This window comes from Octopus sinensis, linkage group LG18 (assembly GCF_006345805.1).
Source record: "Octopus sinensis linkage group LG18, ASM634580v1, whole genome shotgun sequence".
Taxonomy (NCBI): Eukaryota; Metazoa; Mollusca; class Cephalopoda; order Octopoda; family Octopodidae; genus Octopus; species Octopus sinensis.
In genome coordinates this window covers 25,693,810-25,821,309 of record NC_043014.1, presented here as the reverse complement: position 1 = coordinate 25,821,309, position 127,500 = coordinate 25,693,810, and the positions used below count along the sequence as shown (strand labels likewise).

The 127,500-nt window shown below is 38.3% G+C and overlaps 2 protein-coding genes and 1 long non-coding RNA gene across 3 annotated transcripts; all 3 read right to left on the bottom strand.

Moving 5' to 3' along the window:
- Positions 1 to 43,415: 43,415 nt before the first annotated feature.
- On the bottom strand, positions 43,416 to 46,714 carry LOC118766930. Its single transcript, XR_005002836.1, has 2 exons — positions 44,945 to 46,714; positions 43,416 to 43,809 (listed from the first exon to the last, which is right to left on the bottom strand). It is a non-coding gene; the product is annotated as an uncharacterized LOC118766930 (long non-coding RNA).
- A 1,121-nt stretch (positions 46,715 to 47,835) lies between these two features.
- Positions 47,836 to 48,626, bottom strand: LOC115221745 (histone H2A-like). Its single transcript, XM_029791961.2, has one exon. The coding sequence runs from the start codon at positions 48,501 to 48,503 to the stop codon at positions 48,084 to 48,086; it is 420 nt and encodes a 139-aa protein (XP_029647821.1). The 5' UTR covers positions 48,504 to 48,626; the 3' UTR covers positions 47,836 to 48,083.
- Positions 48,627 to 65,755: 17,129 nt separating this feature from the next.
- Positions 65,756 to 94,210, bottom strand: LOC115221214 (N-alpha-acetyltransferase 50). Its single transcript, XM_036510798.1, has 5 exons — positions 94,047 to 94,210; positions 73,572 to 73,708; positions 70,736 to 70,855; positions 68,502 to 68,568; positions 65,756 to 66,379 (listed from the first exon to the last, which is right to left on the bottom strand). The coding sequence occupies exons 1-5, from the start codon at positions 94,052 to 94,054 to the stop codon at positions 66,205 to 66,207; spliced, it is 507 nt and encodes a 168-aa protein (XP_036366691.1). The 5' UTR covers positions 94,055 to 94,210; the 3' UTR covers positions 65,756 to 66,204.
- Between the last annotated feature and the right edge of the window lie 33,290 nt (positions 94,211 to 127,500).

The window sequence follows — 127,500 nt, the reverse complement described above, 5'->3', positions numbered from 1 at the left end:
AGCTTTCTCGCATCCAACGCTTGCTCCTTAAATCCAAGGTCCGTCTGTCTTCTTCGAGGACCGGCCAGCAACCACAAGATCCGTCTGTGTTCCTCGACGACTGCCAAGACCTCACTTCGTCTCTGTCCTCGCTTCCACTCCCTCATCTCCCTCTGTACCGCTCACACCCTCTCTAACTGCCCTGGTCCTTATACTCTATCCATATCCTCAATCTGTCCCTTACTGCTTATAGCCTTTCTATCTGCTCTCTTGATCTTACTGCCTATCTCTATCACCTGCTGCCTATTACCCTCTAATCTGTCCCTTTCTCTTACTGCCTATCTCTATCGCCTGCTGCCTATTACCCTCTCTTGACAGCTCTAAATACTCTCTGCCTGTCCCTCCCTGCCCCCTCATCCTCTCTCTACGACATATTCAAGGGGTGTCCAGAGCGACCCCTAATTCACCCGCACAAGGTCACAGGTCATTCCAAAACCCATTAGTCCTCCATTAAACAAGACTGTCACTTTTCTACTAGACATGCCGGAACCATAATTCCAATGTGGGTCACCGGAAATGCACCAGCTAAACCGTAACAATATATATATTATATATATATATATTATATATATATATATATATTATATTTATATATATATATATATATTATATATATATATATATATATATTATATATATATATATTATATTTATATATATATATATATATATTATATATATATAATATATTATATATATCGCCATGTTGATTCGTTAGTTACTGCACCATGTTGATCGCCATGTTGATTCGTTACTGCACGCATTTTTTTTCTCTCCTTCTTTCTGTGTTTTTTTCTCTCTCTGTGTATCTTTCTGTTGAAGAGCGTAGGCTCGAAACGTTAAAGACTTGTTTTATTATATTTCCTGAGCGCCATACTATACAATTGTTTGTTTGTTTTCCACCTGCCTTCGTCTTTTGTCTATTTTCATAAAGCTTCCCGTTATATATTATATATATATTATATTTATTATATATATATTATATATATATATTATATATCTATATATATACATTATATACTATATATATATTGATATCTATATATATATTATATATTATGATATATCTATATATATATTATATATCTATATATATATATATATATTATATATTATAATATATATATATTATACATATATATTTTTATATATATATCTCTTATGATAAAAGGCAGATTTTCTCTGCCTCCCAAAACGTTGGTTTTTTTATACAATTCTACAATATAGAACTTCTTCAATTGGAATTTACGTATCATTTTTCCAAGTAGATTCCATTGGGTCATGGCATGTAAAGTTTTTTCAATTTCACCCCCAATTAAGCAAAAATTCGAGCAAACTCAATATTTTACGATTTCCCTCTTTCATTTCAAGTGCTTCACTCCTACCATTATCACTACACTTTCTCCTCCTTTCTCTTTGCAAGTGTGCAACAATTAAAGTGAAAGTATTTATATAAAAGGGATGAGCAATTAATACTGGTCATCCTTTTTGCTAGAAGAAGATCCGCTATGGTCTTATATGCTACACCACTGGTTTTCAATTCATATTAATCAAATTAATATTCAATTTTTCACCCTTATTATGTGTGTGTGTATTAGCAATTCGTATAAAATTGCATCAATGACTTGAACTTGAATAAGTGGTTTCACATAAATGGGGATACATTAAAAAGGTTTGCTGTTATTATTATTACTGTTTGACTATTGTAATCACGTTTGTTGGTTCCTCGTCAGGGAAACGTTGTGTTGCATTTGTTAAATAATTGTAAACCGTAACCCTCCCCCTATTTGGTTATTATTTTAAAATTGAATTGTGTCCCTGTTTGGGGAAATTGACAATATTTTCACCGTCTTTACGGAAGCATTTTTGTTATAATGCCTTCGATAGAAGAAAGTCCAAAAATGAATTTCGCTGCAGCCGTACACTTCTATACAAGAGGGAGGACAAGATCCAATTGATCGAAATTGCAAGAGACGGGCCTACAATTCCAGTCTGTTATATATTTTGAGTATTGTTATCACTAGCGATATCAAGATATAACTTTCTATTTTGTATTTTATGTGTAGATGTATATATATATATATATATATAGATGTACATGTAATATGTACACACATATATATATACACATATATACATGCATAATATATCTACCCATACACACACACACACACACACACACATACATAGGGGCAGGTGTGGCTGTGTAACAAACTACGTTTGAAGATACTGTGCTTGATATGGGCGGTAGTGCCTTGCCGGTCTATGGCCTACCTTCAACAAACCGGGAAGGCACAAACACTCTGTCTTCACATTTGCTGCGTGAGACATGTTTTAATGTTGACGAGCTTGCCGAGTACATAGCCGACAATGAGCCAAAGCTCCTTCCAGAACAGGAGTTCGCTTACAACTCCGTTGTTAATTCAGTCCGGGCCAAAGCTGTGGGGATATTTTTCCTGGACGCTCCTGGGGGCACTGCGAAAACTTTTCTCAACAAATTAATATTGGCTGAGATTAGGCGAATACAAGGCATTGCCCTAGCTGTGGCATCATTCTGGAATTGCGGCTACTTTGTTGCCAGGCGACAGGACAGCTCACTCCACTTTCAAGCTTCCGCTTGACTTAGCGAAGACTGAGACACCAACTTGCAACATCAGTAACAGCTCCGATCAGGCAGAAGTCTTCAGACGATGCAAGCTTATCGTTTGGGATGAATGCACGATGGCCCACAGAAGTGCTCTTGAGGCACTAGATAGATCTCTCAGAGACATCAAACACTCTTCAGCTCCCATGGGAGGCATAACACTTCTTCTTTCAGGGGACTTCCGACAAACACTTCTGTTATTCCAAAGGGACTAGAACTGATGCAGTAAGTGCGTGTCTTAAGTCATCCACATTGTGGCACTGGTGAAGACTCTCAAACTTCACACCAATATGCGTGCTCATATGCGACGTAATATCACATCAGCAGCATTTTCTCACACCCTCCTTGCACTTGGCGAAGGCAAAATACCAGGGGATGAAAATGGTAATATTGCCATCGATTCCATTTATACCATTGTTAAAACGCCTTCTGATCTCAGAGATGCAGTGTTCCCAGATCTACAAGCTAATTATCAGAATATGGATTGGATTGGCCAAAGGGCTATTCTGGCCCCGAGGAATAAAACTGTTCACCATATTAATGATGAAATGCTAAAACTCATTCCTGGGGATGTCTATGTATATAAGTCTATCGATACAACTCCTGACCCAGAGGACGTCATCAACTATCCAATAGAGGTACTCAATTCCTTTGAGCCCACCGGACTACCACCACACATTCTCAAACTTAAAGTTGGTGCCCCTATAATGCTCATAAGAAATTTGGTTCCCCCAAAACAATGCAATGGCACACGTTTGATCATTAAGTCCTTATCTCCCACCGTAAACTTATATCAATATTTGCCTGAATAATCATCATAATTCAGTGCAATCATTAACAGTACTTTCAAGCAATTCAGCCCCGAGCATCGCCGGGCAATTCTGCTAGTATGTATATATATATATCTATATGTATATGATATACATATATATGCATTATATATATATTGTATTATACATATATATTTTATTATGTATATATACTAAAGCACCAACCGATTGTGTCCACTGCCAGCCCCCCCTGGCACCTGTGCCAGTGGCACAAAAAAAGCACCCACTACACTCACGGAGTGGTTGGCGTTAGGAAGGGCATCCAGCTGTAGAAACACTGCCAGATCAGACTGGAGCCTGGTGCAGCATCCTAGCTTCCCAGATCCCGATCAAACCGTCCAACACATGCTAGCACGGAAAACGGACGTTAAACGATGATGATGATTCTCCCTCTTTGTTTCTCTTTCTTTTCTCTCTCACTTTCCCACTCTCTTACTCTTCCTTTCTCTCGGACTCTCCCTCGCTTTCTCTTACTCTCTATCTTTATCTATCTCTCTCCCATTTATAAACAGCAAAAAATCTTAAGTTGAGAAATAAAATATTTTGAAAGATCAATCATAAATATCAGGCAGTGACAACGGAAAGGTCTGCTTCAAGGCAGACAGCAAAACACTAACATTTAAAAGGGACAGACAAACTTGCGAGCTGAATAAAAATAATAAAATATTGGAAACCAAAGTTTGAAGGGATAGAATCTGAGGATAGTAGAGTCACCATGGCTGGCATTTCTTAACGACGGACGGCAATGTAGTGGCAGTTTAATGGCTGGCGTCAAATTTTGAACTTGATGTAAAAGAAAATTCCTAAACACCAAGTTTTGAAGTGATTCTTTCTCATGACAGTAGACTCGCCATGGCAAGCATTCAAAACTTCATCATGGACGGCAACACGCTGACGATTAAAACACTGACGCAAATTTTTTAGCTTGATGTAACAAAGAATTGCTAAACACCCGCTCCTGTAAATTTTAATCGCCTTCCAGCCCCATTTAGACCCCTTTTCACATTTTGGTTAATATAACCCGATTTCACTCGGGTCTACTCGGGCCACATTTTATAAGATGATGAATTTTGTCCTAGAGGTCACGCTTTCCATTTGAGGAAAAAAATAGTTGTCATGCAAACACGCCAGCACTTTTAACATAGGTGTGCATACTTTCAGCACAACCGACCACATAATGCACACATTATATATATGTGTGTGTGTGCGTGTGTGTACGCATTATATATACAAATGTATACAAATTATATATATATATATAAATACAGATATGTACATTTTGTATATATACATTATATATACATATTTATATATAGAACACACACACACACACATATAAATTAACCCAATAATATCTGATTCATAATATTTGGTCTCATGATTGTGTGGTGGTTGTTGTGGCGATGATAATTCTCTCTATGAATGCAGACAGACGTAGAGAGAGAGAGAGTTTAGGAATTCTCTGTTACATCAAGCTAAAAAATTTGTGCCAGCCTTTTAATCGTCAATGTGTTGCCGTCCATGATGAAGAAGTTTTGAATGCTTGCCATGGTGAGTCTACTGTCGTGAGAAAGAATCAGAGTTTTACTTTCCCGTTCGTCAGACAGTTTTGTTAAAAAAAAAATGCTGAACGGGAGCGTGAAACTCTGAGTAACAACTTTTGTTATATTTCTGCTGCTTTTAAATAAAGTATATATATATACACATATGTAATATAATATATATATATATATATATATATATATATATATATATATATATATATATATATATATGTTATATATGTATATGTATAAATGTATAAATGTATAAGCTATGGACACATAAGGGGTGCAGCAACAATATTAACCAGGAAGATAACTTTCGTGTATGGCAGATGCACAGGGGCAATAAACACCACAGATTCTCAAAAAACAAATTCCATCACATGCTAGGGTGAGAAACTAGAATTAGTTGATAGCTTCCACTATGTAGGAGACAAGACAGTTGTGGGAATGGCTGCTCAAAGAGTATTACAACTAGAATAAGAATAGCTTCTACCCCTACTGATGACAAAAGGGCATCTCGCTCAGAGAGAAAGGTAGATTGTACGATGCCATGCTCCACAGCAGTGAAACATGGGCCGTGCCTGATGACGATTTGTGTAGGCTTGAAAGAAATGAAGCTAGTATGATCTGCTGGATGTGTAATGTTAGTGTACATACACGACAGAGTGTAAGAGCCCTAGAAGAAAAGTTGGGCATGAGTGGCATCAAATGTGATGTGCAAGAGAGATGCCTGTACTGGTATGGCCATGTGTTACATATGAATGAAGACAGCTATGTGATATGCATGAGAAGACCTGTTGAGTCAAATAAAACCAGTATCATAGTTGGGGTTGGTGCCTTCTGGCACATCAAAGGTACCATCCAAATGTGGACGGAGACATGTCTGCCAAGACTGGCTACTGTGCTCGTGGCATGTAAAAGACATCAACTGATCGTGACCGATGTTAGTACCTCGCTGACTGGCTCCTATGCCAGTGGCACTTTAAAAGCAACATTTGAACATGTTCGTTGCCAGGCATACCTTACAGGCTCCAGTGCCTGTGGCACATAAAAAGCACCAACCACCTGTGACTGATGCCAGGACTGCTGCACTGGATCCTGTGCCGGTGGCACATAAAAAGAGAAATCCCAATGTGATCGTTGCCAGGCCTGCCTTACTGGCTACTGTGTCAGCGGAACGTAAAGAATGCCCACTACATTCTCAGAGTAGTTGGCATTAGGAAGTGCAACTAGCTGTAGAAATTTACTCTCCAGACCTCAGTCAAACCATCCAACCCTCGCCCACATGGAAAACAGACATTAATATAAATTTCATATATATATATATTTATATATATATAATATAAATATATATATATATTATATACATATATATACCTAAATATAATGTGTGTATACATATATATATATATATATATATCATCATCATCATCATCATCGTTTAGCGTCCGTTTTCCATGCTAGCATGGGTTGGACGGTTCTACTGGGGTCTGTGAAGCCAGAAGGCTTCATCAGGCCCGGTCAAATCTGGCAGTGTTTCTACGGCTGGATGCCCTTCCTAACGCCAACCACTCCGTGAGTGTAGTGGGTGCTTTTTACGTGCCACCCGCACAGGTGCCAGACAGAGCTGGCAAACGGCCACGAACGGATGGTGCTTTTTACGTGCCACCGGCACGAGGCCAGTCAGGGCGGCGCTGGCAACGGTCGCGAAACGGAAGGTTCTCTTACATGCCACCGGCACTGGTAAGACATCTGCAATTTCCATATATAATTATATTTATATATCTATATATTACATATTTATATATGTCTATATTATATATATATATAATATATATATATATATATATATATATATATATATATATTATACACATATATATATCATATATATACATCTATATATATACATATATATATCACAATATTATATATTATATGTATATGTATCTAATATATATATATATATCTATTATATTATATATATATGTATGTCTTATATATATTTATTATATATATAAGACATTATATACATATATATTATATATACATATATATTATATATATATATATATCTGTAAATGTAATATGTGACAATTATTCGGTAGCCAAGATAGAGATTCCTCGCTTGCTTATTTGAATTTGTTGGCACTGTTAGTTACGAGCAGATCTTCGAAAGGGTATGTTCTTATTTTCAGTGTTTCCAAATCCAAACCAAGGAATTTCTGAGCTGATGATAGAAGTGTTGTTTTGACTAATCTTGAAACGTACGTTCTCAAATAACCTTAGCATTTGATTTTTCGATGTCCTTACCCCAAACTTTTGTGAGTTGAATTAAGCAAACACTATATAGAGAGAGATTTTCTTTAAGTATTAGAAATAGCTTTAAAAAAGTTTTTTAGCTGCTATTTCTAATGAGTTCAGTATGCGGCAAAGTAATTTATTTTACTAAGCCCTTTTATATAATGTAATAATTTGAATTCGCCTTGAATGGTCCCTTTGCATACTGAACACTTGGTGAAATTGATTAATAATTAATTAATTTTGCCCTCAATTGTTGAAATTATAATTAATCTCCCTCTGATTAATGCTTCGGATTTTACCGAAATAAGCATAGTGTTTGATGATTTTAACCCACGCTGGTGGAAAGGGGAGAACAGAGATTCTTCGCTTGCTTATTTGAATTTGTTGGCACTGTTAGTTACGAGCAGATCTTCGAAAGGGTATGTTCTTATTTTCAGTGTTTCCAAATCCAAACCAAGGAATTTCTGAGCTGATGATAGAAGTGTTGTTTTGACTAATCTTGAAACGTACGTTCTCAAATAACCTTAGCATTTGATTTTTCGATGTCCTACCCCCAAACTTTTGTGAGTTGAATTAAGCAAACACTATATAGAGAGAGATTTTCTTTAAGTATTAGAAATAGCTTTAAAAAAGTTTTTTAGCTGCTATTTCTAATGAGTTCAGTATGCGGCAAAGTAATTTATTTTACTAAGCCCTTTTATATAATGTAATAATTTGAATTCGCCTTGAATGGTCCCTTTGCATACTGAACACTTGGTGAAATTGATAATAATTAATTAATTTTGCCCTCAATTGTTGAAATTATAATTAATCTCCCTCTGATTAATGCTTCGGATTTTACCGAAATAAGCATAGTGTTTGATGATTTTAACCCACGCTGGTGGAAAGGGGAGAACAGAGATTCTTTGCTTGCTTATTTGAATTTGTTGGCACTGTTAGTTATGAGCAGATCTTCGAAAGGGTATGTTCTTATTTTCAGTGTTTCCAAATCGAAACCAAGGAATTTCTGAGCTGATGATAGAAGTGTTGTTTTGACTAATCTTGAAACGTACGTTCTCAAATAACCTTAGCATTTGATTTTTCGATGTCCTTACCCCCAAACTTTTGTGAGTTGAATTAAGCAAACACTATATATGAGAGAGATTTTCTTTAAGTATTAGAAATAGCTTTAAAAAAGTTTTTTAGCTGCTATTTCTAATGAGTTCAGTATGCGGCAAAGTAATTTATTTTACTAAGCCCTTTTATATAATGTAATAATTGAATTCGCCTTGAATGGTCCCTTTGCATACTGAACACTTGGTGAAATTGATTAATAATTAATTAATTTTGCCCTCAATTGTTGAAATTATAATTAATCTCCCTCTGATTAATGCTTCGGATTTTACCGAAATAAGCAGTGTTTGATGATTTTAAACCACGCTGGTGGAAAGGGGAGAACAGAGATTCTTCGCTTGCTTATTTGAATTTGTTGGCACTGTTAGTTACGAGCAGATCTTTGAAAGGGTATGTTCTTATTTTCAGTGTTTCTAAATCCAAACCAAGGAATTTCTGAGCTGATGATAGAAGTGTTGTTTTGACTAATCTTGAAACGTACGTTCTCAAATAACCTTAGCATTTGATTTTTCGATGTCCTTACCCCCAAACTTTTGTGAGTTGAATTAAGCAAACACTATATATGAGAGAGATTTTCTTTAAGTATTAGAAATAGCTTTAAAAAAGTTTTTTAGCTGCTATTTCTAATGAGTTCAGTATGCGGCAAAGTAATTTATTTTACTAAGCCCTTTTATATAATGTAATAATTTGAATTCGCCTTGAATGGTCCCTTTGCATACTGAACACTTGGTGAAATTGATTAATAATTAATTAATTTTGCCCTCAATTGTTGAAATTATAATTAATCTCCCTCTGATTAATGCTTCGGATTTTACCGAAATAAGCATAGTGTTTGATGATTTTAACCCACGCTGGTGGAAAGGGGAGAACAGAGATTCTTCGCTTGCTTATTTGAATTTGTTGGCACTGTTAGTTACGAGCAGATCTTCGAAAGGGTATGTTCTTATTTTCAGTGTTTCCAAATCCAAACCAAGGAATTTCTGAGCTGATGATAGAAGTGTTGTTTTGACTAATCTTGAAACGTACGTTCTCAAATAACCTTAGCATTTGATTTTTCGATGTCCTTACCCCCAAACTTTTGTGAGTTGAATTAAGCAACACTATATATGAGAGAGATTTTCTTTAAGTATTAGAAATAGCTTTAAAAAAGTTTTTTAGCTGCTATTTCTAATGAGTTCAGTATGCGGCAAAGTAATTTATTTTACTAAGCCCTTTTATATAATGTAATAATTTGAATTCGCCTTGAATGGTCCCTTTGCATACTGAACACTTGGTGAAATTGATTAATAATTAATTAATTTTGCCCTCATCAATTGTTGAAATTATAATTAATCTCCCTCTGATTAATGCTTCGGATTTTACCGAAATAAGCATAGTGTTTGATGATTTTAACCCACGCTGGTGGAAAGGGGAGAACAGAGATTCTTCGCTTGCTTATTTGAATTTGTTGGCACTGTTAGTTACGAGCAGATCTTCGAAAGGTATGTTCTTATTTTCAGTGTTTCCAAATCCAAACCAAGGAATTTCTGAGCTGATGATAGAAGTGTTGTTTTGACTAATCTTGAAACGTACGTTCTCAAATAACCTTAGCATTTGATTTTTCGATGTCCTTACCCCCAAACTTTTGTGAGTTGAATTAAGCAAACACTATATATGAGAGAGATTTTCTTTAAGTATTAGAAATAGCTTTAAAAAAGTTTTTTAGCTGCTATTTCTAATGAGTTCAGTATGCGGCAAAGTAATTTATTTTACTAAGCCCTTTTATATAATGTCATATATATATATATATATATATCCATATATATATTTATATATATACATATATATAATATATATATACACATATGTGATATATATATATATGTGTGTGTGTGTGTATAGCTGTACAGATAAATTCTTCTATTTATATAATATCGAGGTCTCATTCATTCAATATATATATATTGATAAAACGGTAAGTTAACAAAAGAAAGAAAGAGACCTCAATATTATGTAAATAGAGGAAATTTATCTATACAATAATATGTTACATTACTCGGTAATCAAGATAAAACTCTGAGTTTCAGATGCCGAAGTGGCTATTTGAAAACGCTATGAAAAAATACCGTTAAATAAAGGGAAATTACTGTGTTATAACTCTGCTTGCCTGCGTACTTATACATTACTCGCATTTTTCGTCATAAAAATTATATAAGAATACATAAAAAATATATAAAAATATATAAAAATATATAAATTCTTCTTGGGACATAACATAGAAAGCATGTTCTATCTGTTTTCTTTAGGGGACCAAAAACGTAACAGAAATTTTGTCACATGTGGGCATGATCCGAAAAGCTCTGTCCTTGTATTTTGACATGTAGTAGGGTCTAAGCTGCTTTTCCAGATAAGCCATCTCTCCATGTCGCATAGACCGCACCTTCCGCTGCCGTTGGTATAGGGCTTACATCTGGCCAAAATCTTCCATTGTATGTTATAATCGACACCTTTATCTCTTAAAGACCAAATATGATTAGATAATTGTGTCGCTTTTCTTTTGTTCCAGTGCCTAAAGCTCAAAGTGTGGTTATTGAACCTGGCCTTGAAATTACCCTCCGTAAGGCCCACGTATTTCTTCATCGAAACGGTGTCTTTAGTGGTTATAGAGTTTACGGTAGCTTCATATATGATGGTCTTGGACATGCAAGCTCCATTTAGCGGGCACAATTCTTTATTCCTGCATGAACAGCTGTTTTCTTGTTGTGTTTTTTGTATGTTATGTTTGATTATGTTTTTAAAATTGGTAGTTGAACTAAAACTAATTTTTAAATTGTGTCTATTGAAGTGTTTCCTATAAGTATGGTTAACTGGAAAATGTCTATCTATCAGTGCTAGGAAATAGCTTTAGGCACTGGAACAAAAGAAAAGCGACACAATTATCTAATCATATTTGGTCTTTAAGAGATAAAGGTGTCGATTATAACATACAATGGAAGATTTTGGCCAGATGTAAGCCCTATACCAACGGCAGTGGAAGGTGCGGTCTATGCGACATGGAGAGATGGCTTATCTGGAAAAGCAGCTTAGACCCTACTACATGTCTAAATACAAGGACAGAGCTTTTCGGATCATGCCCACATGTGACAAAATTTCTGTTACGTTTTTGGTCCCCTAAAGAAAACAGATAGAACATGCTTTCTATGTTATGTCCCAAGAAGAATTTATATATTTTTATATATTTTTTATGTATTTTTATATAATTTTTATGACGAAAAATGCGAGAGATGTATAAGTACGCAAGCAAGCAGAGTTATAACACAGTAATTTCCCTTTATTTAACGGTATTTTTTCATAGCGTTTTCAAATAGCGTTTTCATTCATTTATCCGTCTCAGCAAACTGATTTGGAATTTAAAAGACCACAATGAACAATTTCATTTGGAATGGTTGATCCTCTCAATTTCGATACCATATGACAAAGGCAAGAAATTCTGTCTTCTCTGCAATTCTGAGCTATTTTTCATTATTTTTTCTAAAAATACTCTAGTAAACACGGTTATAGAACGAGCATACAGATGTAAGCATTGGCAAAAACATACTTTTAGTGCATATAAGTAGTCTCTATCATTATATATAGTTCAGACTTTAATTTCCTTTATATTTAACATTCACTATTAATATCCCTACTCTTTCTGTTAGCTACTTATGACGTTATATCATATAACGTTTTTTTAAACAATATTAATAGCGTTCTGTCTATCGCTATACAAATCCATCATTTTTTGCTAAAATGTCGTATTGACAAGTTTCGTTTTTTCACTTTCCCGAAGAGAAGATTGCATTGTTTATACCTTTTATTCTTTTGAATAAGTATCAGTGGAATTTTTGAAACATATGTAGAAAGAAAAAATACTTGTTTAAACCTGCGTTGACTCCATTTTTTATTCCTATATATATATATATATATATATATATATATATATATATATATATGTAATATATGTGTATATATAATATATATATATATAAAATATATATACATATCATATATTAAAAACCTGTGTAAGCATTCAACTTGTTTGGGCATGCTTATGTTAAAAAACAATTTTAGAATGACTTTTTTCTCTGAAAATGCTAAAAATAACTGACCAACATAAAAAAAACCCACCAAAATTCAACCAAATTAAAACATAAGCACAAATACTAAGTGAACAAAGATGAACCATCCCATTTCCATTGCGCATGCACACACACACACATTCACATACCCCACTTTTACATACATAAACATGTAGAGTATGTAATTTTTTTCAGAGTACAATTTTCATAATCCCACCACCAAGAGTATTATTATAGTAGATTATCTTGATAACCATGGGACCTATGAAAAATATATGACATCACCCCTTCCTTCCTTTTTCATCTATCACCCCTTCCATTCTCATTCATAAATATGAGAGTATTATTATAGTAGATTATTTCGGTAACCATGGGAGCTATGAAAAATATGACACCACCCCTTCCTTCCTTTTTCATCTATCACCCCTTCCTTTCACATTTATAAACACAAGAGTATTATTACTGTAGATTATCTCAGTAACCATGGGAGCTATGAAAAAAGTAAAAAGCTCAGCATCACCACTGGATCATTCAGCACATTTGCGTAATTTTTTGCTCAATTCCGCCCAGCCATTTGACCGTGAATCCCTAGACAAGAAAGAATTGCCCATGTCAAATTTATATGTATTCACAAATACATATATACATACATTATATATATAAATGTACATACATTATACCTAAGAAGCATCAGATGTGGTATGCAAGAAAGACGACAGTGCTGGTATGGTCCTGTAGCAAGAATGGATGATGATAGATGTGTGAAAAAGTGCCACACCCTAGCGGTTGAGGGAACCTGTGGAAAAGGTAGATCCAGGAAGACCTGGGATGAAGTGGTGAAGCACGACCTTCGAACTTTAGGCCTCACCAAGGAAATGAGTAGTGACCGAGACTTTTGGAAATATGCTGTGCTTGAGAAGACCCAGCAAGCCAAATGAGACCATAACCTCATGGCCTATGCCAGGAGCATAACCAGCCCACTTATGCATACCTTTTCCTTCTTTAGACACTATACTCTGCTTGCGAAGACCTGTTGAGGCAACTGAAATCAAAATCAAATTCGATGACTGGCATCCGTGCTAGCGGGGTGCAAAGAGCACCATATGAGTGTGATCGTTGACAGAGCGACTAACTGGCTTCCGTGCCAGTGGCACATAAAAGGCACCATACATGTGTGATCGTTACCAGCGTCACCTTACTGGCACTTGTGCCCGTGCTAGTAGGGTGCCAAGAGCACCATCCGAGCGTGATCATTGCCAGAGCGGCTAACTAGCATGTAAAGAGGCACCATTCGAGCGTGATCGTTACCAGCGTTGCCTTACTGGCACCTGTGCCGGTGACATGTGTAAAAAGATTTGAACGAGGTCATTGCCAGTACTGCCTGACTGGCCCTCATGCCGGTGGCACGTAAAAAGCATCCACTACACTCTCAGAGTGGTTGGCATTAGGAAAGGCATCCACCTGTAGAAATTCTGCCAGATCAAGATTGGAGCCTGGTGCAGCCATCTGGTTCACGACCCCTCAGTGAAAATCGTCCAACCCATGCTAGCATAGAAAGCGGATGTTAAACGATGATGATGATATACATATGCATATACATATATATATTATATATATATATATTATATATATATTATATATATATATATATATATATATGTATAATATATATATATATATATATATATATATATATATATATATATATGTATAATACATATATATATATGTGCATATATATATGCATATATATGTATATATATTAATGTATATATATATATATGTATATATAAATATGTATATATGCATGTATATATATATATATATACACACACATACATACATATGTATATATATACATATATATGTATATATATATATACATATATATGTATATATATATATTTGCATATATGTTACATTTATATAATACAAAATGGCTGATGTTTAGTAAGGAGAGACACACAAATAAGAAAGAAGAAAGCAAAGGACCACTGATGCGGTCACAGGAGTGTGACGAAAGAACTCTGGCCGAAATAAGATTAAGATTAATGTAAAAAATAAATAACGCTGAAGCAAAGTAACACCAAATATATAGTGTGTGTGTTTTTATTGGCTAAACTGGCAAAATGACCATTCCTAAATACAACAATATACATATATTGGAAAGCGGATGCTAAACAATGATGATGATGATGATGATGCATATATTTCAAGCCCTATTGAGTTCTTATGAAAGGCGTTTACATCATTCTGATGCATATATATATATATATATATATCTATATTATAATTCTGTAATGCAAAAAGTTTGTTTGTCTGGTTTTGGCATTGACAATGGCTTAAAGGGACATGTAAAATGAGGTGAGGATGCCAGTGGGCTAGGTTAGAAATCCCCATCTTAAAAGGTGTCGTTGCTAGGGCCAAAAATGCACACTTTGACAAGTCTACTCTCATTCCTTTATGTGTCTGTCTTTCTCCATCTCTCACTCTCCTTCCTCCCTTCCTTTCACTTTCTATCTATAAAGTCTTTTCAAAGTGTCTGCCTCCCTTCCCTTCACTTTCTCTCTATAACGTCGTTTCACAGCGTCTACCTCCCTTCCCTTCACTCTCTCTCTATAACGTTTTAGAGAGAAAGTGAAAGGAAGGGAGAAAGTAATAATGAGTGAATGAGAATAAAGCGTAAAAAGTTTTTCTTTCTCAACTTAATCAAGATCTTTTGTTGTTTATAAATGGGAGAGAGAGATATAGAGAAAGATAGAGAGTAAGAGAAAGCGAGGGATAGTCTACTATCTTTCCCCCGCTGCCTTCATCAGCGCTGTCACACTCTCTCTCTCTCTTTACGTCTGTCTGTATTCATAGAGAGAATTATCATCGCCACCAGCACCACACAATCATGAGAATAAATATTATGAATCAGATAATTATTGGGTTAATTTATATGTGTGTGTGTGTGTTCTATATATAAATATGTATATATAATGTATATATATAAAGTGTATATATCTGTATTTATATATATATATATTATATATATAATTTGTATACATTTATATATATAATGCATACACACACACGCACACACACACACACACACACACCACACACACACACACACACATATAATGTATGCATTATGTGGTCGGTTGAGCTGAAAATATGCACACCTATGTTAAAAGTGATAGATAAAGATAGAGAGTAAGAGAAAGCAAGGGAGAGTATGAGAGAAAGGAAGAGTAAGAGAGAAACAAAGAGGGAGAATCATCATCATCGTTTAACGTCTGTTTTCCGTGCTAACATGAGTTGGACGGTTTGACTGGGGTCTGGGAAGCCAGGAGGCTTCACCAGTCTCCAGTCTGATCTGGCAGTGTTTCTACAGCTGGATGCCCTTCCTAACGCCAACCACTCCGTGAGTGTAGTGGGTGCTTTTTTTGTGCCACCAGCACAGGTGCCGGGGGGTGGCTGGCACCAGCCACAATCAGTTGGTGCTTTTTACGTGCCACCGGCACAGAAGCCAGTCAAGGCGGCGCTGCCATCGGTGCTTTTTACGTGCCGAATGGAAACAACAGAAAGTAACAACCACACTCTTACCCGCGCGTAGGGCAGGTGACCTTAAGCTAGTATACATATATATACGAAAGATGGCTTGAAAATGCAATTTTAAAAGATGTTTATTTACTTTACCAGTTTCACTCTTTGGAAAAAGATTGTCAAAAGTAACATGTAAAAGTTTGGTATTGTATCTGTATATTCAAACACGCACAGAATATTGGTTGTCACAGAGTACTACAATACATATATATACATTCTTTGGTGACAATATATATACATTCTTTGGTGACAAGAGTGAGAAAGTGAGAGAGAAAGGAGAGAGAAACAAAGAGGGAGAATGTGGTGATAAGAAACAGAAAGTAATAACCACACTCTTACCTGCGCGTAGAGTGGGTCACCTTAGGCTAGTATATATATATATATATATATATATATATATACATTAAAATCACCTTGATTCATTTTTAAATCTACCTTTTATCACAACTTCACCGAACCTATTTTCAAGTCAGAGTGTGAAATGTGCACTTCAATCTTATTGGGCACATATATATATATATTATATATATATATATATATATATATATATATATATTATAGAGGGCATTATTACACATAAATGCCTCACACTAAGAGGGACAAAGTCATTACTACCAAAATTACACTAATCATACCTAAATGCAGTTCTTCAAAGCAAGACATTTAAAAAATGAATTTAGTTCTGTATCACCGTGATTTCACATTTAACTTACGTCTATGATCCCATTTACCGGATATATGATTTATAAACATTCCATGTGCTTGGCCGGAGTGAATAGATGTCTGTTCGTCTTCGCTAGGTAAGGTTGGTGGTTTATTTATGATGTGTTCAGAATCAGTTCTGCTGAGGATCATAGACGTAAGTTAAATGTGAAATCATGGTGATACAGAACTAAATTCATTTTTTAAATGTCTTGCTTTGAAGAACTGCATTTAGGTATGATTAGTGTAATTTTGGTAGTAATGACTTTGTCCCTCTTAGTGTGAGGCATTTATGTGTAATAATGCCCTCTATAAAATATAGATATAATTAATTTGTTCAAAAGAAAAAAATTATTTTCGAATTCTTTTCTTTTATGAGGTTTTTACACTAACTACCTGATAATTTCTTGTTAAGATTCCTTATTAAGAAGTTATCCTTAATTGTTATATATATATACTAGCAGTATCGCCCGGCATTGCTCGGGTTTGTAAGGGAAATAACTATATAAGCATTTTTAGAGAGTTATAGCCAAAAAATAGCAAAAAAATGCATTAAAAATTGAAAAAAAATTAAGGTAAATTTTTTTTTAAATCGTTGACACATCATAGATATTTTTAGAGAGTTACTTCCCTTATATAAAAGCGAAAAACATGCATTAAAATGGAAAAATATGATGGTAAATTTTTTTTAAATCGTAGACTCATCGTAGACGCACGCTAATACCCAGAAGGGCTCGATATGAATCACGACTATAAGATACCCGCTTTTGGTTAAACTGCACCGCAAAATGTGGGAGTAGTTAGGAATCTAAATCGTAGGAGACAGACACACAACTTCACTCTTATATAAAGATGCTTTTTTTTTTCAGTCATAGAGTTAGATTTATGAAGGTCTTCAGTAGAAAATCCTTCGAATTCTGACTCGCTGCTTGATATAATGAAATTCGTATCCATTTTTTGTCAGAATTACAAATTTTGAAAACACAATAGGAACAAATTTTGGAAAAAAATCTCCCATAATTCACGGAATTAAAATTACACTTCGATTTTTGTACAAAACTGTAGTTGAAGTGTTTACGAAGTATAATACGTGTTTTCACGAATGTACTAAAGAGATTTGCTCTGATATTCTCATTTAAATATGAATAGGTAAATTCGGGCGGCTTGGTAACGAAAGGGTTAAACGGATGCATACATTTATTAATCTCTTATTATAATAACTATATATAAGTGTCGTCTGTTTATACATAAACACTGTTTCATACTGCAATTATATATACATATATCTATATATAATATTATATAATAAAATATATACAGAGTAAAATAAAAACCAATTTACCTTTTCTGTCCGTCCGTGTGTCTTTGCAAATGTGTTGGAATGATAAGTGAGTTGTGTTTTGGCGCCTTTTTTAATAACAAACACACACTTGTTTGTATGTAGTTGTATGTGTATGTAGTTGTATGTAGTTGTATATGTATGTGTATGCGTGTGTGAGGAATGACACACACACACTCACGCACGCACACATGTACATCAATGCTTTCGGAGTGATATGTTAAAATATTGAGTTTTCTCAAATTTTGTCTTAATTGGTGGTAAAATTGAAAGAAATTTTTTATGGCATCACCCACTGAAGTACTCTGAAAAATCATGGGTACACTCTAATTGAAGAAATTGTGTGAGGAGTAAATCGTTATGTATTTATTTGTTTCTGTTTGCTGTGTTTTTTTTATTTTTTGAGTAGTGGTTTAAATACTTTCAGTTTAGTCTTCCTCAAATCACTCTGTCGCTATTTACTTTCAGTTTATTCGTTGCACACTGTGTGTGTGCGTTTGCGTGTGGTGTAAACCAGACTAAGAAAAGCATTTGACACACACACCAGAATGTGAGTTTTCTGTAAATTTTGCTTAATTGGAGTTTAAATTTTAAAAACTGGACCTGGCATGACCCGATGCATTCTACTCTTAAAAATGCTAGGTAAATTGTAATTGAAGAAATCCTATATTGTAGATTTCTATAACTCCCAAAGGGAGGCAGATAAAATCTGCCTTTTATAATAAGAGATATATATATTATGTATGTATTGTAAGTTTAAATGCCATTATGTATCAAAATTATTTATTATATTACCCTGGAATTTATAAATATTTCCACTTTTAAAAGCATTTTCTCTTGACATAAAAAAATTAAACAGAAATAATTGAGATTAATATACATTAATCTTGAGAATACAATAAAATCAGAATCTGGTGACTGCCTCATGGTCCACAAATGCTCATGTGATCAATCTTGTCTTAATCATGTTCGCTATCCTGTTTAGGCATCCATTGAAAAGTGAGTGCAGTGATGCTCAGTAGCTCACTCAACATCCAGCATGCCAACAACACATGCAATAACAATGCAACGTTGCTAGTTGATTCCTGTTTTTTGTTTTTTACCTCTCCTTTCCATTTTCATGAAACTTAGATTTCATGAATTTGTAGTCTAGTAGTGCTTATGAATGTGGAACTTGTGTAAATGGACAAAAAGTGTATAGTGCTGCTTTTGGCAATGCATGTATTTTCTGATTTTTATTTTCCATACAATAGTGGAAACTGAGTTTGTATTTCATAACATCAGTTTACATGGTGCAAGTGATGTTTCCATGTGCATTTTTTGTATGATTTTTCCAATTGTATACATTATGCAATTGGAAATATTGTTTGTTGTTAGCATTTAAACATTTACAGAGTGTATTGATATACACCCTGTGGCAGAAATCTGGTTTAATCACACCATATAACCCATTGTAACTTTTTAAGTTTTTGGAATTTTCGGAAACTTTTATGAATCTGTGTTCTACACATGGAGATTCTTAGATTATGCAAAGAAAAAAAAATCTCATTTGCACCTGTTCAGATAATTTGACAGAGAGAGTGATCTAATGTGTGTCACAAGCATTTAGTCACAAGAAATGAATCATTTGTGCAGGTCATTTGGTAAAAACTGAACACTCTCATACATCACCTTTCACTGAGAGGCCATCATATATTTATTATTGTTCACATAACATTTATATATATATGTGAACAATTATATTTTGAAAACAAAAGTGTTTCATATTTAATTTCATGTATATATTTATGGGTGTGTGTGAAACTGATGAAGTAAATACAAGTTATAAAAATTTCGCAGTTTTAGTTTGATTAAAATATCACCATCTTCAAAATAAAACCTTTGAATGCTGTTCACCTGCCTTTCAGTGTCTCTCACTGTTAACCACTTCACTCCATTTGTTTATTTACTCTTCATTCCATAGCATGACCAACAGGACAAATTGCGTTTTATTATGTATTATATTTGCTGTAGTAATGCTTATATTTACAACACTCATTACACTTATATTTACAATGCTTACATTGCACTCACCCCCTGCCAATAGGGGCAACAAATTTTAACATTTTTGAATGATGGTAGGTTAAAGTAAGAGAACAACTGATGTAAAATGTCTGTTACCAAACAATCACAGAAACCATTTTTTCAAGTGCTAAATAACATCACTCCTTCCCACATCTCTTTCCAAGTTTTCAGAGTTGGCACTATCAATGTAGGAACATTGAAAGGTAGGTCTAGTGAGATCATTGAGATGCTTGAATGGAGGCTTGTTGATATATGTTGCATCCAAGATGTAAGGTGGAGAAGAGCTTCAGCCAGGTACCTCACAGGCAAGACACATAGGTATAAAATCTTCTGGAAAGGTAAGAGTAACGGGGTAGATGGTGTGGGTATACTTCTTGCAGAGAAATGGGTGGATAAGGTCATAGAGGTAGTCAGAGTGTGTGATAGAGTGCTTAAGCTTAGTCTAGTCTTACTGAATAGTATAGTGACAATTATCTCTGCCTATGTCCCTCAAGCAGGCCTACCAAATTAAGTGAAGGACCACTTTTATGATATTCTTCTGCAGGCTACCTCAAACAAGTGACAATGATCTCCTCTTTGTGGCTGGGAATTTCAATGGACATGTCAGACCGCAGCCTGGAATCTTCCATGGTGTGCATGAGGGCCATGGAATTGGATTCCAAAATGAAGAGAGAACAAGGCTACTGGAGTTCTGTGATGCAAATAACCTTCTGATTTGCAAAACCAACTTCAGGAAGTCAGCCAGTCACCTGATAACACAGCAATCAGGTGTCTGTGCAAGTCAGATCAATTACATTCTTACCAGACAGCAAGATGCATGGTTGCTCCTAAATACAAAGACCCTCACTGGTGAAGAATGTACACCCCCCCCCCCGCACAGCATAAACTAATCATGAGTGACTTTAGACTCCAGGCTAGAAGGATGCCAAGAAGTAAACCAATTGGAAAAAGAAGGATTTGGAAGCTTAAGGAACCTTCACATGGTCACAGATTTACGGATATCTCAATTGAAAAATTTGTTGAAAGGGAGGAGGAGCTACAGACTTATGACATAGAGGCCAACTGGAAACTCCTGAGGGGCAGCTTGCTGAGTGCCACAAACCAAATCTGTGGCTGATGCAAAATCTCATCCATCAAGCCAAGTGAAATCATAGTCCTAGTAACTCACTCCTGTGCTGGTGGCATGTAAAGAACACCTTTCAAGCATTGAGTCACATGGAGACAAAGTGGCTGAGTTCCTTCCAAGCACTGGGCTTCATGGGGGAAAAGTGGCTGAGTTCCTTTTGAGCATTTGGCCTCATGGAGGCAATGACTGAGACCTTTGACATTATGTTGTGCTTGAGAAGACCCATCAAGCCAAGCAAAATCGCAGTCATGGCAGATACTGGTGTCATGCAAATGGCACCAGTGCCAGTGACATGTAGAAGCACCCAGGAGTGGTTAGTATTAGGAAGGGTATCCAGCTGTAAAAAAACATGCCAAATCAGACTGGAGTCTGGTGCAGCCTTCCAGCATGCCAGCCCCGTCAAACAGTCCAACCCATGCCAGCATGGACAACGGACTTTATATGATGATGATGATAGTGGTTTTCTTCTTCTCTGCCAAGAATTTACAATGACCTCAAACCCACAAGAGTAAACAAGAGAGAGAGAGAGAGACAAGTAGAAACAAGGAAAATGCCCCTTGTATTTGAATACTATGCAGTGAGTATGGACTTTTGATTACCAATACTATTTTCCAACTCCCCAAACACCACAAAACTAACTGGAAGCATCCCCAATCAAACCATTATCACCTCATTGATTTCATAAACATGACATCTTCCATGAGGGAAGATGTCCAAGTAACATATTCTTTCTTCATTGGGGAGTGTTGGTCTGATCATAGACTGATATGATCAAAGGTGAATTTTACTATCTGCAGTCCTATTTGTAACAATCACACTTAACCAATTTGAAAAGTGGACATGACAAAGCTGAGGAGCAATGACAATTTAACCTCATTTCAAACAAACTGTGACAACAAACTTGCTGGCATCTCAGACAATATAGATACTGAATCATTGTGGTCTGCTTTTAAAAATGTTGTATTTGAGTCATCTTGTGAAACACCCGGCTATGTTAAGAGGAAACACCAAGATTGGTTCGACTCAAGTGATCCAAACATCTCTCGTTTTTGGACCTGTGTCTGGTGGCTCAACTTCCATACTTTCAATGGAGGGTAATCTTCTGACAGATAAAAAGATCACAAAATGTTGGACAGAGCATTTTTCAAATGTTCTGAATATAAACTCAATTGTTGAAGAACCTGCTACAGAGGCCTGCCCTTGAAGAACTCTCAGCTGCTCCATCAAATGCTGAGATAAAAATAAAAGTAGGCCATAAAACAGCTCTCAAATGGAAAGTTGTCCGGAATGATTGCATACCAGCCAAGATATATAAATGTGGTAGCAGTCCCCTGCTGAACAAGTCATGTGATCTCTTAATCTGGGAATCTATTGTCCAGATTTATAAGCACATAGGCAACAAATGTGAATGTGACAACCATAGAGGTATTTCTCTTTTGTGTGTTGCCAAAAAGATCCTCAGATGAGTTATCTTAAACAGATTAAATGATGCTTAGTGTTGCCTGAATCTGTGTGGATTTTGGGCTGGTATAGGTATAGTGGATATGATTTTTAGCCTAAGACAGCTGCAGGGAAAGGCTCATGAGCACAACCAAAACCTTTTTGTAACTTTTGTACATCTAACTAAAGCTTTCAATACCATATCTAGGGATGCTCTTTAGGTTGTCCTTAGAAAGCTAGGTGTTCCCAAAGAGATGCTCAATGTCATCATTTCTTTCCATGAACGGATAATGGCTTCTGTCAGATCTAGCAGGGCAGTGTTTGATTTATTCACAGTCTCAATTGGGACAAAACAAGACTGTGTTCTTGCACCACTCTTATTTGCTTTGTATTTCTCCATCATGTTGGAATCAGCGTTCAAGGGTGTTAAAGAATGAGTAAAGTTTGAGTACAGAACTGGTGGTGGCTTGTTCAACCAACAGCATTTTAAAGCAAAAACTAAGACTTTGGTGCAAACAGTTCAACATTAGCTCTTCACAGATGATTGTGCACATGTAGCACACACTGTTGAGGACATGTAATGGATTCTAAACAACTCACTTGCATCAAAGGATTTTGGTCTTACCATCAATATCAAGAAAACTGAGTTTGTCCATCAGCCCATTCGTGACCATTTTCCCACTGTTGTTCCTACTGTATATGTTGATGGGAAAGCATTAAAAACTGTTTCTTCCTTCACTTATCTTGGTTCCATTGTGTCTAATGATGCTAAGATGGATAAAGAAATTGAGCCCAGAATTAGGAAGGCTAGTTCGGCTTTTGGTAAGCTTCATCATAGGCTTTGGAACAGACAGGACATATTGTCGAAGGTGAAAGTCAGTGATTTTGACAAAATTGCTTTATGGTGATGAATCATGGACTTCATATGAAAAGCATACCAACCAGCTTAAAGCTTTTCATATGCAATGTTTGTGTATCATCTCCAACATAAAACTAAGTGACCATATTCATAACAGTGAGGTAGCAACTTATCGGGTACTAAAGCCATCCTCATCAAAATTCAGTTTAGATGGTATGGTCATCTTTCACATGTGAGTGATATCGGAATTCCAAAGCAACTTCTATCTGGCCAATTCCCAACAGAAGGCCACTCTTGTGCTTCAAAGACAATTTGAAGCAATGCACCATTCCTTTTTCTTCCTCGGGAAACAAAGCAACAGAACACCGGATCTGGTGCCAGTCCAGCTCCTCCTCAGTTCAAAGATTTGAGTAAAGTTGACTCCAACATCGGGACCGACTTCCTACAAGTATGAAGGCATGCTGGCAAAACGCTGCTCTTCTACATGTAAACCTTACTCATCATTGTTGTTTTGTAGCACAAAGCAAAGTAGGCCTTGCCATGCACTCAAGAAAACACATAGTAAATAATCCACGAGCACTCAAGCAAACTTGAGTTTTCAATTTGTTCCATTTGCCAAAAGGTTTGAAAAGCACCAGCAGGTCTCAAGAGACACCATGTCCCTAGAACATGATCAACACTATTTTACTGAACCCTCATTTGTCATTCATACCAAGAGAATCCATCATTATATATAAGATATATAGATGGATGCAGATATATATATGTGTGTGTGTGTGTGTGTGTGCGTGTGTGTGTGTGTGTGTGTGTGTATATATATATGGATGAAAAGGGACATACGAGTTGATATATATGAAAAAACAAGTCAAGATAGAAAATGCTAAAATAATGTTATAAAGAACATTTCAGTACGGGTTTCGGTCATTTGAGACTTTTTCAACTGTAACTATTAAATAATTCAATTTAGAAAAACTTTTCTTTTAATTTTTCTAAATTCAATTATTTAATAGTTACAGTTGAAAAGGTCTCAAATGACCGAAACCGGTACTGAAATGTTCTTTATAAAATTATTTTAGCATTTTCTATCTTGACTTGTTTTTTCATATATATATCTTTATCTTTATCTTTCTTTATCTAGTTTCAGCTCACGAGCTGTGGCCATGCTGGGGCACCGCCATTTGGTGTTGCTACATGATTTTACTTCACGAATGCTTTTTAGCAATTGCCATTTGGTGCATGAGAGAGTTCGATGCAGCTGCACTCATCTGCACCTCCTGCCGTGAAGTTGGTTCATCTGGGACACCTGACAAGAAGAGATCCAGTTTTATTTTAAAGACATCTGCATCCACCCCATGCAGGTCTCTCAGGTTCTTCAGGAGGATATTGAAGACCTGTGGGCCTCTGAAGCCCAGGCTATCACAGTATCTTGTCCTACATCATGATGGCAAATTTGGAGTCCTTGGCACTATGCAGTGGCGCCCAGTTCTGGCATTTGTGTAACTCTCGATGCCAAAGTTTGGGACAAGTCCTTCTAGGATCTTCCAGATGCATATTATGGCATATCTTTCTCGCCTACACTCTAAGGAATAGAGTCTTAATCTCTTGAGTCTTTCTCAGTAGCTTATATGCTGCACAGAGGCTATCTTCGTGATTAAATTGACACTGGATGATGATCATAGCTGAGAGCAATAGTCAAAGTGGCTTAGGACAAGTGTCCTCCAGAGGACCATCATGGTTTCCTGGTCTCTTGTTCTAAAGGTTCTAAGAATCCATCTGGTCAGCTGCCTACATTTCATTGCCACTTTAGCAATATGCACATGAAAGATTGCATCATCACTCATGTAAATACCCAGGTCTCACACTGATTGTGCCTCTGGGATTGCAATCCCTCCAGGTCCAGTGTATTTATTGGGTATTGCATTTAGTTTTGCATGCTGATAGCATAAAGCTTGAAACTTTTCAGCATTGAACTGCATGCTATTCTTTTCAGCCCACTTGTATATTTTGTCCAGCTCACATTGCAGGTACTTAGTGTCTTCAGGGTTCTGTATTGCCTGTGAAACTTTTGTATCGTCTGCATAACTTGTGATCGTGGCTCTCTGCGTGGCTGAGGGCATGTCTGAGAGGGCCATTATGAACAGTAGTGGTCCCAAAACAGTGCCTTGCGGAAGACCGCTCACTATTTGCGTGTTAATGGAAGTGGCCCCATTGGCTACTACCACCTACGAGGGGCGTTCCATAAGTAATGCTCCTGACCCACTTCCCATAGCAGTAGAGCAACGAAACTTGGCAAAGTTATTAGTCTTTTTCTACATAGGAACCACCCAGAGTTACGCATTTCTCCCATCGTTTGATGCAGCTCTGGAGACCGTTTTTGTAGAAGACCCAGTTTGGTCCTCCAACCACGACGTGACTTCAGAAATCAAGGCTGCATCATCTGGGAAACGCTTTCCTTTCAAAAACAACTTCATGGCTGGGAAGAGGTGAAAATCAGAGGGTGCAAGGTCAGGAGAGTAGGTGGGATGAGGGAGGAGTTCATAGCCGCACGCCTGTGCTTCTGATCTGGCGACAAGCGAGTTGTAGACCGGAGCGTTGTCCTGCAGGATGAGGATGCCTTTGCTGATCTTGCCCCGCCTCTTGATTTTGATAGTTTCTCTTAATTTCCTCAAAAGTGAAGCATAACAGGCTCCTATAATTGTGGTACCCTTTGCCAGGAAATCTGTCATCCCTACTTCGTCTTGGTCCTAGAAGACTGTGAGCATGACCTTGCCAGCGGAGGGCTGCACCCTTGCCTTCTTTGGAGGAGGTGAATCACGGTACTTCCACTGCATTGACTGGACTTTGGTCTCTGGATCATAGTGAGGGACCCAGGTTTCATCCTGTGCAATCAGTCTTTTGAAAAATTTTGACTCATCTTCTTGACACATCTCCAAATTCATCCTTAAGCACTCGACGCGTTCTTGCTTCTGGAAAGGTGTGAGCAGCCTGGGAATCCATCTGGCAGACACCTTTTGCATATGCAAATGGTCATGAATGATAGTTTCCACAGACCCGGTACTAATCTTGACCTCATGGGCTATTTGGTGAATAGTTATGCGTCGATCTTCCAAAATGGTAGCCTCAACTTGACGGACAGATGCCTCATCAATGGCAGAAGTGGGGGCGACCAGATCTGGGAGCTGTTTCCACAGAGTTCCAACCATGTTTGAATCCACGATGCCATCGTTTTACAAGGTCATATGATGGGGCATCATCACCATAAGTTACTTTCATTTCATGAAAAGTCTCCTGTGGTGTGCGTCCTTTCAAATACAAAAACCGGATCACTGCTCGACACTCAACAGGCTCCATTTCACACTTGACTCAGTTCAAACACCTGTAAATCAGAAACCACAATTAGTTCAGAGGTGTAATTTGCTACTTAATCTATAGAGATATAAATAATTGCACATGCAAAATTTCAGCTAGATCAAACAACTGCAAGTGGGTCAGGGGCATTACTTATTGAACGCCCCTCGTATATATGTATATATATATATATATATATATATATATATATATAATATATATATATATATACACACATATATACATATATATATATACATACATATATATATATATATACATATACATATATATATATATATGTATATATATATATATATATACATACATATATATATATATTATATATATATATATATATATATACATATATATATATATATGTATATATATATATATATATATACATACATATATATATATATATATATATATACATATATATATATATGAGAAGATTGCATCTTGCACCCTTTATTCCTTTGGAATGAAACCATGTTGTCTTCGAAACATATGTCGAGAGTAAAGGAATTTTGTTAACATCTTTGTTCGACTCCATTCTTTTATTTATTCATATATAACACACAAATTTCTGCACATGAACACGGAGTTTCTACCCTTGGACACTTGGACAGGTCGCTTCAACCATATTTCTGACGTGAATTTGCTACCCTGGTATCGGTTCATCGAATTTTCCATGCTGATGATAAACATAGGATAATTCATATATATATATATATATATATATATATATATATATATATATGAATTATCCTATGTTTATATACACACATATATACATATATATATACATATATATATACATATATATATGAATTATCCTATGTTTATATACACACATATATACATATATATATACATATATATATATATATATATATATATATATATATATATATATATACACACATATATCTGGGGGAATTATCTCAGATGGTAGAGCACTCGCTTAGCATGCGAGAGGTACCTTTCTTTACTAAATGGTGGTGCATCAGCATGGCCATAGCTCTGATATTATATATATATAAATCCTTAAAAATGTTTCAGCCCGAAGGCTGCGTCCATGCTGGGGTACCACCGCTGAATGAACTACACTAATATATGAATCCACCTCTGATACGTGGCACTTGGTCAACAAGGGAGTCTGATGCCGCTGCCCGCATCTGTGTCTCCTGCCGTGAGGTAGGTTCATTTGGGACCCCCGACAAGAAGAGATCCAATTTAGTTTTAAAGAAACCCACATCCACACCATGCAAATCTTTCAGGCATTTAGGGAGGATGTTGAAGAGCTGTGGTCCTCTGAAATCCAAGCTGTTGCAGTATCTGGTCCTGTATTTTGATAGTGATGTTGGAATCTTTGGCACCATACAGTGGCGCCCCGTTCTGCGGTTGGGGTAACTTTGAATGCCAAAGTTTGGTTCAAGACCCTCCAGGATTTTCCAGATGTATATCACCACATATCTCTCCCGCCTCCGCTCTAGGGAGAAGAGTTTTAATACTTTCAGTCTTTCCCAGTAACTGATATGTTGCATTGAGACGATCTTCTTAGTGTAGCTTCTCTGAATTGCTTCAAGTTTTACTGTTAGCTTTATATTGTGTGGCGACCATAGTTGGGAGCAGTAGTCCAAGCGGCTGAGGATGAAAGTTTTCCACAGGACCATCAGTGTCTCCTTCTCTCTTGTTCTGAAAGTTCGGAGAATCCATCCAGCTAGCCGTCTGCATTTAATCACCAAATTAGTACTATGCACTTGGAAAGATGCATCATTGCTCATGTCAATGCCCAGGTCACGCACTGATTTTGACTCAGGGATTACAATTCTTCCCGGGCCAGTGTATCCAGTCTGCATGTCGTTTACCTTTGTGTGCCGGTAGCGCAGGGTGTGGAACTTACCTGCATTAAACTGCATGTTGTTGTCCTCAGCCCACCTGTATATTGTATCCAACTCCTGTTGCAGATGTGCAATATTTCCAGGGTTTGTATTGTGTGGGAGACTTTTGTGTCATCTGCATAGCTAGCAAGGGTGGCCATCTTAGCAACTGAGGACATGTCTGAAAGGCCCACTATGAACATCAGTGGCCCCAAGACAGTGTCTGTGGAACACCGCTTGTTATTTGTGTTTCCTTGGAGGTGGCTCCATTGACCACAACTGCCTGCCTTCTATCTTTTAGGAAGTTGTGCAGCCACTCTCCAAGTTTTCCGCCTATGCCAAGACCACACAGTTTGTGACAAATCATGCCATGGTCAACTTTATCAGAGGCTTTTGCAAAGTCGAGATATATCACATCCACATTTGAGCCATTTAGTAGCCATATATATATATGTGTGTGTGTGTGTGTGTGTGTGTGTGTGTGTGTGTGTGTGTATATATATATACATACATACATACATACATATATATATATATATAATATATATATATATATATATATATACATATATGTATATATGTGTATATATATATGCATATATATATATATATATATATATATATATATATACACATATATATACATACATATATACATATATATATACATATATATACATATATATATATATATATATATAACATATATATATGTTAGAAGTATTGGGGGTGATGTACAGATGTAAAAAATTTTTAACTAAATCTCTTGTAATTTTGGGAAAGAATTTGAAACCACCACCTATGTGTTGTATTACTACTTCTCAACACCCATGCCTACTAGTCCACTGAAGCAGCAATATATATACAATATATATATAGTTAATAATAAATGGGTAAAATTAATTAATTATTAATTAATAATTTTACTAAGTAGTGTTCAGTATGTAAAAAACCATTTACGGTATATCTAAAACATTACGTTATATAATTAGGGTTCAGTAAAATAATTTACTTTACCACACACTGAACTTTTAGAAATAGCAGCCAAAAAATTTTAGCTATTTCCTCTACTATAAGAAAAGTCTCCCAGACAATGTAGACTCAAAAATAATTCACGCAGGTATAGAGGGAAAAATAATGAAAGATCACACGTACATTGATTACTTGAGAACGCCATTTCTGGATTAGTTGGATATAGAGATCAACATTTCTGATGACGGAAATGTTGATCTCTATATCCAACTAATCCAGAAACGGCGTTCTCATCTAAACTAACTCTCTCTCTAATTAGTTGGGCTATGACCCTCTCCGTAACCTTCATTACCTGATCCAACAGCTTGAGACCTCTGTAATTATTTGTATCTAGGGCGTCACCTTTACCTTTGTAGCAGTTGACTATTATGCTGCTACACCAGTCATTGGGTATGACTTCTTCGTGTATCACCTGATTAACTATACGGGTGACTAGGCTATAGCCGACACTACTAGATATTTTGAGCATCTCTGCAGTTATTCCTGATGGGCCTAGGGCTTTCCCTGTCTTCATGCTTCTAATTGCCTTAACTACCAAGGAACTGTCAATTCAGATAGCTGGTCCCTCTGTTGGGTCGACATTCGGCAGACTCTCATTATCCCATTCATTTTCTTTATTCAGCAACCGTTCATAGTGGCGTCTCCAAACCTCTCTGTTTGCATTCTCATTTAGCGCAAGTGAACCATCATCCATGCGAACACATTTCTCTCCAACCACATCATGATTCTCTCTCACACACTGTCTTGCAACACGAAATACCTCAAGTCTTTGGTCCTCTCGGTGCAGAATATTGGCAAATTTTTTCTTATCTGCTTCCCCTCTGGCTAAATAGACCTGTCTCCTAGCTTCTCTTTTCGCAGTCTGATACAATACCCTGCAACCACCATTCTTCCAGTCTTTTCAAGCCTGTCTCTTTTCTCTAACAGCCCTGTCTACAACATTGTGAAGCTCTATCCCCTTCTACTTCGTCAAAAGCTTCAAGTAACATGTTCCTAAATCTCTGTCCATTCGCAGGATCTTTAAGCTTCCAGATCCTTCTTCTCCAAGTTGGTCGTCTTCTGGTCGTCCTTAGTCCTGATCCTAAAGTCACTAACTACCAGTCTATGTTGTGGGGTACATTCTTCGCCTGGGAAGGTTTTGGCATTTATAAGCAGCCATCTTTCCCTTTTCCTGGCAAGGATGTAGTCAATTTGGCTGGTATGTTGGCCAGATCGGTAGGTGAGTAGTTGGCTGGTAGGTTTCCTGAAGTTAGTGTTGCAAACCATAAGATCATTTGCATCGCAGAACTCCAGCAGCCTGGTTCCCTCCTCGTTGCAGGAACCATAACCATAGCCTCCATGGAAGCCCCCAGCATGTTGTCCAACATGCCCATTGAAGTCACCAGCCACAAAGAGAAGGTCTCTATCATTCATCAATGAGGTAGTCTGCAGTAGGGTGTCATAGAATCGGTCTTTCTGTCCATCTGGTAGCCCCGGCTGAGGAGCATAGGCCGATATAATGGTTGCTAATCCATGATGAAGCACTAATCTAATCTTTAGTATTCTGTCAAATACTCTGATTACTTCAATTACCTTATCTACCCATTTTTGAGTGAGAAGTATACCCACGCCCCCAACCCCGTCAGTGTTCCCGGCCCAGAAAATCTTGTACCTATGTTCTTTGCCTGTGAGGAACCTAGCAGAACCTCCTCTCCACCTTAATTCTTGGATGCAACATATATCAACACATCTCTGTTCAAGCCTCTCGACTATCTCGCCAGACCTACCTTTGAGTGTGCCAATGTTGAGGGTGTGGGAGGTATAGACCCTAGAGACCCTGGGACGGTGGACAGTAGCTTCATGTACCTGAAAAGAAAACTGGCATTTGGCAGAATTCATGAGCAAGCAATACAGTAGCCTTCAGTTCAACCTGCATAACACTACCCTTTCATATGTTGCACTGTATGAACATTACCTTACATAGGTGATAGGCCGAGACTAGGGGTGGGGATGGTGAAAGGGCTTTTGCAGTCTTCATGGGAGGCAACCCAAGGATGGCAAAGAATAGGAACTTCCAGCATGTGTGTGAGAGGTGGGAGGGAGGGCATGGGAGGGAGGGCATGGGAGGGAGAGTGGGTGGGCATGGGTGGGAGGGAGGAGTGGTAAAGGGGGTGCACCAGTAACTAGGAAGAGGTTCTGCTAATCGCGAGACCAAGAAAGTAGGTTTGAAAAATCTGAGAAAGACAAATTTTAGGGGAAAGATAAGTGGCTGTGTGATAAGACTTTAATAGTTAAGTGAATCAATGAATATAAGGTTATCTTCGGGAGCAACAGGAAGACAAGACTAAACGAAAAGTATATTTACATGAATGGCATGTTACTGAACTAGACAGAATAATGAAAGAATAATGAAAGAATAATGATGATATGTGCAAAGATAGTAGGTAGAAGAAGCGAGGTTGAAAGAAGGATTCTTAACTTTTATCCGTTCATGAGCGGTCCGTTATTCTTCGGTAGGGGTTGGTTAGGAAGCGAGTGGAATTCCTGATCATGCGTTCGCTAGTTTATACTATGGCGATGGTGGTTACGGAAAGAGGGAGACATAGAGAAACATAAGGAGAGGGACAGGGTTAGTTAGAGAGGGAGAGAGAAGTGGTCAAGAAACACATGGGAGGAAACCGCAAGAGGGGCTCTGACTGGCGTGGTTGAAACGAGACGGTAGTATCGATAATATTTAATATTTAAGATAGACTTGAAAAAGTAAAATCTGAGTTTGTCAGGCAATCTAGCTAGGAAGAGGTTCTGCTAATCGCGAGACCAAGAAAGTAGGTTTGAAAAACCTGACAAAAAAAAATTTTAGGGGAAGGATAAGTGGCTGAGTGTTAAGACTTTAATAGTTAAGTGAATCAATGAATATAAGGTTATCTTCAGGAGCAACAGGAAGACAAGACTAAACGAAAAGTATATTTACATGAATGACATGTTACAGAACTAGACAGAATAATGAGAGAATACATACATATATACATACATACATATATATATATATATATACACACACACACATATATATATATACACACACACACACACACATATATATATATACATATATTGTCAATAATAAAAGGGTAAAACTAATTAATTTTAATAGTGGGAAGGCTATTTGACCCTGACCTGAATGCTTGTGGCAGGCCATACGTTGACAATTCATTTCCACCCAGTTTAGCAATTCTGTCTTCAATGTCAATGAGTGTTTTGTTATAGATTTCATTGCTGATACCCTCCATGTCAGGATAGAGCAGTTGAGCTTGGCGCTGAAAATCTTCAGACAGGTTATCTCTATATTTGAGCCATAGAGTGGCCGGATTACACAGTTCGCATGCTTGTAGTAATAATGCAAATAGTGCCCTAAGACTTTTAGGTGATTGTGTTAAAGCAGCCTCTCCTAAAGTTGCATCCCATTGTGCACAATCTTCTAACAGACCTTGTCGAGAGCAGGCTTCTCTGTATGTTGTGCAGACATGTCCATGAACGGTTTTAGGGCCTGGAAAGACGGCCCTCTGACCTCATGCAGTAGTAGACAACGGTAGAAGCACTCTTGTTGAGTGGGATGCACTGTGTATACTCGCCCAAGGCAAGTGTAAAACGTAATGCCAGGGTATCCATGAACATTTTGACCTGCTTTCCGTGGGGCCCATTTTTTTCCATTCCAAGTGTAGCACGATGGAATCTATGGATACAGCAAGGTTTGGGCGAATCGTTCCACTTGACAAAGCTTGAAGAATGCAGTGAATGTGCTATCCCTTGGTTCATCTGCCAACAGAGAAGCATTAGCATCGGGGAAGTACACTCTTTTTTCCAGGTGCACTGCAAGCTGTTGAATGGCGGGGTGTTGTTGGTGAATTGGAAAGCCAAAGATGCGCTAGAAAGCCTCGTTGCTACTTATGTACCGTCCCACCTGATAATGCGTCACCTCATCCTGGCAGTATTCTTGCTGAAGTCCAAACATTGCAGCGTCAGAACCCTTGTTTACATATTTGCAAACGTACTTGATGGAGTTGCAAAACTCAACGTTGATGTGGGCATTGAAAGTCTTTGACAGGAGTTTGGCAGTATGGAACAATCCATCTATTATCAATATCGTGCTGTCCGATAGTTGCTGTGAAACCTCCGTCTTCTGGTTTTCTGCGTCTGTATGATGGATACCCATCAGCACCTGTCTGAGTTTCTTGTAGGAACCTCCTTGGAAATCTTTTTGAACATATGCTGTCCTTCCAAGTCAACACACAGTGGGACTGAACCCAGGACCATGTGTTTGGAACGTAGTTTGTTACCACACAGCCACACCTGCCCCTATGTATGTGTGTGTGTGTGTGTGTGCGTGTGCGTGTGTGTGTATGTGTGCGTATGTGTGTATAGGTAGATATATCATGCATGTATATATGTGTATATATATATGTGTACATATTACATGTACATCTATATATAGACATCTACACATAAAATACAAAATACAAAGTTATATCTTGATATCGCTAGTGATAACAATACTCAAAATATATAACAGACTGGAATTGTAGGCCTGTCTCTTGCAATTTTGATCAATTGGATCTTGTCCTCCCTCTTGTATAGAAGTGTACGACTGCAGCGAAATTCATTTTTGGACTTTCTTCTATCGAAGGAATTTTAAGAAAAATGCTTCCGTAAAGACGGTGAAAATATTGTCAATTTCCCCAAACAGAGTCACTATTCAATTTTTAAACAATAACCAAAGCCCTTTCTCCGAAAGGGGGAGGGTTACGGTTTACAATTATTTAACAAATGCAACACAACAACGTTTCCCTGACGAGGAACCAACAAACGTGATTACATTAGTCAAACAGTAATAATAATAACAAACCTTTTTAATGTATCCCCATTTATGTGAAACCACTTATTCAAGTTCAAGGTATTGATGCATTTTTATATGAATTGCTAATACATGCTATGCATTGCTAATACACACACACACACATAATAAGGGTGCAAAATTGAATATTAATTTGATTAATATGAATTGAAAACCAGTGGTGTAGCATATAAGACCATAGCGGATCTTCTTCTAGCAAAATGGATGACCACTTGTTAATGGTTCATCCCTGTTATATAATACTTTTACTTTATTAGTTTCAGTATTAAAATGAAAGTGTCTGCGTTACAAAAGAAAGATGTTTTTGTTTCACTTTTAACACGTAATACTGAAATAGTGGAGAAGATATGATATTGCTGTGGGGTCGCCCTAGGGAAAAAGTTAAGATTGTTTTGCCGATTACACTCCCCGGACCTTAAGTAAGGCATGTGTAAAATTTAAATGAAATTGGTTGTGTAGTTCTCAAGTTTTAGGGAAACACACAGACAGACAGACACACAATCTCAGTTTTATATATATATATATATATATATATATATATACAGTGGGGGAAATAATTATTCGTACATATCAAAATTCTTTATTTATTTAATTTCTAATAAACATAAATGGGATATACCACTACTATATTTGCATACACATGAATAAACTAAGAATATGCAAAGGAAACTAATAAATTATAGTAACTAATGAATTTATATACAATTATAAATATTTAGGGGTGAAAAAAGTATTCGTACAGAATAAATTTACGATTTTCTATGCCACAAAATACTGTTAAAATAATTTTTTTTTTACTAGAACTTTCTCGTTTGTCATTTTTAAGTGTCAAAACACTAGCTTCTTCATTCAGCATTGAGACAACATAAAGTAGCATCGTAATAATGGCGAAAAGTAAAGCACTCATAAATTCAGTGAAGAACTTAATTATTGAACAGTGGAAAGCAGGTAAAAGTTACAAGAAAATATCAGAGACCCTTTGTATTCCATTTCCTACTATTCATTTATTCAAATATATAAAAAAAAATCGGGAACTGTTGGAAACAGAATAAGATCCGGTGCACCACGCAAGATTTCCCCTAGATCTTTAAGAAAAATGAAGCGAAAAATCGGAAAAAACGCATTGATCACCAGAAAGGAGTTGCAAGAAGATTAGTTAGCTTCAGGAACTAGTGTTACACTACGAACAATCAGCAATGAACTTCATAGGAATGAACTGAAATCACGCTCTCCTAGAAAAACTCTGCTGTTAACTAAAAAGCATAGAGATGCTCGTTTAAAATTTGTTTATGAACATAAAGATAAATCTGATACATTCTGGGAAAATATTCTATGGACAGACAAGTCGAAAATTGAATTGTTTGGAGCCATGTTCGGAGGAAAGATGGTACCGCCTATTCGCCGAAAAACACAATTCCTACCGTAAAGTTTGGAGGTGGCAACATCATGGTGTGGGGGTGTTTCTCTGCAAATGGTACTGGCAATTTACATTTGATAGATGGTAGAATGAATGCAGAGTTGTACCAAAATATTTTGAACAATGATTTATGGGACTCTGTAGAAAAGCTCCAGCTTTGTGAAGGATGGGTTTTACAACAGGATAACGACCCTAAGCACACGGCGAAGTCTACCAAAAAATGGATTGTCGATCACAATATAAAATAATTAGAATGGCCAAGCCAGTCACCTGACTTGAACCCCATTGAAAATTTGTGGCATTATTTGAAAATTAAAATTCATTCAAGAGCCCCAACGTGCATTGCAGATTTGAAGAAAATTTGTCAAAAAGAATGGGAAAAAAATCCTAAAGAAACATGCGTGTCATTGATTAAGAACTACAAGAAGAGATTGGTTGAAGTGGAACTGAATAATGGTTATGCTACGAAGTATTAAATCAGAATTATCAATTATTTATGTTCTGTACAAATATTTTTTTCACCCCTAAATATTTATAATTAAATATAAATTCTTTAGTTACAATAATTTATAAGTTTCTTTTGCATATTCTTAGTTTATGCATGTATATGCAAATATAGTATTGGTATATCCCATTTATGTTCATTAGAAATTAAATAAATAAAGAATTTTTGATATGTACGAATATTTATTTCCCCCCACTGTATATGTATATATATATATATACACAGAGAAATTCAAGACGGGTTGCCCCTGGGAGCTCCTCTATGCTGATGACCTGGCCCTCATCGCAGAATCACTACCGGAACTAGAAAAGAAATTTCGGGTGTGGAAGCTAGGTTTGGAATCAAAGGGCCTTAGAGTAAATGTAACAAAGACCAAAGTTATAGTAAGCAGAAAGGCGACCTCATCACACACCTCCTCGGGCAGGTGGCCCTGCTCAATCTGTAGAAAAGGTGTAGTTAGAAACTCCATAAGATGTACTCATTGTAAGCTATGGACGCATAAGAGGTGCAGCAACATCAAAGGAAAATTAACTGATGAGATAGCTTTCATGTGCAGCAGATGCACAGGGGCAACAGACACCACAGATACTCAGAAAACAGATTCCATCACACTCCAGGGGGAGAAACTAGAAGTAGTTGATAGTTTCCGCTACCTAGGTGACCAAGTTAGTAGTGGAGGTGGATGCTCAAAGAGTGTCACCATTAGAATACGAATAGCCTGGGCAAAGTTTAGAAAGCTCCTACACCTACTGGTGACAAAGGGTCTCTCGCTCTGAGTGAAAGGTAGATTGTACGATGCATGTGTGCGAACTGCCATGCTTCACGGTAGTGAAACATGGTCTGTGACTGCAGAGGACATGTGTAGACTTGAAAGAAATGAAGCTAGCATGATCCGCTGGATGTGTAATGTCAGTGTGCACACACAACAGAGTGTAAGCACCCTGAGAGAAATGCTGGACCTAAGAAGCATCAGATGTGGTGTGCAAGAGAGACGTTTGCGCTGGTATGGTCATGTACTGCAGATGGATGAGGAGAGATGTGTGAAGAAGTGCCACTCCCAAACAGTTGAAGGTATCAGGGGGAGAGGTAGACCCAAGAAGACACGGGATGAGGTAGTCAAGCATGACCTTCGAACGTTGGGCCTCACAGAGGCAATGACGAAAAGACAGAGATTCTAGAGATATGCTGTGTCTGCAAAGACCCGGGCTGCTTCCTGCACCAGTTTCGCATAGCCCCAGCCCATCCAAAGTACCTTGGATTGCAGAATGACCTGCTGTGCTTACCTTAGATCGTAGGGTGACCTGCTGTGCTTGAGGAGACCTATTGAGTCAAGTACATCAATATCAAAATAAACAACAAATGGAAATTGTAGTTACGATACCTGTACCGGCGGCACATAAAAAGCACCATCCGAATGTGGCCGATGCCAGTGCCGCCTTGACTGGCTTCAGTACTGGTGGCACATGACCTGCTGTGCTTGAGGAGATATATTGAGTCAAGTACATCAACATCAAAGTAAATATCAAATGGAAATTGTAGTTGTGATAGCTGTGCCGGTGGCACGTAAAAAGCACCCCCGAACGTGGCCGATGCCAGCGCCGTCATGACTGTCTTCTGTGCCGGTGGCACATAAAAAGCACCAACCAATCATGACCGCTGCCAGCCTCCCCTGGCACCTGTGCCAGTGGCATGAAAAAAGCACCCACTACACTCACGGAGTGGTTGGCATTAGGAAGGGCATCCAGCTGTAGAAACACTGCCAGATCAAACTGGAGCCTGGTGCAGCCTCCTGGCCTCCCAGGCCCCAGTCGAACCGTCCAACCCGTGCTAGCACGGAAAACGGACGTTAAACGATGATGATGATGATATATATGCACACATACATACATTACATATATATGTATGTGTGTGTATGTATGGGATCTTTTCGGTCTGAACAGCAGTTTTTAACATAATTTCTAGGTAAAAAAAAATTTTAAACTTCGTATACTGGTAGAATGTGTTCAATTTCTGCAATTTCAACCAATCACTGACGTCTATTGAGGTAAAAAACATTCTGTGCCGCATGAATGTCCCTCGTTTAAGAAACAGATTGGGTTTATTTACATTTGTGAAGAAAAAAAAGATTCCCTTCCCCCCCTAACCCTAAAACAGATTGAAATGCAATAGATTGATACTAGAGTCATAATTATGGATGACAATTTCATATGACACCGCTAGAAAAAACTGCCGTTCAAACCGAAAAGATCTTATGTGTGTGTATATATATATATATATAGATATGATGGATTCTCTTGTCGATACACATATATATGTAAACATTTATATAACACCTTTGCACATACATATACATGTGTGTATGTGTGTGAAAATGTATGCACGCATATTTGTTAGATTGATGAAATCTTTAAAATACATTATCTTTTAGTTGGAAAAGGAAATAATGGCTTGTATCAGAAATGGCAATTATGGAAAAATGGACTAAAATGAAAGAAGAAAAAAATGAAAGTATATTATCGTTCATGTAACATTTATATATAGGCTATGTTATGTGAACGATAATATTTTTAAAGCAAAAGTGTTTAATATTTAATTTCATATATATATTTAAATATCTGTGTTTGTGTGAAACCAATAAATATAATTTATGGCGAAAGTTTGCAGTTTTATTTTGATTAGAGCAAAACTTTTGAAAGCTGTCCACCTGCTTTACTGCCTCTCACTCCCACTCTGTTGCTTTACCAACAGGGCTCACATTACGTTTTATTATATCTAAGAAACTAATGACAGATTAGGACTGTCTGTATTTTAAAACTGATTTAACACCACTAGGGCATATAGTCATTATAGACACATTATAGTCATGCTATTTAGCTCTCATTAGCTTTGCCTTCGCAGGAGCTAGTTTAAAAGTCAGCTTTTAAGCTAGTACTACTTATAGTAGAATATATAACAAATTTAGTGTCTCCTGGAAAATCTATTTAAAAAGGTTGGCTTGATGAGAGCGGTAGTCAGTCAGATTGAAGATAGATTTGTTATTGATCATTGGTGGCAAAACTACATCTTACTGTTAGTTTTGTTTCATTTTGAGAAATAAAAATATATTGCACGATTTACTCTTATTTATATTTTGAATTACATATATATGGGGACACAAACATCTTAGGGCTTCTGGGTCTTAATCTAGCCCTGATCACAGTTGAAACCTTCAATCAGTAGTCTACTCAATGTGTTGAGCTGAGGTTAATCAACATTGAATATCATATGTCACACATTATGTGAACCCAATATGGTTAGGAATCTTAGAATTGCTAACATTCTCAGGGTTGCTATTGCCCATGTTGCTGGTAGAAATCTTTCTACAAAGTCAGAAATGTGTTGTAAATTATGGTAAAGGACATCATACAGCTTTATTTGCACATTTCCTTGTGAATACTTCATTATTGTGATTAAATAGAGTAGATGTGAATATTTTAAGAGCTACAATAAAAGTTCCTTGTTTCAGGTGTCAGGCAAATTATATTCATATATTATCCAAAATATATACTATTATTAGCCCATCACGGCTGATCTTACCGATTGGTTTTGTGCAAGGTATACAATGGAGTGTTAGGTAACAATCCGATTATATAACCTTACACTTATCAGAGTTAACCAATATGGAAGGGAATGTAGTGACTGCTCTTTATTGTTGGAGGTGGATTAACACAACCGGTCAGTGGATACTGTGAAAGAGGTGGTGAAACAAAAAAGGGCCAGGTTAGGAGTTATGTCTCTTGGTTGGATATGCAGTGAGGCTGACAAGAGTTATCTTGAAGTGTTTGTGGTGTAAGTGTGCATTATTAAGTGTGGTGCTACTGTGGGGGTTGGGGTGTGTGATATGTGTAGTGGTATAACATGCATAATTTTTTCAGGAGTGTAGGTATATATAGCTGTGTTCATCAGTGTTTGCTTTCTGTAGAGGATAAGGTCGTGGGGGGTTTATGTTAGCGTGTGGTGGTGGGTTTTATGTGAGCATGTGGTATGTATATGGGGAGGTCTATATATGTGTGGGGATAAAATGAAGGGGTATAAGTTGGGGGTGGTGGGAGAGTCTATTTTGTGAGATGCCCACCTTATAAGGGTGTATGTGTGTGCATTGATGTGTGCTGAGCATTGGTGGAAGGCCAAGGCCCTGTGGTTACATTCATATTGCGTACAATAGGATGTACTTCCTTTCATGTGGGCAAGGATTAAACACCTCACTCCTGCTATTCAGGTAAACTTTCAGACACTGGGTACCCTTTAAAATTGCTCTCTTCTCAGCCAGGCATAACCTGCACTTCCTGCTGCTATTGAAGTACGGTTTGAACTTCTCAAGGATCTTCCACTTTATGCTGTACTCTGTGGTACTTCTTTTCAAAGACCAAAAGTGCTTAGCTAGGGTTGTGGCATTGTGTCTTTCTGGGATGTTGAAAGAGGACTTTTGGTTGTTAAAGTAGGTTCTGAAGGGGCCTTCCATTCCGCACCCTCGGTTGTCTATTGGGTCCTGTAGCTGCTACCTCTGCCTCATATACAGCTGTCTCCATGTTGCAGTGGTCGTTCAGCGGACAAGTTATGTTACTCCTGCATGAGCATCCTGCCTCTGCCTTGGGTGTAGGCCTACCTACTAAAATCGTTTTTACATTATGTGCACAGCTAAAGGATAATCTTAGGGTACATCAATTATATATATATATGTAATGAAACAAAATAAATACTGAAGTTCTCGTGTGATATGGAAATGATGAGGTTGTTATATAATTCTTATAAAAATTTTAAGAACAAAGCAAATAAAAAAAATCATTGCGGTATCAACAATTTAAGAGGGACCAGTGATAAGAAGGGCATCCTGCCATTACACAAAAAAAAAACTATGATAAAAATTTCGATGTGCCCAACTACAGATTACTTCCATCAGATAAAGCACCACTATGCGATGGAAAAACGAACGTAGAAGCAATGTATGTGTATATTTATATGTGTTGGTTACTAATGTCCAAATACGTTTTTCTGTATCAAATCGCAGTTTATTGCAAGGGAAGTAACTGCAGTAAAAGTGTCTTCTGAATAGATTTGGTCCAGATAAAAGAAATGCGGTTTAGGATGAGTTAATAATCCTACTCATCCTAATTCCACTCTTCATACCTTTTATGAAAACTTTGGTTAGAGAAATTATTTATATATAAGTTAATTTACTATCCAAATATTTGTAGAATCGTCTAACACTTGGAACTAAAAAAATCATGTGGCTAAGGTGCAGAGGATATGAAATTGTTGAAAGATTGGTGAATATCCAAGATAAACTATGGTGAAAAAAATCCTAATAAACTTTAAATTATTTTTTAAAATTTAATAAAGCATGACTTGAACATGTTAATTCAAAATTATTCTTAGAGCTTATGTGATTAGCTCCTTTTGAGAATTTGAAAAAACTGAAACTAAATTGACAATGTGCTGGGGATTTTCAAATGAGATTCATTATATGCAATCATCTGAGTATTGTGTAAAAGCATATGACATTACCTGAAGTTTAATGCATGTACTGAATTCATTCAACAACTTGAAATGGTTTCTCATTTTCAAATAAAAAAGTAAAGAAGATATATTGTATGTTCTTGATATCAGTGTTGATGGAAACAAATATAATTTGCATTTAGTAAAATGTTTTAAATATTAAAAAAGAAACACTTTTAAGGCAGCATGTAAATCCACAAAAATAAAGTGAGGTATTTGAAAGTGAAGAGTTTGCAAGTATTTATGAAATTGGTGTAAAACAGAATGACAGTGATCAATGTGAAACTCAATAATGTAGACTTTAAAATGCCAGTTGACAACTGCTAGTCAGGTAACTATAGTAATTCAAATCTGGTCGGTCCATATTAAGATAGTGTAATCTCAAAGTAAATCAGTTTGATGGATCATAATTTTAGGCAAGTTTAACAAATAAATGGAAGTTTATGAGAGTATAGATGCTGGGAGTACTGTTATATTTGAATAAAGCAAAAATCACGAATTGCTTGATATGGATGTGATGAGTATTGATAGTTCAAGGACAGACAAAGAGGTTTTAAGACTTGTTTTTAAGTATTGTCTTAAGGTCATACAGATAAAGCTAATAGTTATAACAAAGCTGAGGAAACTAATTAATGAAGGCCTTTTTAAAAAAAGATCCCTCTAAGTGAAAATAAATGGAGATCTCAGAATATATGGAAACTAGGTGTAAATGAAAGAATTTGATCAAATTCCTATCCAGTTCCAAATACTGAATCAATATTTCATTCTCTTTCTGGCAAGAGTTAATAATACTGGTTAATAATATTATAGGGACTTAAAACAGACAGCACTGTTTCACAGAACAATTAAACATGTTGAAAATCTTCAGCAAGAAAACATACAGTTGTGACTTAGTGGTAAATAGGGTATACTAACCCATGCAAATCAAATAAATTGACAAATATTGATAATGAACAAAATGCAAAAATCACTCAAGTTTTGAATGTTATTCTAGATATTATTAAAGATTGCAATTTAACAACCAATGCAAGAAGAACAATTACAAATAATGTTTGATACAATTCTTAAAAAAAGAAAAAAAAACCCATCCCAATTTGGAGATGTCACGTCATTAATATTGTTGCAGAATTGCATACACTTTATATGTTGGTTAAGATTTTAAAATGACAACTAGAGATTGGTTAGTCAACTTGATAAAACTTCTGAATGTAAAGGAACACATGCAACTATAGCTTTACTTGGGTAAATTTAGTACGACATAGCACAAAGCAAACAAAATATATTACTCCCCACAAAAATAATCTTCTGAGTGGAGTATATTTTGGTGGGTAGGCTGAAATTGGTTCCACTGAAGCAACTGATTGTTGACAATGATTATCATCAATAGAATATAATGTTAACAACTCATGGTACAGACTACAGTAAATCATACCAGGACAAAGTTGTGCTTCTGGAAACTTGATGTATTTAAAGGAAACAAGCTGACTCTTTTTCAACCTAGAATCAAAAAGTATTCAAAAGGTAACTAGATTATATAAACATGCAACATGTAACAACAGGTATCGATATTAAGTTGAAATGTTTCAGAATTCAAATGTCTTACAATGTGCATTAACATATGTATTTCACCCCTGCTTGGAGCTATAAAATACACATGCATATATCATCATCATTTAATGCGAATGTGGGGCATAATGTATCAATTTTTCAAAATTTTGAAAATTGTGTCAAATAAAAACCAGCATGTAACAGTTAACATGGATTAACATGCAAAAATGCATCATGATTCTGATAAGCATTTCCGATGGAATGGGAGACAATTTTAAATGCTTGTTTCATATATTCATAACAATATTTGAACTACTGTAAATATGTGAAATTCCAACATTTGGTGAGACATAATGATTCATTCACAAATGGAATGAAACACAGAGCAACATTTGGATAAAACTGACAAATTGTGGGTGACTGTTGCAAACAATAAAGTAATGTGAGTGATATCCAAAGTTAAAAAAAACTCAACCTTTATCAAAATAAAGAAACAATGTTTACAGAACAACAGTCACTTTGAAAGTTAAATTAGTCATGATAAAGTCTTCCATTCAACACACGGAGTCCAGATTACGTTGTATGCTTCTTGCAGAGCTCTTGCTTAACATCTGAACACCTTGGAATACACTTAGGGCAAACATAAATATCACAAAGGTCAGCAACCAAATGTCATTATCTGTTTCAGCATCTCTTGCAGATGGAGTACTCAGTGTCCTCTTCCTCTGAATTACATGCATTATCTGGTAACCATCATTATTGTCACATTCTGCACTACCTGTTTTCTGCCATTTTGGAGCAAGTAATCCTCCTTCCTTTCCACTCTAAGACTTTTGCTGCTTCTTCACTGCATGTTCTGTCTCAAACTTGATTCTGTGTAAATATCAATAATTATATAAAGATGCTGCTAAAACACTTTCATACTTCCTTACTTCTTTTCTTCTATTTATAGAAGCCCATGAGCTATACTTTAAGTGACCCAATATGCTCTGCTTTTAAATTTACTTGAATTTCAGAATTTCCAAGGAAATTTCCATTATCCAATAAAACACAGGCAAAGATTCTCTGAACATATCTTTAGTACCATAAATCCAAATCTGCAGTACTTCTTGCAGCACAGCAAAGTTTCAAGTTTCATTTTACAATTGAAAATTGGTTGGTTTAGTGACTGAAGTCTGTGATTCAGAATGAAGAGCTTGAAAAGAAGTGACCAGGAAGAGTGCAAATTTTTTTTAGCAGGAAGGATGATACAATTCATAATGGCTACTATTCATACTTCCTGGTTTGAAGTTGGGAGAAAAATAATGAAAATCTAGCAAATGACCCATTATGCCCCCCCCCCCTTAATCCTGTCAAGCAGGAGTGAAATATGTTGATGCACTTTGTAAGATATTTGAATTCTGAAACATTTTGTATTAACCATCAACCCTATTTTGAACATAACCACTTTCTTATTGCCACGATTTAGTATGCCAAGTGGATGACAGGTACAAGATATAGTCTGCTAGGAAAAGCTAATGCAGTACCCCAGTGTTCTGTAAAAGCTGGGATTTGCTTCACAGAGAGATTTCCTTATTCATAATTCAATTTTACGAGGTGATTTTTGAGGGCTTTCTGTTTACATTGTCAGCCTTTGTTGATACTTTCCATACATATTACATAATTAGATCATGTCAGAAGTGGTGTTTGTTGTTGCTCATATTTGGCGAATATATTCGAGTATGAACCCTGCTTTGCCAGTTCTGCTGTTCACATTACTTTCTAGACTGCCATCACTACTGACCACACAGCCCAAATTATTCACATCGTCCACAACTTGCACATTGAAAATAGGTTGAGATTTTATATAAATGCTTAATGTTCACTTTTAGATGTTTGTATAGGTTAGACAATTTGAGGCAGTTTTTTCTTTTGCAGTCAAATGCCTTATTACTATCCCTCACCTGTTTTCAAGATATTTCCCCATGGTTAGACAAACCTTTCATGAAACACCGGAAACGGGCAGCATTGCTTGTATGACTGATGCTCATTTACCACCATCACATATGAAGACAAAGGGATACATGTTTGACAGGTTTCTTTTAGTTTCCACCCCACCTTTGGTTGGCCTAGAAATATAGTAAAAAACACCTACCCAAGATGCTACAGCGAAATTGGACTCAAGACCACATTGTTGGGAAGCAAGCTTCTTAACCACACAGCCATACCTGCACCTGTACCTATCTATCAATCCACACCGATTTTTTGTTATGCATTGTAGCCATAGGATTTTTTCGATCTTACCAACCCCAAAACTTATTTCTAAAACTGGTACAGATTAATCTAATCTATAGGATTAACACTTCTTTTGATAAGTAGTGTTAATACAACGCAGATACACATGGCTTCAAAGGTGTTGTCAGGTCCTAAAGTTAGGAGAAGCGAGCAAAAAAAGCGAGAAAAAAGGGCGCCGTGACATACCAAACGATTAACTTATTTCTCTTAACATTAAGCGATGTTTCATTAGTTATAATATACGTAATTGTATTCTACATTAATTAATTTCACGTTTCAGTAAAACACGTCATTGTCATACTGTTTTCAATAATAATTAAAACAAGCAGATCTTTTAATCTATATCTTAGATCTGAACTACTTCTATATGCAATTGAAGGGACATAATTCTGTTATATCTTGTTACAATCAAGATGTATGAAACAATTACTGATATAGGTAACTCGAATTGAAAAGGCGCCAGGGAGCTGTCTGTCCCCCAATAGCTACGTCACTACTTGGCATTAGACATTCTGATGTTATAGAAGACTTAAGATACCAAGCAGTAGAATTGAATTTGTAACCATGTGATTTACTAAGAAAATATTGACGATTTTAGATTAGCAAGTGGAGACAAACGAGAGAGAGGAAGATGAAGGGCTTTGTTGTTTATGGAATATATACCTTAAATGCTTCATCAAAAATGTACACGGCCCTGTAAATAAAGTTGATTGTAAAACTTTACCCTAAAATCTCACTTAAAGCACACGTACATTTTAAGACGAACCAAGACGAGATGGTCATAACAGAAATATCTTTGATCAATCCTAGAAATCACGTGGACGCGGCGTATGAAATTCCAATTTATCTACAGCTATACTACAACCATCACCTTTGCAACACTGAAAATGGTAGTTCCGATAATTGACTGAATATAAAATCATAGAAGGGCAAAAGTTAAGTCGCTTGCTCCACAGCAGTCAAATCTCTAGATTACACTGGATAACGCAGTCAAGGTTGTATTGTCTATGTTAAAGATCAGAGGGAAGTACTTTTGCCTTTGATCAGAGCCGACTGTGGTCAAAAACAGGCCCTTATCCCTCTTAAGTACGGATTTGCAGTCCAAAATATTCAGCGTAATCTTTGTTTTGCCTAACAAAGTAGGTAGAAAACTTTCAAATTTAAATTGGTTTCTAAGGCTTAAAAGAATACACTAAAAGTCAAAACCAGCTAAGTTTCTGCTTTCGTTGCCTATGCAACAATGTGGTCAACCATTACTATCCATATTATGTAGAATTTATATTTAGACCGCACCCCTTCCCTCAAAATTTGGCACTGATAGCTTTCAGTCCTTTTCATTACGAGTGCTGCAAATGTTCACGTATGTGTAAGTTACATTTTAAAGTTGGATTAATAAAAAATTTTGAAGCTCGCCCTCGTACGAAATAGTCTAAACCTACTCGAACCACAAACGGAGCGCGATATCGTAAAGCTGTAGTAAGCATGAAGAATCTTACGACCATGACATACAGCAGAAAGTATTTACTAAACAATTTAGTAATATCTTTTCATTCCAATGCTGTTACAAAGCATTTGAGAATCACCCACTGTTGCTCTCTCCATTAAGAATTCTTTAGAAAGACTTTCGAAACAAAACACGGACAGGAAGACCAACACCACTACTGTTCTTTCAGGGAGAGTTTTGAGATAAGAGCAAAATCCCACATTATTAAGATAATTTTAATATAAAGAAAAAATACTATTAAAAAGTCAACACAGAGTTATTAAAATTAGATGCAAACTGAATTTAACAATGATAGCAAAGCGGACACCATATGTATCTGAAGAAAATCGCACGAATTCAGAAGACAATGTCAGACTTTACGGATGGCTTTGTTGGCCCTTAAAAGGGCCGTTTGGTAGATGAAAATATAAAAAAAAGTAGTAAAAACGAGATGACGTATGGAATCTTAAAATTCCTGAGATTGAGACCCTTTCTTGTCGGACTTCTTGGAAACAGCGGCGGCAGCAGACTTCTTCGGAAGAAGGACAGCTTGGATGTTTGGTAAAACACCGCCCTGAGCAATCGTGACACCAGACAAGAGTTTATTCAGCTCTTCGTCGTTGCGGATAGCCAACTGCAAGTGACGGGGGATGATTCGAGATTTTTTGTTGTCCCGAGCAGCGTTGCCAGCCAACTCGAGCACCTCAGCAGCTAAATACTCCATCACGGCAGCCAAGTAGACAGGAGCTCCTGCACCAACACGTTGGGCATAGTTGCCTTTTCTTAACAAACGATGGATTCGACCAACAGGGAATTGAAGTCCAGCCTTCGAAGAACGGGTCTTAGGCTTCGCCTTAACTTTTCCACCTTTTCCTCGTCCAGACATGGTTGTTCAAGTGCGAGAGAGAAATGAACAATTTGAATTACTAACAAGACTTATATAGTAGTCACAGTCTCGCGCCAAAAATTGCTTACAACTATAGTTGCAACACCTCGTACGAACGTAACTTTCCCCCTACCTTTCTCTTTAGGTCTTGTTGTCGTTCTCGTTATAACGAGATTACAAAAAAAAAATCCAAATTTCCCATGATACCTGATAAGTTTTGTTTTGAATTTCTTGGCGCCAACTAAATTAATGTTGTTTCATCATTCGATTTTGTGTATATTCTTGTAATTTCATGTTATTTTTAAATCCGATTTTTTGTAAAAACCATCCGTATGTCTGACCCCACATCTCTATGTTCGCCCCTTGTGGGTAGTAATAAAATCAACTAAATTAATGTTGTCAGAAATTACCTTTATAGATCTTAGTTGTTTAGTCATGTCTGTTGATCATCTTGTCGAGACACCTCTTTTGTTAACATTATCTCGAGTGATGGCTATTAAAGCGTATTAAGACCTTTTTCAGCCCGTTTTAATTTTTTGCTAGAACATAGATTTGTTGGTGAGACAATGTTTACTTAACCTTAACGAAATAACGTGCAAGAAAGCAAACAGTATGAGAAAACTGGCTGTTGGTAGAAAATCGATGTCATGTGTGTTGAGTTCGGCTTTCGGAGAAAAATGAAATGGTTAATATTTTCAAAGTTCGGTATACAAGTAGAATTTTTATATAGGAACTTGGGAAATGAAATCTGCTTCGTTTGTAATTGTTCCGCATCTGTGATTATCTCGTCTCTTAATGCAATAATGAATATAGGACTGCATTATCCGAGATACACGTCTCTAGTTGAGTAATTTCTCAGCTTAAAGTGACGGAAAAATATTAAATTTCATTTAAATACTCTGCGAATGGCAGTATATACATTTTTCTCAAGTTATATTACTGATGAGATGGTAAGCGTGGAAAACACATTTCTTGATTAAGTAAATACTTGCCCTTTATGTTGAATTCAGAAATGTACATTGACTAGTAAAGTCTCGAGTTCCGTTATTTTATTGAATCTTATTTATTGAACTGCTTGAAATAGCTGCATGCACAAATGAAAGTTAAAAGTCGATTGAATATACTTTTGTATATGTAAGAATTGGAATTTTGAAAAATGAAATGTTTTTTCACAACCGTTTTTGTATTAGTTAATGTGTAATTAAAATCAAAAAAGACTTGGCTGTTATTTCTAGTAATTCCGAAAGATCGCCCATCCTTTTTTTTCAAGTGTCACAAATCTACCTAAGTATATTGGGTACCCTTCCTATAACAAACATTGATCACACCACATTCAGATGGCCTTAATATGGTCGTCCGACATGCCAGGGATAACAGCAAAGTCACCACCCAGCCATTCACTAGGATGATGCATTAATAAGTTTTAATTCTTGTTTCTCTTTTAATTAAATCATTGAATTTTTATCATGATTAAGTGGATGGGGGCAAGGGAGCGGGAAAAACTTTCATTTTCATCGTGAAAGTACGTTGGCGAAATAACGAAACAAGTGGGGAGGAAAGTAATGATCAGAATATAGAAGATGGAGTAGATTCTTAACTCCAAAAGCGTCTCCATATTACTAAATACGGCGGTGGCAAAGAATACGCACACCACCCATTTTTGGCCTCTTTCCCAAACCAGGTTATCTGTTATCAAATGCGAGAGATAAAAAAGAAATGGATGTGTATGTTCAACACTTCAGTGACTTGTCTGTTATTTCTAGTATGTGGAGAGACCACATCCACACTCATTTTATGCGTTGGGTTACAAATCACCTATGCATGCGAACTAGCGAATGCGTTTGGAATATTGGCGTCGAATTTTTTTTTCGTTGAATGAATTTATGCTGACCTAATATGCCACAAAACTATTGGGGGGGGGAGCTCGGAATTTCCCCCCACAGCCACACCCAACATTTTATAGAAATATGGGATCTTTTCGGTTTGAACGGCAGTTTTTTCTAGCGGTGTCATATGAAATTGTCACCCATAATTATGACCCTAGAATCGATCTATTGCATTTCAATCTCTTTTAGGGTTAGGGGTGGGGGAAGGGTATCTTTTCTTCACAAATGTAAATAAATCCAAGGTACTTGTCTATTGTCGTGGTCCCGGTTTCGCAAACGCGAATTCGCGCGCGCGCGCGCGCCAGACGTAGGTACTCGATACTCGAGATCCTACGAGGTGACTTGCGCATGCGCAGTACAGAATTCGCGCATGCGCGTTACCCCCCCCCCCTAAAAAAAAAAGGTGTTGGATTTCACTAAAAATATATATGTGTGTGTGTGTATATATAACATTTTCAATTTTACACAAAAAAATTACATAGTCGCTTTCCTCGCGGATTTACAGATAAATGAATTAATTACTATTTTACAGAATAAAATTAATGAATTAATTATATAAATTAAATAATTCTTGAAAATTAATTAATATTAATAATATTTTTTGAACAAAGTAAATAATTTATAAAACTTGGTTAATAATTTTTTTTACACAAACGCAAACGTATATAATTTGTGAAACTTTTTTTTTTTTACAGACGTATATAATTTGGTAAACTTAATGAATTAATTTCTTCTCATCATCATCATCGTTTAACGTCCGTTCTCCATGCCAGCATGGGTTGGACGGTTCGACCGGGGATCTGGGAAGCCAGAAGGCTGCACCAGACTCCAGTCTTATCTGGCAATGTTTCTACAGCTGGATGCCCTTCCTAACGCCAACCACTCCGAGAGTGTAGTGGGTGCTTTTTACATGCCACCCGCACAGGTGCCAGGAGAGGCTGGCAACGGCCACGGTCGGATTGGTGCCAGTCGAGGCGGCTCTGGCATCGGCCACGATTCGGATAGTGCTTTTTACGTACCACCAGTCCAGGGGTCCTGGCATTTGCCGGGTGCCACACTTGCCCCAACATGTCTTCGCAAGCAAAGGGGGTTGGCGTGGGTGCCTGTCGTGGGATGAGGTTCGATATCAACTTCGCTTGCCTCAACAGGTCTTTGTGTATAAATGTATAAATTTTTCGCACTAAATTCTTTCCGTAGAATTTATCAAAAAACGCGCAAAATTATTCCGTAGAATTTATCAAATTAAAAAACGCAAAATTAATATATTTTTTGAAATTGCAAATTATTTAGAATATAAAACAAATTAAATTAAATTTTAAAAATAAATGTCATATACTTATACTCTGTAAGGTGCTGTGTTCACACTTCAATTTACTATTTTCTAGAAATGTTGCTTTTCTAATTGAAACAATTTTTCTCAATCTCCATTTAAAAGTCCATAATGCCTCTTGAGCCATATCAAAATGAACAACTTTGAATTACGTGGCGGCGGTGGTGGTGGTGTGAGGTTCTAATTTTTTTTCTGATCTCTCTTTGCCCCCCTAGATGGAGGTGTGGTGGGGAGACAGATGAAAGATGTTTCATTCTCTTATATATATATATATATATATATATAATATATATATATATATATATATATATATATATATATATATTTCTTAAACCTACGCGATATAGTCTATAAATTTGGGATGTTTTTGAAAGATAATATATTTTGTCATCAGAATATATATACTTTCTCACACTACAATTAAGATATATTTATTTTAAATCGTTCATCTTTTCCCGCGACAACAAAAATTGGGCGCGAAAATTTTTCTAAATATTAGCGGAATGAACAACCGAGATAAAGAGGGGGCAAAGAGAGATCAGAAAAAAAATTAGAACCTCACACCACCACCACCACGTAATTCAAAGTTGTTCATTTTGATATGGCTCAAGAGGCATTATGGACTTTTAAATGGAGATTGAGAAAAATTGTTTCAATTAGAAAAGCAACATTTCTAGAAAATAGTAAATTGAAGTGTGAACACAGTACCTTACAGAGTATAAGTATATGACATTTATTTTTAAAATTTAATTTAATTTGTTTTATATTCTAAATAATTTGCAATTTCAAAAAATATATTAATTTTGCGTTTTTTAATTTGATAAATTCTACGGAATAATTTTGCGCGTTTTTTGATAAATTCTACGGAAAGAATTTAGTGCGAAAAATTTATACATTTATACACAAAGACCTGTTGAGGCAAGCGAAGTTGATATCGAACCTCATCCCACGACAGGCACCCACGCCAACCCCCTTTGCTTGCGAAGACATGTTGGGGCAAGTGTGGCACCCGGCAAATGCCAGGACCCCTGGACTGGTGGTACGTAAAAAGCACTATCCGAATCGTGGCCGATGCCAGAGCCGCCTCGACTGGCACCAATCCGACCGTGGCCGTTGCCAGCCTCTCCTGGCACCTGTGCGGGTGGCATGTAAAAAGCACCCACTACACTCTCGGAGTGGTTGGCGTTAGGAAGGGCATCCAGCTGTAGAAACATTGCCAGATAAGACTGGAGCCTGGTGCAGCCTTCTGGCTTCCCAGATCCCCGGTCGAACCGTCCAACCCATGCTGGCATGGAGAACGGACGTTAAACGATGATGATGATGAGAAGAAATTAATTCATTAAGTTTACCAAATTATATACGTCTGTAAAAAAAAAAAGTTTCACAAATTATATACGTTCGCGTTTGTGTAAAAAAAATTATTAACTAAGTTTTATAAATTATTTACTTTGTTCAAAAAATATTATTAATATTAATTAATTTTCAAGAATTATTTAATTTATATAATTAATTCATTAATTTTATTCTGTAAAATAGTAATTAATTCATTTATCTGTAAATCCGCGAGGAAAGCGACTATGTAATTTTTTTGTGTAAAATTGAAAATGTTATATATACACACACACACATATATTTTTAGTGAAATCCAACACCTTTTTTTTTAGGGGTGGGGGGGGGTAACGCGCATGCGCGAATTCTGTACTGCGCATGCGCAAGTCACCTCGTAGGATCTCGAGTATCGAGTACCTACGTCTGGCGCGCGCGCGCGAATTCGCGTGTGAGAAACCGGGACCACGACAATAGACAAGTACCTAAATCCAATCTGTTTCTTAAACGAGGGACATATTCATACGGCACAGAATGTTATTTACCTCAATAGACGTCATTGATTGGTAGAAATTGAAGAAGAAAAAACAACAAATATCTTACAAACCATAGAATTTTCTCAATAAAGCCAAGAGAAAAAGATGTTTTATAAACACATTCTACCAGTATACGAAGTTTAAAATTTTTTAGTTACCTAGAAATTATGTTAAAAACTGCCGTTCAAGCCGAAAAGATCCAAAACTGCCGTTCAAATCGAAAAGATCCGAAATATGTTTTCGAGAATGTGGATTACATGGTTCGTTATTAAATATGGGGAGAATGTGAATTAATACGTTAACATTCATATTATGTGTATTTTATGACGTCTCTATGCATATATACAGAGGTGGGCACTGTTAATCGATAAGTTAACCTCTTTAATCGTTAAACCTTTAATTCTTTGAAAATGTAACGGAGTGTCTGTGTGGTAAGAAGCTTGCTTCCCGAGTTCAGTCCCACTGCGTGACGCGTCAGGCTAGTGTCTTCTACGATAGTCTCGGGCTGACCAAATCAAATTGAAATTTTGTCAGCGGGTGCTTTATATACCATTGGTTTAGTTATGTAATTTTAGCTGATCTTATTGAGTAAATTTGGTTTTTATGGGCAGGTAGATTTAATTAACAGGTGTGAAAGCAATAACATGGTTAAACACTAAAATTGAAATTCTTAATGCATCTTACCTGTTTGATTTATTACTAAAATTATCCTAGATGGCAACTGACAAAAATTTTGCCACTTTTCAAGATGAGGTACATTAGTTTGAATTGATTAAAATACAGGTATAATTGGTTCATGGTTTTATTCTTTCAGTAAATATTTTGTACCTTGGTGTGGATTAATTTTTTCCAGTTTTTTTTTGGGGTGCATTCAACGTATCTGACCTCCAAACCTGCCACAAGCCATTTTTTTCTGGAAAGGTGGGAGGAGTGGTGGGGACCTCAAAGTTTCCCACAAGGGAGTTTTGTTTTGCAGGGTCGTCTTTTCTTTTCCTGATTATTTTGCATGCTTTCAATGAATGTGACATCAAAATCATGTGTAAACGGCTCCTTTTTCCAGAAAAGTAAATATTTGGCTGCTGCCACGTAACAGCTATTTGCATTCACACCAAAATATTTACCAACTTTTTCCTCCCATTTATTTTTCCACTTTATGGAAGTCAGTATTTTCTCTGTTGACATCCGCCTCAGTTAATTTTGCTATTCTTTCAGTTCTGTGCTTTCTGGAAGAAAAGCTCTCACATTATCTCAAAGCTATGAAAATTCACTAACTTGATTTGTTTATTTTTTAAAGGATTTTGTAGAGGAATTAGATACAACAGATTTTGGCTCGTTTAAACACAAAAGGGTTAAAAAGTGTCAAAACTATAAAATCAACTTTTTGGGCCTCGAGAACCCAAAAACTATAATGTTTTTTTTTTGCTTTAGAGTTAACAAATGCTAATTTTTTAGTTTTAAATGCACTTGGTATTGTTATCATAGCAATTTACTGCCGTTCAAACCGAAATAAAATGTGGTCCCCCATAATTCCTGAATATTTCGACAACTCTGCAACAACAATGATGAAGAATTTGATCGTCTTCTTTTAAATACTGAGGTGAGATGGTTACCGAAAGGCAAGTGTTTGAAGTGATTTTATTCAAGTCATACAATTTTTTCAGGAGAGAAAATATGAAGATTTGAGTGAAGATCTCTTAGCTTGCAAATGTGACATTACCTTACTTACAGAATTCATTCAATATATTCAATGATTGAAATTTGAAATTGCAAGGCAGTGATATAAATTTTATCAAAGCAAAATTGGTTATTCATGCATTCATGGACAAGCTTTCACTCTTTAGACATAATGTTGGTTGTCGGAAGCTATGTCAATTTCCAAATCTTGCTCAATTAGAAAATAATCATGAGGCTGATATCTCTATATCAGATGATGACCTTTTCATTTATTGTGACCATTTGAAGTCTTTGCATAACAACATGAGCTGTAGATGTCAAGACCTCATTAGTATGGAAATCCCTGACTGGTTGATAAACCTGACGATTATACAAATGAAGCTGACTCTGCGATACAAGAGGAGTAAATTACTTTAAAAAAAGACTGAATTGAAGTCCCACTTCAAAAAATCATACCAGGAATTCTGGCTACAAAAAGAAATTTCTGAAAGATATGTTAAGCTGTGGGAAGCCATCAAACTTTTCATCACTGCTTTTCCAACTTCCTATATGGCTGAATGTTGGTTCAACGCAGTTACACAGCTTCTAACTATACAAAGAAACTGCCTGCAAATTACAAAACGAGATCTACAATAACTTCTAAGCAGCATGGAACCTCGTGTAAGAGCTTTAGCCAGTAAACAACAAAGTCAACCGTCACATTGAAAGCATTGAGATAAACTATCAAATAAAAGTTGCTTTGTTTTTGCATTTTTATCAATGGTATTTATAATAGAAATTAAGACAGTATTAAAATTGCTTTTGCACTAATACCTAAGCGTTATCTTTCTATGTAAGATGAATTCAGTATCTTATTTGAAATTTAATTTGACAGGGGAGTATTGACAACAAAGGTTGGGAAACCCTGTTCTCAGGAGCAGAGCTTATAGCTATACTGATGCAGGATGGACAATCTAGCTTTCTTTTCAAAATATCCTTGACCTCCAGTACAAAATAAAAGCACATTTCCAAAATAGCTGACACTACATTCACATATATTTTATTGTTTACTGATGTCGAAATATCTACAGGACAGTTACAGATTTCTCATGGAGACTAAATAATCCACTATCAACAAGCAAAACAACACTTCATAAATGTTATGTCAACACTAACAGTTGTTTTATCTTTTACTTGTTTCAGCTATCAGACTGCAGCCATGCTGGAGCACCACCTCGAAGAATTTTTAGTAGAATGAATCAATTTCAGTAGTTTTTTAAAGCCTAGTATTTATTCTGTCAGTGGTTTTTTGCTGAACTGCTAAATTACATCATATATATGCAACTGGCTTCTTTTAGTTTCTGTCAACCAAATTTACTAATAAGGCTTTGGTTTGCCCAAGGTTCCATACAATGGGATTGAACCTGGAAGCATATGATTGGGAGAAAACTTCTTACCACACACCTGTTGACAATTTACAATTAAAAAAAAAAAATTGTGGTGTGTTATTTACCCTAAGCTCCGTTTTATTTCATATATTATGTTGCTTTTGCTTTGTACCAAAAATCAAGGTTATTTTCAAGACACAGTTGCATCAAGATTACTGCAGGTTGCATTTTCACTTCACATTTGTCTCTGTAGATCTTCCACGTTTGTCTCTTCACATTCCTTTTATATATTACCTGTGAAGTGAGGGCGCGTGGCTTAGTGGTTAGGGCATTCGGCTCATGATCGTAAGGTAGTGAGTTCGATTCCCGGCGACGCGTTGTGTCCTTGAGCAAGACACTTTATTTCACGTTGCTCCAGTCCACTCAGCTGGCAAAAATGAGTTGTACTTGTATTTCAAAGGGTCAGCCTTGTCACTCTCTGTGTCACGCTGATTATCCCCGAGAACTACATTAAGGGTACACGTGTCTGTGGAATGCTCAGCCATTTTGCACGTTAATTTCACGAGCAAGCTGTTCCGTTGATCGTATCAGCTGGGACCCTCGTCGTCGTAACCGGCGGAGTCTTTATTATATATTACCTGTGATTTTGATCAAAGTCTGAGATGAGGAATTATCATTATTTAAACTGGTATCCTTATGTCATCTTAATTGTTAAAAGTCATGTTTTACTGATATCCTGCTTCCTACTAGGAATTTTAACCAATTCCTTTAAATCCTCAGTGGTAGATTGTTCTCATTCCATTATCCATACCAGAGGTTTTAGTATTATACATGTGATGCTGGTTGTACCAAATTATATAAAAACTGGCTGGCCCTAGAATTGAATTCATACCCACCAAGTGAACTTCACTTGACATTTAAAGTGTTGTTTACCTGCAGGCCATTAGTTCTATAGTTCCTAGACTAATTCAGGACTTACATGAGACAAAATAATGCAAATTATAGCAGAAAAATGAGTAGGTTCTAGTTCTCTGATGAGTGATCAACAGTGAAACATCAGGACACTCTTATACAAAGACAATAATAATGATTTCAATCGTTTTTCACAAAGGCAGTTTGGGGAAGGGGATTAAGTCGATTACATCAACCCCGAAAAGATGAAAGGCAAAGTCAACCATGGCGAAATTTGAACTCAGAACATAGCGATGGACGAAATACTGCTAAGCATTCTGTCCAGCATGCTAATGATTCTGCCAGCTTGCCACCCTCACAAACACAATAATAATATATATTCACAACTGTCTACATTCCATTGGAAAAGGCTTAAAACCTGTTAAGTATTTTATCTTACGTTTTCTAATAGACACTGCTGTGCATATTGTATTATTTTCAATCATGTTAAGGCAGCATTGTCAGCACGCCAGACAAAATGCTTAGCAGCATTTCATTCATACTCTCTTTTTTACTTGTTTCAGTCATTTGACTGCGGCCATGCTGGAGCACCGCCTTTAGTCGAGCAAATCGACCCCGGGACTTATTCTTTGTAAGCCCAGTACTTATTCTATCGGTCTCTTTTGCCGAACCGCTAAGTGACGGGGACGTTAACACACCAGCATTGGTTGTCAAGCAATGCTAGGGGGACAAACACAGACACACAAACACACGCACATACATATATACGACAGGCTTCTTTCAGTTTCCGTCTACCAAATCCACTCACAAGGCATTGGTCGGCCCGGAGCTATAGCAGAAGACACTTGCCCAAGATGCCACGCAGTTGGACTGAACCCGGAACCATGTGGTTGGTTAGCAAGCTACTTACCACACAGCCACTCCTGCGCCTATGTTTATGTTTATGTTTTGAGTTTAAATTCCACTGAGGTTGACCTTGCCTTTCACCATTTCAGGGTCAATAAAATAAGTACCAGTTGAGCACACAGGGTTGATGTAATTGACTTACACTCTTCCTCAAAATTGCTAGCCTTATGCCAAAATTTGAAATTATTATTTAATCCTGTTGCTAACAAATGTGTGGTATGCACATCAATCAACCTGTTATATCTATGTTCTAGCTTTCGTCTTATTTAAATAGCAAGTTGCTATAAATTTCCTTTGTAGGCAGTGAATGAAAGAATACTTGCCCTCTGATGATCAACAAAACATTAAACATGGGATAATTTCTTTATCTTTCTCTGTATGAAGGAGATTGAATGATGTCTAAAATTCCACAGGGTTCATTATCGTTTAAACGTCCGCTTTCCATGCTAGCATGGGTTGGACGATTTTACTGGGGGCTGGCGAAACAGATGGCTGCACCAGGCTCCAATCTTGATCTGGCAGAGTTTCTACAGCTGGATGTCCTTCCTAACGCCAACCACTCCGAGAGTGTAGAGGGGTGCTTTTTACATGCCACCAGCACGGGGCCCAGTCAGGCGGTACTGGCAACAACCTCGCTCAAAACTTTTTAAACATGCCACCAGCACAGGTGCCAGGAAGGCGACACTGGTAACGATCACACTCGAATGGTGCCTTTTACGTGCCACTGGCATAGAAGCCAGTTAGCCGCTCTGGCAACAATCACGCTCGGATGGTGCTCTCTGCACCCTGCTAGCACAGGCACAAATGCCAGTAAGGCAATGCTGGTAACAATCACACTCGAATGGTGCCTTTTATGTTCCACTGGCACGGAAGCTGGTTAGCCGCTCTGTCAACGATCACACTCGTATGGTGCTTTTTGCACCCCGCTTGCACGGATGCCAGTCATTTAGTTTGATTTTGATTTCACTTGCCTCAACAGGTCTTCGCAAGCAGAGTTTAGTGTCCAAAAAAGGAAAAGGTACGCATAAGTGGGCTGGTTACGCTCCTGGCATAGGCCATGAAGTTATGGTCTCATTTGGCTTGCCGGGTATCTCATGCACAGCATATTTCCAAAAGTCTTGGTCATGAGAAATTTCCTTGGTGAGGCCTAAAGTTCGAAGGTTGTGCCTCAGCACTTCATCCCAGGTCTTCCTCTTCCACAGGTTCCCTCAACGGCTAGAGTGTGGTACTTTTTCACACAGCTATCCTCATACCAGTGCAGTCGTCTCTTGCACACCACATCTGATGCTTCTTAGGTCCAACTTTTCTTTAGATACTTACACTCTGTTGAGTATGCACACTGACATTACACATCCATTGGATCATATTGGCTTCGTTCCTAGCGAGCTTACGCATGTCCTCAGCAGTCACAGTCCATGTTTCACTGCCATGTAGCATGGCTGTTCGTACACATGCGTCATAGTCTACCTTTTACTCTGAGCATGAGGCCCTTTGTCACCAGCAGAGGTAAGAGCTCTCTGAAATTTGCCCAAGCTATTCTTATTCTAGCAGCTACACTTTCAGCGCACCCTCCCCTGCTACTGACTTGGTCACCGAGGTAACAGAAGCTATCAACTACTTCTAGTTTTTCTCCATGGAATGTGGCGGATGTTGTTCTCTGCGCATTTTCAGCGTTTATTACTCCTGAGCATCTGCCACATACAAAAACTTTCTTCCCAGTTAGCTTTCCTTTGATATTGCTGCACCTCTTATGTGTCCATTGCTTACACTGGGTACATCTTATAGAGTTTCTACCTATGCCTCTACTACAGATTGAGCAGGGCCATCTACCTGAAGGGATTTGTGGTTTGCCTGCCTTCCTACTTACTAGGACTTTGGTTGATTCTAATCCTTGTTTCCACACTTGAAACTTCTCTAGTTCTGATAGCAACTCAGCAATTAGAGCCAGGTCATCAGCACAGAGGAGCTCCTAGGGGCATCCTGTCTTAAATTCCTGTTATTGCCTGGAGGACTATGATAAATAGGAGGGGGCTGAGGACTGAACCTTGGTGGACCCCTACCTCTACTCTGAATTCGTCAGTGTACTTGTTGCCAACCCTTACCTTGCTGACAGCGTCCCTGTACATGGTTTGCACAGCTCTCACTAACCATTCATCTACCCCTAAGTTTAAAACTTATAGTTTTACTTTAAATTTATCATAGGGTTTCTGATATATGTTGCTGGACAAAGTTAAGTTAATATTTGTGTTATATCAATTGTATTTTCTAGGTTATAGTGCATGTATATTCTTCTACGTGTATCTTTTATCTTTTGCTTCAGTCATTAGAATTGCAGAATTTTATTTTAGTCAAATGAATCAACAGTAATTATTTTATGATGATGATGATGATGATTTGGCTGAACCACTAATTTACAAGGATGTAAACACACTAAATCCAGTTTCCAAGCTGTGGTGGGGGACAAAGAGATGCAAAGACACAAATATATTACATATACAATAGGCTTCTTTCAGTTTCCATCTACTAAATCCACTCACAAGTCTTTGATCAGTCCAAAGCTGTAGTAGAAGACACTTATCCAAGGTGCCATGCAGTGGGACAGAACCTGGTACCATGTGGTTGGGAAACTTCTAAATGAAATTGACTAATTTCTTCCTTCTAAAATTGCTGATCTGCCAAAATTTGAAACAATTACCACCATTTAGAACTAGGTCTTCAGATTCTGCTTATGTTAAATTCACAGAAATAAGCCATGTTAATTCCATCAATTATAGAATAAAAAGGTTTTGCTAACTGACATTCTTTGAGTGTAGGACTCACTTGCAGATGTCTGATCAAAAAATACAACACATATCAATTCGGGATTTAATCACCTTTGAAGTCGTCCCCTTCTGAAAGCACACACTTCATCCAGCGTCGTTTTCTTTGGTGGAGGCATTCCTGAAACTCCATTTTTGGGATAGCAAGCAGCTGCCTCACTGCATTCTCAAATTCCCTGACTTCTTGAAATGTTGTGCTGGGACAGAAACTGCTGCACAAGATATGATGAACAGGCAGGCAAGTTTTTAGTGGAGTTACCACTCACTGAATGCATACAATTCTGTCCTGTTCCAACAGAGAACATCCTACAAACACTGAAACATGTCACAGCAGTACTCTTTGTTTGCTGACTAGGTGGAGTATATACATGATGAAAAATACCCTTGTAGCCAAAGTAAACTATCAACAGTGTTTTCTCATTGCTAAGACTCATTTATGCTTTCTTTAGCCTTGGAGAGGTTAGGGTCTTCCAATGCAAAAACCGAGCCTTAGTTTCAGTGTTATGGCCATAGATCCCCTATTCATTATCTGTTATGACTATTTCAAAATGTTTCTGTTTTCCCCAACACAAGATTCTGTGCAGCTGAAACTCAATGATTTTGGTCAACTAAAAGCAGTTTTGGCACAAACAGGTCTCATACCCAAATCTTCAATAAGAATGGATTGAACTGAACTATAATTACATCATTCGACAACTCACACACACCCATTCAAGTCTTTCTGAACAGCTGTATGCACATCCGCTAAGTTTTCATCAGTTCTGCTGGTTGTGGGTCTCCCAGAACGTATGTTATGATCAACATTTTGCTGGCCAACTTGGAAATGTGTGAACCACTCATATACTTACTGCATAGGTCTCTGTGTAGTTATCAACAAGTTTTTAGCAAATTTGATGCAAATTTTCTGCCATGGTCACTAATGGAATATGTGCTGTGGCATGACAACCACACTCTACACGCTTCACTTCCAAGCACAGCAATAAATGATGGAAGTGAGTGAGAATGTTATAACTTAGTGTGCATATACAACAGAGTTCAAAGTCAATTTGTGCAAAGTAGCTTCACTCTGTGTACTTTAGTTCTTTTATCATAGAAATAGTCCAGATACTTTTTGATGAGACTTTGTATTCTGAGTTCTTGGTTGGCAGACTTAATGTTATCTAGCTTAACATAATAAACAGTCTTGGGTGCAGAGCCTATTAAGTTGCATGTATTCTGGTCAAATCACTGGTTTGAGGATCACATATCTACTCATCTTGTAAGTCCTTGAAATGACGATTTATACACACACAGGGTGCAAAGAATATTTGAGGATACTTTATCAGTCTAATGCTATTTTCAAACTGAAAGCAATAGAAATTTACTTCTTTCAGATTCCCTATAGCAGATAAAAAACCAACACAAGAGATATAAAAGTTATGCAATCATTGTTGCCACGAGTGTGGAACACAGGATTTAGAAATTGCCATCTCTCTAAATGCTGCAAGATCAGATGTAATTGGAAGCCTCTGATGAGAATGTTTCAATTGTATCAAACGAGGGGGGGGGGGGGCATTCTGGTTGTTCAGACACAATAACTCATCCAAACAGGTTCAAAACACTATTGATGATGATGCTGGAAAACTCAATGAGGACCTAAACCAAAGAACTCTACGAGTTTGAGTGGACTATCTGCACTGAGTACTGAGGAAACTTAATGTATGAAGTATATTGTGGAAGGCTGAATGTTTCAAGAAGACTCAGCACCTTACAAAGCTTATGTAACTCAAGAATGGATGTCAAGACACTTTTTGCGATTATGCAAAATAACTTGTGGCCTCCAAGTACCATATTCAAATCTCATGATTACAACATTTAGAGCATTGTTGAAAGGGAGGCTAATTAACATCCTAACACTACAGGAGCTCGGTGATATACGGAATAAATGAGGACCATTTTGTGCAGGCATCAATGGTTAGGGTTCCACATTGAAAGAGACTTCCTATCAAGAGAATGAGTACAGATTTTTATTGAAATACATCTGATTTTTGCTAGATTACTGTAAAAACCCATGTAATTTACATACTTTTTTGCAAAAATAAAAATAAACTTTAGGAGGTGCATAAATTACATGAGTAGATCATTTCCAAAATGTTTTGAAATTTTTTTTTGTTGGGAAAATACATACAAAACATAAACATTCGTACCAGAAGTTGACTCATTTAATGTCAGAATAAGTTTTTACAGAAAAAATAATGGCTTCAATATAACGAAGTTGATTTTTATTTATGCTGGACTGTATAATGTTTACTTTTTCTGCATAAAATTTACTAAAACCATTAAATGGTTAACTACTTTTTGAAGTCTGACGTTCATGCTGGTAAACACAGTCCAGGCCATATTTTACATTGCTTGGAGTTTCTACCTATCAAAATGGAGCACCATTGGCATACATAGTGATATGGATATTCCTGACTGTATGTTTTTATTTTTGTCTGTTTATTACTAGGCACAGTTTTGTCATACTGTTTACACCAATTTCGAACATTGGCTTCATTAACATTAAAATATCTTCTGGCAGCTATATTGTCATGTTCAAATGCATATTCAACACATTTAATTTCTCCTTTGCAGTAAACAATTCATAAGTTCTGCCCATACTGACAATAATGGTAATGACAAATTTTAAAGTTTGGTTAACATTTTATAAGTGTGAAAGGGATTAATTTTCAATATAGTATTTCAGAAAAAATGTTATGTGCTTATTGGTTTTAGAATTCTTTTAAACATGGGGGGCACAGTAATCCACAATTCATTTTGTATTAGTTCACATGTAAAGGATGGTGGTATGGTTGATGGTAAATATCAGTATGGGGTGGAAAGAGGGTAAAATAAAAGTGGCTTGGGAAAAAGGTGATGTGGCAGTACAGGAAGGGTGAAAAGCAGCAGTATAATAAACCTGTAAGCAGGGAGAGAGAGAAATGTACAGACAGAGATGGAAGTCAGAAGGGGTGGTTGCAGTGGGAAGACCATCAACAGTAGATAACAGTTGTTAACCCTATCACGCTGTGTTCCTAGTACAGTGGGAATAGCATAAACGTAATCTACCAAATTTCCATTAAAGTGGTAATGAACAATACACCTAGAAAAAGGAGATAAAATATTAAAAATAGACAGCCTATCATGTTACAGCTTTGTAGTGAAGTGTGTTTAATGACTCATTGTTAATGGTGTACCCCATAGCTACTCTTTCTGTTTTCAATCAAGGACGAAAAAAAAATTTTTTGCAATGAAATTAGCATATGATAAACCCAGCATTTCATGTGGTAAACAAGTAACAAAGTCAGTGAGGTATTAAACTGTAGTTATGCCCTTTTCCAATAAAAGTCTTGTTTCAGTCATTAGACTGTGGCCATGCTGGGGCACCACCTTGGATTTTTAGTCAAATGAATTAACCCCAGTACTCATTCTCTCTTTTTTGCCAAACCACTAAGCTACTGGGATACAGGCATACCAACACCAGTTGTCAAGTGGGACAAACACAGACACAATGACATGCACAATGAGCTTTTTTCAATTTCTGTCTACCAAATCCACTCGCAAGGCTTTGGTTGGCCTGAGGATATAGTAGAAGTCACTTGTCCAAGGTGCCATCTTGTGGGACTGAAAACAGAATCATGTAGTTGGGAAGTAAGCTTCTTACCACAGAGCCATACCTGCACCTTGAGGAAATTATTGATATTTATTCTTCAGATGAAGAGTTTACCATTATACAAACAATGAGTGATTTAGACAATCAAACTGATGAAAGAGATGAAGAAAGTAGCAATCTGAGTGAACAAACAAAGTGATTGAGAGACAGGCCTATTATTATTATTTCGTTTATTAGTTTTCCAGCAATGATTACTCAAGTTGCATATAGAACTATTTATCTTTTTGCTCAGGAGCCCAGGTGGAGGGTAAAATTAGTCACAGGGGCCTAGGACTGAGAGGGTTAAAGACAAAGCAAATAGTTCTATGTAGCTCAGAGGAGAGAAAGAGATAACTGGAAGTACTGAAAGGGATGATTGGTGGAAAATAAAATTGGAAGGTATCATTGAGATTGAGGGACAGATTTTAAAAGAAAGTGGTTCAAGGGAAATGAGGCAGTAACTGGTTGCGCAAAAAGGATGAATATGTGCAGATTCTATTCTCGTGATTACAGTAGCTGAATAATACCAGTTAGAAGAGTAGAGAAACAGGTGGTAGAAAGATGAGATTGAGTGAAGGGTCAAGCCCCAGACAAAAACAATGCTTTTAGGACCTCCATGGTCCTCAAGAAGGACAGGTCTTCTTGAGCACAACAAATCACCAATCATCTTGGTCCTTTGTCATCTCCTCCATGAGGCTCAACAGCTTGAGATCAGCCCGTTTTGTCCCATGTATGTAAAAATGGATAGATTCAAGATGAAACAAGGAAAGGCAGAAGGAGAGAAAAAAAGTCAGGTAGAAAGTCAAGAAAAGAGGAAAGAAAGAAAAACATTACCAAACAATTTTTATTCCCAGTCATCAACACCAAATCTATTAGAAAAAGAGGTTCTTGGTAATTTTGGTATTTGACAGGATGTTGATTCAAATCAAACAAAATAAATTAAAACCACAAAATAAAATCTGCACAAAAAAACCCAGAACAGAGGGATAGAAAGAGCAGACAAAAAAATTATTCCCTCAGGTTGTGAAATGTGATAGAAATGTTGAATCTTCCCAGTCATAAAATAAATCGAGTCATGTAACTTTTAATAAACTTTATATACATACATTATATGTGTGTGTGCAGGTATATCTGTCTATATATACAAACACATGCACATATATATATTCTTCCAAGTCAGACAACTGCTTGTTTATGTACAAAAACATTGATCATCACATGGCCTGCTTTTTGAGGAAGGAGAAAAGATTTTGTTTTTCTTTCAAATTCTGAAAATTATTTTTCAATACGGCGTAAAGCTTGTTGCTGTTTGGTTTTTGTAAAAGTTTTTTGTAGAACGTATGCATCTGCTGGTTCAATTCTTTTGTAGTAATTCTTCTTTTCTTCAACTATTTCAAATCCAAATTTTTCATAAAACTTTATTGCTCCAACATTGTTTACTTGGACATGTCTGCAAGCAATAAAAAGACACACACCAGAGGTAAGCTAGCTACAAAGAAGGAAGTGGGGAGTAATTAAACACTTGAAATGAGTTAGTAATTTCCTGACTATTAACCTGCTCTTTAGAGCATATAGGAGTAGTGATATTTATCTGCACTATATTTCATTAAGTTTCATCTCAGATTACCATCAGTTTCCTAGTTCAAATTCAGTTTGGAACAGTAGTCAGGAAAAAACAAACCTACCTGGTAATGACTGGATATCAAACCAATCAAAACATTATAAAAGTTCACACTCTAAAGATAAGATTGATAACCTGGCAAAGTATATCTTACTAAAGGTGGTATTGCAATTGAAAGAAAAAAATAGAAAATACAGTGGCAATAATAATAATAACTAGTTGGACCCATAAAAAATGTAAGTATCAGTAAATTGTATGCTGGTGCCATGAGAAATGTTTCTGTATTGTGACAGTTAAAGGTGGCGAGCTGGCAGAATAGTTAGCACGCCGGGCAAAACGCTTAGTGACATTTCATGTCTTTACGTTCTGAGTTCAAATTCTGCCACAGTCCACTGCCTTTCAGGGTTGATAAATGAAGTACCAGTTGCATACTGGGGTCGATCTAATTGACTGGCCCTCTCCCACCCAAAATTTCAGGCCTATAGTAGAAAAGTATATTGTGACAGTTACAGAATATAGAAAGGTAAAACTGATAACTATATAATCCAACCAAAATATCTGTTACGCAAACGTAAATAGAATTACTATTTAGCTTTAAAATACATCATACATATTCAGAGAACCCTCTTGCTTTAGTGGTATGAAACGTTTTTCTTGTATTCTTTTGTTTCAGTCATTTGACTCCTGGAGTTATTCCCTGTAAGCCTGGTGCTTATTCTATCAGTCTCCTCTGCTGAACAGCTAAGTTACAGGGACGCAAACACACCATTGGTTGTCAAGCAATGGTGGTGGTGGGGACAAACACAGACACATTCATATATGTATATGTGTGTGTATGTGCCTTAGTCTTTGTTTACTTATGCACATCAACAAATGAGCCAATTGAACGACTATGTGGTTGTTCAATTTGCAAGAAATAACAGCCAAATCTCTCTCATACTATGCTCTTGTTAGTATTAAGGAAAGGGAAAAATAGAATATTTTTGATTTTGTTCGGCTCTGAATTTAATTTTTTTTTTTTTAATGTTTTCACATGATACAAGAAACTAGAAAAATCCAGACCAAGATAGAGAAATTGTAACTTAACAAAAATATAGAAAGAGAAAGAAAAGGCTGTATTCGAAAACCAAAAGTAGTTTTTTAAATGAGGTGTAATTTTATAATTAAAACAAAATCAAAATTTAAATTTTGGAACATAAGACTTAACATATTATCTGGTGTATGGCCAAATTCAAAGAGGCAGAAGACCTAAAACAAATGTGTGTGTGTGTGTGTGGTTGGGCCTTTAATAGCCAGGGGTTAATTTCAGTTCAATCACAGAAAGGAATTCAAAGGAATTCAGCCACTCCTTCTCACTTCCTCTCTCCTTTGCACACACATCAAATTTTCCCATTAAGATTGTTGCTGCTTCAGTGGACCTGTAGGCATGGGTGTTGAGAAGTAGTAAAACAACACATAGGTGGTGGTTTCAAATCTCTTCCAGAAATTACAAGAAATCTTTAAGCAACAAAATTTCTTTCTCTTAAATGTGACACATGCATCAGGTACGTACAAAAAACAAATTGGCATATTAATATTATTATATTGATGATTTACACACAATATTAAAGAACATTTTACAACAAAAGATAAGCACAACTTCCCCTAATTTACATAAATATTACGACTGCTTTTTCATGCTGGATGCCTTCTTTTCATTAATCTTTTTAGTCACCTCTCATAACATCATGAACTTTATTGTAAAACCAAGATACACATACATTACTTAATATCTATAAGACAATTTTGTTGGCCTTATCTTGCTCCTTACATGGCAAATTACAACAGGTGTAAAAATCATAATTAGTAAGTAAATGTTGACTATTGACTAAATCAGTCATACATACAATGGCACTCCCTGGTTTGCCTCAATAATATTGATGCTATGATATAAAGCAAGGAAGATACTTACAAGAAAACATTATCAAAGTTTCCATCTTCTTCACAGATTTTTAAAACATGATTCAACATCACTGTGCCTGAAAATGAAAGAAAAAGTTTACAGCCAAAAATATGCTACTAAAATGGTTTAAGGAAAAGAGTACATTTTCAATAATTTATCTCTGAAATTGTATGTACTTGCTATTGATTATTTCTGATCACCACTGAATATCTATTCAACGTGTGGGAGAGGGAGGGCAAAAAGTTTAGAGAAATGCAAGACATTAAAAGTAAAACCATGAGGGCAGAAATGAAGAGTCTCAATGTGGCAGCAGATAAAGTAACAAGATTTAGAAGAGGAAATAAAAATTTATTTAAGGGCTGCAGAGAAAACTAAGAACATAAACCTAAATAATCAAAGAGAGAAACAGGAGTTCAATTTTCTACACTAGGAAACAGTGTCATCAAAATAACAGAACATTATAACAAAAAATGTTGCTACTAAATAGTCAATACAGAAAAGTTAAGTTTGTTCAGAAGTATCAGTTAGAATCTACAATGCTATAGTCAGAGATAATATAAATAGTTCAGTAAAGCATCTCTGGTTAATAACTGCAGGGAGAAAAACAAAAGAGTAATCAAAACATCTGAGAGAGTTTATTTCAAAGAAACTGAGTTTAATGGAAGATACTCTAACTCTTCAATATCACTGGTAATCCTTAATCCTTAAAGAAAGAATTTGCAAATAATGTGTATAGTTGGCAGACCAGTTTCATTATTACAACTGCCCCACCTTTTTTGTCAGTCACTACTGTCCCTGACAAATTAAGTCTAAATTGAAGATAAGCAATCTTTATCTCCATGGAGGTTGTGTTAGAACACAGAATACTTCATTATTTACCATAGGAGTGCCTTACATATGGACTTGGGGTGCATAAAAGCACTCGTATTTGTATCATTGATGAGAATTGTCTACTGTAACTGCTGAAAGTACCAGATCACATAATGATTTTGTCCTATGGGCTCCTCATTGCCATGTCCAGCAGCAACAGCTTGAAAGGTTTTCTCATATGAGCTTGTTGATGGGAGATTCAGCAGTTATGTTGCTGCTGGACATCTATCTGTTACTGAGGAGCCAAAAGTAAGGTGAAATCATATGATCTGGTAATTCTGGCAGTCGTAGCAGATAGTTTTTGTCTGTCAGTGATACAAATACAAGTGTTTTTATGCACCATGAGTCGATATCAAAGGCATTCTGTATTTTAATACAACCCACACAATGTTGGAAATGAAGATAGCCTTCAGCAGTAATTTGGAGATCAAGACTGCCTTTTGGTATTAATACTGCTTCAGTCACTAATATTTTATCAGTGAGAATATACAAATCTATCAACCTGTTACATTGAGGATCTGCTGCAGATGAAATTAAAGAATGGGTAGAGCTGGCTCACCTGCACATAACAAATTTAACATGGACTAGGCCATTGCATAACAGTCATCATACACAGACCATAATTAGCATCAGGGTTTGGACCCAACAGTAACAAAACAAGATGAAGCTGGAAAAGATTCTTTTGTATATTATTAACAGCTAGGTAAGCTGAGGCAATATAAAGTGTACCAACCTAGAAACAATGAAATGACAGTAGCAGATTTGAATATGCAACTTCTAGAAAGGGAGTTCAATATTCTATCCATTCAGCCATCTCACATTTAAAAACATTTACTACAACTGAAAATGGTGAATACAGTATTCAACATTCAGTTGTAATAAATGTCATACTAGACGTCCTAAACCTAAGTTGTTTTGTTCCAATGAATAAACATTCACACATTCTTGTGATCAGAAAATTGACGATTAGTAACAATCAGTGCCGAACAAGTAAATCTGTAATGCACAGTTGCTGCCATGCTCACATTATGTTAAAATGGTTAGAAAGGTTTTTTTTTTTCAAGGTGTAAAATGACATTTCCTAATAATACATATCAAAATAGATTTAAAACAACAACAAACAAATAAAACTATTGCATATATGCATGTAAAATAAAACATTGTGAGTGTAGTAATTAACAGCCACATAACATCCCAATACCACTCATCCACAAAGTGAGAATAGCAACTATATTCAGATAGAATGAGTCAAAAGTTAGGTCACAAAACAGCTCAAGCATTGAGGTTTGAACACATTGCATCAGATAAGCCACACCAGTCTTAAGCCAATATTCTAATTGAATGGTGTTCAGTAGAGTGTACAAACAACTTACCAATTCCCAGCCGTCTGTATGGAAATAAGCAGCCTAAAGTCATTATGTACAATCTGCGCTGTGTTGCAGAGTTATCCACTCGGCAACACACAGCACCAACAACAATGTCATTGAAATAGGCTGGAAAATGAGACAAAAAAAAAAAAAAAGAAACTTTAGCATTGAATTACATCATCAATTGACAAAAGTTCTACAACATGTAAGTAAATTATACAAGGCAAGTTTAAATATCAATATATAATATATTACTATGTGACAAAGCCTAGTGGATGGATACTGGATAATCAGTTTCACCCTCTTTAGTTCAAATTCCCCATTGGGCAGTAAGCATATATCTAAGAAGAGGTAATCAATATTCAAGGAACATAACCTGCAATATTGGCCTCTTAGATTCAATGTTCATTATTTCAATGATATCCACATAAAAAGCACTACTCACCTCACCTGTGCTTGCACCACATAAAAAGCACCAAGTCCACTCTGCTGAGTGGTTGGTGTTAGGAAGAGCATCCAGCTGTAAAAATCCAGCCAAAACAGTCACAGAAGTCTGATGCAGGCTTCGGCCTGGCTGACTTGTGGTACCGTCCCACCCATGCTAGCATGGAACATGGACATATGAATGATGATGATGAATAGGTAGCAAGACAGCAGAACCATTAGAGCTTTAGAAAAATTCCTAATAGTATTTGTTCTGGTTCTTTACATTGTGAATTCAGGTCCTGCTATGATCAATTCTGCTTTTCCTCCTATCGGGATTGATAAAATAAAGTATGAGTCAAGCACTGAAGCCAATAGTATCAACCTCTACCCTTCAAAATTGCTGGCCTTGTGCATAATCAGAAACCATTATATCAGTGATATAATGATAATGCAAATTCTTTACTAAGGAGGTACAAACAAAAAGTAAACAGTTGAATTCACCCAATATATTTCTATAATCCTAAATGGATGAAGGTCAATACTGACCATAGCAGTATTTGAATCTGCATAAAAAAAGGGGTAAAACTAGATATTGTAAATTATTTAGTCAAACATAAGCTCACTAACTCACAACTGACTGGAAATATTTTTTATGTAATATGATCAAGTTTTTTATGTTAGTGACACAACTGAATTGAAATGGCCACAAATAGAAGCCTTGAGGCTAAGAAGTTTGTATTGTAATTACACAATTCTTGGTTCAATCTCACTGAATAAGTTTCAGTCATGAGTGATACTGTTTGTGCAACTCAAAGTGAAACAAAATCCACAAAGCAATTGTATTTAAAAGCACTGGTTTTTCAATTTATATCATACACTAGGTGGACAGAAACTGTGCTGAATCCCACTGGATATCTCATCCAGTAAAGTGTCACATAATGAGTAATGCTCTCATAGAAAATAGATCAATTGAAACCAAGAATAAAAGAATTCCAAACTGTAAACTTGGTTTGTCAATTGCTCTGCAGTACCCAATACTTTGCATCATATTGGTATATACTTGGCTCTGAGCAGGTAAAAGGCATGTTAAAATCAGAACAGTTACCAAACTATTTTGCACACGTGTGTGTGTGTGTGCATAGCTTATTTAGAGGGGCAGTGTCCTACATTTTTGCTTAAGGTTCTCTGAGACAGATGGGAAATGATCCTCAGACTGGGGACTAGACCCATATGCTTGTACTGCTAAAATCAGCCAAAGGCCAAATGGTGATTTTTAAGTTCACCATTCCAAAACAGGGATAGTCTATTTGGGGGGCTTCTATACAGTTTTCATCACTCAACTTTTACTTAAAACTTTAGAAATAAGAGGGTCTTATCTCTCAAGTATCCTATCCAGTTACTTTATACTGCTTCACTGTATTTTCAATCCCAAGAGTGATCAAAGTAATTTTATTTAAAAACACTAGGTTTCAATTTTCTTACTAAAAGATATACATACACACATAAATACAACTGGTTTCAGTATAGTACCTAGATATGAAATTCCACCCACAAGGCATTGATGGACATAAGGGTATGAAAGAAAACTCTTGCTCCAAAGTGCTGCTCAATGAGATCAAGCCTGGATTCATGGTTGTAAATCAGTCATGCCTACACCCATTTTTGTTAAGTAATAAACATTAAATATCAATGAAAACATTCTCAGACTGTTGATCATATTCTTTCTGCTCATTTTCAATTGTTTAGTTTCTATTCAAAATCAAGTTGCTGTCAAAAAGTTTACTTTACCTAAACACAAACAAAAAAAAAAAATGTTTGAACTTCTCTATCTTTTACATCCTGGCATGGTTTAGATAAGATTTACTGAGACAGTATTCTACAACCTGATACCCTCCCTGTCACAAACCCTTCTTTTTCTTGTATTTTTACTCATCTTCACATATTGAGGTACAGGACTCATTACTGGAGATGTAAACATAAAACCAATATTGCCCAAACATTGTCAGTGCTAAGTAAGACATGCAGAAAATAAATGTTTGTGCACACACAATGAGCCTTCACATGGTTTTTATCTACTAATTTCATTCAGTAAACAAGTCAGCTTCAGTTATATAGAAGGCACTTTTCCAAGGTGTTACAAGGTGAAATCACATAATTACAAAGTGAAGTTTGCAATCACACAACTATACCTACACCTAATAACTCTAAAGTAACCATTCAACTGTGAAATGGAATCTTTTGTAAATCAAGTTGAATGAGGCAATCAATCTAAATTAAGTGCCATGTCCAAAGGAACAAGAGAATGGAAAGTTTTTAAAGCACAAAGAAGAGAGAGACTGTCCAATCCTTATCACAACTTTGACAAAGCCATGTGTATTGCTATTCATAAGAACAGAAATTATAAGGAGAAACTCACCAAGTTTTGCCAATTCACCCACTTCCAAGACATCTTTGTAGAATTTATCATTATATGTTACAGGAAAAACATACTGATTAAGGCGTTTCAGCTGCTTGATGTTATGGGCAGTAATGTCTCCTAACTCAATACGTCCCCTGTAACCAAACAGAGAAAAACACAAGTCTCATTAGTTCCACCTGTGGTAGTGATGATCAAAAAAGAAGTTTATCAAACTGTAGAGAGAGAGAGAAGCTGATAATAACAGAAAAGCTAATTCATATCTACTTGTTTATCAGTGTATGAATGTGATTTTATGCACAAAAATTTAAAATAACCCAATACATGTATATGGAGGAATCATGTAAAATCTATTGTTTGTATAGTTTGTACACTTTCTTTACATTCTGTAGCCATACTTACACTGCATGCTTAAAATACTTTATGTCTGGAATTAGCAGCATTAATACATAACATGCACTAAAGCAATTTTCCATTGAGGATCAAGAAGTGTCTCTAGTATTTTATTAAAACCAAATCAGCAACACAAAAGCATTACTTTAGTCACTAATTCATTTTTCCCCTCTAGGCCACATTAATATACAGTCCCGTGCAAAAGTCTTTGGCCACTTTAAACTATTGTACATTTCTACTAATTGCCAACTTATAAGTGGATGTTTCGCATTGCAGTAACACTTTCATCAACAGAGTCTGGCTGATGAAGGTGTTACTGTATTGAAAGACTGGCCAGCTCAGAGCCCCGACTTAAATAACATCAAGCAAATGTGGACAGAACTGAAGAGTTTGTCAGAAGAACCCATACAATCTTGAAGATGGTGAAGGATTTGTATGCATCTCTTCCCAAACACATTAAAGCAATTATTCAAACTAAGGGAAGCCACACGAAATATTAACAATGTACTTCTTGAAATGAACATTATGTAATAAATTTTCATTACAGATATTTTTCTGTTTTAAAACACTGTAATCTCGATTGGTTTATGTCAGGTGGCTGAAAACTTTTGCACGGCCATTTTTGGTGATCGTCTCTCATCTTACCCTCTCATTTGGAACCCCTACTACAAAATATAATGATTAGGTATGGAAATAACTCCAACAGGGCCAATGTTTCATCTGCAAAAAAAAAAAAAAACAATGCAAAACATCCACTTATAAGTTGGCAATTAGTAGAAATTTACAATAGTTTAAAGTGGCTGAAGACTTTTGTATGGTACTGTATTAAACATATTTTCTGGTATATTTTGTCATCGATCAGAGGTACTCAACCAATTGTTGTTTTGCAGTACACCAGTTACATATTTTATTTTTACCCCCACTCCCACCAGCCACTTCCTAGCCTTGCTGAAATTCCAAGGAATCCTCCCACTTTTTTCTTGTTTCAGCCATTACACTGTAGCCTTGAAGAATTTTAGTCAAATGAATCAATCCCAGCATTTATTTATTTTTAAGCCTAGTACTTGTGCCAAACAGTGGGACTGAAAACGGAACCATGTGGTTGGGAAGCAAACTTCTTACTACACAGATGCACATGCATATTTTTATCACAATTATGAGCATAAAAGAGAAAAAGTTTCTTAGTTTTTACAACCCAAGGCCATAAGCTTGACACTCTTATGTAATCCTCCACTTTGCTGGATACCAGTTTTATCTTATTTTTTGTTATATTTGTTAAGGCTGACAATCCATGTTCATAAAGCCAGGAAATTGAGAACTTTTTTGAATTGTCATACATGACAGAACTTCATTTGTGCTGGAAAGTAACCTTTCCCAATTATATGCATTGTCATACCAACTTGAAGGGCATATAAAATTCTTACAATCTCTCATAATTCTTTCATCTATATCTATTGACATCTCAACATAGCTACATATTGCATCATTCAGAGTTGTATCTTATCAATTTCATTGGCCACCTCATTCTCAAATATAACTTGCAGTATATCTTTACAAAACAGGCTCGATCAACTTAATGATGTGGGCCTCATTTGCAATGTTCTGAAGCAACAAAGTTTGCTACTAGAGCCCTTTCTAAACCCTTGCCTTCCTTAGTTTAAATAGAACACTTGCTTTTTAAGATTAAGATCCATGAGCGCCTTCAAGTAATCAACAGGCTTTCCCACCAAATGAGAGTAACTAGTTTTCAGAAACTTATGTGCATTTTATCAAGCTCTTGGTACCATTAAGCTTGGTTGACATTATGTTATTCTCATTCATTAAGTCACAAGGATCATTTATTGATGTATACAATCTGACAATACCGAATTTTTATTGTCACCAGTGAATCACAAGTTCTTTACACCACATTTATCTATTCTGGCTGAACCTCAACCCAAAGTGCAAATATTTAACTGTTTAAAAATGCAAATTGAATTACAAGAGAACTAACTTTTGGATTCTTTTAATCACTATCATCCTCAATTTAACATCCATTTCTCCATGCTTGCATGGGTTTGACTGAGGCAGATTTTCTATGGTTGGATGCTTTTTCTGTACCCAACCTTCAGTTTTCAAATAAGGAAAAATTTATCCATGGCCAGACAGGTTTTCTTGTAAGACTGGAAATGAAGATCATCACTTATATGATGGTGACACTCGTTTACAACTATCACGTGATGTCAAGAGAAGGAGATAGATGTACAATGGACTTCTTTCAGTTTTTGCCTACCAAATTAACTCACAAGGCTTTGGTTAGCCCAAAGCTATAGTTGAAGATACTTGCCCAAGGTGCCATGCTAAACCCAAAATCATATAGTTGAGAAGCAAACTTCTTAACCACACAGCCATGCCTATGACTTTAGAGTTACAAAAAGAAAGGTGGGAGTATTTCTGGCACCCCTAGACAATTCCCAACACTTCAGCTGAGGTTTGCCTGTCTGAGGTAAACCTGAGTTAAATCCAGAGTAGCAAGTTGTTAAGACAAACCTATGTTGAATACATTCAGTCTACCATTATAAATACATACAAGACATATAAATCAATGAAGGAGATCCCATGTGGCTGCTCAAGATAGAAATACTAGCCAAAACCTTTAAATCACTGCCTACCATTAAGAAAAAAAAAACTTACATAATGCAATCCTCAAATAAGACAAGTCAGGTGGCTAGAATTCTTTCCACCATAGCTTGCTTGATCAAAGCTTGTCTACAATTACACAACATTCTGGATAGACTATATACTATAAAGTAACAAAATCATATATTGTATACACTCCAAGTCCTTTATATTATGCTTATATTTTTAAACCTAATATACAACACAAACTTTCTTTTTCATTTCCTTCATCTTCTTGCCCACTTATAATGCTCAGCTATTGAAATTCATAAGACTACTCAAGTGAAGGCCAGGTATTCAGAGAAACTAAAATATCCTTAATTACTTTCAACTGTTCTATATACTATTTTGCTCTACCATTATGTTCCTATTTCCTTACTATTCTTGACCATTTGAATTTTGTCCACTGTATAACGCCATGAGCATTGACTTCCTTGTAATGTACTTCCCACCAAATACCAGAAATCTATCCGATTCACTCCCCTGGTAAGTAACGGCTTCCACTCACCCTCCCCCCAGTCTACCATATAATCTGTATTATACACTGCTATCACTCCCATATTAGGTAACTGAGACTACATACCCAATAATAATAATACACTGCTCAGAAGAAACTGTGGTCTGATACAGACAGAGAACTATTATAAAAATAACAGTTTGACTAGAAAAGTACTTAGGAATAAAAAGTGGAAGACTACTACATGTAATAAAGCAACACAAGAAAACACTTCTTACTATACACAAAGAGGCGACAAAATACAAAACAAACAAATTACACTGATACTTGTGTATGAACAGCAAGGCTACATAGTAGTGTTTCATGGGCTGTGAATGTAGAGGGCATGTGAAGGTTTGAAAGAAACAAAGCTAGCATGCTCCACTGGATGTGCAAAGTCAATGTGCATGTGTGACAATGTATAAATATGTTGAGAGAAAAACTGATCAGATATAGAGTACAAGAAAGAAAACTATGCTGGTATGGTCATAAGATGTAGATGGATGAGGAAAGCTACATAAAGAAGTACTAATTGCTGAACATGCCTGGAACTTTGGAGGAGGAAGATCCAGGAAGAAGTGGTAAAAAATGTTGGTAAAAAGATGTTGAGCCTTACAGCGATGACAAAGGACCAGGACGATTGGTGATTTACTGTGCATGAGAAGACCGGTACATCTATGCAAAAGCAAGGTCCTAAAAGCATGTCATCTATGTCTCAGCACATAGTTTGATGAACCTCTCCCCAATAACTCATATTCCTAACACTCCCCTTTCACCCGTGTTCACCATTCACTGCATTGCATCTCCTTTATCTCCCGTTCTTTTTCACTTTCATGAACTTACCTACCCAAGCACTCTTTCCAATATTTACTTGTATACACCTCCCTCTAGCTTAAGCGTATGTCTCAACATCTTTGCTACTATCTTTCCTTCTTCTCTACAGCAAAACATCTATTTCAGTCCCCTGTATCATACTTTAACCTCTCATCACTTGGCACAAAGCTACCTTCCTCACGTTACTTGTTGACACTGGTGGTGCCACTAGAAAGTGGCATTTAACCATAGAAACCATGCCAAAGCAGACAGTAGAGTTTGGTGCAGTCCCCTGGCTTGCAAGCTCCTGTCAAACTGTCTTAGCCATACCAGCATGAAAAACAGACATTAAATAGGGCTAATATATATATATATATAAACACGAACCTCAGGATGGAAAATAGCAGCTAAGCTTTCGACTTGCTCCTCCTTTCATTGAGTATTATCAACATAAACCCTTATTATTTTCTCCTTTTTACTGTCAATGTCTTTTTGTCTCAAACCCTAGCTCACGCATTTCCTCACAACATATTCTTTCACTCATGAAAACTTATCACACGATCACACTTGTAAGCAGGTTGAACTTAAGATCATTGTTTGCTTATGAATTCTGCCAAATGCGAGCTCTCTTTTCAGGTACATGATGCCACTGTCCCCCGTCCCCGGGTCTCTAGGGCCCATAACTCCCACACCCTCAGGGTTGGCACACTGAAAGGTAGGTCTGGTGAGATTGTTGAGATGCTTGAACGGAGAGGTGTCGATATGTGCTGCATCCAAGAAGTAAGGTGGAGAGGAGGTTCTGCTAGGTTCCTCACAGGCAAAGGACACAGGTACAAGATTTTCTGGGCAGGGAGCACTAATGGGGCTGAGGCGTGGGTATACTTCTCGCTGAAAAATGGGTAGATAAGGTAATCAGAGTATGTGACAGAATACTTAAGATTAGATTAGTGCTTCATCATGGATTAGCAACCATTATATCGGCCTATGCCCCTCAGCCGGGGCTACCCGATGGACAGAAAGACCGATTCTATGACACCCTACTGCAGACTACCTCGTTGACGAACGACAGAGACCTTCTCTTTGTGGCTGGTGACTTCAATGGGCATGTTGGACAACATGCTGGGGGCTTCCATGGTGTACATGGAGGCTATGGTTATGGTTCCCGCAACAAGGAGGGAACCAGGCTGCTGGAGTTCTGCGATGCAAATGATCTTATGGTTTGCAACACTAACTTCAGGAAACCTACCAGCCACCTAGTCACCTACCGATCGAGCTGCCATACTAGCCAAATTGACTACATCCTTGCCAGGAAAAGGGAAAGATGGCTGCTTATAAATGCCAAAACCTTCCCAGGCGAAGAATGTACCCCACAACATAGACTGGTAGTTAGTGACTTTAGGATCAGGACTAAGAGGATGACCAACATGGAGAAGTAGGATCTGGAAGCTTAAAGATCCTGCGAATGGACAGAGATTTAGGAACATATTACTTGAAGCTTTTGACGAAGTAGAAGGGGATATAGCTTCACATGGGGTAGAAGACAACTGGAGGTCTCTAAGGGACAACCTGCTGAGAGCCACTGACCAGATCTGTGGTTGGTGCAAAGTCCCCTCTCGACCTAAAATAACGTGGTGGTGGAACAATGTTGTAGACAGGGCTATTAGAGAAAAGAGACAGGCTTGGAAGGACTGGAAGAATGGTGGTAGCAGGGAATTGTATCAGACTGCCAAAAGAGAAGCTGGGAGACAGCTAGCCAGAAGGGAAGCAGATAAGAAGAAATTTGCCAATGTTCTGTGCCGTGAGGACCAAAGACTTGAGGTATTTCGTGTTGCAAGACTGTGTGAGAGAGAATCGTGATGTAGTAGGAGAGAAATGTGTTCGCATGGATGATGGTTCACTTGCGCTAAATGAGGATGCAAAGAGAGAGGTTTGGAGATGCCACTATGAAAGGTTGCTGAATAAGGAAAATGAATGGGATAAAGAGAGTCTGCTGAATGTCGACCAAACAGAGGGACCAGCTATCCGAGCTGACAGTTCCTTGGTAGTTAAGGCAATTAGAAGCATGAAGACAGGGAAAGTCCCAGGCCCATCAGGAATAACTGCAGAGATGCTCAAAATATCTGGTAGTGTCGGCTATAGTTAACCAGGTGATATCGAAGGAGTCATACCCAATGACTGGTGTAGCAGCATAATAGTCAACTGCTACAAAGGTAAAAGTGACGCCCTAGATACAAATAATTAGAGGTATCAAGCTGTGGGATCAGGTAATGAAGGTTACGGAGAGGGTCATAGCCCAACTAATTAGAGAGAGTTAGTTTAGTTGAGATGCAGTTTGGGTTCGTGCCAGGGAAAAGTACCACTGATACCATATTCTTGGTAAGACAGCTGCAGGAGAAATACCTAGCCAAAGATAAGCCCCTGTACCTGGCTTTCGTTGACATGGAGAAAGCCTTCGACAGGGTCCCCCGATCACTTATCTGGTGGTCAATGAGGAAACTAGGGATAGATGAATGGTTAGTGAGAGTTGTGCGAGCCATGTACAGGGACGCCGCTAGTAAGGTGAAGGTTGGCAACAAGTACAGTGAAGAATTCTGGGTAGAGGTAGGGGTCCACCAAGGTTCAGTCATCAGCCCCCTCCTATTTATCATAGTCCTCCAGGCAATAACGGAGGAATTCAAGACAAGATGCCCCTGGGAGCTCCTCTACGCTGATGACCTTGCTTTAATTGCTGAGTTACTATCAGAACTGGAGGAGAAGTTTCAGGTGTGGAAGCAAGGATTAGAATCAAAGGGCCTTAGAGTAAAACCTAGCTAAAACTAAAGTCCTAATAAGTAGGAAGGTAGACAAGTCACAAACGCCTTCAGGTAGATGGCCCTGCTCGATCTGTAGAAAAGGCATAGGTAGAAACTCTATAAGATGCACCAAGTGTAAGCTATGGACACATAAGAGGTGCAGCAAAGTCAAAGGAAGGCTAACTAGGAAGATAGTTTTTGTATGTGGCAGATGCTCAGGAGCAATAAACACTGAAAATGCAAAGAGACCAACTTCCGCCACATTCCAGGGAGAAAAACTAGAAATAGTTGATAGCTTCCGTTATCTAGGTGACCAAGTCAGTGGTGGGGGCGGGTGTGTTGAAAGTGTAACTGCTAGAGTAAGAATAGCCTGGGCAAAGTTCAGAGAGCTCTTACCTCTGCTGGTGACAAAAGGCCTCTTGCTCAGAGTAAAAGGCAGACTGTATGACGTATGTGTACGAACAGCCATGCTACATGGCAGTGATACATGGGCCGTGACTGCTGAGGACATGCGTAAGCTCGCAAGAAATGAAGCCAGTATGCTCCGATGGATGTGTAACGTCAGTGTTCATACTCGACAGAGTGTAAGTACCCTGAGAGAAAAGTTGGACCTAAGAAACATCAGTTGTGGTATGCAGAGAGAGACGTTTGCGCTGGTATGGTCATGTGGCGAGAATGGATGAAGATAGTTGTGTGAAAAAGTGCCACACCCTAGCAGTTGAGGGAACCTGTGGAAGAGGTAGACCCAGGAAAACCTGGGACGTGGTGGTGAAGCATGACCTTCGAACTTTAGGTTTCACCGAGGAAATGACTAGAGACCAAGACCTTTGGAAGTATGCTGTACATGAGAAGACCCGGCAGGACAAGTGAGACCATAATCTGTGGCCTCTACCTGGGATGTAGCCAGTCCACTTATGCATACCTTTCCTTTTTGGGACACAAAACTCTACTTGTGAAGAACTGTTGAGGCAAGTGAAAATCAAAATCAAAATCGATCAACATCAATGGAAATTGTAGCTGTGATACCAGTGCCGGTGGCACATAAGAGAACCATCCGAACATGGCCGTTGCCAGCACCACCCTGACTGTCCTCTATGCCGGTGGCACATAAAAAGCACCATCCAATTGTGGTCGTTGCTAGCCTCGCCTGGCCTCCGTGCCGGTGGCATGTAAAAAGCACCATCTGATCATGGCCGTTTGCCAGCCTTGTCTGGTACCTGTGCCAGTGGGACGTAAAAAGCACGCACTACACTCACAGAGTGGTTGGTGTTAGGAAGGGCATCCAGCCGTAGAAACATTGCCAGATCAGATTGGGCCTGGTGCAGCCTTCTGGCTTCCCAGGCCCCAGTTGAACCGTCCAACCCATGCTAGCATGGAAAGCGGATGCTAAACGATGAAGATATGGTTAGTAAAAAAGTTCATTAGTTTTTCGTCAGCATTTAACTTCAAGCACTTTAATATAAAGTAGCTAACTTCAGCCTGTTCTTTGTCTATATGAACATATTAAATACAATATAGATCAAAGCAAGCTTGTAATGAGAAATGTATTTTGTGTGCTTGGGATCATATTGAAAATGAGAGTTGAAACAAACATTATCGACACCTCATGTTTTATTTTACAATAAGGCAAGTAAGTGGCAGAAAAACTGTAAGAAGACATGTTGTGTATGGCAAGGATGCTGTTACAGAATATGTAAGCCAGAAGTGATTTTCAAGATTTTGATCAGGAAATTTTTCCATTCATGATGCACCAAGCTAGTGCCAGTCAACTGAGATTAACCTTTTCATTACCAACCCGACTGAAACCGGCTCTGTAGTGTTTCGTGGGCTGTGAATGTAGAGGGGATGTGAAGATTTGAAAGAAACAAAGCTAGCATGCTCCACTGGCTCTGTAGTACAAATGTTTTGTTTTCATAAGTTTTGAATTAAAATCTTCCACCAAACCTTAGTCACAATTTATGTTCCTAACACTAGCTTAATGATAACCAAGTTATTTTATTAAATTCTTTGTTACATATAAAATAATAGAAAGAAACACAGAACATCTCAAAATAAATACGGTAATGAAAGGGTTAATAGCAACAAAATGAAAGAGTTAGTCAACACCAACCCTCATTACAGGACCAGGATGATTGCAGATATTCTCCGAATATCCAAATTGAGTGATGAAAACCATCTGCCTCGATAACACCAGTAGGTTTAGTGTTGGAGTCCCACATCAGCTGAATGAAGCTAACCTTACTCAACAAATTTCCATCTGTAATTCATTGAAGATACATGAAGAAAATAAGCCTTATTTGAGGAGAATCTTGATGGACAGAAAAATAAATCATCTGTAAAAATGTGAAGTGCAAACAATCATGGGAAAGCATGGTGAACCGCCACAAATGACCTTCAAAGTAAGTTTTCACCCAAAGAAGGTTATGCTTACAATTTGGTGGGATTGGAAGTGTTGTCTTTTATGAGTTTCTTCCTACAGACAGGACCATTAATTCAGATATATATTGTGACCAGCTGGACAAATTAAATGAAGCGATCCATCAGAAGCATCCAATACTTGCTAATTGCAAGGGCATTGTCTATCATTACAGAATGTCAGACTGCATACTTCGCAGATGTGGCATAATTTAACTGGGTCTTGGCTGGAAAATTTTGCCGTATCCTTCATATTCAACCTTGCACTTTCAGATTTCCACCTGATTTGTTCTCAAAATTCATTGAATGGACAGAACTCCAACGCTGAAGAGGATGTAAAAATTCACCTGGAAAAATTTTTCACCAGTGAAGACAGGAAATTCTTTGAGCAGGGAATAACAGATCAGCCCACAGGATAGCAGAAGAAACTGTAATGAAATGGTAATTATATCATTGATCGAATAAGTAACTGTTTAAAACTTGTGTCATATTTTCACTTGACAAAAGAAAAAAAAAAACTTAATGGGACTTTTTGACCAAACCAATATATAGGTGCAGACATGACAGCATGGGTAAGAAGCTTACTTCCTAACCATGTGATCTTGAGTTCAGGCCAAAGCTTTAAGTGGATTTGGTAGATGGAAACCGAAAGCCAGTTGTGCATATGTAAATGTGTAGCACTACCTGACAACTAGTGCTGGTTGGTTATGTCCCCTGTAACTGACCAAGTCAGCAGATGGGGCAGATCGAATAAGTACTAGACTTAAATAAACACTGGGGTTAATTTGTTTGACTAAACCCTCCAAGGTGGAGTTCTAGTATGGCCGCTGACCAATGATTGAAATAAGATATAGTGTGCATGTGTACAAACACACATAGTGTTCAGGCTAAATTTGACAACGCTTTATCTCACCTATTTTTTCAGGAACAGTTCAATATATTGGTGAACAGTTATTGCCATTGGAGAGCATAAATATTAAATTAGTATTTGAGAAAAAGTTAGCTGACAAGGAGTACAGGAAGTCATTTGCATATTGGAAAAGAGTTAACTGTATCATGCTGCTGAATGCTCTCTGAACACTGAAAGATATAAGATGTGATATGGTGATACAAACAACTGCAATGTAGACTACAAAGTCATGGCCAAGAGGAAAAGATACAACAGGTATTCTGATTGCATCCACATGTTGGAATTCATCCCCACATCTTTGAACAGAGTCATAGGCTCGATTCAGATGGCTATGTGAAGCTGCTGAAAGGCCACATGTACAGCAGCAGGATTCAGCTTCTTGCCATACCTCCAGAAAGACTGAGAAGTGATTGTTGGGGAACTTCTACAACTTCACCAGCCCCAATTTCTAGCTTCCTAATCCCCCTGAGAATAGTTGAAAAAGACACCAACCACTCTGCCTGCAACACCAAGGCTGGGCTGGTGGCCAAGATCAAGGTGTTCTAAGATCTTCTCAGGGACACAGTGAGGAACATATGCACCAGGTTCCAGAGCCACTTTAAGGAAGTGGTTTAAATTGAAGGTGGCTACTATGAGCAAACTTATCTCCTAGCCCTAATCAAGTTGATATTTTCTGATTTTTCAAAAATACTTTTACTTTAGGATGGAATATTGTATTTCCTTTTCTATTTATGCAAACCGTAAAATTTAGCCTGAAGACTGTGTGTGTGTGTGAGAGAGAGAGAGTGAGGGGCACATTTTTATGTGTGTGAAAATATAAGTGTGTTAGAAGATTGGAGTCATGCAAGTAACACTAAAATTGTCCACAGACATGGACAAAGTATGAAGGTGATTTAAACTACTCAAGGCAATTGGTATGGGAAGCTTAAATCAACTGCTTATTAATTGTGTAATTTTTGCTAAGACCACAATGTATAGAAACTTCTTACACATTCAAATTTTAATATATTTCTGTTTGTATCAAAATGAGGTTTTCGAGTGCTTTGTTATTTGAGATTTAAGACTGAAGCAATCATGAAACCTCTACCATTCACTGTGACACACATTCCTTTCTTTACTGCTCTAATTTGTTTTCTTTAAAAATAAGGAAAGATTTCCTTTGAGGTATAAACTATTGACTTATTATCTTTTACTTGGTTAAGTCACTGGACTTTGACCATGCTGGGATCCTGGCTTAAAAAGTTAGTGATGAATGAATCAACCCCAGTACTTATTTTTTAAAGTCAGGTACTTGTGTCAGTGTCTTTTGCTAAACAGCTAAGCTATGGGGATGCAAACAAACCAACACTGGTTGTCAAGTGGTGGGGTGATACAGATACATGTACATATACTTGCATATACGTATATAAACACATGTATGCATACACATATGGTATGTATGAAGGCTTCTTTACCAGTGTGATCCAAGCACTGCAACACTGATAAGAGAAGTGTGAGGACCACAAGGGGGACTATGTTGAAAAATAAACCTCATTTGGTTATATTCCATGAGAGTATTTTGACGAGCCTATGCTTGTATATCCGTATCTATGTATATACATATATAGACATACACAAACACATATACACACAGGCATATATATATATATATATATATATACACACACACACACACACACATACAGATGTATATAATACACACACACATACAGGCACATGCATATATTTATATATATACATATATAAATACACTCACACACACATACTTGATGTCTTCAGTAACATTCAATTTAGAACCGCCAAAACAAATAGTTCATTATCACTTGATTGATTGAAAGACGTATTCCGTTTTCTTGACATTTGTGTGCAGTCCAATTTTAGCAGCTGATCTACCCTGCTGAGTAACTGTTGCGCTTAATCTATTTCAGCTGTGAAGTCCAGGTCTGTGATGGTTACTGCTGGTACTCTCCATGATCTTTGCTGGTGTATGACGAGACCAAGGTCTTCATCACTATTGTCTACAGCTTGCTGTATAGCATAATCCAATACAATTGCAAATGTATCTCCTTGTAGCATCCCAGCTAGTATTTGAAAGAATTCCATTTCCCTTTAGGTGACAATACATGATCTCTGGTCTTCCTGTAGTTCTTTACAATGGCAAAAACTAGTTCATCTGGAATGCCATATGCCTGAAAGATCTTCAATATTTTGTAACAATGGATGTTATCAAACACTTTGCTGAAGTCTACAAAGGTTATAATGGCAGGTAGCTGCATTGATTTAACTCCTATGATATGCCTCAGGGCTAACATCTGAGACATTGTGAATCTCCCTGGTCTAAATACATTTTAATTTGGTCTCTGATGGCTATCAAGTATCTGTTGAATCTTGTTGAGGATCATTCAGTTGATGACTTTGAGTGAGATATTGGACAATGTAATTCCTCTGTAGTTAGTTTCATTGCTGAGGTTTCCTGACTTTGGGATTGGTATCAAGTCAATCTTAGATTATTGATCTAGACTTTCTTGGTTCTGCAAGAACTTATTCACAAAATCTAATATTATTTAATCCAGATTGCATCTCTTGATAACTTCAGGGGGAATTCCATCAGGGCCAGCATCTTTTCCCTCCTAAGTTTATTCTTGACACTCTGAAGTTCTTCCAGATCAAAGGGTCTGGTTTTATATGTGAGATTGTTGAAAATAGGTTGAATCTCATCTTTATTGCTTACAAGAGTAGACTTTTTAAGCAATTGACCAAAGTGTTGATACCACTTTTGGACACATTCTGCCTTACTGTTTCCTATGATGATGCCCAACTTTGCTGCTTTCCCTGTGTAATTCCTCCACTTTTGGTTGATCAAGATGTAATCAACTTGCAACTTTTTCCATTCATGTCTGAGACACAAGTCCATAGCTTGCTCTATTTCTTTTAGAACCAAGTATTTGTAATAACCTTATTGGTTTCTAATGCAAGATCAAGGAATATGTAGCCACTTGTTTGTATGTTTACGAAATGTGAAAGCACTGTCTTTTGTTATTATGTGTGCGTTACAATCATCAAGCAAGAAATTCATATTGAGAGGTGGTATTAAACAGTAACTGTTGTAGTGTTCTGCATTATGTAAGTCTTCAACTGGGACATAGCAGGGTTTCCACCTAAGTTTGCAGCCAAAATTCTGTTACTGACACATGATGCTGCCGAGTGCTATTTTAGCATTCTTATCAAGGAAGATTCCTACACCACCACATGCAATATTGCTCTCATTTTGCCATGCTGATGTTGTGATTAGCTGACATTTTCCCAATTGGGTGCACTCTTTCTCATCTTTTTGCACTATTTTGTGATTAACTACTTCTAGAATATTCATGTAATTTCCATATAACTTGGAAAATCTGAGCCTTTTAAGCTCCAACTGGAGGGGGCTTGCACCCTAGTACAATTAGTAAATCTTGTCATTTTGGCCTAAATAATGACAGGGGTCGTATACTCCTGTAGATTGCATTTCTTCATTAGTGGAGACAAGATCTCCTTTGGTGAGTGTTATGGCAAAAATCATGACACCCCCTGTGAGAATGAACTTGTATAAGTAGCAGCGTGTTAGACAGAGAGCAAGAGATGAGAAATTACAGGAAGTCGAAAGAGGTCATTTGCGAGATTGTGGAGTCACAGGAAATTGTTGAGAAGTTGTTATAATCTGTTGAGAGTTGATTTGGATTGGTTATAGTTGTTGGCAGAATATTTGGGAAAACATCAAGTGGAGACGGTTGGTGTCTACCTTGTTCCGTGGTACTATATATCTCACTGCATTAGTGTAAAACACTAAGATGACATATACAGAAACCACGTTATAAAAGTGGCGATGAGTGATTTGAAGCTTACATTGGTCATTGATGATTTTTGTAACCAGTCCACTTATGCGTGCCTTTCCTCCATTGGACACTAAACTCTGCTTGCGAAGACTTGTTGAGGCAAGTGAATTGGAATCAAAATCAAATTCGATGACTGGCACCAGTGCTAGTGGAGCGCTAAGAGTACTATACGAGTGAGATTGTTGCCAAAGCAACAAGCTGGCCTCCATGCCGATGTGTGATCGTTACCTGCATCGCCTTACTAGCATCTGTGCTGGTGGCACGTGAAAAACATTCGAAGCGAGGCTGTTGCCAGTGCCGCTGGACTAGCTCCTGTGCAGGAGGCACATAAAAAGCACCACCTGAGTGTGGCCATTGCCAGTACTGCCTGACTGGCCCTCGTGCCAGTGGCACGTAAAATCACCCACTACACTCTTGGAGTGGTTGGCATTAGGAAGGACATCAAGCAGTAGAAACTCCAATCTGCCAGATCAGATTGGAGTCTGGTGCAGCCATCTGGTTCGCCAGACCTCAGTCAAATCATCCAACCCATGCTAGTATAGAAAGCGGACGTTAAACGATGATGATGGTGATGAAGAAACTCATTAATTATGGAAGACTTATTAGCTGACATATTACAGTTGCAAAAGCAACAGCAGTTGCACCAACAACTATAACACAATCAGTTGCAGGAACTGATGTTGAAGTTGGGAAGCACTACAAGTTTGTTTTTGCCAGACAGTGTAGTAAGTGCTATAACTGAATTTAGTTATAACCCAGAAGAGGGTATAACTTTTTTGGTGTACTTCAGAAGATATGAAGAAATCTTCAAGGAAGAATGCAAGTATTGGACAGATGATGAAAAAGCGAGACTACTGTTACTGAAACTAGGTCTTTCGGAATATGAAAAATACTGCAATTTTATCTTGCCTAAAAAAACAAGTGAATTTGAGGAAACAATTGAATTGCTATCCAAAATGTTCAGTGATAGAGTTCCCTGTTTAACACTCGCTAGGAATGTTTGAAATTAGTAAAAGAGGACGAAGATTTTGTCAGTTATGCCAGAATTGTAAATAAAATGTGTGAAAAATTTAAACTGAAGGAATTATCTCTGGACATGTTAAATGCTTCATCCTTGTGCAAGGTTTGACAACAAAGATGCAGAAATAAATGCATGGATTTTTACAAAACTAGAAGAGGAGGGCCAGAATTTAACCCTGCAGACAGTAGCAGAGGAATGCCAAAGAATTATCAACCTGCAACAGGATGTAAAGAAAATAAGAAAAAACTTCTGTCAAGTACAGACATGTCAACTGGGAATAAATAAAGAAAAAAGTATGTTACGACCTAATCCATGCTATGGGTATGGAGGTCTGCATTTTAAGAAAGACTGTCCATTTAAAATTCGGAAATGTTTTAGTTGTCAAAAAATAGGACATAAAAGCTTGCACTGCAAAGATAAGCAAAAAAGGTCAGGAAAATAAAAATTCTAAAAAGGTGTGCTCTACAGATAGTTGTGATGACACCCAAAAAAGAAAGTATGTGTAAGTAAAAATAAATGACGCGAACGTGAAACTACAACTAGATACATGTAGCAACATTACAATTATTGATACTAACATGTGAAATTGGGAAACCTACATTAAAGAAAACATCGAAAAGTGCACGAGGTGTCACAAGTGAAAGATTACACTTCTTAGGTGAAATGGTAAGTGACATTACGTTTCATGGTAAAACCTGTAAAACAAAAGTGTCTGTGTTAAAAGATGCAACAAACTTGTTCGGTACTGACTGGATCGAGTTGTTTGATTTATGGGATGGGACCTTCCCATAAATCTGTTCTGTAAAAATATAAATGATTGTTCCGCCAGGAAGAATAAGGCATCAGATGAATTGAAGACAAAATTAAAAAATGCTTTTCCTGAAATGTTGTTGGATAAATTAGGTTTGTGTGTTAAGACCAACACACGTTTCCAAATTAAGGAAAACGCAATACCAGTGTTAAAACCAAAAAGAATGGTACCTTTTGCTATGATAAAACATGGTGAAGAATTAGACAAGTGGCTCTTAACCTTAATGGAGGTACTGAACCCTGCAAGCTTCATCAGTACATTCACCGAACCCTTTGTAAATGGAAAAATAAAATCTGATTTCTTTAAAACACAGGTATATATTTTATTAGTGCACAAAATGAACCATGCATCAGTCGCACACAAAATCACTGTGTTCAAAGAACAAAAGCAACAAAACATGAATTTCACACTAAAGCATAACTCAATGAATATTTACAACAAATAAATGTGACTTTTGCTGTTGCCTTTCAGATACAAGTTCAGAAATGCATGGCTTCACCATGGCAAGTGCCACTCTCATATCATTTTCACAACGAAGTCTATTCTTTTTCTTAGTTTGCATGTCTACCATCCTTGAAAAGGATTGCTCACAAATATACGTTGTAACAAATGATGTATCTCAAGGACTTTCTTAGCAATAAGAGGGTATGGCACAATTTGGTGACACCAAAACATTGAGAATTTTGCTGTTCTGAAGAGTTGCTGTTGAAGCCGGCTCTACTGAAGTTCAATGATTTCGTTGAGGTATTCATCATTGACATCTGCTGCCACAACACTGTCTAAGCAGTGGAGAATATCTTAAGTACTCAATTTTCTTCCTGCAGCTGCTCCTTCCTATGTTTGATGAGCAAGTTCTGCTGCAAAATCTGCAAGCAAAGTTGTGTTGTCTTTCCTTTTTTTTTGGCATTTTGCTTTGAGGGCCAGAATGTTTTCTTCCTCAAGCTGTTTGGCTCCTTTGCACACTGAGGTTTTCCATGCTGTTCTGTCCCCAAGTCTTTGCATCAATGTGGTATTTGGTGAGACTGCCCTTACATTTCTCCTAAAATCTTAGCTTTGGTCATCATCTGGATCTGCTACCCTGAGCCAATTCACCATATACCAACTGTTTGGGAATTCTGTTGTATCCATTTTCTTCACATGTCCAGCCATCTTAGTCTCCTTTGGCACAGAATAGCTACCATGCTCAGAAGTGCTGCCTGTTTCAAGACTTCTGTGTTGGTTACTATGTCTTGCCAGGTGATGCCAAGGATCACAGGCATCTCTGACGAAAGACATTGAGTCTCTTCTCTTGTCCAGCGTATAGTGTACAGTCTGTGATCCACATAGGAGGGTGCTCAGTATGTATGCTCCATAAACCCTTATTTTGGTTTTTACTGTGAGCATCTTGTTATCCCATGCTCTTCTGCTAAGTTAACCAAAGGTTGTAGTAGCTTTTCCTATCCTGACATTCCAATGAATGTCAGGATAGGAAAAGCTGACACACTGTGAGCAACCAGTGCTGCATCATCTGCTAAGAGGAGGTCTCTGATCAAGGTTGACTGGGCCTTAGTTTTTGCTCCAAGGTGTGCAAGATTGAAAAGGAACCCATCAGTTCTCCAAGGAAGGTAGACATCTGCAGGAGATTCCCTGAAGGCAACCTGCAACAGCACGGCAAAGAAGATACTGAAAAAAGTTGGTGCCAAAGCACAATCCTGTTTAACTGCACTTTCTATCTCAAAGCTGTCTGATGTAGAACCATTGAAATGAACTGTGGCTTTCATACCTTCATGGAAAGACATGAGTTGGTGGTCATCTAATCTTGTGAAGAAACATGTACAATCCCGATCTACAAACTGTATCAAATGCCTTAGGTCTACAAATGTCACATGTAGGAGTTGACTTTCTTTGTGACACTTTTCTCGGAGCTGTCAAAGAGGAAATATGTCCATTGTTGAACATTCTGATCTGAAGCAGCACTGATTTTCTGGAAGAACTCTGCTAACTTCTGTAGGTACCTTTCCTATAATACACAGTAATGAAGCACCTCTGTAGTTGTTGAAATTTCTCTTGTCCTTATACAAGGTCATTATATTGGCATCTCTCATGTCTTGTGGGACCTCTCCATGCTTCCAACAGAGAATCAAGAGCTTGAACATACGAAGGAGAACACTGTTCTTGTTCTCTTTCAGTATTTCTGCTGGTATATTGTCATTGCTGAGAGACTTTCCACTAGCAAGCTCATTAATGGCTTTCACCTGTTCCTCCTGGGTGGACACTTTGTCAAGTTCTATCATCTATGGAAGTTGGGGAATTATTTCCTGCAGGATTTCACCCACTGATTGGTCTTGTGAGTGGAGGCAAGAGTAATGTTCAATCCATTTCTCCTTCTGCTGGTGTTTGTCTGTGATTTGTTCCCTTGATAAGGGTTTAGGCATTGCTACTTTTTTGATCTGTTGGTGCAAGAGCAATTAGGATCTTCTCATACCTCCTCATTTCACCAGTTTCAGAAGCCCTCTAAATGTCAGCACAAAGATTTTCCCAGTAGTTGTTAGCAGTTTCATGCCTCCCTTTGAAGTGTAAATTTTGTAGCTTGTTCAAGGTGCAATGTGATGGGGTCTTGTCATATGCCAGTAGTGCAGCTCGTTTTCCTTAATCAGTGGCATCAGTGTTGTTGCATTGGCTACAATCCAGTCTGTCCGAGATACTTTGGTTGCATCAAACACTTGTGAGACCAAATCATATATATGAATGCATAACCAATGAAAGAAATATAGTTATCTCATTACTCCTGACTTTGTTTATATTCTATATGCTCCTAATGAAATAATCACACCCCTAAGATTAGGTTTACTATGCTGTTTGTAGCCTGGTCTACTAAAGGAGCTTTTTTGTGAGTACCACTGGATCAAATAAATCCATATATTGTGCATTAAACATATAAAGATACACACACTCAATCATCATCATTGCTTAATGTCCATCTTCCATGCATGCATGGGTAGGACGGTTCACAGGAGCTGGTCAGGTAGAAAACTACCCTAGGTTACTGTGTCTATTTTGGCATGATTTTTACAGCTGGATGCCCTTCCAAATGTTAACTATTTCACAGTGTGGACTGGATGCTTTTTACATGGCACCAGCAATGGCAGGGTCACCAAGTTCCAAAACAAAGAATTTTGAGAGGGGCAGGAGCATTTGAGGAGAGGAATTTGTGTCTGAGGATTAAAGGTTAGAATGTGACAGAGACAGAAACAGGTGTCTTGCTATAACAGAGGGGGTATTGGAGGAGGCGATCCAGTATTATATGATGAAAGATTAGATTGTGACAGGAAAAGAGAGGGGCAGGAATAGGTGTCTTGCTATAGAGGAGGTACATGGTTATTGAGAGCTAGGAAGAGAGGAAAAAAGAGTGCTGCTGTAGAGATACATGGCTACCCGAGCAGGGGAAAGAGAGAGAGTAGGAAACAGCAAAAGTGTAGGAGAGAGATGGTGAAGTGCCAGAGCATACTCACAAGTAACAAGGATCAGAGCATAGATGTGATGGAAGAGAGAGGTACGAAGGTCGTAATATACGTGGTCGGGTATTGCCAAGAAGGTTCAAGTAGGAAGAGGGGATTGCAGTGGCTGGTGAACACGCACACAACTTTCTCTTGTTCATCAGTCCTTCACGTCGAAGACTAAAACTGGTCCGAAAACAAATGTTTGAATTTGGCCATTTCAGTTTTAGCACGCTTGAATGTCGGGATTTATTTTTAATTCACGTTCATCGTATTTTAGCTAATAAATTATATCCAAAGTTTTATTAGCCAAGAATACGAAGACATTGTGTGAAGTGCCAGCTGTTTCACTTCCTTTAATACTTTCGTTAGGTGATACACTCTAAAACTATTGTTGCATCTGTCTACGACACGGTCCCGTCTTGTTTCCTTTACACTATTTCTATTATAGGGAAAAAGAATAAACTTTCGCATTTCACTTTCTATATTTACCTAGAGGAGGTTAAGTTATTCCCAGTTAAATAACAGAAAATCATTATGCGTTGGAAGGCATAGTTTTATGTCCCAATCGGAACTGAATAATTTATATCATGTAAATCATGCTAGCACTCTTAGACACGAGAAAAAGTTATGAATCGTTAGAAGACATTCTTTCTCATATATATAAAAATAGAATTATCCAACCGAAAACCCCACGAAAAAAAAAGGAATACTTCAAACATACAAAACAGGTGAATTCTGGAGAAGTTAAACATTTTAAGACATAAATAAAATATTTCAAAAGTATATAAGATAAATGAAACAGAACTATATCCAACCTTGTCATGACTGGGGCTTTGGTACGTATATTTTATAAAGTAAAGCTGAAATTCCGCTACCTAGCTCGAAAGACACTACTAGAAAGATTTTGCACACATTCCCGCCTCGTTTCCGGATATAACAGGAAGTTGATATGCGCATGACTTCTGGGGCACTTCGGTCGCCCTCAACAAACTGCATGTAACTACGATCTTTTACTATGCAAGACTCTCACTCTCTCTTTCTTTGTCGCAAGCCCAGTAAGTTAACAGGAGGGAGAAAGTTAAGAGGCGGAGATAAAGATTATGGACCGCACCTCCTTTGGGATTTTGTTTTTACAAATTTAGATTTCGAATCTGAAAATAAAAATCTGCATTTCAAAATTTAAATTCCACCTCTCCACAATTTTTTAAATTTTCACTTCAAAAAAATTTTTTTCGCGAAATACGGAGATTATGATGTTGAAAAAAAAAATTTTGTAAAATTTCAATTTTTAAAAAGAAAAAGAAGATAAATAAACACCCTCCATCCCGTGACAAGAAGTGTGGTTGAGGGTCTTTTGGAATTAAGAGTTATGTAAAAATTAGATTTTTTTGCACACACACACACACAACAAAATGACATAAAAAATTTTTTTTTTTTAATAATTCGCATTTAGAAAGTTGATCCTCGGTTTGACTGTTGTTTCTAGCTTGTCAGATTTCCGGTTGGTGTGTACTTAAAAATTGAAGATTTTGAAAACCACCAAAACACGTTTTCATTCTTTGCACCACTGGCAAAGAAAAAAAGTGGGTGGAGGAAATTTCACTTTCTGTCATAGGGACGAGAGAAGGGGTTATTTATTTATTTTTTTGGAAAATTGAAATTTTACAATGATTTTTTTCCAGAATCATACTCTTTTTTTTTACATATTTCGCCCCCCCCCCATTTTTTTTTTAAAGTGAAATTTAAGAAATTGCGGGGAGGATTGTTTTGCAGATTGTACTCAATATAGTGTGTTCATGTAAAAAAGATCGCCAATTTACGTCGATCTCAGTCCTCAATTGGTACTTATTTTATTGATCTCCGAAGGATGAAAGGTTAAGCAGATCTCAGCGGAATTTGAACCCAGAACGTAAAGACGGACGAAATACTGCGAAGCATTTTGCCCGTCGCGTGTATGCATTTGTGGGGCATACTGACACGTTTGCGGCCCTAGATTCTGTTTTCTCATTACTTTAAAAAAAAAAAAAAAATGGATATTTTCTCCAAATATGTTTCAGATGGTGTATATTCTGATTGTGTCGGAATTTGTTATGACAAAAACTTTCTGTGAGTGAGAAAAATTCATATGTGTCAGCTTTGTTTCCTCACAACCTTAAGAAAAATAGGCATTTTTTAATGAAATTTTCTACAAATATTTTTCTGGTTGTAAAAAGGAAAGGTAATTGTTCTGTTTAGAGATATTAAAAAAGTAAATAAAATTAAGGGGAAGATAACTAGTAAAGGGACATAAATAAGTCAACTTACTGTTAAACAACAAATACTTGTAGTAAGGTAACATGGCGAATTACAATTTTCGCACGTGTATAAATTCATAATTAGTTGACTACTGAAGAATCTTGTCTCATGATTCCAAGATTGATTCACGGTTGTGGATTTCAATTTCAGGAATGATGAATTGCTGTCCTGCCGGTCTTCCACATGCCATTCTGGTCCATTTACTAGTTATCTCCCCCTTAATTTTTATTTACTATTTTAATATCCCTAAACTGAACGAATTTTTTCTACTCTAGCCACAAGGCCCGAAATTTGGGGGGAGGGGGCTAGTCCATTCGATCAACCTTAGTATGCAACTGGTATTTAATTTATTGACCCCGAAAGGATGAATGGCAAAGTCGACCTCAGCAGAATTTGAACTCAGAACGTAAAGACAGACAAAATACCACTAAGCATTCTCACTCACCTGACCAAACCTGGCCAAACAGGTGCAAAAGAAATTTCCTTGTCCTGTCAAAAAGTGATAGATAGATTTCCTTTTCAACCTCCGATCTGAGCTGTGTCACTGAAGGTTCAACTGGATAGCAGGCGACCTACTTCAGTGCCAGATGGCAAGCCATTGAGCAAGCAGTTACCAGTGGCACAACACAGTAGCAGTTGCAGAACACAAACAGATAGGACAGAAAAGCAACATGACCCGACCAATGCACACTCAGACACCAAATATGCCATGTTCTATCACTATCTCAACAAATCAACATTCTACTTCACCTGTTGTTTTTTTACTTTTCCAACTCAAAGCTGTTGGTAACTTCATGTAGCAGCCTTCACTTATATTGTAAATCAAGTTTTGTGTATCCAACAAGAAGATGCAATTGTTGATCAAATAAATTATTTAAACTACATTCTGATGCTTTCCTCATTGTTTTCCCTTGATGTCATCCAACATGCCTATCTTCATCTGCTACACCTGACAACGTACATTGAACCATCCACAACACCTTTTGCTACACATCCCACTACATATATATATATATGGATAAGTTCCTGTTAGTGAATTGGAAAATACCACCCTTTCCAAATTAAGCAGCTGTACCTCAGACTCTAGGCTACTATCTTTTCCACTTTATGACCTTTCGGTCAAAGGGAATATAACTTGAATTCTCCCTCCACTCTTATTTTTTTTGTTTCCTTTTTTGTTTTCCAGTTTTTCAACCTTCTACCTTTTACATCTACTTCTTTCTCGCCTTTTTTCATTCTTTTATACTATTATCTTGTTTTTAGCATGTTATGCCATGTGGGCACAGCCTGAGGATTGCGCTAAAACACCAGATATGTTAAAAAAGGCTGTCTGAGCTGCTTTTATTACATGAAGCTAATATAATAGTAGCTGATAAAAATATATATTGTATTTATTAAATAAAATTTATCTCTCACCAGATGAAGTTTTTTTTTGCTGATCTTACCATCATGGAACAGTATACTATATATATATATATCCTAGCAGAGATACCTGGCATTTCTCAGGATTGAAATGACATACTTTTTCACTCTTATCTTTTACTTGTTTGAAACATTTGACTGTGGCGTTACTGGAGCACCACCTTCAGTCGAACAAATCGACTCCAAATACTCATTCTATCAGTCTCTTTTGTGAAGTTGCTAATTTACAGGGATGTAAATGTACTAACATCAGTTGTCAAGCACACTAGCCACTACACATTCTTTATTTTCTCTTTGTTTCTTTCTGTGGAAGAGCGCAGGCTAGAAACATTAAAGACTTTTTCACTTCCCAAGCGTTATACTAATACATCTGTTTGTTGTCTACCTGTGTTCGTCTTCCCCCTATATATATATATATATATATATAAACACACACATATATATATACATATACACACACATATGTATATAAATATACGTACATAAAAGTACATGAAGTTTGGTAAGAAAGGTGATTGTGTACCTACCTCCTGGCAGTTGTGATTATAACACCTTGTTGTAAACGATGTTCCTTGTTTTTCCTTCTGGAGTGTAAGCAAAGAGGTTTCTTTTGCCTCCTACTCTTGAGCAGCCAACACAATTGTCCGTGTGAGAAGCAGGGCTCTTCTAAGAAAAGACCAGCCACAGACAGGGTTTGACTCTGGGATTTGTTAATGGACATTGCAAAACTGGCATGAAGGGGGAATTGCAGTCTTCCAAACGAAAATGGAATTTCTGCTCTTGATGGAGTAAGAGGAACTCTTGGAATGAAGATGTCATCACCTTTTCCTCATCCAGAAAGAATGATAGCCTTGATAACATGTGACATCATTTTCTTTACCACCAGTTGTGTCCCACTGCAAAGTTTTGGCAGTTCCAGATTGCGGAGTAGCATTACAGGAGTTCCAACTCTAAGTGCTAATATGTGGGGAGGTAGTCCAGGAGGCTCCAATGAATTGAGAAATTCTGGAAGATAGTTCACCACTTCATTTTCATCTGGAATTGTTTCAAAAAGACTTGTGAGTGTGAAGACTGCTGGGAAGAGAATGCCTAAGTTGTTGGTTTATTTAAATAACAGTGATGTTTTTTGGAGCCATTATTGCTCCTTCACATAGCCAATTGTGGTTTTTGTAATTTTCTGTGAAGTTGGGAAAGACTTTGTGTTTGAGAATTAACAATAGAAGAAAATGGCCACACTTCCATTTCTCCTGCAGTGTCGAGAGGCACCTTGCCATCGGCAAGTGTCAAAATGTCCTGTGCAAACTTTGCGGACATTTGGTCACCGTGTAGTTGAGCTCTCATATTAGTGGTAAAACTCAGGATTGTAACATGATGCCTATTTCTTTACTACCCACAAGGGGCTAAACACAGAGATGACAAACAAGGACAGACAGATGGATCAAGCTGATTATATCGACCCCAGTGCGTAACTGGTGCTTAATTTATCGACCCCGAAAGGATGAAAGGCAAAGTCGACCTCAACGGAATTTTAACTCAGAATGTTACGGCAGACAAAATACGGCTACGCATTTCGCCCAGCATGCTAACGTTTCTGCCAGCTCACCATGATGCCACAAGGTAGAGGACTTTAGGCACACTTAGACCTCATCTGCTCTAGTGCCTTTCGGAATGACAGGAAAAGTTTGCCTGAAATCACCTGACAACAGAAGTGTTACATCTCCTATTGGAGCCTGACAGTCTGGAATGTCTTTCAGGGTTCTATCTAATGATTCCAAAGCTCCCTTGTGAGCCATGATGCACTCATCCCAGACAATTAGATGACATCTTTTAAGGAGCTGCCCCTGATCTGAGCTTTGCTGATGTTGCATGAAGGCATCTTGGATGCTGGTAAATTCAGAGGAAGTTTAAAAGTCGAGTGCGCTGTTCTCCCAGAGTAACAAAGTAGCTGCAAGCCCAGAGGAAGCCACAACTACTGTGATATCCTGGTGCTGCCTAACTTCTTCAAGGAGAAGCTTCATAACAAATGTTTTTCCTGTCCCTCCAGGAGCATCTGGGAAGAAGATGCTTTCCTTGCATTGGCATACCTTGTTAAGAATAGTTCTGTTGGCATGCAGCTGGTCCGGAAGTAATTTTGGCTTGTTTTCAACAATGTACTTGAAAAGCGCTTCAGTGTCATAGGATGTTTCATGAAGGACAGCAGTAGGAAGGCTATTTGAGCCTGACCTGAATGTTTTTGTTGCAGGCCATATGTGGGCAATTCATTTCCACCCAGTGTAGCAATTCAGTCTTCAATGTCAATCAGAGCTCTGTTGTAGGCTTCATCACTGATACCCTCCATGTCAGGATAGAGCAGTTGAGCTTTCCACTTAAAGTCTTCAGTCAGGTTGTCTCTGTATTTGAGTCATACAGAGGCAGGATCACAGTTTGCATGTCTGTAGTAATACTGCAAATAGTGACCTGAGACTTTTAGGTGATTCCGATACAGTAGCCTCTCCCAAAGTTGCATCCCATTGTGCACTGTCTTCTAACAGACATTGTCGATAGCAGGCTTCTCTGTATGTTGCACAGACATGTCCATGAACGGTTTTTAGGACCTGGAAACACATTGGTCCTCTGATCTCATGCAGTAGTAGGAGGTAGTAGCATTTGTGTTGACTGGGATGCACTGTGTAAACTACCCAAAGCAAGTGTCGATACCTTTAATGCCAGGGTATCCATGAACATTTTGACCTGCCTTCCTTTGGGCCCATTTTTTTCCATTCCAAGTGTAATACGATGGAATCTGTGAATAGATCAACTTGGCAAAGCTTGAAGAATGCAGTGAGCATTGTGCCCTTGGTTCCTCTGCCTACAGAGAAGCATTAGCATTGGTGAAGTACACCCTTTGACCATTTTCCAGGTTAACTGCAAGCTGTTGAATGGCGGGGTGTTGTTGGTGAAGTGGAAAGCCAAAGATGCACCAGAAAACCTCGTTGCTACTTATGTACTGCCCCACCTGATACTGCATCACCTCATCCTGGCAGTGTTCTTGTTGAAGTCCAAACATTGCAGTGTAGGGACCCTTGTTCACATACTTACAAACATACTTTATGGACTTATCTGTGTTGCAAAACTTAACATTGATGTGGGCATTGAAAGTCTTTGACAGGAATGGGCAGTAGGAAACAATCCATGTGTTATCAACCTTGTGCTGTCCGATAGTTGCTGTGAAACTGCCGTCTTCTGGTTTTTCTCTGTCTATTTGATGGGTAACCATCAGTACCTGTCTGAGTTTCTTGTAGGAACCTCCTTGGAAACCTTTTGGAACATACGCTGTCTTTCAAGCATGGTGAGTTTATGTTGAAGCCATGCCCACATGGACCATGCACCATGTTTGCCTTAACTATGTTGTACAGTACTTTCTCTACAGATAGATCAGGATGCTCTGCAGAGATTATCTTGTTGATGCCAATGAATTTGATCATCATTGAGAGCCAAAGCAGGATATGAGCATGTGGATTGTGTACAGGTTCAAAGACTTGCCCTTTTTTTATGTGCTCTATGAGAGTGATTAACTTCAGATGGAAAATTCAGGCGAGGAGGTCTTTAGGCTTTTGACCCATGAAGAGTTCAGCCTCAGTCTCCTTCCACTTGGGATTGCATGTGAAAGTTATGAACAGGTTAGACCTGCCATAATGGCACACAAAGGTCATTGCATCCTGCGTTTTTCATGCATATATCAGGGACTTCCAGTGAACAAGATGCAAACTTTTTCTCGACTTATTGGAGCAGCATCATTGTTGATGACATCTCAGAGATGGATGTAGCTCGCAGAGCGCAATTTGCTTGGTGTGACCTGATGAAACAATCTCTCCAATTCCATTTTTGTGCAGATATCGACTGCAAATTGATGAAACAGCTCTTGAGACTGGTGGAGGTGATTACAGCAGTTGTTTCAAATCATAAACCAGTATGCGTAGAAGTTCTTGCAGGATACTGGCTTCTTGAGATGTTCATTAGGATTTTGGGGATCTTGCTGTAGTATACTGATGTGGTAGCCATCCTCACCATTAACAAACAGAAGTGGATATTGAAGCGTATCGTAGGATTGGTGTGTTTCACTAATTCGTTGGAGGGTAGTGTCATGTTGCCTGAGGACAATGTCTCTGGGATTGTGCTGTTCACTGTGATGGAGTACAGCTATTTCATTGCAGGTGGGTGCATTGTAACGGCTTGCATGTTCCCAAGATAGTCTTTTCTGAGCATTAATGACAACATTAAAATTTGATCAAGCTTCTATTTCCAAGGCATATTTGAAGCTGCATACATAGCTGTTTTTCTGGGGCAAAAGGTCTTGGAGTTGCATCGTCAGGTGAAAGTTAGTGCCAGTCAAAATGGAGTTTCATCGGGTGGCTTGTTTATATAAATTGCCCACAAAGTACAGTTGAAGGAATTAAGGATCTTGATTTTCAGTAGGTTCGAGCGATCCTATCATATGGCATATCTGTCTCTGCATTTTAAAAGTAGGCATAAACCCGCCATCCTGAACAACATTCGCACCAAAAGATGTCATTTGGAATGCACAATTGTACTTCCAGATGTTACTGAGGAAATGTTTAGATTCTGTAGTTGTGCCAGCGTAAAGTGACTTCAAAGGTTGTGGTGGATCCTCCATTGGAGTGGGGTTCACTTTTCCATTTACACAACACATAGCAGAATTTTCTTGACCACTTCTTAGCGTTGCAGAAAGAGCAAGTGATGGACATATTTCCAATGTTCATATGTTGGTGGCAATCATAATGAAGCTTAGGGTTGTAGTTGAAAGCTTTTAACGACCATCATGAGCTGCATGGCATTGAAAAGCCCCGTCTATTAGCTCTTTGTTGAATGGAAGTCTGCAGCATAGTAAATTTCTGTTGTAAGGTGTGGGAAGCTCATGCAGCAGCCATGTTGGCAGAATTCCTGATCAGGCGTGTAATGTGCTGGTCTTCGTTCTCTGCAGCTGATGCAGCATCAACTGTTCGTTGAACTTCACAGTGGTGTTCAGTCTCCGCAGCTGATGCAGCATCAGCAGTTCATCGAAGTTTACGCTAGTGTTCAGTCTCTGCAGCTCATGCAGCAGCAGTTGAGGTAGCATCAGCAGTTTGTTGAACCTTATGCTGGTGTTCAGTGTCTGCAGCTCATGCAGCATCAACAGTTTGTTGAACTTTACACTGGTGTCTCTGCAGCTTGTGTAGTAGCAGTTAAGGTAGCATCAGTGGTTTGTCGAACTGTATGCTAGTCATCTGTTTGGAGTGCTCTTGTAGTGGCTGTACGTTCAGCATTTTGTGATTGTCTAATAGAAGTTTCCAGTGACGATTCATTTGCCCTCTTTGCTGATGATCTTGCTGCTTTCACAGTTTTTCAGCCAATTGAATAACTCTTCCTTTGGTGTGACCGAAAATAAGCAGAAGGAAATGCACTCAGATACACAGTTGAGTATTAAATATTGATTGAAAAGTTACTATGTAACTGTAAATAACTTGCAACTGCTGCAGTAATAATTAACAGGTAGTTGAATGGTAAATGTGTAAAATAAGATGATGTTAGCATTAAGACATTAACATGAAAATGGAAACAATAAAAGTGAAACAATATTATAGTCTTATCACATTAGATTGGAAAGTATAACAATAAAACTGAAGCAATTCTATATGACATTACAATACAGATGCTATTCTCTCACTTTTGGCACATAATAGTGAACCAGTGTAAAAGATTGCTCCGCACCCGCATTAGGCAAGAAGTTAGAAATTGTTTTGGTCCTTGACACTCCATGGACCGTAAGTAAGGCATGTGTAAATTTTTAAAAAACTAATAACTCATCAGCAAATTAAATTCTGGATGCTTGTGGTTTACATTAGCCATGAGCACCATCGTAGCCTGGGATTGGATAGGGAAAGGGTTAATGAAAGAGTAATTGGATGAATTGCCTAGTTTTGTTTTTTGGTGCTCATGGGGCAGAAGCTCCCATTTATGCTGCATCTAAGTCTATGAATGGTAATAGGTAAGCTGGTAGGTCTGCAGACCTGCATTAATCAAGAAATGAAAAATTATTAGTAAATTTTGATAAGTGTACCTGTACATGTTTTACTAAGAAAAACAAAAAACTCGAATTTTTTTTTGCTTGGAATCAAGTACCCTGTTCCTCTATTCTTAATCTCAGTATGTTTTGAAGTAAACTGAAGAAAAGAAATGGAAAAGAAGTTAAAATGTAAAAAATTGACTGAACCAATGTAAAAGATTGCTCGGCACCCACATTAGGCAAGAAGTAAGAAATTGTTTTGAAAAAAATGAAAATGTAAAAGTTTGGGGTAGGGACGGGGAATTGGAAATGAAAGATTTTTTTTTTTGCATAATTGGAATGTCCGTCATCAAAAACATGGGAATCTGCTAGAAAAGAAAGAAAGAAAAGTGGTGGGGGTTGACATGCAGGTGTACTTGTAAACATTAACTGATTTCTAGCACGTCCTGCTAACACAGAACAGATATTTGCAAATAGCTGTTACTTGGTAGCAGCTCATGCTAGAAATAGCTGTCAAATCTTTCATTTTCTGTGGAAAGGAGCCATTTGCACGTCATTTCAATGTCATGTTAATTAAAGTGTTAATATGAAACTGCAAATGTAAATAACTTGCAACATTGTAACAGGTGCGATAATTATGAACTGGTCATTGAATGGTAAATGTGTAAATTTGAATTAAAATTGGAACAAACTAAGTGAAACATTGTTATGAACCATTTAGGCTGGTATTTTTAACAATTCCTGCTACCACTGAACAGGTATTTGCGATAAAGGACATGCTGTTATCGCAAATAGCAGTGATCAAAGAAAATGGAGGGGAAACTAAAATGACATACATCAGCTGGTAGACATTTGATTGTGTCAGTTTATTCCAAAACAAAAGGGAATATTATAAGAATAGATACACATGCAAAGACTGTGTGCTGCACAAATATATACTAGTAATAGTAATAATAGTAAAACATAAAAGAGTAAAAGATTAAAAAATCAGTTCCTTATAGCCATTTCTGCCAAGAGGCCACGATATCCTCCATGCTAGTTCCATCTCTTCAGTGTTCTGTAGGGATGGGTAGATAGAGTTTGGATGCTGGGTGTGCCTCTAGGCTTCATCAGCGGGTCTAACTGGTTAGGAGAGCCGATACATACAAGAGTCAGTTACTAACAGATACAGTATATTTCTCTCATTGAAGAGTGCATAAGAAGAATAGGAGCAAGACTGTGAGAGGAGTAAAATTTAGTAAAATGGATTAGGTAAAGGAAAGAGAATAAGTCATAGACTTCAAGTGTTGCCTTCCAAAATTCATGTTATTTTGTCCAGGTGGTTAACTTTCCAACCTCTAACTCTCACGGAAATATATATATATATATATGGCAAATGAAAGACGGAAAATGGAATATACGAGAATATATATAAAACGGAGCCGGAGTGAGGAAGGTAGAGGAGATAAATGACAAAGAGAGCGTCATATGAATGAGAAAGGAAGGGGTGATAGATGAATAATGAAGGAAGGAGTGAAAAAGCCAATAAACCATATTTGAAGTTTGAGTATATGTGTGTATAAAAGAGAGGTATGTTTTCATGCTTGTATGTGTGTGTGTGTGTGTGTGTACAATGGAAATGGGATGATAATGTTCAACACTGAAACTGTGTATGTGTGTGCGTGTACAAGAGAACTATGTGAAAGGTATGTAAGGTAATAAAAATATAAAAAAATAATCCAGAATACTTGGATTGATCCCCCAAGGATCTAGTCTTTCTCATTCGCAAAATGAGTCCCCCCTTAATTTTGCTCAGATTGCTTTCAATTTTGCTGTCGATGCAACTCTGAATTTTGAATACACCCAACCAATTACTTTATCTTGTAAATTACAGAATCTGATGTTATTTGGAATTAAAGTTGGCAAATTTGGGTAATTTTAGCCAATCAACAGACAGTGTCTGTGTGTGTGTGTGTTGGTGTGTGGGAGTGGAATTCAAATTTTGAAGTTGAGATTTTTGCCAATTCTTTTTTCAGAATCGGAATCTTCATAGCCGAAAACGTGTTTCCGTAAAAAAAATTTTTTTTACATTAGAGAGGGGTTGGGTTACAGCTCTGCTATGTGCGCCAAAGATTGTTCTTCTAATTGAATTGACTGAACATTTCACCAATGAAATTTTTGCATGGACATTTTCATTTTTCTGTAAAATTACATTTTCTTGCATGCACATATGTTTTGTTTTGTTTAAAATTTTTTTGCTCTCTACATCCCACCTGTATGCTTACACACTCATATTTTCATGTGTGCTATCACTTGCTCTCCACACCACTGCAAGATAACTTACCTCTATTAGACCTTCAGTGGGTTGCCTAATCAATAGAGTTGCATATCTCTTTCAATGCACCAGCATATTACATTTATGCTTCTGCCTAGGCATATACACATGGCTTAACATATATTGCACACACCAACGTTGAACATTGATTTTTTTTGTTTTTTTGCTTTACATTTTTTTCATTTCAAATGTTTTTGACATGTATTCATTTGTTTGTAAATGACACTGTATCCATTTTCTGCATTACACACCAAATCATACATTTCCAATATCACACGCATCTGTATCTTTCGATCCCTTTAGCTTTCTCACTAGAAGCAGGGTAGTGTAAAAACTAACACTTCCTTTTTCGAAAACTAATCTAAGGATTCTCGCCTGCCTGATCCACCACTGGCCAAACAGGCGTGAATGAAATTTCTTTGTCCTGTCAAAAAGGAATAGATGGATTTCCATCCGACCTCCGACCTGAGCTGTGTCATTGAAGGTTCAAGTGGACAGCAGGTTACCTACATAGGTAGAAATTATTCCTATGGTATGTCTGTTCTTCTAGTTAGGATGACGATTATAAATACAGTCAGACACACAACAGATAACCAGATAGCTAGCAAGAGGCAAACGTTGACAGACAGCAGTTAACTTGCACCAGTCAAGCAGCCAACACAGAACCACATATTTAGCATGAACGAAACAGCACAGTAGCAGTTGCAGAACATAGACAGACACGACCGAATGACTAACGTACACACAAGCACAAAACATGCCCGGTTCTACCTCATCACATCGACACAATATTTCTCCTGTTCATTTTTACTTCGCCAACTCGAAGCAAGTTGGTAACGTCATGTAGCGGCTTTCCTTTTGTATTCAACACGTAAATGTAAATGTTGATCAAATAAATTATTTAAACTACAATTCGATACTTTTGTAGTGATGCTACTGTGTAGGGTTCAGCGCGCATGCGCAGAATGGGACTACTTCCGGGTGGCCACCGGAAGTCTTCCCCATGCGCATGAGCGGGAAACTGATCCCTAAGGCCCACTAGACTCCTTCATTCTCTCTGGGCATTTCAGCCATTGTGAACAGACGTGCATTGGTAGTCTCTGATAACCACACCGACTTAGCCGCGGACGACATTGAACCACTTCAACCAACGAACAAGAAGCTGTACAACAGATTCGGCTGTCGTTTTCCCATCAGATATACGTACACCATCGCGATTAATAAACAAACTGCTGTCTTTCACCGATAACCTGACTTCGTCTGTTATATCTAACTAAATTGTATGTGACGGGATCGGATCGACACCCTTTCAGTGATACCGATACCAGATCCTGTTACAATTGGTGACCCCAAGTAGAAAAAAAAAGAACAGAAGACGCAGCGAACAGGTTTTGCCAGATAGAGCACTGAACACTCAGTTTCATTTTCATTTTTCTTTTCTTTTCAGGACAGCGAGGTGGGTACAAACAAAACCTTTATTCATCGGACTCAGTACACTGAAAAAAAAAAAAGAAAACACACACACATTATATTTTTTCTTTTCTGTACCTTGTTTTCCTTTGTACACACACACACTTATTTTTTACTACCCACGAGGTGCACTCACACACACACCAGTACACAAAAAAACCATTTTGATTTGTTTTGTCGGTTCCACGTGTTCTCTCTCCATTTCTCGTTCATACCTTCTGCCCCTCCTGACAGACGATCCTTCCGACAAACATGGCTGCATCAGGTTTGCCTCATTCACAAATATTAGAGTTTTCGCGACCATCTCCATTGCGGGGCCTGTACGCATGTACAGAGTCCCCTCCGACACCTTCTCCGACGAACAATTCATTAGCCAAGAAGATCGATGCGCTTACGCAGCGAATCGATGATCTGTGCCGTGCGATCGGGCGCCAACCTCGCAGTCGTAGTCGCAGTGGCTCTGTTTTCCGTAGTCGGAGTGACTCTGTTTCTCGTTCTGGCTGGTGCTGGTACCATTCAAAGTATGCCGAAAAGGCAGAACGGTGTACCCAGCCGTGCACTTTCCAGCCCTCGGGAAACTAAATCCGGAGGAGGTGAGCACGTCACCTTCTTCCTTCTCGTTTCCCAAAAATCGTGCGTTCTTCGTAAAAGATCTGGTGTCGAAGAAATTCTTCATGGTGGACACCGGCTCTTGTTGCAGCATCTGGCCCCTTCGTCTGGCTGCAGACAAGCCCAAGCGCTCTTCAATTGTCTTGCATGCCATTGACTCGTCTCCCATAACAACCTTCGGTCAGATTTCGCTGCGCCTCGACATCAACCTTCGTCGAGATTTTCAATGGGTTTTCGTCATCGCTGACATCCCGCATCCTATTCTCGGCGCTGATTTCTTGGATAGGTTTAATCTATTGGTGGATGTCAGGCGTTGGAGGCTTCTTGATAGCATGACGTCGCTCTCTACAACGACTGGGAGTTCCACCAATGCGGTCCTTAGCCCGACATTCTTTGTTGCCACCTCTGGAGACACTTTTCACTCTCTTTTGGCTTCATTTCCGGAGCTAGTGGACATTGCCTTTCAACCGGAAAAGCCTACCCACTCGACCCTCCATTTTATCACCACCAGTGGGCCACCTGTATTTTCGCGCCCACGGCGCCTTGCGCCTGACCGACTAAAAACGGCTAGGGCCGAGTTTGAGCACATGCTTCAACTTGGCCTTATATGCCCCTCCACCAGCCCATGGGCGTCTCCCCTTCATTTGGCGCGAAAGGGCGAGTCTGATTTTCGCCCAGTTGGAGACTATCGACGCCTCAATGCCGTAACAATAGCCAACAGATATCCAATCAGAAATCTACAGTACTTGACGGCAAATCTCCATGGTTGTACCTTTTTTTCGAAGGTCGACCTTATACGCGCGTACCATCAAATACCGGTCAACCTAGCCGACGTTCCGAAAATTGCGATCACTACCCCTTTTGGGTGTTTTGAGTTTTTGTATATGAGTTTCGGTTTGCGGAATGCTACTAGCACTTTCCAGCGTTTCATTGATGAGGTTGTCCGCGGTCTTGATTTTGTGTTTGCCTATGTCGATGATATACTCATTGCGAGCGACACATGTGAAAATCATCTCCAGCACCTTTCTCAGCTTTTTCAGCGTCTTCGCGCTTATAGTATACGTATAAATCCCGACAAGTGTGTTTTCGGACGCTCTTCCCTAGATTTTCTAGGCCATCATATTGATTCGAGTGGAATCAGCCCTCTCTCGTCGAAGGTCGATGCCATTCAACGCATCGCACCCCCCACTTCCTTGCGCCAGCTCAGGCATTATCTAGGGATGATCAATTTCTACAGACATTTTATTCCCGGTTGTGCAGATAAGCTACTACCTCTCACCAGGCTATTAAAGGACACTCCTAGAAAGGACGGTCAAGTCACCCTCTCTGTTGAGGCAGTGACAGCCTTTGCGTCCATTAAGAAGGAGCTGGCTTCTGTTTCTTTGCTTGCACATCCAGTTCCTGGTGCTTCTCTCTCTTTGACTGTAGACGCATCGGACACTGCGAATGGCGCTGTGTTACAACACACAGTGGATGATCATATTCGACCTCTGGCTTTCTTTTCCCGCCAACTGCAACCAGCTGAACGACGATACAGCACCTTTGATCATGAGCTCCTAGCGATCTATCTATCGGTTCGCCATTTCCAGCATCAACTTGAAGGGCGAGATTTTGTGATCTATACGGATCACAAGCCCCTTACGTTTGCCCTGTGTTCAAAAATGGACAAACTCTCACCTCGTGCTTTCCGGCACCTGGATTTTATCTCTCAATTCACTAGTAACATTCGACACATACCTGGAAAAGAGAACGTTCCTGCTGATGCTCTCTCTCGCCTTCCAGTCTGCGCCCTTTCGTCTCCTGCTGCTATCTTGCAGGAGCAGCCACCTTTGGCGTCGTTAGACTTAACTTCTCCCAAGTTCTCCTGTTGCCAGTTTTCCTACCTTCCGCTTCCGTCAGCCGAAGGCACCATTCTTTGTGATACTTCCACTGGTTCTCTCAGACCACTCGTGCCTGAGAATCATCAACGCTCAGTGTTTGAAGCACTGCACTCCTTATCACATCCTGGCATCGCTGCCACCCTTAAACTAATCACTGCTCGGTTTTTCTGGCCGAATATGCGTCGCACTATTACTTCATGGACACGCACCTGCTCCAAGTGTCAACGGTCCAAGATTCAATGGCACGTTCGTGCCCCGCTTGGACGTTTTCCCCCCACGGAGTCCCGTTTTTGCCATGTCCACATCGATCTGGTTGGACCATGGCCGGTGAGTCACGGGTTTTCTTATCTGTTAACTTGTGTCGATCACTTCTCCCGCTGGCCAGAAGCCATTCCGATAGCAGACATTTCTGCTGAGACTGTTGCGCGAGCTTTCGTTTCAAACTGGATTTCCTGCTTCGGAGTCCTGTCCCGATTGACTACTGATTGTGGACGTCAGTTTGAAGCCTCGCTATTTCGCGAATTGTCGCGCATTTTAGGTGTGCATCATATCCACACTACTAGCTACCATCCAGCGTCTAATGGATTAGTTGAACGGTTCCATAGACAGCTCAAGGCCGCTCTTCGTGCCTCTTCAGATCCACAGTCCTGGATTGAATTTCTGCCCATTGTGCTTCTCAGTTGTCGGACTGCTGTCAAGGCAGACCTGGGGTTTTCTTCTGCAGAGCTGCTGTATGGTACCACACTGGCATTGCCTGGTACGATGTTGGTGCCAGACACTTCCCAGCCCCATGATCCGGCGACCTATGTCACCAGACTGCATGCATATTTCTCGAACCTTCCACCCATGGTTCCCAGGAAGTAATCTCCACCATCCCATCTCCCACCGGATATGGACACTTGGTCGCATGTTTTTGTTCGGGACGACTGTCAAGGGGCCACTTGTTTCTCCCTATAAAGGACCTTTCCGTGTGCTTTCTCACATGCCAAAGGTTTTCACTATTGAGATAAATGGTCATTCGGAGACCGTTTCCGTGGACTGATTAAAGAAAGCACATTTTGAGACATCTTCATCTTTTGATGACAGCCTTGCCACACCCACCTATGCACCTTTAACAACACCTTCACCTGCACAAACACCTTCACCTGCACAGACGCCTTTGCCTTCACTGGCTCCTACAACACCACCCTCGCCGTCAACGGGTGCCCCGAGCACACTGTATGTTACAAGATCGGGCAGAACAGTGCATTGGCCCAAGAAACTTTCAAAGACAATCTATATTTAACTTTCTTTCAAATTTCTTGTTTTGTATGATATTATGTACCAAATCTTCTGGGGGATCGACAAGCCATCTGTTTTTCTGCAGCACCACTACAAATTTTCTTGTTGTCGTACTTCCGCACTCGAGGGGGAGCCATGTAGTGATGCTACTGTGTAGGGTTCAGCGCGCATGCGCAGAATGGGACTACTTCCGGGTGGCCACCAGAGGTCTTCCCCATGCGCATGAGCGGGAAACTGATCCCTAAGGCCCACTAGACTCCTTCATTCTCTCTGGACATTTCAGCCATCGTGAACAGACGTGCATTAGTAGTCTCTGATAACCACACCGACTTAGCCGCGGACGACATTGAACCACTTCAACCAACGAACAAGAAGCTGTACAACAGATTCGGCTGTCATTTTCCCATCAGATATACGTACACCATCGCGATTAATAAACAAACTGCTGTCTTTCACCGATAACCTGACTTCGTCTGTTATATCTAACTAAATTGTATGTGACGGGATCGGATCGACACCCTTTCAGTGATACCGATACCAGATCCTGTTACACTTTCCTCGTTGTTTTTCTTTGATGTCGTCACCACACTTATCTTTATCTGCTACATCAACAACTTCTGCAACGGAAGCTACACTTCCCGTTGCAGAAGCAAAAACATTTTACTGCAGAAGATTCTTTCTACCACAGGCACAACTCCTGAAATTGTGAGAGATGGGAGCTAGTCGATTATATTGATCTTAGTACTTGACTAGTATATATTTTATCGACCCTGAAAGAAATAAAGGCAAAGTAAAACTGGAAAAAATCCCGCTAAGCATTTTGTTCTGCCGGCTACAGGAAATGGTTAATATTAAGTTGTTTCACATGAAATGTCGCATCTTTAATTACTTGTTATTTCAGTCATTTAAAAACTCATTTATGTATACCTTGCATTTAATCTTGACTCCTTTTCTTTCCCAACAATATTGGTATACAAAATTCGTACACACAGACCTTATGAAAATGATAACAACCAAACTATGTTGAGTAATTTTCTTGTATGAATACAAACTGGGTCACTCTGTCGCAGAACTGTTCAGAGATGGTTCCAAAGCTCTCGCTCAGGAGATGATGGCCTTGAAAATAAACCAAAGGGTAGGCCAAAATTAGTTATTCGGCATGATGGATTAACTTTGGTTGAACAAAACCCGAGAACAGAGGTTCGAAAACTTTCATCAGAAGTCCAAACATCTCACACAACTATTTTTGGACACCTGTAAAAAAATTAGAAAAGTCAAGAAAACAGGTTTGTTCTACATCAACTGAACGTGATTTTAAAAAAAACGGATGCCTCGAAGTGTGCTCCTTATTGCTTTATCGACTAGAAAAAAACCCCACTTTTGCATCAAATCATTACTTGTGATGAGAAATGGATACTCTTTGACAACAACAGGAGAACAGGACAATGAGGCAATCTTTCGTCTCTAGTAGACCTTTCCGTCGATTTCCGTAAAAATCTTTTATTTTTTTACATATGAGCTTGCGGGAACTTTTGAAGTAATGAGAGCGAAAGAGACTAAGAGAAAGCGATTTTATGATGAGGGAAGTTCTTTTGAAGTTACCGTGCATGGGACGCATTGATGTACATGTGTGTATGTGTGTGTTTGATGGGGTGTGGGAGACAGACAGTATGTTGTGTAAGTGAAGTGCTTCTGTTAGTGTGTGTTAAGAGACAGAGAGAGTAATGTGTGAAAGAGAGAGATAACTGAAATTTTTTACTCGGTGTATGTGTATATGTATGTATGCATGTATGTGTGTGTGTGTGTATGTATCTATGTATGTGTGTGTGTGTATGTATGTGTGTGTGTGTATGTATGTGTGTGTGTGTGTATGTATGTATGTATGGCCGATTCAGTGTTTACATTATTTCGAGTTAAAACGAAAGATTACCTTTGCCTGTTTATGTAACGGTCTGCTATGTAGAAAATAATGAGGTTGACTCAATGGAATAATGACAGTGATCAAAGATATAGACAAAATTTTTTTTATTTAATCGTTATACATGCCTTGTCGACTGTTACTGTGCAGCCTTAATGTCTCTGTTGATGTGACGATGGTGAAATGGTAAGAAAAAGACGGGAGAGTTATAAAATGAGGAGGAGATATTCTCATGAGAAAAGAGTTGCATGCAAAGGAAAAAAAAAGTTAATAGTCTATAGATGTGTACAGAAACTGGGTGCAAGCATGCATATATATGCATGTGTAAACATTGTGTTGTGCAGCAAAAGGAACGAACAGTACAAAATGTGTAACGAAAAGTGACAAAATCCGATTGGTAATGTGAGAAAGGTTAGTTCTCTTGGTTGGGTAGCTGTCCTAAGTGTTGCATTTATGTATGGCAACTGTTTCCCTCGTGGATCTGTGCATCGGGTTGCAGTACATGTGGAATGTAATTGGTGTGTGTCCATTGAGTCAGTGACTTCATTCCTTTCGTGTTGTGTTGGGCATGTGACGATGGAACTGAAAACTATGTGTCGTGAAAGTTCGTGTCCTATAATTCTTGTTGATGCGACTGGCACGGACTGTAATTGTTTGCAAGAGTTCATGCGATGCTAAAGCAGTAAGTCTTTGAAGTCGAGCTCACCAAATGTAATGGATAAAGTAACGAAAACTGCAGTTCTGTGGCTCGGGGGTCAGCAATTGTGGCAGGGTTGTTGTGTTCGAATCACGTTGTGGGTAACCTGTTGTATCGTTGTGGTTGATGTATTCTAATAACGTCGGTCTGTCACCAATTGTCGATGCTCGATGCTGACAATAGAGAATGTGAATGTGGCATTGTCACTTCATTTCGGCCGACTGTAAAAAAAGAGGTATATCACTGTGACACCTATTGTTTACGTGTGGTGTCTGTGTAGATGCGGAAAAGTTTTAAGTCAAACGGAAAACACATCAATTGACTTAGCAAAACCATGTTGATTCTTAAGTTTGGATGAGTTCGTGTGCCATGGGGAGAAGAGGAATTTGGCATTTCGGAACTGTCCCTTTGTCTCAAAACAACACAAATCACTGTACCGACTAGACTGTCGGATGTTGCTACATATCGCTGGTCACAATGCGCTTCCTCGCATTGTTGTAGCTTCTGAGTGATGCCACCCTGAGGCTAGACGGGTGGGGTTGCCCATTTAAAACTGTGTCGATCGTAGTAATGTGAAACGAAGCCTTTTGCTCAAAGCCTTTTCCTTTGCATGCAACTTTTTTCTCATGAGAAGAATATCTCCTCCTCATTTTATAACTCTCCCGTCTTTTTCTTACCATTTCACCATCGTCACATCAACAGAGACATTAAGACTGCACAGTAGCAGTCGACAAGGCATGTATAACGATTAAATAAAAAAAATTTTGTCTATATCTTTGATCACTGTCATTATTCCATTGAGTCAACCTCATTATTTTCTACATAGCAGACCGTTACATAAACAGGCAAAGGTAATCTTTCGTTTTAACTCGAAATAATGTAAACGCTGAATCGGCCATACATACATACACACACATAAATACACACACACATACATACACACACACACATACATAGATACATACACACACACATACATAGATACATACACACACACACATACATGCATACATACATATACACATACACCGAGTAAAAAATTTCAGTTATCTCTCTCTTTCACACATTACTCTCTCTGTCTCTTCACACACACTAACAGAAGCACTTCACTTACACAACATACTTTCTGTCTCCCACACCCCATCAAACACACACACACACACACATGTACATCAATGCGTCCCATGCACGGTAACTTCAAAAGAACTTCCCTCGTCATAAAATCGCTTTCTCTTAGTCTCTTTCACTCTCATTACTTCAGAAGTTACCGCAAGCCCATGTGTAAAAAAATAAAAGTTTTTTACGGAAATCATCGACGGAAACGTGCTACTACAAACGAAAATACGCTTTTCTTTCATTATGTTATCGCAGTTTTGTGAGATTTGGCTGTTATTTCTAGCATGTAAATAGCCTACTTGAGTGGGGGGGGTTAATTAATTAATTAATTTATTTATTTTTTTTTTAAATTGAAATTTTACAAACAATATTTTTTTCCGAATCATAATCTCCGTATTTTTGTACACCAAATAAAATTTCTGGAAAAAGGGAAATATGAAGAAATGGGGAGGGAGATTGAAATTTGAAAATTGCGATTTTTGAAATTTTTCAGAATCGGAATCTCCATAGCCTAAAACATGGGAATCCGTAAAAAAAAAAAAAATGAAGGGAGGAAAGGTTCCGTTTACATATCCTCCAACTGGACCGAATTTTTTTTTAAAGATGGAAACCTTGGGTAAACGTCATAAATGAACATGGTTCACACTTTGATTAAATAACTCAGTTCTCTAACACTCCTGAAATATTTTATTGTTACCTTTCAAATACGACATTTCATGTGAAACAACCTAATATTTATCGATATTTATTACATTAGAGTTATGTCCCTTACATCAAATTTGACGCGCGTGTACACACACACACTCAAAGCCAACGGACGCAAACACCGACACACATACACATATCAAAAAAAAAAAAAGAAACGTACGCTCACGCGCACAGAAATCACACACGTACATACACATGCATAAAACATTCGCACACACACATGTACACGCATCTTCCTCCCCATCCACGCACGTGTGTTTGAATATCTGTATGTATAACTAACCGCAAAAGCAATCTGCAGGCCTCCTAAGTTCGGGGACTAATGATAATCGTATTAATATTTTGGCTGGGTTGACTATATATTCATTTTTTATCTCTGTGTTGTGGGCGACACGAATATTCTAGACAGCGGGAGATTATTCTTTTAGAGATGTCTCCACCATGATGATGATAATGAAGATACGTGTGAAGTGATCTTTGGCTACCTTCCCATTTAACATCGGTAAATATTGGCAAATTTTGAAAATATTCTTCTACAATTTGGATGAATTATTTTAAATATGTTTATTGTGTGGCAATATTGCTTCAAACAACATTCTCACCTGTTCTGAAATGTTTGAAACTTGTTTGATAAACATATATTGCCCAAATAGGATCTCAAAACTAGCGCAGAATATTGTAGTAGTTCCTAGATACACGATATAGGTGAAAATAAAGTTATTGTCACGTTTAATGATAAATTAACTCAAAAAATTCTTTTGGAAATAATTAATATTATTTCACTAGTAATTTTGATAATTCATTCAATTCTTGATTTCTCTTTAGTTCTGCTTATATAAACTTTAGCCGTTGACATTAAATATATTTTTTGTAGAATCATTTAAACTTATAAGTGGCATTTAAAGGCATTAAAGATTTTCGGCATCATTTAACGTCGGCTTTCCATGCTGGCATGGGTTCGACAGTTTGACTGGGGGTACTGCTAGTGAACAGTGGTCCCGGTGCGTGGACTCGCCGCATCCGCGCTAGCTAGACGTAAGTAGTCGATCCCACAACGACTTTTTGGCAATGTTTCGTTTGTAGTAGCACACGTTTCCGTCGATTTCCGTAAAAAACTTTTATTTTTTTACATATGGCTTTGCGGGAATATTTGAAGTAATGAGAGCGAAAGAGACTAAGAGGAAGCGATTTTATGACGAGGGAATTTCTTTTTGAAGTCCCCGTGTGTGTGTTTGATGGGGTGTGGGAGACAGACAGTATGTTGTGTAAGTGAAGTGCTTCTGTTAGTGTGTGCGAAGAGACAGAGAGAGTAATGTGTGAAAGAGAGAGATAATTGAAATTTTTTACTTGGTGTATGTGTATATGTATGTGTGTGTGTGTATGTATCTATGTATGTGTGTATGTATCTATGTATGTGTGTGTGTGTATGTATCTATGTATGGCCGATTCAGTGTAATTTTTTACTCGGTGTATGTCTGAATGTATGTGTGTATGTATCTATGTATCTGTGTATGTATGTATGGCCGATTCAGTGTAATTTTTTACTCGGTGTATGTGTATATGTATGTCTGCATGTATGTGTGTGTGTGTATGTATATATGTACATACATACACACACACACACATTCAGACATACATATACACATACACCGAGTAAAAAATTACACTGAATCGGCCATACATAGATACATACATACACACACACATACATAGATACATACACACACACACACACATACATATACACATACACCGAGTAAAAAATTTCAGTTATCTCTCTCTTTCACACATTACTCTCTCTGTCTCTTCGCACACACTAACAGAAGCACTTCACTTACACAACATACTGGCTGTCTCCCACACCCCATCAAACACACACACGGGGACTTCAAAAAGAAATTCCCTCGTCATAAAATCGCTTCCTCTTAGTCTCTTTCGCTCTCATTACTTCAAATATTCCCGCAAAGCCATATGTAAAAAAATAAAAGTTTTTTACGGAAATCGACGGAAACGTGTGCTACTACAAACGAAACATTGCCGTTTTTGGGCGATCTTTCGTCTCTAGTAGACCTTTCCGTCGATTACCGTAAAAAAAATTTTTTTTTTACATATGGGCTTGCGGGAACTTTTGAAGTAATGAGAGTGAAAGAGACTAAGAGAAAGCGATTGTATGACGAGGGAAGTTCTTTTGAAGTTACCGTGCATGGAAAGCATTGATGTACATGTGTGTTTGATGGGGTGTGGGAGACAGAAAGTATGTTGTGTAAGTGAAGTGCTTCTGTTAGTGTGTGTGAAAGAGAGAGATAACTGAAATTTTTTACTCGGTGTATGTGTATATGTATGTATGCATGTGTGTGTGTGTATGTATGTATGCATGTGTGTGTGTGTATGTATGTATGCATGTGTGTGTGTGTATGTATGTATGCATGTGTGTGTGTGTATGTATGTATGTATGGCCGATTCAGTGTTTACATTATTGCTCTCATTACTTCAAAAGTTCCCGCAAGCCCATATGTAAAAGAAAAAAATTTTTTTACGGAAATCGACGGAAAGGTCTACTAGAGACGAAAGATTGCCTTAGTCTGTTTATAAAAATAATTTATTTACTTAGTTTAAAAAAATTATTTACTTTGTTCGAAAAATATTATTTAATTTTCTTTGATGTATTCAGCCTTGAAATAGAAACATACGCACAAGTCGTTGTAGGATCGACTACTTACGTCTAGCTAGCGTGGATGCGCGAGTAGTACCTTGACGAGGAACTGGCAAGCCTGTAGACTGCGCCAGGCTCCAATCTGATCTGGCAGGTTTTCTACAGCTGGATACCCTTCCTAACACCAACCACTCCGAGAGTGTAGTGGGTGCTTTTTACATGCCACCAGCACGGGAGCCAGTTAGGCAGCACTAGCATCGACCACGTTCGGATGGTGCTTTTTACGTGCCACCGGCACAGGGAGCCAGTTAGGAGGCACTGGCGTCGACCTACATTTGAATGATGCATATTATGTGTCACCAGCATGGGTGCCAGTCAAGAGGAACTGGCATCGGCCATGACTACAATTTCCATTTTGATTTTGATCTTGATTTGCTTTTGATTTAGATTTTTGTTCACCACCTCATCCCATGTCTTCCTGGGTCTCCCTTTTCCACTGGTTCCTTCCAATGTTAGGGTGTAACAATTCTTCACACAGCTCTCCTCATTCATATGCAGCACATGACCATACCAGCACAGTCATCTCTCTTGTACACCACAGCTGATGCTTCTTATGTCCAACTTTTCTCTCAGGGCACTTATTCTATTGTGTGTGCACACTGACATTACACATCCAGATCATACTAGCTTCATTTCTTTCAAGCCTATGTATGTCCTCAACAGTCATGGTCCATGTTTCACTGCCATGTAGCATGGCTGTTCGCACACATATATCGTACAGTCTATAGTGATATTGATATCGTCACTCTTTGAGAGACACAGTAAGAATGATCTCGTTTGAGATTACAACCATCTTTGGCTAGTCTGACCCTGTTGTGTCCACTGATCTGATTGGTTAGCATCTGGTGCGGTCTGTTTCTCGACTTATTTCACGCCAGAGTGTAAAGCCAACCAATCACGGCCTTCAGATAAGGCCTGCTTCATTTGAGTCTACCACAGGCTTTATAATGTGCTAGTTTACACTATTCTTTGTCTTTTGGCTTTAGACCTTTTAAGGTCTAGTCACTGACTACAGAGCTACTCAGCCATGTTCCAGTTCCAGTGACAGACGACTAGGCAGCCAACCATGCTACTGCGCCAGCTATGAAGACGCTATTGTACACCCGCTATGCAGGACGATCTCCATCTCTGCCATTGTCTCCATCATCGTCGTACTTCAACTTTACATCGTCTCCACCATCGTCGTCTCCATCTCCATCGAATTCAGCATGTACACATGAACAACAACGACCAGGTTTAACTCATGCTTGTTTGTGTGAATCTTTCACCAAGGAAAACAGTCTACCTAAAGAACTATCTATATCAAGAAACTCAGCATGACATGATAGCCACAACTTCTATACGTGTAGTAACTGGCTCTGCCACATGACCCACAACATCTTGTTATAGAACTTACTATTGTGTACCTCATGAACTGGTAAACTAACTCTATCTTAACTCAATATGCTAAGAACCTATCTTATGCTCTGTATTCTGTATTTTCTGTTTTATGTGCTTACACCTTCTGTCGCACACACAAACACACGGGCACAAATACTTGTCACACGCATTCAGACACAACACTTTGCTAGCACTCACACACTCTCTTTGTTCACATTGTAAATAAAGACTTCTTCTCTCTCAAACAGTAGAACGGTTTGTTGTCCTCATTCATTCCTTTGGCACTGTATGTTATAATATGTATTTGGCTTTCTTATTATGTTAGGAGCGACCGTGCAGCGTTCAAAAGGAGACATTTGTCACCAACTCCTTACGTATGGTTGTTTAATCCTACAAGTCTATCTTTCACTCTGAGAGAGAGGCTTTTTGTTAGGTAGGAGCTTTCCAAACTTTTCCCTAGCTATTCTTATTCTAATGGCAACGCTTTCAGAGCATCCACCCCCACTATAGACTTGGTCACCTAAGTAGCATAACGACTACTTCGCTCGAGTTGCGGAATACCAGATCTGGGATTAATCTGCATCCCGATAATCTATAGACCGGTTCCCAGCCGGTCATCCATCCATACCGTTCGGCCTCTCTAGCCACCTGCCGGCATATTCGATTGTGCCTGGCCAGCCTCTGCGTTTTGAGGCGTGAGCACTGGCCACTGATGTGGGAGATCGTCTCTGACGCGCTATTGCACTTCCTGCAGATGTTGTCGCCTCGGCCTCCCCGAGTGAGGCATTCGCGGGTGGGAAACGTATTGGTCCGCATCTTGAGTATCCCCAAGTAGCATTCCTCAGATATCCCGCCCGGTCGCGTCATCCAGCTATTACCGATCTGGTCCGATTTGAAGGCATGTAATGGAATCTGTTTTCTGAACATCTTTGGTGTTTTTTGCCCTTGTCTATCTGCTGCGCCCCAAAACTATCATCCTGGTTAACCTTCCTTTGATATTGCAGCACCTCTTACGTATCCATAGCTTACACTGGGTACCTTCACCTTTTCTACAGATCAAGTAGAGCCATCTACCTGAAGGGGATTGTGATTTGTTCACCTTTGTACTTACTAGGACTTCGGTTTTTGCTACATTGACTCTAATGCCCTTCAATTCTAGACCTTGCTTCAACACCCGAAATTTCTCCTCTAGTTCTGAGAGTGATTCAGCTATGAGAGCAAGGTCATCAGCATAGAGGAGCTCCCAGAGGCATCTTGTCTTGAATTCCTTTATTATTGCCAGGAGGACTATGATGCATAAGAGAGGGCTGAGGACTGATCCTTTGTGAACTCCTACTTCTACCTGGAATTCTTCACTATACTCGTTGCTGACACTCATCTTACTGAAAGCATGCCTGTTCAGTTCTTACTAACCACTTGTCTATCCTTAGTTTCTGCATTTCCTACCAGATAAAGGGGACCCTGTCAAAGGCTTTCTCCAAGTCAACAAAAGCCAAGTGCAGAGATTTATCTTTGGCTAAATATTTCTCCTGCAGTTGCCTTACCAGAAATATAGCATCGGTGGTGTTTCTACCTGGCACAAAACCAAACTGCATCTCATCTTGACTAACTCTCTTCCTAATTAGTTGGGCTATGACCTTCATCACCTGAGCCAGCAGTTTGATACCCCTGTAGTCTATCTAAAGCATCACCTTTACCTTTGTAGCAGTTGACTATGGTGCTGCTACATCAATCATTGTGTACGACTTCTTTGTGAACTACCTGATTTACAATAAAGGTGACTAGACTATGACCCACACCAGATATTTTAAGCATCTCAGCAGTGATTCTTAATGGGCTGGGGGCTTTCCCTAACTTCATATCCTTAATTGCTTTATCTACCAGGGTACTATCGATTTGGGTAGCTGGTCCCCTCAACTGAGTCAACATTTGGCAGGCTCTCCTCCTCCCATTTATTCTCCAGGACAATGAACTTTCCACTACTAAAATTTTGGAAAGAAAACTATCAGAGCTGTTGATTCATTTCTTTGTGATCATCTGTGTCAAGCCAGAAAGCCTGAGTCTGATAAAGATATCATCAGTTAGCCACTGGAGGAAGTAGTGTTACAGGTCACATACTCTATGAGAGACCTTGCAAACAAGACGTTTGTTATACCGCTTGGTCTTTTTGCTGTCTCCTCAGCTTAATGTCATAATTTTTGATTTAAATATTCTTTGACTTGAAATTTATGACTCACACCAGGTCTCGTATGATTCAAAAGAAATTTTGATAATTATATTAAATATTGCTTTCAAATTTTCATACTATGCCAGTAATTATGGAGAGGGGAGAAGCTGATGACACCAACTGGTACTTATTTTATCAACTTAAAAAAGATGAAAGACAAAGTCAACCCCAGTGGAATTTGAACTCAGAATGAAAAGACAGATGAAATACTGCAAAGCATTTTGACTGGTGTGCTAACAGTTTTGCAGCTTGCCACTTAGGTTGCTTTATAAAAATATGTGTGTATATATATATATATTTATATATATATATTTATATATATATACACACTTTTAGAAATTCTGTAAATATATATTTTGCGAAGACTTGGCAAGTATCTCAACTAGCAGGACTGGCTACCCTAGACTGATGACGACCAATGTACTCAGAAACATGCATGTCTCTAGGTGCTAGCCCTAGCTGGTGGGGATGCTTGCCTCCCCTTCGCAAATATAAGGACACAGGAAATGTGTCAAAGCTGACTGGAAGCATCGATGCTTCCTAGGGCTAAATAGCAGTGGTGTAATTCCCTTTACGGGACTGTCACATTATGTTGATGGTATACAACCACTTAAGGTGGCGAACTGGCAGAAACGTTAGCACACTGGGCGAAATGTGTAGCCGTATTTCGTCTACTATTACGTTCTGAGTTCAAATTCTGCCGAGGTCGACTTTGCCTTTCATCCTTTCGGGGTCGATAAATTAAGTACCAGTTATGCACTGGGGTCGATGTAATCAACTAAATCCATTTGTTTGTCCTTGTTTGTCCCCTCTGTGTTTAGCCCCTTGTGGGTAGTAAAGAAATAGGTATACAACCACTCTATCACTCCACCACCGCTCATGTCTCTCTGAGACATTTAGAAATTCAATATTTCTAATTACGGTGACCAGTGAATAGATTTCACTGTAAATATATATTTTGCGAAGGCTTGTCAAGTATCTCAACTAGCAGGACTCGCTACTTGGAAGTGTTTGTGTCGGTTTTTCAATTTTGCAGTTTTGTTGGATTTGTTGGTTGTTGTTGTTGAGAGCTGTTGCGTCGTGTTGAATTGTTGGATTCTTTGTTGGGTATGCAAGCCCAAACTTATGCGGGAGCAGCAGGCAAAGGCCTGGCTGCGAACGAATTACAGTTGGAAGAAATAAGTGTCAAGAAGGAAAATTTGAGGAAATACTACGACAGCTTCAAGAAGGAAGGAACTGTCTGAGGGTTACACCACCTGAAGACGAAGTGAAAGAAGCGGAGAAAAAAATCATAACATACAGAACATGGAATGTGGTCTCAAAGAGAATAGAAGTAGCAGTGGTGGAAGAGATTGAGAAATGTCTACAGGAAATTAAAGGAAGAACTACCTTCTACAATAGAGGTAGAAAATACGCTACGGCAGACGTTCGTTTTGAAAATGAAGACAAAGTGAAGAGAAATGCAACGACAGTGTTGAAATTGGAAAAATGGGTTTTACTTCCTAGTTATTGTGGAAAAAGAGCAGTGAGGATACGAATAAGCAAAATCCCACCAGAACTTGATACCGAAAGAATAGTAGCTGCAATAATCTACAACTGCAAAGAGAGCGTGGACATACTTAAGGTGGAAAAGTCGAATGAAATAAACTGGTGAGGTTATGCAGTGCAAGCTTCAGTCCACATAGCCATGCCAGATTTGTATAACATCCCAGAGGAGTTGATGTTCCCCGACGAGACATGACTGAGAGTCGTGGTGGAGGAGAGACCTCCAGTGTGTTATAAATGTAAGAGCAGAGGGCACATGAAGGATGTGTGTCCTCAAAGAAAAATACAAGAGAAGACGATAACACTGGAGGAAGGAATGGAGGCTTTGACAGAGGAGTTAGAAAAGGAGAATGTGGAATTGCAAGCGGAAGAGGAAATCGTGACAACAGATAATGTGGACGAGTTAGTGAAGGAGAAAGAAAAGGAAAGAACTAAAAAAAAAGAGGATAGAAAGCGAACACAGGTGGAATCACCACCCAAAGACCAAAAAAAGAAAAAAACTAAAAAGAAGCATGCTGACGAGACAGAGGATCGAACACACGAAGGGAGAGATGCAGCAACTAAAGTGAGTGGAGGTTCAAGGTGGGAAGAATGGGAAAAATGGTCAACAAAAGTGGAAGAATGTCTGAAAGTATGCAAGGAAGGAGGAAGACCAAAAGGAAGAAATCTCAAAGCTGTAATATTGTACACAAAAGGTAAAGAAATTGAGAAAAAATTAACGATAATGAAAAATCTAACGCGAGTGAAATTGAATCGGAGGATATACGATAACCAAATAAAGGCTGCAATTGTGGATGAATAAATTTGTTTTAAAAAAAAGCTGTGTGCATAGCACACTACGTTCGATATGACAGTTTGCCCGGCGTTATAGAACAGGATGAATTACTCGTTTACATTACTGACGAACACCCCAGATAGTACAACTGTAATTGTAAATGAAACTTTGAGCTTTGGGGGGCTCGTAAGCCATTTCAGTTAATTCATTATTAATATTTCATTTCATATCTTCCTTTCTGTATTTTTGTTATATGTACCCCATTCCTGTATTGTATTGTTATGTCCCCTCTTCATTCGGGCCTATAATAAAGATTTTAACTAGCAGGACTGGCTACCCTAGACTGATGACAAGCAATGTACTCAGAAACATGCATGTCTGTAGGTGCTAGCCCTAGCTGGTGCGGATGCGTGCCTCCCCTTCGCAAATATGAGGACACAGGAAATGCATCAAAGCCAACGGGAAGCGTCGATGCTTCCTAGGGCTAAATAGCGATGGTGTAATTCCCTTTATGGGACTGCCACATTATGTTGACAGTATATAACCACTCTCTCTCTCTCTCTTTCTATATATATATATATATATATGTATACATGTGTATATGTATGTATATATGTGTATATCATCATCATCATCTTTTAACGTCCGTTTTCCGCGCTAGCACGGGTTGGACGGTTCGACCGCGGTCTGGGAAGCCAGGGCTGCACCAGGCTCCAGTCTGATCTGGCAGTGTTTCTACAGTTGGATGCCCTTCCTAATGCCAACCACTCCGCGAGTGTAGTGGGTGCTTTTTACGTGCCACCTGCACAGGTGCCAGGGGGAGTCTGGCATCGGCCATGATCGGTTGGTGCTTTTAACGTGCCACCGGCACGGAAGCCAGCCAGCTGGCATCAGCCACGTTCGGATGGTGTTTTTTATGTGCCACCGGCACAGGTATCACAACTACTATTTCCATTGATAATTGTTTCGATGTTCATGTACATGCACTTGACTCAACAGGTCTCCTCAAGCACAGCGAGATGTTCCGGGATCCAAGGTACTTTGAATGGGCAGGGGCTATGCGGAACTGGTGCCGGAAGCAGCCCGGGTCTTTGTAGTCACAGCACATCTCCAGAGATCTCGGTCCTTCGCCATTGCCTCAGTGAGGCCCAACGCTCTGACATCATGCTTGACTACCTCATCCCATGTCTTCCTGGGTCTACCTCTCCCCCTGATTCCTTCAACTGTTTGGGAGTGGCACTTCTTCACACATCTCTCCTCATCCATCCGCAGTACATGACCATACCATCGCAAGCGTCGCTCTTGCACACCGCATCTGATGCTCCTTATGTCTAGCATTTCTCTCAGGGTGCTTACACTCTGTCGTGCATTCACACTGACATTACACATCCAGCGGATCATGCTAGCTTCATTTCTTTCAAGTTTACGCATGTCCCCTGCAGTCACGACCCATGTTTCACTGCCGTGAAGCATGGCAGTTCGCACACATGCATCATATAATCTACCTTTCACTCTGAGTGAGAGACCCTTTGTCGCCAGTAGGGGTAGGAGCTTTCTAAACTTTGCCCAGGCTATTCGTATTCTAGTGGTGACACTCTCTGAGCATCCACCTCCACTACTAACTTGGTCACCCAGGTAGCGGAAACTATCAACTACTTCTAGTTTCTCCCCTTGGAGTGTGATGGAATCTGTTTTCTGAGTATTTGTGGTGTCTATTGTCCCTGTGCATCTGCCGCACATGAAAGCTATCTTATCAGTTAATTTCCCTTTGATGTTGCTGCACCTCTTATGCGTCCATAGCTTACACTGGGTGCATCTTATGGAATTTCTACCTACACCTTTCCTACAGATCGAGCAGGGCTACCTGCCCGATGGGGTGTGTGCTGAGTTCGCCTTTCTGCTTACTATAACTTTGGTCTTCGCTACATTTACTCTAAGGCCCTTTGATTCTAACCCTTGCTTCCACACCCGAAATTTCTTTTCTAGTTCCAGTAGTGATTCTGCTATGAGGACCAGGTCATCAGCATAGAGGAGCTCCCAGGGGCAACCTGTTTTGAATTCCTCTGTTATTGCCTGGAGGACTATGATGAATAAAAGGGGACTGAGGGCTGAGCCTTGGTGTACACCTACTTCTACCCGGAATTCTTCACTATATTCATTGCCAATCCTAACCTTGCTGACAGCCTCTCTGTATAGAGCCTGTACAGCCCTTATTAGCCATTCGTCAATCTCCAGTTTCTGCACCGACCACCAGATAAGGGATCGGGGAACCCTGTCAAAGGCTTTCTCCAAGTCCACAAAAGCTATGTAGAGGGATTTATCTTTAGCTAGGTACTTCTGCGGTTGTCGGACCAGGAATATAGCATCAGTGGTGCTTCTACCCGGCACAAAACTGAACTGCATCTCATCTAAGCAAATCCTCTCCCTAATAAGATGGGTTATGACCCTCTCTGTGACCTTCATCACCTGATCCAACAGTTTAATACCCCTGTAGTTATTTCTATCTAGAGCATCACCCTTACCCTTGTAGCAGTTGACTATGGTGCTGCTACGCCAGTCATTGGGTATGACTCCATTATGAACTACCTGGTTTACAATGCGGGTGACTAGGCCATAGCCCACATAACCAGCTGTTTTAAGCATCTCAGCAGTGATACCTGATGGGCCGGGGGCTTTACCTGGTTTCATACCCTTAATTGCCTTAACTACAAGGGAGCTGTCTATTTGGATAGCTGGTCCCTCTACTGGGTCAACATTTGGCAGGCTCTCCTCCTCCCATTCATTCTCCACATTCAGCAGTCTTTCATAATGGCTTCTCCAAGCCTCTTTCTTTTCACCAACATTAAAAGCAAGTGCCCCATCATCCATGCAGACACATTTCTCTCCTGTAACATCACTATTTTCTCTCACACACTGTCTAGCAATCTGAAATACCTCAGCTCTTTGGTCCTCAGCATTGGCAAACTTCTTCTTTTCTGCTACATCTTTGGCTATGTATACCTGCCGCCCAGCCTCCCTTTTGGCTACTTGGTACAGTTTCCTGCTACCCTCATCCCTCCAGGCTCTCCAGGCCTGTTTCTTTGCACTAATGGCTTTGTCTACTGCACTATTCCACCACCACATAACTTTGCACCATCCACAGACTTGGTCTGTGGCACTCAGCAAGCTGTCCCGTAGGAATTTCCAGCTACCTTCTATGTCCGACGTCTGTAGCTCCTCTTCCCTCTCATCAAATTTCTTGATGAGGATGTCCCTAAATCTCTGACCATGTGAAGGGTTCTTTAGCTTCCAAATCCTTCTTTTCTGGATTGGTCTGTTTCTTGGAGTCCTTCTGGCCTCAAGCCTAAAGTCACTAATGATTAGCCTATGCTGAGGGATACACTCTTCACCTGGGAGGGTCTTTGTATTTAAGAGCGACCCTGCATCCTGCTGTCTGGTGAGGATGAAGTCTATTTGGCTAGCGGAGTCTCCTGACTGATAGGTTATAAGGTGGCAGTCAGGTTTCCTGAAGTTATTGTTGCAGATTAAAAGGTTACATGCATCACAGAATTCCAGTAGTCTAGTTCCCTCATCATTTCTGGTGCCAATACCATGGCCACTGTGTACCCCAGTGAAGATACCCAATTCCCGCCCAACATGCCCATTAAAGTCTCCACCCACAAAGATGAGGTAGCCTGTAGAAGGGTATCATAAAAGTGGTCCTTCTGATCATTTGGTAGCCCCGCATGTGGGGCATAGGCGGAGATAATCGTAGCTGTGCCACTCTGTAGGACTAACCTGAGCTTAAGCACTCTATCGCAAACCCTGACAACCTCTATGACCTTATCCACCCATTTCTCTGCAAGGAGAATGCCTACACGCCCTACCCCATCCATG

Excerpts from the sequence above, each read along its gene's own strand:
- LOC115221214 (XM_036510798.1), bottom strand. Across the intron at positions 68,569-70,735 it reads ATACAGACGGCTGGGAATTG|GCACAGTGATGTTGAATCAT; the intron begins GTAAGTTGTTTG and ends TTTCATTTTCAG. Across the intron at positions 66,380-68,501 it reads AACTTTGATAATGTTTTCTT|ACATGTCCAAGTAAACAATG; the intron begins GTAAGTATCTTC and ends TATTGCTTGCAG.
- LOC115221745 (XM_029791961.2), bottom strand. The coding sequence starts at position 48,503 with ATGTCTGGACGAGGAAAAGGTGGAAAAGTTAAGGCGAAGCCTAAGACC.